This window comes from Ptychodera flava, chromosome 9 (genome assembly GCF_041260155.1).
Source record: "Ptychodera flava strain L36383 chromosome 9, AS_Pfla_20210202, whole genome shotgun sequence".
Taxonomy (NCBI): Eukaryota; Metazoa; Hemichordata; class Enteropneusta; family Ptychoderidae; genus Ptychodera; species Ptychodera flava.
Genome location: NC_091936.1, coordinates 12,088,802 through 12,206,854, shown reverse-complemented (window position 1 = coordinate 12,206,854; position 118,053 = coordinate 12,088,802). Strand labels below are relative to the sequence as shown.

The following is a 118,053-nucleotide window of genomic DNA, read 5'->3' as shown; positions in this document are numbered from 1 at the left end:
GCTTTTTCCTTCTTGTTTTCTTAAATATGTAAACGCATTTAGGGTGAACTATCAATTTACGTAATATGGAAAACAAGTAATTGCATTCTCTCTTCCATCATTCATCCAGTTTAAATATTTCCATGTTCAATCGGCATGCAAATATTATCCTGTATCATATGGTGTGCGCATTGGACGATTGGGAAAGGTTAGGTATTATGACGGTCACATCTGTGACACACAAATTGACCTGTGCAAACAATGACTCCAATTCGAAATTTCCAGTCGAGATTTAGCATCGACGTCGACGCAATATTTTCCTTCTTTTTTTGTCAATGTTCGAATTCATAATGTAAAAACAAGACGGCGGAAGTCCACACGTCACTACAGCCGTGGGTCTTGCAATTGATCAATTGGTTGGATATTACATTTATCTCGTAAGCTGTTCGATCGACAACCTTACTGGGATGATTCAATACCATACCGAATACAGAGTACTGTTGATATATACACATTTTCAAAGGTAGGGGATGTGATCAAATATCGTTAACTTTCTCGTCTTGGGTATGTAAGTATATATTGACGGTTAGAAGTGGATATTTTAATAGTACTTCTTTAATCGAGAGGGACGAATGTTGATTCAAAACTTGTAGTCCTTTTTTTGTCATTCACAATATATGGATAATTATCAACTGTTTTGTTACCAATATAGAATATTAGGTATGCATGCCCAGTCGAGCATCGTAGTATTGTAAAAATATTACAATTTGTTAAATGTCTGTTCGTCCGTTTCGAACTTCTCTTTTGAAGGCTTTATAATAAATAATAATGATAATAATAACTCAGAGTATTTGGTCAGCAAAGCCCCAAATAAATCGTAAATATCACCGTCCCTCCACCATTGGGAAGAAATGCCAGGCTACGTTACAGTGTAAAGGTGACATCTACATGATACTGACAAATCAATGGACTATTGACTTATCAAGTTTTTATCTGTAATCGTAATTGATTGTTTTATTTCGTCGTTGTCTTCTTTTTATCGATCTTCCAAAACAACATACAAAGAGAAATTACACTAAAATCGATCGCGATTGTGTGTAACCCCCTAACAGTCGCCAGACTAGGTCTTTATTTGTTTGCATTTATTACGTGTCCATAATCATTCATTAACTGATCGCATTCAATGCAGATAATTGATAGTTTAAGAATCACTACATCCCTGTAACAGTGCAATAGATGGTCTTTTACTGTGGCAGATGAGAGAATATTATATGGTAGTATCTTACTGTAGTAAATGACTGGATGGTTGTTTGTTTGAAAACAATAGATTGTCAAAAAAGAATCAAATTATTACTGCTGTTTTATTATCGATGCACCATTCATCGGTAAAGCATGTCGGTAATTTGTCAATTTTCTCATGAACGCCACAGAATTCATACAAACAGACATACAGGTCAGAAAATGTTTACCGAAACGATTTGATGTATAGTCTCCGTCTAATACTGTGATTCATGGTGTCGACTGTGTCTCTTCCACGTGTCGCAGACACACATGTTGTCATAGAGCTGTATGTATTTATTAAGGCTATGCCATTCGTGCACTATAGAACCAAAATTACCCCAGCATTAATAGAATAATAAAAAGCTAAATCTGTGCGCAACTGGTTAAAAAACAAATTAGTAAAAAGTGGCAATACTTTGTCGTACTATACCTAATGGTTTTGCACATTTCCATCCTGCTGCATCGTATGAACAGAAATATAGAATTCGTAATGAAAGAACACGATTGGAACTAATTTGGGATAATTGGATGGTGAAGTAATGTCGATGTAATCTACAAATGTTATCTCATCTGCTTTTCTTTTTATATTACACACTTGTGTTTATGAGTAATTTGCGATATTGCAACATTCAGCTATATGGCATCTAACTCTTTTGAAAAATTTGAAAAAGATGAAAATCCAATTATCCCAAATTAGTTTCAATCGCGTTAACGGTGAGTTGATGTTAGTCCACCATTTTTTTCCGATATAATGTTTGTTGATTCCAAAGCTTAGTGTCATAATTGAAACCATTCAGTATGAAATATCCTTTACATTCTGTTGAGAAATGTTCTATTCTATGCAGATATGCAGCGATGGGTGTATACAGATGAAGTCACCATTTTAGATAAGCGACCATCCTACATTGGTTTTAAGTACAATGTTCCGATGTCGTCGCTTCCACAGACCATTTATTCTACTGTCAATGGCCATGAGTTGTTTCATCTCAGGTTACCTTCTTGGATTTCAATATGAGCGTTCATATCTCAGGTGAGTGCACACGAAAAATTTTGCGCTAACGCTGGTGGTGATTGTTGGTTTGTTGTGAAGTCAGGGGGGGGGGGTACAGTGTCGCATTTGCGATATTGCCTGCTGCAGAAACAGATTCGAAACAATTTTGTCTGTTTTGCGCTTTTGTTTACCTACATCTTGTGGCCAGGTCCCCAAACATGCTTTCTTTTACGTTTGCGCATCACGATGTTGACAGATAAAGAACTATTTTCGTTAACCTTGTGTAGGCCTATGAACTATTCAAGTTGCCAAAATTTGGGGCAAATATCGATTTAAAAATCAATAACAGACCTGTGATGTCACTGGAATGGATGTGCAAAACTTCGAGATAGTTAAAGGCGTGTATTAATTTGTTATCTGCTTTTCAAGCTTCTTAAAATCGACTATGCGTTGTATAAACTAACTGTGCCATAATTAGGCTTGGTGTCATCTCACCATACTTTACGTCCAGGCACGCCGTCTTTTCCAGCAAATCTTATCTCTATATTTCTATCCGATACAAGAAACCCCGTTAATAGCTCCCCTGTCTGTAAATGAAGGTTGCAGATACTGAATCGACAGAATCAGTATTTCAAGACAATGCATCTGGCTTCCCAAAGAAATCTACGGTGAACAAAAACACTCTCCGTAGAAAGTGACTTTGTCAGACATTTTTATATAATGTTTTCCCCGTTTCTGAATAAGTCGGCACATCAAGTTAAATGTATCACACCATGAATCAACCAACAAATGCAGAAAAGTAACAAATGTATTTTAGCCGTAAACATCCATCTACTGTCGTTTTTATATCGGGTTGATAATACGATACTGTCTGCTGTTTGACAGGTCAATTAAAACATCTAGAGACGATGTTAAAAGCTTACGTGGTCGCCGGATCAGTCCCCACGTCGCAGCTCCCAATATGTTAGATTCTGATAAACTTGCAAAAATCGCTAGACTTCTGGGGGTCAAGGCAGAGCCAGGGGACGTTAATGGCGTAGGATACAGACAGATACAGAACCAAATTACAAAGATTGAAGAACTATTGCTGAAATTCAGAAGTCCTGGTCAGGAAAAAAGCGAAGTGACATTTTGATGGAACTCAGAGAGATTTTGAAGGAAGCGAACGAACAGACAATACTTGAACGAAGCCAGGAAGAAGACAGCCAAATTGCGAGAAATGTCGGGCAGAGCACTTCCACTGAGCTAAGACAACGAGAGCATAGTAAGAAAAGTGATGACGAATTTAGTGTATTGGAAAATATAGAAGATATACTGGAACAACCACCATTCCACCTCCTCCGATACAAAACGTGAAGCTAAATTCGATGCCTTACATGACAAATGTACACCACAAGCCCTCGGTGAGTTACTTTTACAGTAAAGTAGTAATTAAAACGACGAGAGAAACTTGCTTTAGAGCAAGTGCGCGCATGCGTTGTTCCCGCTCTGGCATCCCGATACCTCAGTTTTCAAGCACGTTTTCTTTGGTCTCCGAGAAACACGTTTGTTTTGCTAAACTTAACCCTTGTCGGCCGAGTTATGATTAATTTGCACTTGTGAAGCGACTGAGAAACAAGTGTTCATTTCCCACCTCCGATATGAAGGAGCGGTTACAAACTTAATTTCGACTTTGCTACTTTCTATACGTTGAACTCGTACAAGGCTTACCCTACTTCCTAGCATGCATTTAAGTTTATAGAAAGTTTGCAACTTTCGTTCGTTTTCCTGTTTTTGATAAAACATATCAAGTTACTGTCGAGTTAGAGCCCACTTTACAGGAAAAACATCTTTCCAGTTATCGACCCCATTCAAGCGGACAGTTTCACATAAAAATGAACGAGCACCATTAATAGCGAAAGATAAACATAAATGCCCCAATACGATGCTATAAATGACGTTATTGATGGCCTTGTTTCGAGTTATTCAAGAATTCAACATGTAAGTCCCAATAACTAATGTCTTGGTAACCGCTAAATAACGTGTGATATCAGCTCTTTTATATGTATTCCTTCTTTTAATTTTCAGACTTGCGTCCGATACCCAAGAAAATCGATATGGTTTATGACTCGATATATTCCAAACATTAAGGTTTTCATGGACAAAGAAGACATAAATAACTTCACTAACTATTACAAACTGTCACACTATAGACTGCCCTTCGGGGTGAAAGGTCAAGACCGGCGATGTAAGAAATTCGATATCCTCTGTCTGGGCTAGTCCCAGGTTTTCGACTTGTCTACAACTTGTCACTAAATTTACCAATAAATATAAAACTGCCAGGTTTATAAAAGCTTTGGTACCGAATAGTGGCGATTCTTGAGTAACAGTAACCATGGCGATTGATGTACTGAACACTACTTCACTGAAGACTTTATGGTCAGTTGGGGCGGTAGATTATTTTTGCAGACATCAAAAAGTGGCTGACCTTTCATCATGAAAAACAAAAATTTGGGAAAAAATGAAACAAAAACCGTTTGACCCCGCTTCCACATTTAAAAAACGGGGTATCCTACCAAAGATAACAAAAAGGTTATAAATTATACAATTAGCATATTGCATATTTAGAGATAATTGTGATATGTTGAACTTTAACAAAATTATGATCAAAACATGTAGTTATTTTCTCTTCATTAACATGATACTGTAACGTCTTATTGAACCACTCAGTGCTGGGAAGGTTACTGAATAATCCAAATTTGACAAATCCTGATGTCTTAATTGAAAATGAGAGTCGCAGGTGTGTACGCTGTGCCGTGGTTGGGCTTGGAGGCGTCCTCAATGGCTCCGACATGGGGAGAACAATTGATGGGCATGACTATGTCTTTAGGTAATAACTCCTCTCGCTTTAAACTTTCAGAATTGACTGTTTTACCGCCTCAAGACAGCAAAACATGTATCGTACAGTCAGCGTAACTTCGTGGGGGGGGGGGGGGGGGGGCTCACCCCGCATTTGGTACAGGTGTACCCTGGAGAGTCCAAACTACAAAGTACAAATTCTACGATTTGGGGGATCCAAAATCATCACTAGATTTTCGGTCAGAAGTACTCATTTTGAGCCAAAGATGTGACAGAGAAAAAGATCAGGGATCAAAGATGTACATTTTATCAATATTTCCCTGGTCAAAGTCTGCATTTGGCGGGGAGTGAGGAAGAGCGGCTCATATAGGTACATCTTTCTGAGGCAGGGCCACCCTCAGGACTACGGTCTGCTGTCGTCAGTGCGCATCACATTGCAGATCCATCTAAATCAATTTGATCAATATGACTGATGCAGGACTGAGTCGACTCAGTGCTCCCAGGTCACAGTAAACTGTTAATGGATGGATCGAATGTAGGTCTTAATGAATGACAGACACGAATTGCATGTCCTACGCGATGCTTGCACGTAAATTTCGTGCATTTCGTCAGTAAGTTGTGTCTTGATAAGAGGTGCCACGCCATTGCCCTACTCCATAGAACAATTCAGAATATTTCCTCGTGCAGTGACGTAACCTTTTCCCGCCTTTTTCCACTATTAACCTAAGCTGTGTACGTTCACACATAGGGTAAACAGGGCACTGACTAAAGACGGATTTGCCCAAGATGTCGGTACAAGAACTTCCTTCTACACTTTCTTCCCAGAGTCCCAGTATACAAAGGAGATTCAAGATCCTTCGGTATGTGGAACTATCTTTGAAATTCAACTTTCCACAGATAAAATTCTCTCTTTACATGAAAGAAAAATCGAAATGTTATGAAACTCATATAATTTGCCCGGGAAAAGGTGTTCGGAGTTGTCGTATAATATTTTTTTTTGTATATTCAAAAAGATTGACATTTTAAAGGGACGAGCAATATTTATATCGACATAGGGTCAAGGAGAACTGGAGGTGGTGCGAAATCTGTTTTATTGAAACAACCAGTCTTGGAGGACTCGAAATTAATATTGCCGTGACTTCAGGAAAATTTCACCAGCAGATAGGCAGCACGTGAATTTTTCATTGCATTCTGCCCTTATGTATGTTATTGGTGTTTAGCTACTGTACGGAATTCTGCAGCGTAATATTTCTACAACAAGAATTAAAATAGATGAAACTAATGTTGTATCTTGAGACATTTTGTCATAACTTGGTTTCGTGGCAGTGAAGAATCAAAACGTTGTTACACTTTCAGTAAAATTGATTTTGTTTGGACATGCAATTTTGTTCACTAGACGGATACTAACAGACTGTAACCGAGACATCGTACTTTTACTTTAATGAATTCAAAAAACTATTTGTATTGAAGATTTACACCACTGTCCATGCGTTAATGCTTGTACGACAGGAGCAATAAATTTATATAATGCAGAATGTCTAAAACACTTGTCGTTATGGCGATCGAAGATTTATGATGGTCACATGAGAAAAGCTTCAACACCGTCTCCTATTTCATGGGCGTTCATTTGTTATTCTATAGTCACTTCGTTCTCTCTTTTCTCATCTTCCAGGTCATGCTTTTTTACGTCATTTACAGACCCTATGACATCGCCTACGCTATGGCCATGCTAGGCAACGACACACCTCCATTTCACACCTATGACAATGGCCAGACATATCGGTCAGTAAACATTTTACGCGCACACGCGACGTTCTCTATGTGTAGTGTCGCTTGATGAATGTAGGGGGCGCTGTAGGGACCGAGGAGATGTACCTGCGTGATGAATAATTCTGCAACAAAGATGGTTAAATTGCGACATTGACAGATAATTATGTTAATATTCATGGATCCCGATGAAACATGGATATCGATCAAAAGCATTATTCTGCAAGTGCTTTAAGAATTGATGTATATTCAATAAATTATACTTTACGTAAAGTCAGTCGCAAGTATGTGCGTTTGGCCTGGGAGTTTCGAAGTCATAGAATACCATACGGACTGTGGAAAAAATGACAGTATGACCGGTAAAAAGATATTTGCGTATTGTATATGAGTTGACGCACATTTCTACAAATCTTCTGGCTTGCTTCGTATTATTCGTAGTAAAAGTAACTGCCATTTCATGTATTTTGATCTTGAATATTGCAGAGGACTCTCGGCTGATGACTGACGTTTTTAAAAAGGCTTTGTCCGGTTTTGATCGTATAATTTATTGCGACTATGTCGGTACCCTTCCAGTTTAATCCATTTTTATTGCAAAAAGTGTGCACACTGAACACTACAAACCTTCTACGTATTAAACCATCGAGTATGTTGACATACTCTATGATGTAATCATGTTCGATCATACTGTTTGCGTTCTTCTTCCACACGCTACAGGACTCCATCAAAACCTAAACTTGATGTGCGAAAGTTGAAAATAATACACCCAGACTTCATGAGATACGTCTTCACCAGGTTCTTAGATTCCAAGGCAAACTGGCCAACTACAGGTACCTAAGTTTTGGTCGATTTGTATCGACAAGCAGAATAATTTTTCTGTATTATTTTATACCGTGAGTCACTCCACACTCCGCAAAGCACTCTAACATTCTAAAAAAGCAAAATGGCTTTAGAAATGAAGCTCAAAAAATGAAAGGTGCTACAATCAATTTCACAAATAGCTTCAGATCATACCATCGTTTAACGTTGCTGCATATAACACGATTGGAACTAATTTGGGATAATTGGATCTTTTAATTGTTCACATTTATCAAAAGTGATAGCTGAAAGTAGAGATATTACAAATTTCTCATTAATATAAGTGAATTGCCAAAAAAAAAGAAAGAAAAGTAGATGAGCTTATTTGCTTATTAAACCAACATTAATAAGATATCCAATTATCCCAAATTAGTTCAAATCGTGCTATATATAGTCATGCCCTAGTTTTAAACCTACACAAACAACAGCAAGTTTTACGCACTGCCATTTTACATGTATGTACCACAGGCGCTCTTTAGCTGGGTAGTCTGCTAAGTAGATCGACTTTCGGATCGATCTATTGATCCCGTAGTCGATATGCCGGCCACTGCAACAATTAGGTTGCAGTGGCGGGCATATCGACTACGGGATCAATAGATCGATCCGAAAATCAATCTACTTAGCAGACTACCCAGCTAAGGAGCGCCTGTGGTATGTACGCTAAAAAAAACAACAACAACAAAAAACAAACAGAAACGATTCAATCAAAAATCGAACTACTGTTCATTCATTGAATTGCTCCTTGAAGGCATAATTATTTTCTTTCAGGGGCCTGGTTGCATTTCTGGCGCTGCATATGTGTGATGAGGTCAACATGTATGGTTTTGGATACGACTCTCGTTTTCCCTTGCATTACTATGATGACGAACCCGTGAAGCTAACCAGGGCTGCCGTGGGATCTCATGATGTGGCCAATGAGAGACGGCTTTGGCAAAATTAATGAATGAGAATATTCTGTACGTTTACAACAGGACACATGCGTGACGATCAAGTTTATGGTAATTTTCGAGTCACCTCTGACATTCTGACGTCCTGGCTCATGGATAAGTTTGTCCATCGAACCTCGTTGTACTTCAACGACATTTGTTTCTCCGCAGAAAAATCTACCGGTTCTGTACACGAGGATTAAAGACAAATAAGTCTCATCAGAATGACCGAATAAAATGCTGCAATAAAATTGATGTAGTTCAAGACACGGGCATTCGACTCAGTGCAAGCAAACCGTCACCGATGCAACCAGTAATTATTACTGGTTGCATCAGTGACGGTTGCTTGCATGAGTCGAATGCCTGTGCTTCAAGAGATTTGATCGAATATAAACTTTTAGACTATTTTATACATTTAAATGCTGGAGACCCTTTCCAAAACTTTGTAACTCTTTTCATACATGTTTTGATTTAAGCGGTTCCATTTTTGATGCATGACAGTAATCAAAGTGACTGCATGTAAGATTTTTATTTTGTATTTTGTATAAGAGATCTATTGTGAGTATGGTACATGTATACAGAGATATAAGCCTTCCCATTGCTTTGATTGCTTCTGGAGTCGAAGGTAAAAGTGGGTCAGGTTATATCAAATGACGTCACGTGACTGGCTGTGGTTTCATAGCTGTGAAACCCCAAAGACAGTAAATGACGGACTGCATGTGGACCTGGGTAGCAAATGCACATGTGGGTAGCATTGCTTAGGGCTCCAATCTAAGTAGAATGTCCCTTGAGCACAGATATTCAGACTTCAAATTTTCTACACCTGCCTTCTGGTCTATGGCTTAGGGGAGCTAATTTCGAAGCTCTTAGATTACTGTTTCCATCATTTTTGTTCGGTGAAAGTTAAACACGTAGCGTTTACCCATAGATTAATACAGGGATGACAACTATTTTGAATTTCACATATCAGTATCTCAGTAAATTAAAGGTAATGTGTTTCTCTTGTACCAAACTTAGCACGGGGACACCTGACTTTTCATTCTTGATTTTGAAAGAGAATGCTTGAAGTTTCCTTGTGGAAAGTTTGAGCAAAGTTAAAGTCTTTCATTTTCCAGGCACATGTCTCATTTACCCAACAAAAAAAACCTTTCAAATATGGTATCCAAATGCAATTGAGTATATAGAGTCAGAATTGCTGTAACTTGTTCCTTGACTCAACCAAACTCAACCTTCATGCATGGAAGTTTGCAGCAGCAACTAGAGTCTCTGTGTATAGGTAGGTGAGTGTATGTTTTGATGAGCGAAAATGAACAAATTCAAAACAAAACAGCATTAATTTCATACCTTTCATCAATGTTTTGTTTATTTTTTAAGACAAAGATGTTAAACATTACAAATAAATAAATGTTTTCAAATGAATATGGCAAAAGCTACAAAAAAAATGGACTTTTGTATTTATTTTTTTCTCTTGAAAGATATAAGTATTGCACATGATACCAAAAATACACGTGTGGCCAAATGTACTGGTAAAATTGATGAGTTACAACATAAATAGTCTCGCAGTTAGGCTTGGCTCTCTACAAAAACTCCCCATGGCCTACAAGTTTGTATTTCAATGCTTGAATTGAGCTATGCTGACTGACAGTTATGAACACAAAATATACATGAATATTTATTATCATTTCTGTAACAAAAATTGCTGTTGATGGTTCATTACTCTGTCTTAGCTTGTAGTGGATCACCCTCCACAGTAATTGAACTCAAATCTCAAGCACCATTTTAAAATACATTGCAAGCAAGAAACTAGTCTATTTTCCATACGTCTTTTCCTCATTTGATGATTCCATGTAAGTGTTCTGGTAAAATCACTGTGTGTTATTTCTGACATACAAGCCTGCCTAAGGCTTTAACAGACAGATTAGGAGTTAAACATATTTAAAACAAAGGATCATTTGAATTCCAAGCATCAGCCCTTAGCTTAACCAAAGACCATTGAGTTTTCTACAGGGTCTATGGCTTAGCACATAAAATTTACAATGAAAATATTGGTCATATTCTGGAGATCATTTCAAATCCCTAGCAGCGAACTGACCATAGAGGGCGCATGTATTCTTCTCCAATGACATTTTGAGAGTATTTGATAAACTAGCAAGTAAGACTTTGACAAAATATTTTGATGTTTTCTAGAAATATGTGATGTTAAGAATCCTGATTCTGTCCTTTTAAGAGGACATATTCAAATGAAAATAAACTGTACATTCTTCTTACATTGCAAATATGTTAGTGTTTTTGAAAATATTTCAGTCTAACGGGCCTTCAAATTGAAATAAAAAACATGGATTATCAATGCAGAAAAAACTATGCATGTATCAATATATCTCTAACTATCATGAATGTAAACCTGGTTGTTGCCTATGCATACAATACAATTATTTGAAGTATAATGGCACATGAAATTATCAACAGACAATGTAGTCACCTTTCTATTGGACAACATTCATTTTCATGACATTAGAAGCCACTCAAGTAACACCACGATCTACTTGACGACAAAAATGCCATTTCATTTTTAATGAAAAACTCTCCCATCTGCAGTATAAAGTTTACAAGGCATCAGTCAGGTCAACTAACGTACATAGTTTATGAGTTTCTCCAGCTGTCTTTCTAGAAAACCAACACTGGTCATTTTGTGGCTCTGCCAACTTTGAAAATCACTGTTCAGGCCCATGCCATTCAACTTTGAAATGTAAGCGGTAACCGTGTATTTGTGTGTGGTGGCATTCAGAATGTGATGCAATGGCAATGATTGCTTGTGAACTGAACCTTCCTGTTATTTTATGAAATGATAGTTAATCCTTTCACAACCATGGTTTCACCCAACCAAAGCCATTGTTATCAGTGGTGATTGTGGACCTGTCTACAAGGCATGGGAATGAACAGGTTCACAAAGTACTACAGAAAATCTGTGAACAAATCACAATGTGTTGACAATTTATCATGGCTTTCTTGTTGAGTTCACAGCATTCCTCGCGAATACTGTACACACAATAATCCTTTCATTCCGATTGAGTCTCTTCTCCAGAGCACAAGACTAGTCGCAGTTCTGGGATTTGTAGAACCAAGGTGTCCAGCTACAATCCAGGCTATCTTCCACGTCTACTTGTCAGTGAGTCCAGTTTCCTTCAGTTTGTTGAAGAAGAACCTCTCTAAGGTGTTAGCACACTTACAGTACTCTGTGTCAGGATCATTGTATGCTCTGCAGTTACTGAAGATTCTCTGCATGTCAGCGATAAACAGCTTCTTGGAGACGTAGTATCTACTCTTCATTCTTTCTGCCATGGTCTTCAGATCTGCGGATGAAAAATTCAAGTTCTTTAGCACACTTAACTAATGATTGTAACTCTTTTGTCCTTAAACTGCCATATTCAACCAATGTGAGGAACTTTGTTTCATAGGACCTCTTGTAACTTGTGTCACGTAAATGGAAACAAGCTATGTTCACATATCGGTAATTAGCTTTAAGGTAGAACGCACCTCGGGGACAGACATTCAGACTCTCAAACTTTTACAATTCTCTTCTGATATACCACATGTGGGGGTTCATTTTAAAGCTCTTGGTGAAAGAAAACTTTTCACCGGCTTAGTTTTTCGAAATTCGAAAATTTCTATTTTTCTTCATAGAGTTAACACAGGGATGGCGGCCATTTTGAATTTCTAATATGGGTAAATCTTGGGTATTTGTTTCTCTAGTACCAAAATTTGCACGGTGACCCCCTATTTTTATTCTTGATTTTGAAAGAGAATGATTGAAAGATTCCTTGAGGAAAGTTAGAGCAAAAGTTGAAGTCTTTCACTTTCGAGGTGCATACTACCTTAAGGATATTTATTTTGTTTAGCTGTCACAAAATTTCCCACTATAACCAGACAGTTGTACAACATATAGATAGATAATGTAGTGTTTGTACGATGCTACTCACCCATAGGATACTTGATATGATCATAGTAATCTGGTGCTCAGACTTCTCTACTGGTCGCAGGAAGGGCCAAGCACTGGCATGGCTCTGAAAAATCAAGATTTCGGTGTCAGATATTGGACAAAATAACAGCAAACAGTATTTGACACATTATTCTGTTCAGTTGTTGTGTGTTTGCAGACATGAGAGAAATTATTACACGACAGTGAGCAGATTTGAATTCTGAAGACTGGCAATTTGCTGTCCTCACTAATGGTTTATCTTCAGAACTGTTATACTAACACTGTTACTAATACACCCTCTCTGTATAGAGTTCAAACACAGACAATTAACAGAACGTGCCCATTCAACTGTGGTATACATTGGCTCAAACTTGTAGCTTTAAAATGCTTTTAAAAATGAACTTCCCGACATACATTCAGTTTACATGGTTGGGTTTATCATACCTGTAGACAAATTTTTCATGTAGGTGTTTCGTTTCTCTTGATGTCAAGATATCTAGATACACATGATGTCCATCAAATGCCTGTTCATACTTCTACATGCAATATGTTGTTGCATTGAAATTTCTTTACGTCGTGCAAATGTTTTGAATGTGACTTAGCTGTACTATGAAAATGCCATGGGCTCAGATTGGGGTAGAATGGCAGTAAGTCTGAAAATACAAGAATTATTCTCACCCTGACTTGTGTCAGTATGGTTTTGAAAGCACTGTAAAGTTGATCTTCAGTCAGGTTTGCACCTTTGCCTCTCTCTTTGCTTGGTCTCCATCCAGATCCCCTGTGTAGCAAATAAAGAAGACCATCAGTGGCTTATTCCCAGTACTCCTGTATCTCACAACAAGGACAGTTGTATGTCAATATGTAATTGAAAACCAGGGGTGTTCTCAAAGGTTTACCTGTGCCATTTGAAATATGGGGTTTCATTAGGTAAGGGCCAACATAAACATACTGCACTATGAAAAGGAATGTCTTCTACTGTTTACTGATGATGTTCTTTCACAACTTCCTGCTGAATTGCTTTTAAAGATGGGAAACTGATGTAGGTCTAAAACAATCACAGAGTGTGATCTGTTTTGGTTGGAAACGATCTGCTGCAATCATGGTGTAACAGATTTTCTACTGAAAATGAAGAGTTAATGAAAATCAGATTTTCAATTTGAACTATGAGGCACTCTTCTTGACATGATTCACTGATTACTGATTGACTAACATTACAAATACATACCATTTGTCAGTTTGGGCTGATGAAATTAGTTATTCAGACATTTGTCCAAGAGACACAAACAGTGAGTATTTCTTTAATTGACCCTAACAAACTATAAAAGTTTTGGATCAACTATTTTGCAAATTCATCCTGGATCACAAGGAAAGATTTCATTTCGAACATTTTTTTAATATGTTAACAAGTGCTGAATTTAGCTGGTTATCTGATATCACTTGTTCATACTCACTTATGCCAGGTATGTTTTCAATGGGGATACATCGGAGTCCTTCCTTGAAACATGTCAGTCCTGCATGTACTTTACGGATCTGTTCCTGTTTCCTATCCGTCAATTTCTTCACAATCTACACAACATCAAAAATGGAAAAAATAAACCTCCTGATTAAACAGATGGCTTGACCATAGAACAGATCAAATTCCATATTGCTGACATATTTGTCGACTGAATACAGAGTTGTGAGAGCAAAGATGCCTCTGTCTTTTTCCTGCAAAGCTGGTAGTAATGATTTGAATCTGCAGTTTACTCTTCTCAGTGGCATCATCTGACATCTGTGGAGGAACCAACCTGGTTTGCAAATATTACAACACCCCACAAAATGTTGATAAGATTGCTGTCAACATGCTTGGTTTTCTAATACACTTAATGGGCTCTTTTTTATCCATTTGAAAATATGAAAACTTTTAATTCAACAAAGTTTACAACCATCTATTAATTAACAATTAGAATTAATCTAGATGTATATGGATATCAAAGAGATTGAATGTGATAAGCAGTCATATCAATCAAATGAAAGTGGTAAAGTTTTAATTTCTACACTCTTTACCAACTACAAATTTCCGAAAAAGGAACTAACTCTCCTACTGAAGTCATAACATATCATCCTAACCTCTTTCTGTTTTCTGATGATGTGAGAGAATTCTGTGTATGGAATTCTGGGATTGATCTGACATCCCATCAGGGTGGCGCCTTCATAGTCTTTGATGTATCCCATGTATGTTGACTTGGGCAACTTGATGTCTTTGGAAAACCCCTGCAACAAAATGCACACATATATTATACAAATTAAATGCAAAGCACAAGCTTGGAAAGCATCTGTCTTTTTGGGAGGAGTTAGATGCAAAGATTTGTCACTTGAGGGCGCTCTCCATGATCTGCTGCTCTGAGAAGGGGGGTGGGGGTGGGTGTGCATAGTAATGCGAGAGACATCTTTCATTTTTTGCTGGAGGAATTGATGCAATCATAGATCATCGACATGATGTCGATCATCAACGGCCGGAACGACGAAGCACGGTCCGGACCATGGACGAAGACATGAAATGACTGGCTATCCGATGGTTACATCAATTGTGAGTCCTCAGCTAAAAACGTCTGGAAGACCATGTGAAAGTGTCTTCGGCCCGTCAATGGCAAGAACTTTGTTTTCCTCGATAGGCAGAGTTGAGCAGTCGCGATATGCGCATGTGTCAGACCAAAGACGTACGTCTAAACGTTGGCAGCGGTGTTCCGCATGACATTATCGACACGGCGATTGGTTTATTTTAGTCACATGGGGGTTTATGGGATATATTTTAAATGTCTTCTAATTTAGAGTGTACACGAACTGTTCACACAGGAAGTGTGTGGCGTTTTGCAATTATAACAGCAATCTTTCTTTACTTCACCACATGGTTTGTTTCATTGCCTGCTTGCTGTTTTCACAACTTGAACATACAAAGAAAAGAGTTAAGTTTGGTTTTTGCAGGTTAAAGAAGAGCTTGAGCAATGTGATAATGTCTGTATAAAGCTCAGGGAGAGAATACCTTTTGGCAGACAGTAAAAATTTTATATGATAGCTGATGACATGCCTAGTGCAGAATGTGTTTTGGAATAGTTCACACAAGATATGATAACTGGCTGGGTGCTGAGGCTTGTAATGTAAACCATTTCTCTCTGAACAGTGATATTACTGAAATCAAAGGGATTACATTGTAGGACAGTATTCTCAATGGTTTACAATGCAAAACTTTCTTTCCTCATGCAAGGCACTCTGTATTCAACACTGAAAACTTTACAAAGGGAAAAACATCTCAGAGTCCAAAGTAAAATGAATACCTGTTTCTTGAAGTAGCCAATGGCGTACTCATCTGCAAAAGTCAGCAAGTGGTAGACACCGTGTTTGATATGGTAATCTTTGAGATGGTTCATCAAGTGTGTGCCATAACCCTGTGCAAAATAATAATCAAATCTTGAATTGAAACAGAGTGAGATCATTGGTCAAGGGATTAGAAATGAACACCCACTTGAACAAAAGAGGTAGTTCTTTTTTTCAAAAGTTGGGCCGCAATTTTTGAGACAAGCAGTGTTGTTTCACTAGCTTGGAATTGATGGGAATGTTTTTGAAAGATAAGTTGTTTGCTGGAATCAAAATGCATATTGACAGATAGATCTCTGTGACATTTTGTGGTAGCTGGGCAGGGTACAAACATCACCAAATCATACAAACAGGCATAGCTGTCTGTAGAAGCCACCAATGAGGGCAGTATTTTCCTCAATGGCACAAAATTCAGAGTGACTTCCATGACGATGCATTAATCAGTTCAAAAGCTGGCAGTGATCAAAATTAGCCAGTCAATGGAGTTTGTGTTGCAGAAAGTTCTGTTGCACAAAGATACTAGCAGCAGCTACAGGAATTCAATTATAGGTCTGCAAGCACCTTTAACAAACTACTATCGATAAAAAAATACTTCAACCAAAGGAAAATACAAATACCTGCCATAACAGCTGTTTTGCAGCAATATCCCTCATGAATGTGATCAGTATGGTAAAAGTCAGGTACAAGAAAGGCATGCTCACACATGGCTGTTCCTTACCTTGACCTGTTCATTTGATGTGACAGCACAGAAGACAATTTCAGTGAATCCTTGTGTTGGAAACATACGGAAGCAAACACCGCCAATCACCCTGTTGTCCTTCACCAATGCCAGTGTCTTATGTTTTCTGTCAATCAAACATTTCAAAAACTGCTATTGTGTTGCTTGCAGTGCAAGTAGAATCAGAAGTACACAATCGAAATGTGAATGTAAGAGATCTGTAAGTACTGTTGTTGACTAAGAAAGTTGGATTTCTAGATGTACACAGTAATTAAAATATATACAGCATTCATTATTAGCCACCAATAATTCACAAGGAAACATGAATAAAGATCCATAACAACATGAAACAATGGTGGAATTGGAAGATCAATGCTGGTGCTAGACGGATGCACAAAGTCACAACCACTTGTGTTTGAAAAAACAAAAGAGTCACTGAAGAGCTGCCCGGATTCAGTGGAAATATGAGTAGCCTATGGTTCAGCTTTCAAGTATGAAGAATATACAATTGTTTATACTCACGGGTCAAAAACAAGTCTTGTGATGTACTCCTTTGGCATCCTGGGCAGCTGATGAGAGAACACATTCTGCAGTCCAACTAACCACACCAAGGTCTCCTTTGATGGTTTACGAGTTAATGAGTTGCCGATGACATGAAATTCAATAACGCCCCTCTTTTCCTCCATCCTTGCTGTCTCGTCACGCGCTGCATTAGCTGTGAAAAGGTTACTCTGCAACAAGTAAAAATATTTCTGGTAAATTCCACAATCTCTCAATTTTTGCAATATGTGTCGGAGATTTAAAATCCTCAACATATCTCAAACCTAGAATCATTGAAAATTGAGTTACTCTAACTCGAGAATGGAACAGAAGACTGTGGACTGAGGAAATGGTACGAGTTCAATAATCTTATCTGAATTGACAAAACATTAGGGTCCATAAAAATTCCTGGTATCAATTATTTGAAAGTTGAAGACTAATGTGTCCTTTCCAGATTTCTTACACTGAAGTAACTGGTAACAATAGTTTCTTATAGATCATACAATTTATTCATCATCTGGTGCTACATTCTTGTAAGTATGCAAAAGTGTTCTCAGGTGGTTTATGAATAAACTGCAAATATTTTGATGGAAGACAAAAATTTCAATTACACAGAGATAAGTATGGTGACACATACCTCTGGTCCAAGCATGGCTGATGGGTCGGTGATTGTTGATAGGACTTCACTGACAGTCTCCAGTGGTATGTCGCCCTCTATCTTCTGTCTCTTAGCATCTTCAATACTTTGTGGACCCTCAAGTTTTCTCTTCTCCCCTGCACAGGCATAGAATAGCAACAAGGTCCACAAGGTGAAAGTGGTTGATTCTGCTTGCATCTACAGCTGTTCACATACCATTATAGGTGGGTGCTTTTCTTTGCACAAACCTGATTCACTTATACTGATATCATGCTCTAGACACAGTAATTGGAAGATTGTGTGATGCATGTATTACAAACAACATTTGTACACAAAGGTTGGTATGTTCGCTCAAAAGTAGAACCCATGAGAAATGCAAAACTCAGAGTTGGATCATGAGTTGAGAGATTTACTATTGCATACGTAAGTAACCATGTATTCTATTATACAGAGATACTGGTGTTGCAGTATGCACTATCACATTAAGGATGCCTCGAAAGTGACAGACCTGAACTTTTCTTCAAACTTTCCTCATGGAAACTTTCAACCATCTCTTTCAAATCAAGAATGAAAATCAGGGTCACTGTGCAAATTTTGGTACCAGAGAAACAAATTACTTTATGTTAATACCAATATTTGAAATTCAAAAATGGCCACCATCCTGTGTTAACTCTTAGGGAAAATGACATTTTTCACAAAAATATGACAGTGAAATTTTATTTAATCCTAAAGCTTAAAGGGATAGATCAGAAAAGTATTGTAAAGAACTGAGAGTCTGAATATCTGTCCCCGGGTGAATTCTACCTTTATAAGGAAAACTATTGCTGTAGAAAATCTGGTTTACCCCTTTCCAACACTAACAGCAGGGTTACACCAAAGGGTATCACTTGATCTGACACAGGATTTGAGCACACTTAGACCTGTAAAGAGGTTCATGACGGTGAACAGTGACCTAACACATCCAGTTCCACCCCAATCCCCTTCACACGCCCAAGGTCTTGTACTACACTTACCTGGTTCCGCTTGCAGTGGAGAGAGGGGTCCAAGCTTGCCACCTCTCTTAGAATTGATGAGACTTGGACTCAGATTGAAAGATGTGAGGTTATCTCCACTTGCTGAAGACGTAGACGTGGCAGTGGTGATGTTTATACGACCTAGTGACGGTGTACTGTTTGCAGTTGTTGGAGTACTTGCTGCAATGTCCAAGATTGGAATTTCAACTCTAGTTGGTCAAAGCTTAAGCAGTACTTTGCCAATTTTTTATAGTGATATCATACATCAAATACAGTTTCCTCATATACTCATCTCCATATACTCTCTGATACATCAGTGGTTGTATTTTTCTTGTTGACAAAAGAAGTTAGAATGTCTTTTTTCCCCCACTGATTTACATGATAGGTTAAAACTATGCAGTCTCTGTACACTCAGTGCTATCAGTAATGTATAAGACACCACGCCAAGTCATATCTGTAAATCTCAGTGTCCATACATTAAGTAGACTCTGACATCTACATGTTCATCTTTACAGTGTGACAGCATGTAAAATGTTGTTACGTCTTCATGCTTCAAAAACCGTTTCCATTCCCTAAAAATTTTGAAATGATATAACTGACCGATGCCTAACTGTCAAAAAAAGCAATGATATATGTTTTTTATAGCTTTATATGACCACTTAGAAACTTACGAGCTTCTGGAGTTGGTGAAGATAATGGCATATTGGCTGGAATGTGAGAAAATTCAGGATCCCATATTGGAGATGACGAACCGTACACACCTCTTCTTCTAACATGGACAGGAATCTGGAAAGAATTTGAAATTCAGCATCAGCTAAAACTATTTCAAGTCTTGGATATGGCAAAAGAACTACAATTTTAACAATGTTCCACAACAGAGAAAATACAAGATTCAGTGAATATACTGAAAAAAATAAATTTTTGAGACATCAGATTGTTTTTCAAGAATTCACACAAACAATACGCGATAAAAAGAGGCAATGAGCATGATCAGTTTACAAGTACCTTAGACAAATGACATATTTGAATCAAAGGTTTGCATACAGTGAATAAAAGACAGAGGAAATTTGTGGACATGTATGATGGGGCAGTGATAATTTCAGGTATGCACAGATTTTTAATTAACATTAGTTGAAGAACTGAATTTTGCACAAAGCATGCACAGCAATAATAGTATGCACTGAGTGATGGCCGTCATTCCTGTTGTTCAGTGTATTCATACTAGGAAATTAAACATGCCACACAAAGGCTCATGCATTTTAGAATTCAGGATAATGACATGACTCCTCAGTTAATGACTTCCTGAAGACATTTATCTCTGACTCTCACCGTGGGAAATGAGTGAGGACTAATGTTCTCTTTTCCGGAGGCATCTTGTCTTTCTCTGACCGGAACTTGTCAAGTAGTTGCCTTCTCATCACTGTGAATACTGATCGTAGGAGGGTTCTGCCAAATATCATGGTGGTGTCGTACCTCTGCAGGCTGTCACAGAATGCTGGCACGTGGCAGTAACACAACCATCTACAGGGAGTAAAGAATAAAGATGCAGAATTTACATTCTCTTTCTCTAAAGGAATGACACTTCACCATGGGCTAAACCCAAAATTTGTAGGAAAGAGACGGTACAAACAAAACCATGCCAGCAAACGCTTATACAAATAAACGTATTTGTATTCCCAAATGTGTTTGTACACATGAGTTTTTTCATACTGCCACCATGTGACTTGAGATTCAAAAGGAATCAAAAAATGTGTACTATTTATTCAAGAGTAGAAGCCAGGTTTTATTGAGTTGAAAGTATGCTCATCTTTTGACAAACCTACAGGCTGAACAATGCCCATCAATAGTCTGAATATGGATGAATGTTAATTATGAAACATTAAGAATTGCATTTTCGAGTTTTAAGAGTTTTGAGCCTGATTTGTATGTACATGTATTTTGGGAGATGCCATGGGCGGTAAAACCCATGGCAAACAGCAGCTCTAATAAATACAGCTGAAAAGAACATTCCCAGGCATAAGTACATGCAGGTGAACATTCTGGTTTGGACTAGCAGATGTCATGCTATCCTCTCTGTTCTATATAAGTATAGTATGTTCATACAAAACACATCAAGAACTGATATTTTTTGAAGTATACTCAATGAGCTCAACAGATTGTGAGCATAGATAGGTTTTGTTTTTGAAGTACACTCAAAGCACTCAACAGATTGAGAACACAGATGTTTTTGAAGTATACTCAATGCAATCTAATATTGTGAGCACGGATATTTTTTGAAGTATATTCGATGAACTCTACAGATTGTCCTCCCAAAAGTAGAACCCATGAGAAATGCAAAACTCAGAGTTGGATCATGAGTTGAGAGATTTACTATTGCATACGTAAGTAACCATGTATTCTATGATACAGAGATACTGGTGTTGCAGTATGCACGCACAGATGACATTTTCTCTTCAGAACAATAGGTGAATTTACTGGCATTGTAAAATACTGGCAAAGCAAAATGACACTTACTCATTCAAAACTTGTGAATGAATTCCTGAACACTTTAGCCTTGAATACGATATAATCATACTATGTGCCTTTAGGGTCAGTTATGGGAACTGTTTATCTACAGCCATTGGAAATGAATGCTATGATAAAAGATTGTCTGAAATTAAACAAACTACTTTTGATGGGAAAGCCTACATGTCTTCACGTTACTTTCACGACAGCAATCTATCACGACAAAGTCCAAATGATGTTAGTAAACACCTATCAGGATATTTGTCATCAGACGCAATAAATACAGTGGTTTTTCACACTACCTTGTGTAGTTGACTTTGTACTGTGACACATCATCGGACTGGGACCTCTGTTTTCTCACTGTTGGTGTTTCTAATTTCCAGTGATTCAAGCAATGCAGAAACATCTTGGCTAGGTCGTACATGGTCTGCCATTCCTTCTGTGGCAAGTGTCCAAATTTGTACAGCACAAAATTTGTCACTCCCTAGTGTTAAATGACAATGTTGAGAGTTTATGACATGGGTTTTAGAGTGTAACTATTGACCACAATACAGACTGCTTTTGTCATTGTGCTTGAATTTTTCACTACTGATAATATTCTCTGTATAGTTTTCCTATCCTCCCTGTTCCATTATTAGAATGTTTGAAGAAATACACTGATCAAGGATATTTTTTGAAGTATACTACAGATTATCCTCCCAAAAGTAGAACCCATGAGAAATGCAAAACTCAGAGTTGGATCATGAGTTGAGAGATTTACTATTGCATACGTAAGTAACCATGTATTCTATGATACAGAGATACTGGTGTTGCAGTATGCATGTGGATGACATTTTCTCTCTTCAGAAGAGTGCATGAATTTACTTGTATTTGAAAAAGTGGCAAAGAAAAATGATATTTACTCATTCAAAACTTGTGAATTAAGTCCTTTATACTCAAGCTTTAAACATGACATTGTTGTGTTAAGGTCACTCTGAGGAAAATTTTATCTACCGGTATACTATTAAGCATTACCAATTATTCACGCTTTCATATAATATGAGTTGGTGGTAATTTAATTTTGCCCCAGGAAAATAGAATAATATTTGTATGAAAATTAGTTAATTTCTTATGTGTATTTGGAGAAACACACTGAACACATGTATTTTTGAAATATACTCAATGCACTCTACCTCAGGTAAACATCTCTCTTATCATCAAAAATTAATGAAATGAAAAAGGCAGATATTTCACAAATGACTGCTGAGGAGATGACCCTGGGTTCTACTTGTACCCTTCCTACTTTAAGAACTATAAAGATGTTCAAACAGCAACATTCTGACAAGGCAACTCAAAAGGGTTCAACAATGAGAGAGACTCTTACCTTGGCAATACTGGGCTTTTCAAATGGAGGACTTCCTAGGGGTCCCTCAACTGAAGGTTTACTCTGTTGTAATATGCATTTTCTGAGTAACTGGAAGACACAGCAAAAGAGAGCAAATAAGATACTGCATGCATCTATCAAACATCAGATATACACATGTGATTTTCACATAGAGTCTCAATACAGAAAAATCATAATAAACATACTTGGAGAAAATACTTTATCTTAATGAAAAGAGAATAATGGTATAGGTATACATTTTTAACTTTATTGCAAAGCACAGATTCATAACTGTATAAATAAACCCTGGCTCAAAATGAATTGTATTAATTAAAGTTTCCAGTTTTTTTCCATAATTTTTTTGTTTCTTCTTTCCAGGGTACAATCTAATCAATACCATGGTGTATCATCCATTGCAGGATTCCTTTCACTAATTGAGAGAAACTGTTGGGTAGAGTGATTACATGAACAAAAGTGACCTTAAAATCAGAGAAAAAATATAGTGGTAAATAACTGATAGAAAAGAATTATCAAAACACAGAACATACCTTGAACAAATAAAAATACACCTGCTTTGTATCAGCGTCTTCTTCTTTGTGTACACACAAGAATAAATTCTCCACATCAACAACAATTCCTAGCAGCCTATTTATCTCCTCTTCTGGTGTGTTTTCCAGGTGAGAGACATGGGCAGCTGTGAAAGAAAGTAATGGTTTCCATGAGATACCTGATAAATGTTGTGACAACCATGTCAAAGTTGCAGGTAACTCCTTGGCAGTGTGTCCCCAAACAAACATTATTTCTGAGATGTTGTGGTTGAAGAAATTTCTGCTCCTGTGCCCTACACAACCTTTTGCAGATCATGGGGCAACGTGACCTTACCATTACAAGCCAAACGTCTCTGAACACCAGTTATCAAAATAAACAAGAAAGATATTAATTGGTACAATAATATGTTGCAACACCATTGTGTATGTCATTTGGCTGTTTGATTGCCTGTCTAACAATATTTCACCGAATGAAAGAGGTATTCAGTTAAGACAGGTATAACTTTCTCTGCATTATAATCTCTGATGACCTTACCCAGTTGATGATTACAGCTTCTACATGGGTCAGTTAGACTGGCTAATGGTGTGGCAATGTCAAGTCTGGCTGGTTGCGTGTTAGGCGGAGGGTTTGGATTCTTCCATCCATTGCATTTGCATGATTCCTCAGCCTGTGAAACATTTCAAGAATACCAGTACATCTTTAATATTCATGTCAGTATAATATGTGATGGACTGCTATGAAAAGCTCTCTTAAAAATTGAATGATTCAAATTATTTACAAATGAAACCTCATCTGATTTACTTGAATACATATTATCATGAAACAGGTACCAACACTGCTACCTGAGTGAGGGCAAGTCAACAGATATAGTGGTGTGTGCACTATTTCTAGTTTACCTTATAGAGTTTTATTATCATGAGCATCATATCACCTGCAATACATGTACAAGGTACCCTTCCTCTTCATTTCAATTTTGAAATAATGGCAGCAATGGTGATCATCATGAGTGATGTGAAGCAGGAGTTCAGGTATCGTTGCTATATGATATTTAATCAATTTGATAATACTGTTATTGTCAAATAATAGTGCCGTTACTCTGTACCATATGGATTGTCACTCAAAAATGACAGTGGCTATTTCACAACACTAATGAACATTATCTCCCAGCTGTTGTTACTCCACCAAATTTTGTACAGGCTACCTGATTTAATTGTATAACAATATCTCTACAATGAAGTAATTAATTTTTGTCTAATATTAGCGGATTTACCATTAACATGAGCTATTTCTGATGAAATTTAGCGGCTTATAAATAGGTTAGTTGGAGTAATTGCAGAGAGGCCGGTTTCAGAATGGCAGGACTGAAAATCTTTGTAAAATATTTTGTTTTCTCTCAATTTTTTGTTCTTGTGACAATAAAATTCTTCAAACATACTTGCTGCACAAATGTTATTGAATGAGCTTCCTCATGAATGAATAAAAATGTATGGATCTGACAAATCTTCATACAAATTAGAACTCTAACAGGCATCATTTTACAAGTGATATAGCCACAACGTGAAGACGTCAAATCACCGTACACAATACACAGTGCCATAATTACAGGACGTCTGTGTTTTGTGTTTGGCGATTTGACATCATCAGTTTGTGGCTGTACCACTTGTAAAATGATGCCTATAAATGTGTGGAGTGTATACTATACTGGACATCCTGGAGGGCATTATTTACCTAAACAAGTCATCGTTGATGACACAGTCCCCACTTGTTAAGGGTATTTTGATTACAGGTCCTCAGAGAGGATAGAGTCCTCTTCATTAGGTCTGTGATAAAAAATACTTTTGAATGAATTCGCTTGATACATGTCTGAGTTATGGTTCAGGACATGAAAAAAATCGTAACAAAATGGTCGCACAGTGGCCATATTGGATCGCATCACAAAACAAACATTGGTTGATGTCCTTGTACCAACTTTGAATAAAATTGGTCGAAACATGCGGATATGCCTGAGAAATGGCTCTGTACATGAAAAAATCGTAATAAAATGGCCGCCTGGCGGCCATATTGGATCGTATCACAAAACAGATTAACGTGCATATGTATGACATAGGTCAATGTCCTTGTACCAACTTTAAATAAAATCAGTTGAGATATGCCTGAGTTATGGCTCTGTACATGAAAAAATCGTAATAAAATGGCCGCACAACGGCCATTTTGGATCGTATCACAAAACAAATTGCCGTGCACAGCTATGACATTTGTCAATAAGCTTGTACCAACTTTGAATAAAATCGGTTGAAACGTGCCTGAGTAATGGCTCTGTACATGAAAAAATCGTAATAAAATGGCCGCCCGGCGGCCATATTGGATCGTATCACAAAACAAATTGACGTGCATATCTATGACATTGGTCAATGTCCTTGTACCAACTCTGAATAAAATCGGTCAAAACATGCCTGAGTTATGGCTCTGTACATGAAAAAATCGTAATAAAATGGCCGCCTGGCGGCCATATTGGATCGTATCACAAAACAAATTGACGTGCATATCTATGACATATGAAGTAATCCTTGTACCAAGTTTGAATGAAATCGCTCCAGGCATCTCAGAGATATCTGCGTGAACGGACGGACGCACGCACGCACGCACGCACGCACGCACGCACGGACGCACGCACGGACATGACCAAACCTATAAGTCCCCCCGGACGGTGTCCGTGGGGACTAATAAAATATGGCAGAAAGTTTCGTTTAGCAATCAAGTGATTCGTATGGTTTATGGTAAAAGTTAATAAAACAATTTTTAATAATTAATTAAATTAATATAAATAATAAATTTGGATCGTTTCCGTTGGCACCAATATGCTCTTTTGGTAGCTCCGTGATTCTACAAAGGTCCCTTGCCTCCACTCCGACCGTTTAATTCTTGCCACAAAAAACGACAAAGAAAGTAGTCACTCCCAACTGCTCAGTTTTATTTTGCATATATGAACTGGTCTGCATGCACTTCTCACCGAGTGTCCAGGTGGGTGTTTCTATGCTAACGAAATGTTTGTGACGGATGAAGTGAATGCCAAATTTTGTGTTTCATAAATTGAAAACTATGACAATAACACTGTTTACGAGAAAATTGAAATATTGACGATCTTGTGAACCGCAAGTGCCCACTTTACAACCAAGCCAAGCTAATTATTCAAGGACAAAGAAAATGGCCGACCTTGCAGGACGAGTACACTCCTAGCTTTTCTAATTTCTTCGTCCTTGGATAACTTTTCACTTGTGCTTTCCTCTGGCCTATTCTCTGAAGGTTCATTGGTCTTCCAATTTCGCCGGGACTGATCTGAACGGCATGCACACGGTGTGGGTTACTGTCTGCAACGACCGAATTTGCCGCAGCCGACCGAGTTGTCGCCATTTGGAAAACAAGTCTGACGGTACGCTCTTATTTGAAGTACATATTTTCGACAAATATTGTTTACCTCTCTGTCTATTTCTAGTAGAATGAATTTCATAATAAGATGTCTATTATTTCCTTTTTCATAATTTGCTTTCAGAAAGAAAATTTTAGGTGATATTAATCAATTATAAGATGTGTAAATCACTTGACGAACTCGAAGACTGGAAATATTTTCGTGGGCAAAGGCAAATGAATTTGTATGGCTTCATTTATTCATTCATCAAAAGTGTGCTTTTGTAGGAGAGTTCCGCTTTCGATTGCAAAGCAGGGAAAGCGTGCTCTTGCATTGTATTTAGGTCCTCGACTGTATTACACGGCAATGAAATTGAAAGAACTAGAAAGTTGTCTGCAGCAAGTTGATACTTTTGACAACCAAAATACTTTGGGAACAGTATGCAACCAGGCCACACATCGCAGGTAGGATATAAACAATCTTTTGGATGCACTGGATGGTTTGTTATGATTTCAACTGTAATGTGTGGCAGGGAGAGAGGATGAGGGGCAGTTGTTTATTATTGTTTTTGTATTTTCTATAAAGATGAATAAGATGTGACAAGGGTCATCTTTAATTAAATTTCAGTGCCACGATTAAAGTAAAAGTGATAGTGTGATCCTTTTACAAAACTTTACAATAAACATTTAAAGATTGCTATCATAGATGTCAATGAGAGTATAACATAGCATTTTTAGTAACACACACACGCGCACACACACACACACACACGCACACACACACACACACATATAATATATATATATATATATATATATATATATATATATATATATATATATATACATACACACAAATATATAAATCAGAATAAGGAGCAATAATAAATATATAATATATATAATATATATATATATATATATATATATATTATATATATATATATATATAATATAATATATATATCCTTTTTTGTAAATATGAGTGTCATATGTGTCTTTCAGTATTATGTTTATTACAATGTAGTTTCTCACATTTCTTTGTGAAATTTTCCTCAGCCTGTATGCTACCACAATAGACACAAGTATAATGACATCGAAGGAAAACTTGTAGGTGATTTGGGGTGTGGCTGTGGTGTTCTGAGCATAGGGAGTCTCATGCTAGAAGCAAGGTATTTATCGCATCCATCATATTTGCCTTGTATAATCATATTCCATCAAGACAGAATTGAGTTCAGTGATATATTTTCAGATTCACAATCTAACAATCCTTGCATGTCTGCGAATGTTGTGGATTTGATTTGAAAGTAGTAGTCAAAAATACATTTTTGATGTCTCACTTTTGTTTAAATCCGCAATTTAGAGACTAGAGGCCATTCGAATGTCAAATGTGTTTAATATTTAGGCTCATTTCTTCCATGAGAATCAAAACTTATACAATGATCAGCTTGGCAATTCATAAGGAAAATTCTTCCCATCAAATGATCAACAACATACTGAAGCTGTGTGTCCTCTACTACCAGCCAAAATGAATGCTCAAAGTATTCACGAATAACTTGAGGTGTATAAAATATACTTCCTGGCATTGTCTTTTATAAATAAAAGGTATAAATTGTATTGCAGTCTGTTTCTATACCATACTTTACAAACAGCCTCAAATGTTGTCAGACTCATATCATCTTATTGATCAGTTATTTGTCAACGCAAGAAAAATATTTTGTTGAATTTATTGATTCAAATTTATATACCATCATATGAGATCCTGACTGAACTCTGTATACTGTATGATGATACCATGGACATCTCAATGTCAAACTGACAGGCAGTACATTTTCTGTTTGTCACACGGAATACTTAGATTGCTTCCTCTTGTTCATAATTGACAGAGGAGTTCAGATTTGATTATTAATTCAGTATCATAAAATGATCTGATCATAAAAATTGTAACATATTCAATACAATTAGTTGCTCCGGATTCAAACTTTCTACACATTCATTGCAGCTTACACATCAAATCTTTATTGCATAAAATGACCTCTATTGATCTATATTGTCGTCAATAGCCTGTGTGTTGGTTTTGATATCGACGAAGATGCCCTGGAGATCTGCCAACAAAACAGGGAAGAATTTGAACTCTCCAACCTAGACCTCATACAGTGTGACTTGTGCAATATGGAAATGGGCAGGTGGAACAAATCCTTTGACACGGTCATTATGAATCCTCCATTTGGAACAAAGCATAATGAAGGTTAGTGTAGCCATACTCTGAACAAGTTTACTCCCATTCCTCCTTTCTGATAACATGGCAGTCTTTCACAGAGTGCCTCATCTTCTGACAGTTTGAAGTTCAGTCAATGTCATTTTATAAATTTTCACACATAATGTAGCTCACTGTGTTCTTTTACTCATTCAAAAAAAATTCCTCATTATTTTGAAAAGCTAAGTTATAGATTTCTTCTAGAGGCTATACATTATTTAGCAAGCATGTTATGTTCATACATTCTGTTCTGTTTCGTTTGCTGCTAAGAATATTACCATATTACCAGTATCCATAAACTCAAATTCCCGTCATATCAATGACATGTCTTTGGCATTCTGATAAAGTCATAGACAATCTGGTTAAAATCAGATACGGTGAGACCATTAGCAAAGAACAAGGAAAATTTTGAATGTTTCCATCTCTACTGCTGATTTTAATCAGATGGAATATCACAGACATCTGGCCCTTTGATCAATGGGAAATTGATATAAGGGAGACAATCCATGCAGGCTTCTATTTTTTTTTTAATTAATTTTTTTTAATTTCTTATGCAAAGAAAGGAAACAAAGCAGACGAAAGACAGGAAAAAGGAACAAAAATGGCAAGGCTAGAGGAGGCAACAACAAACCTCTTGAAATCAAATACTTTGAAAAAAACCCAAAAAAAACAAAGGCTGACTAGCTAAAACCTAGTCTTGTAAAGTATGTGTTCTTTGAGAGAGCTGACTCTGGAAAACTAAAGGGTTACAGTAAATCACTCTGTGATAATAATGATATAACAGCTTTCCATTTATGATTGAAATATTCTATGTTTCCGATTTTTTGAGCATTGATCGCTCAGTAAGTAACACTCTTTTAACATTTTCAAGGAAAAAATGAAAGGATGGTTTCTTATCAAGAAAGCGAATTGAATACCATGCAGGCTTCTATATAGTTACATTAATAAATTGTGCACTTTCTATTGGTTGCCCACTGAGTTGTAGATGACCATTGATTTTACATGTACTGCAGTAACCCTCAGACTATTTGATTACTGAATATGTAATAAGTTTATAACTATGTTCCTTTACAGGTATAGATATGCAGTTTCTAAGGACAGCTTTGGACATGGCAACCACAGCAGTATACTCATTACATAAAACATCAACAAGACAGGTAATTGCATATGTGCAATAATATTACATCTTTTTGTATTGTAAGGTGTATAATATGTACGGTATACATGGATTTTTAGTCCCCGCGGACGAAGTCCGGCGGGGACTTACAGATTGGGTCCCGTCCGTCCGTGCGTCCGTCCGTCCGGAGCCGTTTCTCAGACACTGCTGAACCAATTTTGTTCAAACTTGGCACAAAGGCATAGCACTATGACCTACAGATGCACATCGATTTATTTTGCGATACGATTCAATATGGCCGCAAGGTGGCCATATTTTTGCGATTTTTCATGTCTTTGAACCATAACTCAAACATCCTTGAACCGATTCTGTTCAAACTTGGCACAAAGGCATAACACTATGGCCTACATATGCATGTAGAATTATATTGCGATACAATCCAATATGGGCGTGAGGCGGCCATTTTGTTTGCGATTTTTCGTGTCTTTGAACCATAACTCAAACATCCTTGAACCGATTCTGTTCAAACTTGGCACAAAGGCATAGCACTATGACCTACAGATGCACATCGATTTATTTTGCGATACGATCCAATATGGCCACAAGGTGGCCATATTTTTGCGATTTCTCATGTCTTTGAACCATAACTCAAACATCCTTGAACCGATTCTGTTCAAACTTGGCACAAAGGCATAACACTATGGCCTACATATGCATGTCGAATTATATTGCGATACGATCCAATATGGGCGTGAGGCGGCCATTTTGTTTGCAATTTTTCATGTCTTTGAACCATAACTCAGACATCCTTGAACAGATTCTGTTCAAACTTGGCACAAAGGCATAACACTATGGCCTACATATGCATGTTGAATTATATTGCGATATGATCCAATATGGGCGTGAGGCGGCCATTTTGTTTGCAATTTTTCATGTCTTTGAACCATAACTCAGACATCCTTGAACAGATTCTGTTCAAACTTGGCACAAAGGCATAACACTATGGCCTACATATGCATGTCGAATTATATTGCGATAATTGATCCAATATGGGCGTGAGGCGGCCATTTTGTTTGCAATTTTTCATGTCTTTGAACCATAACTCAGACATCCTTGAACAGATTCTGTTCAAACTTGGCACAAAGGCATAACACTATGGCCTACATATGCATGTCGCATTATATTGCGATACGATCCAATATGGGCGTGAGGCGGCCATTTTGTTTGCAATTTTTTCATGTCTTTGAACCATAACTCAAACATCCTTGAACCGATTTTGTTCAAACATGGCACAAAGGCAAAGCACTATGGCATACATATGCATGTATCAATTAACCTTGCGATAGGAGCCAATATGGCTGCAGAACTGCCATTTTGTTGGAATTTTGCATGTCTTTGAAGCTTAATTCAAAGGTCATTACACTGTTACACTGATTTGTCCAAACTTGGCACAAAGATCATGCTCTATGGCATATATATGCATGTCAATGTACTTCGTGACATGTTCCAATATGGTTGCCAGATTGTCATTTTTCCCCAATTTCGCTGCCAGATGGTCATTTTGGATTTCTTCATGTCTTTGAGGCTTAATCATATGCAAATATTCCTTATCCAATGTTGTTGAGACTTGGTACAAAGATAAAGTACTATGGCATACATATGCATGTCTACTAATTTTGTTCTATGATCCATATGGTCAATAGACAGCCATTTGATTTCAATTTTGGTGTGATTTTTTTATGTCTTTGAAACATAAACATAGGTCACTGTCCTTCGATGGACTGATTTTGTTTAAACGTGATATGGCTGCATTCTTGTGCACATTAATTTGTTTCATTATATGATCCGAAATGGCTGATTACAACAACATACCCGATCCCATACATTTCTAAAATTCCACCAAACCATGTGTATAGTATGTGCCATCATGACACTAGAGGCAGTGAGGGCATCGTTATGTGTGATGTAATCAAAAGTTCCTTCAATGGTCATTACCGGCAGAGATGGGTCAATTTTATTGAACGTTCCTCAGATTACTTTATTATGCAAGTCACAGGCCTGATGCACCCGTTGCATCAATGTCATTCCACAGCTACCTAGACCACAGCTACCTAGACACCAAAGATTATAACAAAATGGACAAGCGGGGACTGTGTCATCAACGATGACTTGTTCTATGTGTTTAACCACTGTAAGCAGGGTCACCCCAATACCCTTGGCAGAGTAATATATAACATCTTCATTGCAGTGTGAGTATTTCAAAATTATTCAATCAGTGTCATTTTTTTTTGTCATTGCAGCACATTTTCAAGAAAGCCAAGGAGTGGGGAGTTGATATGGAGGTTGTTGCAGAGCTGAGATTTGATTTACCATCGACATACAAATTCCATAAGAAAAAATCTGTTGACATCGAAGTGGACTTTATACGGTTCTCATTTCCATCAAATTATCAGACAAAATAAATAAGTCATGAGAACAGGTGTATAAAATTGCCTTGATATTTTACATGCGTTCCAGCCAATCTTGTGAAACATACCTAACACTGTAATCATTACTATTACTGTCAATGCTCAGGATTGCCAGAGTATGGTAGGAGTTGAAATCATTGAGAATAGATCATTTACCAACACTGACACTCCCTAAAACCATGACACGTACAAAAGGTTTCATGCTGAAAATTTTCAAGCTCTTCATTCTGATGAGGAGCAGAGCAAATGAATAATGGATCAATCAAGAATGATGCAATGAGATTGTCTGATATTTTTTCACAGATTTTAAGAACTTTTAGAAATTTTATTTCCTTTATGTAAACTTTATAAATTTATATTTTCAAACTAACACAGGAGCGTTTGAAAATAAAGCCTTTTTGGTTCAAAACCTCTTTTTTCATTAAAAAAATGCATGCTGGCATTTCATCTTGAATGTAATATTTTTTCATCCATCTCACAGCTTCACATGATGTGATGTAGCCTTTACAGAAATAGTTGCAATGTTCTCATATCAGTTTTGCAATTTCACTCCTTGGTCTCTGGTTTTGTACATTTGAACATCAATTACCCTCTACAGCACACACGTATTACATGGATGGTTCACATGGGCACACACTCTAGTTGAAATACCTGTAGCAGCATTGTTTTACATGGGATGCAGAATGTGACAAAATGTTGCACATTAAAATATTTTTACAGAAAAGACTTCTAGTATGGTTATAGTGTGGAGGGACTGTGATCGTACGCAGGGCTATCGTTTCGCCGAAATAAAATAGCTCTTCTCAAGGAGCCATCGAAAATTAAATTTATAGACACAATTATTATTGAAATATAAACATTTGAATAACAATGTTAAACTCTGTTGATATCGTTTGCAATGAATGCTGTACTACTAGCGACATAATAATGATCGTATTGATCAGCTGATACCATGGCATGCAGCTCGCTGATCATACTGATGTCGATGCATGAACATTCCGTTTTCTTCATCTCTGGCATTTCACCGTGTCGATTTTTTGAATGGCATGATATTTAAAGGTGATGTTTCAAGTTTGATATAGACGGTAGGGATGCAGTTACCTTTCATTTCCTTCGAAAATACATCGTTTTTCAATTCAAAATGAACCGTGAAAGTGCTGGTCATTTTTTGTGCTGAACTTGCGTGTTCAGTGCAGTGCACAGTGTGGAGTGCATGTAGGCCTAATATGTACAGAGTCAGGGCCGATCATGTTGGACGACGCCCACTGGCTTCAAACTCAGTTAAAATTTCCTTTTATTCGTTTTCTACAACTACAAATTCACTGGCATTGCAAAACTATAAAATAATAGCAATAATGCACCCCCTCCCGGCCCATAATGGACTCAAGCAAACTTTGCACTTCATAATGTACTCAGCTTCGCCTCGTACATTATGTCGTGCAAAGTTTGCTTTCGTCCATTATGAGCCTGGAGGGGGTGCATTATTGCTTAATTATACTGACAGAATGTGCTACAGAAGGTGCCCACCTTTGGAACACAAAATCCTGTTTGTTTTAGCATTGTATTATGCTACAATGCAACTACTTGAGCACAGTGAGACGGTGACAAAACTTCTAAGCCAAAAGGAAAGAAATTGAAGTGTGACACTCAAGAGGGCGCAGTTCTACTCAACATATCGTGTCTAGTTTGGAGAATTCTGAAACTTTCACTAATTGCATAATGTTAATGGCAATTTATGGAGAACATAGAACAGAAAATATCAAAATAATAAGGGTAACTCTTTCATTTATGTATTCATTTAATTAAATAAATAAACGAAGTCATGCTTTCATTTAGAACAGCCTTTACTAACTACTATAAGAATGCTCAACATTTTCAGGAAAAAGTACATTTCAGTAGCTCTTTCTATATCAAGGACGGACAAATTCACTCTGTATTTCATGATCAAAAGGACAGTGTCAAGTTCAACTAAGTGGTCACCCAGCCAGGAGTAGCTTTGTATTCCTCCATGCAAGTCCATCAGCTTAAACTGGACTACCAGACCAGTACAATGCTAAAGTCACTTACTTTGACAAAAAATATTGGTCTGCGACCCGAGACCACGGCTTTACCAATTCCCAATTTCTTCAATATTTGTGAAATGTACTGAAGGTAGTGCAATCAGTTGCTGTCACACACTAAAATGAAATATTCACAACTATCATAGCCAGTACAAAACTATCCTTACAATCTGCCGTGATGTATGAAATTTGATGCAAAGAACTGGAAATTTTTCCTGCAAATGAAAAAGTACTTCTGGTCGCATTCTAGGAAATTATATACATCTTTTTCTTTACCATCTCTACACACTCACATCTAATGACTTGTCAATGGTTATGGAAGATCTTGCAATCAGCTCTTGTATTGGAAGTAGTTCTGTGCTCTGTATGATAACTCTATGGGCAATAGTCAGTCCTGTGCTCTGTATGATAACTCTATGGGCAATAGTCAGTCATGTGCTCTGTATTATAACTCTATGGGCAATATAGCCACTTCAGAATCATTGTAACTTGATGATTTTTCCAAGTATACAATATGGCATCAATGGTGATTGTTACACCAGTTTGGGGTTTCTTTACACTTTCTCACATTCCTGTCACTGCCAGTATCAACCATGCTTCAGGCAAAGTATAATATTTTTTTCTGTTGATCACCATTTCCATGAACACAATCCTCTTTCATCGAAATAACATCCACCAGAGAGTGATAAAGAAGGTAGCAATTCCATTTGCAATGGCCATGATATAATTCAGGTGGAAGGTGTGTCCAGATTGTATCCTACGGAAACAAAAACAAGATTGCATAAACTTATAAGTTAATCCACAGATTAGTGTAAGATAATCTGCCAGACAACCAGCAGAGATTGTTGTACTTCCAATAGTGAGTCCCATTTCTGCTCCAAAATTTGGAATCCTAATTTGTTCCTCTGATTCATAGAATGATATGACCTACAGTCTGGAATTGTTGGATCTGGAGCTTGGATAAAAGCATAGCTTGTTCTGATCTAGACTTAAGTTTTGGTCATATATCTGTCAGTACTGCTTTTACCAATTAGACTAAATATGATACTCAATTTTACCATAATTGTAGCCTTTTGCTAGCAACAGTTTGCTACTTCTGTTGGTTATAATCAGCAATAAAAAGATATTTTTATCACTGGATGAGGTTGCCATATGAGAAGTGTTATTTAAACATTATTCTCTCACTTGACCCCTTGTGACCCTATCACTGGGCATGTGCCATAGAAACCTGCTGGGGTACCATCTAGCTTCTGAATCATGCTATATTAAGAACACTACCAGTTAGGGCAAACTTCCAGGGTCGTCATCTCCTTTTAGTCAGTACAGAGTAGAATACTGTCTTGCAATGAAATTTTTATTCTCTTGTTTTCTTTTAGATATCACTCAGAAAATTACAACTTTAGGTCAAAATACGTTCTATTGATGTCTTGGTGTAATTCATAATGAAAATGAAGCCTGCTGTCATCATAAAAGTAGTTACATATGGGACTACAAATGTTGAAAATGTCTATTGTAATATGTGTGGGCTGGACAGTAAGCCTCTATTTGCACAAACTCCAAATTTCAAGTAGGTCAGTAAACAAAAGCACAAATCCATAATATTTCACTTTGCAAATGTCAAATATGTCACTCCTATTCAGGGCCCAAAGTGAAACTCATTATAACTGGATATTCACACCTGTTGTCAGTATTTTAATGACATGCCATGGTACACAAGCAAACAGTGGTGTTTTTCAAATTCAAATTAATGTGTTAACACCTGTGTCTTCATGCCAAAGTCCATTTTGTATCAGTCCGGGTTGATAACCAGCTACATGTTCCCCACTCATCACCTGGCGCCATGGCTTAGTTGGTTAAAGCGCCTGTCTAGTAAACAGGAGATCCTGGGTTCGAATCCCAGTGGTGCCTACTTTTTACAAACAGACTACAGATTATGAGATTTTCTCAAGGACTCTTGCTCCAAAGTCCCTACTCTACACTGCTGTACCTGTCCAAGCAATTCTGTAGAGTAATATAGGACCTGTTTGCTCAGTTACCCAATAGCCAAGGTATATTGTCATTTGTAAACAAAAACCTCTATAAATCATGTGTTAAAGACTTCAGGTGTCAGTCAAGAGAACCCTGCCATGCAAAATACCATAACTAATATTTTTTTTTAACATTTATCAATTTTATTTCAAGAACATTATAACCAAGACATTTTCCCTGTACTCATTAGCTCAGGAAAGGAACCTTAATTTTTCACTTTTCCTTGTTCAAGAAAAGTTGCAGAGTTTATAAATCACTAAGAGAATTAATTTATTATTTCATATCACTTGTAAACAGAAATAATGCGTTATTTTATTAGGGTCAAAATTATAGACACTAAGTTGTTAGTTTGTTCATATTTTATGGTTATTGTTATTGTTTTATATTAACAATGTTTCATTTGATGTAATATTCTGAAGATGACCTTACTCAAGATTACTTTATTTTTTGTTGAAAACTAACTTTCAGACAATGAAGTTGAATCCTATCACCAGGTGTTCACCCTGAAAGTCAATTATTGATAGTAGTACAAAGTATGTGCTGAAAGCCACATTATCCAGTCTTGGGCATACCATGCACAGGAGTCAACTAATACTAACCCCATGACAAAGTGACAACATTTTCTTTGAGAATGGGCATAACACTGACCACTGTTAGACATGTGATAAAATTGCAAAAAAATTCAAAAGGGTAAAGATTACATCTTAGACTGCATTCGGGACTAGGTATAAACATTGAAATATGACAGGTAAAGCAACTGAAACGTTGCACACGTTTGTCTAAAACTACATTTAAAATCTAAAACTTTTGTACCTGTATTTCCTTGGTGACACTGGGGTCGGAGGTTGAACTCCCGGCTGCAAGGAATCACAGTATACAACTCTGCAGGAGAAACCACCACAGACTAAGCCAGCCAGTAATGCAACCAGGCATGATGAAAACACACCTGGAACCAATCATAACACAGTGTATCCATTGAAGTTATCACATCTGTTACACTAACTAAGCACACTTGTGACACTGTAGTTTTGTATTTTCCATACTACAGAATTAATTTTCTGAACAGACCAATCAACTGGTGTCTGGCTATCCATCACTTTAGTTGAAGACAAGAGCACTGTATTTTTGATAATTTTACACATGTAGACATGTAGGACTAGCAAACTAGACTGTAGAACTGCTAAACTATACTGCAAGACTTGCAAACTAGACTACAGGACTGGTAAACTCGACTGCAAGATTAGCAAACTAGTAGGACTGGTAAACTATACCAGGGGACTCATAAACTAGACTACTGGGGTTAGTTAAGTAGACTACAGGACTAGCAAACTAGACTTCAAGACTTGGTAAACTTGACTACAGGACTGGTAAACTATAGACTACAGGACTAGCAAACTAGACTACAGGACAAGCAAGCTAGACTACAGGACTGGGTAAACTAGATTACAGGACTTGTAAACTAGACTACAGGACTAGCAAACTGGACTACAGGACTAGCAAACTAGACTACAGGACTGGGTAAACTAGACTACAGGATTGGGAAACAAGATGATAGCCTAGAACTGGTAACCAGACTGCAAGACTAGCAAACTAGCCAGGAGAACTAGCAAACTGGACTGCAGGACTAGCAAACTAGTAGGACTGGTAAACTAGACCACAGGACTCATAAACTAGACTACTGGGGCTAGTTAAGTAGACTACAGGACTAGCAAACTAGACTTCAAGACTTGGTAAACTTGACTAGCAGACTAGACTGTAAAACTAGCAGACTAGACTGCAGAACCACAATGGTCTTATGTTGATACTGGTCTGGGGATTGCCAAACTCTGTGTGATTCAGCTCACTACTGTAAATCCTTGTAGAGTCACCCATATTGTGCATCAGTATTGAACAAAATCATGTTATTCCTATCATAATAGTCAGTTATGAATGTAGTATATACATGTACATACCTAAAAAGTAATAAAGATATGATGCTACATAGTTTTCTTCACTATACATCTGTGAAAATTCTTTTGACAGAAAAAATACTGAATTAAAGAACAGTACATAAAAGGGGAATGTTTTCTGGAACATAAATAGATATTTGAATATTTTTCATCAAATATCTATTCATGTTCCAGAAAACATGCCCCTTTCATATACTGTATGATATATAATCTGTGAATCGGGTAAGATAGATGTTATTGTCTGAGAGGGCTGCAGATGCATCTAAATGTGGGTGACTGAAAACAATGGAAATATGAGCAATTTAACTGCACAGTTGCCAATATTCCATGTCTATGACAAAGCCTCTGCAAGTTTGATAATCATGTGCTTTAAAATCAGGAATCATCAAGTTTTCCTGAATGGATGGCTTACTCTTCACTCTGTGCTCTCTCCATTTCAAAATTTTCAGCCTGATAATACATGGTTAGCTACAATAACTCCTATTCCTAAAACTTCGTAAAATATTCTGATGCACAGTAGTTGCAGTGAAAGTGCCCAGCTGTGTGATCAGTTCATCGACAACAATGACAAAGACTAGTGTATATGTTGGAGAGCAAGGTATCACCTAAAATTTCTTTTTCCATCAGTTAAATTATCTCATAGAAAATTTGCATACAATTTTCAGACAGAAAGTGAAATATTACTAAAAATTACGGTAAAATCAATGTTCCTAGAACACCACTGATCCAATTACATTCGAATTTCTGAAGTAACATAAAATTGTTTCAAGCCTGAATCACAGTCGCATGTGAACTGATACACGACGGCCGCTGTGCTGTATGTACTTTTCTAATGTATACGGTAACGGCCGTCGTGCATCGATTCACAAGCTACTGTGGCCTGAATCGGAAAGCCAAAGTAAATACCAATTTTATCAATCGATGAAATTTGGAAAACAAAATGTCCACACAAACCTTGCATTACTGTTGGATGGCTTAGCACATATAAAACTGAGGAAATGCCACATAAATACAGCAGAAGGACAGTCATAACGTAATCATCGCCACAATAACAGTACTGGTATAGAGTGTGCGACAAAACATTGCTTTGTTGCCAATGTTGGTAATCGCCCAGGTGGATATCGTGATCATGAGGCACATTGTTCGATTGAGAAATCCCTGGTAAACTTTGCGTTCCAGTTTTGATCTCAACACTCTCACTTGTACTCTTTTCACTGAATGTCAATCGTTTTACAGCTCTTGCCCTCCCAAATTTCCCATTCTCGCTTCTCCCGACCTCTACTCTAGGCAGCCTATCTCACGTATCTGGCACACACAAAGACAGATTCAGCTTGAGTTGTACCTGGGACCCTCGACCAGCTCTCGACCAGGAGGACACACACGCTTATTACGACCTCTGACACCATGTAAAAAACATAGACTGAAATTCGGCAAACAGTTTGCAGTAATGTTGTTGAGTTTTATGGTCCAATAAAAATTATTATAATATCACAAGAAAACGAAATATTTTCTCGACTGTGTACATCATATCAATTAGTCTGGAACTGCGTTTCCTTAGTTCCGAAACGACGGACTAGAAATAAATGAATGTACTCGATCTCGTTCCCATAAGTCCGTGCTGTTCAAAATGGTGAGTATTCGAGTTCGTCTTCCCTTCATTCTCGCACTTTTAGGACATTATTACAATGTAAATTCAGTGAGGAAGCCAATGAGAGTTCCTTCTAGAACGATATCCTCCGTTCAATTTATAAGGCGTTTTAGCTCGTACACCGCAAAATATTAGGCTTGTCCGGTCGGTACTCGACAGTCAGACCGCCGCAGCATGCTACCGACCGTGTTGTGCTGTTGACAATGCATGCGTTCTTGAAACGTCTGGTGTTGAGGCTCTGTGAATCAAGTTGAAATTCTAGTAAGATGTTATTAACTTGATTGGCGGAAAGGAATCCCCAAGGCTTTAACGTGTACAGCATATAATTGAGAAATTATTCGAGCACCAACGTCATCTCCCATACTCCACTTCACATAATATTGTTTGCGAGGCCTTGTTGCGACCTGTATCCCTATACCACTTCCTTGGTTGTATTGCGTTTTAGACCCAATTCTGCAGCTCATCACAACCATAGGCGCCTGGGGGCACAATCAAGGGAGGGCGAGGGATGGCTGCAAATACTAGCCAGTTTAGCTGTGCGTGGCAGGGCTGTGTTGACAGTTGTTACCGGTTGCACCTCCCACCATGTACCACAGGCTTGCTGATTCCCGTAGGCTAAAGTGCTGACTCCGCATCAGTATCTTGGAGGAAGGTTTTCCTGCTGAAAACAGCCAGTATCGAATCCAAACTTTCATTGATCTGTGTTTTCGAGCACACCTACCTTGTCTAGGCACACAATGTGCTAAGATGAGCTTGCAAACTTACGCAAAGCCCAGTTGCAAACTTACCCAAAACTGTCAACCATCCGTATCTGCTTCCATTGTAATGTGGGCTCATTCTTCAAAATGGCTGCAGATAAAGACAGTTACAACTTATGGTTTCCTCGCATGAAACATAAAAGTGGGCTTTGCATAAGCACACTGTGTACCTAGACAAGGTAGGTGTGCTTGGAAATGAGATCAACACAAGTATTGGTTTCAAAATTGACTGTTTTCAGCAGGAAAACCCTTCCTCCACCAGTTTAGCCAAATGGCAGTCAGCATGGCTGTGATTGGAGATGCAGAAAGTAGAAACACACAGCCCTGCCACGCAAAGCTATAGCCAACTATGCTCCTCAACGTAGCCATGCCTTGTTCTATGCTATATGCATGTCAGGTCTGTTTTGAATGTAAATACAATTTCCCCAGTGTACAGGCCCAACTTAATCTTTGAAAATAACACTCTCAGGCCAAAACATGGTGGTAAAAGGATTATAGTTGTTCAGCCCTACTGCACTGTGGCACTGAAGTAAAGTAACTTTTTTCTCAGACTCCTGCCTTTCAACAGTGTTGAAGAGCAATTTTAGAACTGGATACTGTAGCGACTGACATGACTCAGGCTGCTTTTTACCACTACTGACAGTCTTGTTTATCATTGTAATTGCAGGCATCCAATACGGGCAGTGGTTCTGACTCCAACACAAACCAGACAGGTGGAGGTGCATTCACAGGGCCTCCACCTATGATGATTCCACCTCCATTTCCTGGAGTAAGTCTATTACATTTTAAACTTTTATAGAATTTATTTTGTAGATCTGTCTACAGTCATGTAGATAATAGCTGGTAGCAAGCTGAACTCAACATGTTACAATATAACCACACTAACTCATCTCTTGAGACCATATAAGTGGTACTGAGCCAAAACGTACATGTTTCCTCCCTTTAGCATGTGTATCATAGAAGTTGGCAGGAGAATAGGTTATTAGTAATGTGGTCACATTGTATGTGTTACCACCTTTTTATTTTTGTTGTTTGTCTATTACAAAAGTTACTTTATTCCAAACATTACTGTTAGACATTGTCTACAAATTTGGAAGAGTAGGCTGAAGCCAAACAGTTGGTGGTAAAAGTTACAAATATATCATTCACTGTAGCTATGTTATTGTTCAGAAGTGAAGAGAAAAGAGATTTGAATAAATTTTAGCTCACATTTGGTACACCAATGTGAGGTTATCTTATAAGCTGAAGTCTGTGGCGCCTGTATGTATGTATGTGTGTATGTATATATGTATGTACGTACATACAGTATGTCCGTCAACATCAAAAACAAGCGAACGGTTGTACGTTTCAGCTTTGTATTTGGTGTGTGGATGTATCCTGGGCTATAGATGGGATTTTGTTCAAATGAAGTCTGCATCTTATGCAAATGGGCTTGGTCAAGAATTAATAACTCAAGAACCGCTGTTTTGATTGCTTTGAAAATTTGTGTGCAAGTACCTCAGGTGAACCTTATAAAGTTTTATGAATATTGTGAAGATATCTTGAATTTTGTATTTTTGCTGCATTTTTTGGTTATTTTTTCATTTTAAGTAAAAATTATTCTTCTCTATAACTGCCAGCCCGATTGCTTTCAAATTTAGGTGGGATGTTTGGAAGGGTTTTACCCTTCTAATTTGTTGACAGAATTGGAAAAATTACTGTTTTGGGGCAATATTTGTCATTTTTGGTCAAAAAATCTTAAAGAATATTTTCTTTTTAAAGTTGTTGGACAGACAGCTTTTATATTTGGTATACAGATGTGGAAGTTGTCCTGAAATATACAAATTTGTATTTTAAAGGCAATTTTGTCATCTTTGGTCAAGAAAACTTGTTCTCAAAATAACTTGTCTGATAGCTTTGTATTTGGTTTAAAAGTCCCAAGGGATGTTATTAGGTAAATTTTCTGCTCAAACAGTTGGGAAACCCCCAAATTTGTATAGTTTAGGTAATTTTCTCAGTTTGCCACCTTAAATGACCTACACCAACCCAGGATATGTTGTGATACAGTTGCGAAGGCTATGAACATAATTTTGTCATATTTGGTATCAGTTTGTCATAAAATTTGATCCAGAAAACAAAGCTGAGGTTAATTTTTACAGTGCGGACCAATTTTTGCAACTTTTCCATGTAAGGCACACAAGAACTGATGAGAAATTTGGATCCTGGATAATTCCAGTTGTCATAATCACCCCCTCAGCGGAAGGCATTTCACTATCTGTAACTAACTTAAGTACTGTTTACATTCAAATGATAGCACTCATAGCACTAATTAAAAAATCCCCAAGATTGTAAATACATTTCCTGTTGCAGACCTTATTTGCTTTTGTCATTCTTGTTTTTCTGGTTTAAATATTTCTTGGATGGACCAATTCAAACCGAATGTGAGCACATAGTGTCCTTGACGGTATTTTTAAATTGTATTTGTAGTTGCAGCCACCACCAGGACTACCACCACCTGGGTTCATGCCAATGCCAGGACAACCACCACCAATGGGACAAGGACCACCAACCCTACCACCCCCTAATTTGAGTCAACCACCACCTGGCATGCCTCTTCCGCCACCTGGCATGCCATTGCCACCACCTAACTTTACCCAGCCACCACCTGGAATAGGATTGCCAAGAGGAATGCCCCCAATGGGCCATGCAATGGGTGCTGGTACTCTGTCATCAGCCCAGGCCCCACCCCCACCCCGGCCTTCTACAGCCCAAAATTCTGCCCAGGGTAGTTCAAATTCAAGTTCAACATCCCAGCCTGGTTTGGTTGCTGCAGCCCAGCCACAGATACAAACATCAGGTAAAATATGGTAGTATATTTCGTACAAACATTTCTTCCAATAAATTTGCATTCTAATTAGAACCCATATTGTCAGTATTTTGTTTTATTCCAGAATTTGTGCGTATCTTCTCTTCTTTTTGTGTTGTAAATTATTAGAATGCCATATCTTTCAAAGCAAGTGATCAATAGTTGGCTGCAGTCAGACACAAACGCCAGTATGAAAATGTCCATGATTTAACTTAACCCTTTTCCTGCCAGACAGTATCACTTCCCCATCTGCCAAGTCAGTAAAAAGTGGTATTGAGCAAAAAACCATATGTATTCACCCACTTGACTTGGTATGTTATAGCAGCTTTAGTCTGTAAAAGTCATGTTTACAGTATCTCTGTCCTCAGAGACCTTCAAATCTTCAAGTCTTTGTTACAATGCATCATATGAGACATGTTTTGCTTCACTACTTTTAAGGTGGCCAGAGAGCCTAGGGGGTCAGTTAAAATCTTTAAAAAACATTTTTCGCATGATAGTTATATAAAAAGATGATTTATAAAAAAAATCTGAAGGCAATACATGGCAAAGTATTAAAAATTGAGCAACAATATTTATGAAAGTTACGGTTGTCTTTATTGCTAGGAGTTTTTATGCGCCCTCCAGCAGAACAGATTAGACAATGACTGGTTTTTTCAGTGAGGAGCATGTAACTTATATAGACGTTCTCTTCCGAACCCGCGCCAAACTTTCATAGCACGGCCACGACTGCGAGTCACTATGTCTTTCTGCGAAGATGTATGTGCAGTGAGACGGCTTCCCTGAGCACATGCTCTTGTTTCTGACTTTTCAAAACAATACCAGTTAAATTGTGAAGCAAGCTGAACCAGGGAAGAATGTTTTGAGCTGCCATATTAAGCACGGGAATCGTATCCTAGGGTGTTCTAGAGAATCAGGAAAGACCCAGTTGATCGGAATGCGGAAGATTTCAACGGTGCCGAAAACACCGTAAACAGCGATTTTCAACTCGTTTAGTGCATTTTTCATGTTCTTTAGAATTCAGTTTTCTGGCTAACCAAACAACATACGCAATTGATATTTTTCCCACGCATTTCAGAGGTTATTTCCGACAATTGCACGGCAGGATTTTTTCGTATTCGGGGCGGTTGGCATGCAACACGTCTTCAAAGTTTGATGTTTTTGATAAAAATCATTTTTCATATGGATATTATCATTTCTGGAGTATCGACACAGAAATTGTGCCGTACACAGTCTTGATGGCATGCATACTATGGTAATTTCATTGAAAAGCCAGAAAAAATGCGAAAAAAAATTTAAATTCGAAAAATATGAAAAAACATAAGTATTTTTCATACGTCTCAAATTTCATAATTATACGGTTATAAAACTTTTATGCATTTTTTAATGATACTTAATATATAACAAAGCTACACTGAAAGTTTGAAGTTTGTATCTTTATTTTAACTTGCTCAAATAATATTTTTAGCTACATGTCATTTGGGATCAAAATTAGGCTTTCCCGCCACCTTAACCAAGTAAACCTGATGGTGAAATATGAACTTGGCTGGAAAAGAGATATACACCGGTAGCTGTTGCAAATGTTACCATGGGTGTACAAAAAATCATATTATTATTACCAGAGTTTAATAACTTGTGGTTGTACAGGTTTATTGTATCACTATTGTAACATTTTTGCAATTTTTTTTCTTGTAGCACCTCCGACAACGAAACCAGTATCTAAAGTACCAGGATTTGTACCAGCAACAGATACAGCACAGGTGAAGTTGTAGAATAGAGCTGATCACAATTTTAGTGAAGTCACTTGAATACAACTTCACATATTTGACACTGGCAGTTGTTAATTCAGACAAAGTTTGTCTGCTTTATGGATGTGTCTATTTCTGATACATTTTGATGGAGTTTTTCACATGTAATCATTTCTATGGTTCCTGCTATAGAATTTATGGTGACAAAGTGGCGATTCTATCATTCTTGTATGCGTTATGTCTGAAAGTTTTGCGAAAGATACATAGCTAATATTATATTTGTAGCAATTGAATTATAAAACAAAAGATGTTATTATCATCACCATCAGCCAGCGCAAGTTGCATCACTGAAACAGTCATCAGGCTCTGGATCACCCAGCAACTCCCCATCCAGAACACCCACATCATCTCAACCTGGCAAACCAGCAGAGAAAAAGGTAAGCCAGTCGTTACTTCTAGAATTTACTGCAGCTGATGCAAATATATATGGTTTATCATCATTACAGGGTGTACCAAAAAAATGAAAAAAAAACAAAATGTTGTCTTTTTAGTATGTTTCATATATTTGTAAATATTGCCAAAACATTGGCTGTTCATTATACCTTATGTCATAAACATATGTAGTTTTCTTTTCTGTACGTGTTTTCACCAGCATTTCCAGTGTTTCCGGAATGTTCAACATCCCAATCAAAGTTTTAGATTTGGAATAGAATATTGCATAGAGTTTTCAAATTTATAATATTTATAATTCATTTATTAATTCATTCATCATTCATTCATTTATTTCCACTGATAAGTTCAGAACGTCAATTTACAAATTATAATAGCAAGAGAACTGACAATTTTTGTGCCAGAAAAATAGCATGTATAAGCAAACCAGTCTAGACTGGTATCAATGCTACATTTCATATTTAAGTATTATAATTATAGCACACTGACCAACAATTCAGGCCAAGAAGCTATTAAAAAAGACTATTCATATTATCATAGAAATATTGCAAAATACATAAGTAAGTTCATATAATTTGTCATACAAACTTCCACAAAACTTCAGAAGGCAACTGTACATTGACTGATATGACTATCAATTGTCTCACCTTTAGAAAAGTCTGTGGACAGAACACAAGGCTCCTGATGGCAGGACCTACTTCTATAACAACACTACAAAGCAGTCAACATGGGAAAAACCTGATGAATTGAAAACACATGCAGAGGTAAGCTTGTAATGTCTGATGTGTACCATCAGTATGATTCATTCACTCAACTTCCTAGAATTGTCCTTGTAATGTCAGACCCAAAAATGGTTTTTAAGTGATCCCTTGATTCACTCATAGCTCCAAATACCACCTCCTCTTGCAAGTAATATCCCACACCCCATTCTCTTCCGTGGTAGTCCAGGCTAACTATATGACAGAAAACGCCTGTACTATATATTCCAATGTTTGTTTGGCAATAATGTGTAAATGAAATCTCTCCTCTTTTATTTTGTCCTTGTCAACAGCGCCTAAAAGCAGCCATTTATAGACAAGCTGAAAATTTTGAAGACCTCACTAAAACAATAAGTTATAAAAGGGAAATAAAAAATAAAAAATGATATACACAAAGGAAAGCAAGAAAAATTCTACAGTTGTGTCTCTAAAGAAAAAATGGAGTGATTGTCCAGAAGTGCATGTTAGTGTTAATCATATGCTAACCAAAACTACACTAAATGCATGTGTTTGTTGTACATGCATTGAATTTCAGCTGTTGCTGTCCCAGTGTCCATGGAAGGAATACAAATCGGACGCTGGAAAAATCTACTTCCACAATGTACAGACAAAAGAATCCAAATGGACCATTCCAAAGGAGCTGGAAGAACTCCGAGGTACTGTGAAGTAATGAAACCTCTACCAGGATAGATTTAACCCTCTCACTGTCATTTCAGTGTTTGGAGGTTCAATTTTACTGTGACTATAATAGGGTTGTTCCAGACTAGTTATTAGGAAAGGGTTGACGTAGTTGATGTTGCCAACTTCGATCAATGCTAATGTTTGCAATAAGTTCACCCTTAGATAGCGTAATATGCTTAACCGTGTTGTCATCACATGTGAAGGATAGGATGAAAAGTTGAATGTATAACACTATCAAGATTATGTAATTCAGTCATAATACATCTTTACTTTTCATAGGAAAACAAGGCGCATGAAGTGTAATGTTATGGTCTGCAAAAAGGTGATTTCATTGTAATTTTTGCTTATCATGAAATGTTACAGAAATGTGTACGTTTCCATCAGTACAAGATATATTAATATTGTACATGTAATGTTGTCTATTTCAGCAAAAATTGAAGCTGAGGGCTTGGATAAGTAAGTTGTACTCTTACTTTTACATTCTTGTAAACCTATTGGGCTAGAAGATAGGCCAACCTAGACTAAAAGAATATCTGAATAGTCAGCGTGTGCAAGTGGATCAGAAGATTTTCAGTAATCTTGACGATGAAAAGCATTGACTTCTACTGTGTATTCCACATGATTCGCTGGCAACAAGAATTTTACAATACATATGGCTACATGTGACACTCATCTTTTAATCTCATCGAGAGACTTGTGAAAAATATATATATAACAACTTGTGCCTATAAGTGCTCATAATTGTGAAGTCCTGTTTGTATTCTCTTTTAGTCATGTAAGTGTGTCTAACTTCATTTGATTGTAGAAAACCAGCCCCCGAAAACGAGGAAAAGGATAAAACAGAGGAAGTTGTTGAAGCTGAAGAAGAGACAGAGGAGCCAGCTACAGAAGCTCCTACTCCCACCACCACTTCAACTCCTACTGCTACCACCACTGCCCAACCCACGGCTGCTGCAGTGCCTGAGAAGGAAGTTGAAGCCCAGGGTACACCCATCACAACGCCCTCTCTGGCGGAAAGTGAGGCCGCTGATAGTACTGGCACGCGTACACCGAATGTGGACCAGGAAGAGAGGTTAGTGGTACAGAGGATTGCATTTCTTGAGATTCTGGAAGTGAAGTCTCTGTTAGTCAGGTGGAGTGGTTTTGTATCATGTCTGTGAAATACAGCTGTGTCTTCTGATGGGAGTATAAACCTCGGAATCATCTGTATTGACAAAATAGCATGATTGATACTCATACAATAGGTACATGTATGCACAAGGCTGTTTGTCAATATCAAAATTTGTGAATTTGGACACTTTCTCAGTAGTGAAGTTGCTATTGAAGCATTGAAGTACCCAGTAACCTTGACTGAAAAAACCCTTGTAGTGTGATAGAAGTGAAAAGGTTGTCATTTGAAGGTAGTACGCGCCTCAAAAGTGAAAGACTTAAAATTTGCTCAAATTTTTCCTAAATTAAACTTTCTACCATTCTCTTACCAAATGAAGAGTAAAAATCAGGGGCAAAATTTTGGTACTAGAGGAACAAATTATCTAATAGTTACCAATATTTCCAATTCAAAATGGCCGGCATTCCTGTGTTGACTGTATGGAGATATTAAAATTTTCAATTTTTAAAAAAAATAAAAAATTGAGTGTATTCACATATGTTCCCGAGACGCTTTCTAGCTTAATGAGAGGGCAGTTGCTGTTCCTGATTCTCAAATGACATTGACATTGACATACAAATTACCTTTTGCATTGCAGTGGAGGTGAAGAGCCCGTCCCTGAGAAGAAGGAATACGTCTTCAAGACAAAGGAAGAAGCAAAGAAAGCCTTCAAGCAACTGCTGCAAGACAAGGTATGAGCTGAAGTTGCGATAAGGCTACTGCAAAGTTTTGCGTTTTTGGTGAATTTAACATTGTACACTTTAGTGTAATAGAAGAGGGATGTCATTGTGTGTTGTTTTATGGTTAAGACTAAGAGTTTTCAAATTGATGTGTTTTCATATGTTCTATTCTAAACCACCATTAGTTAACTATATTATCATAGTGGGCAAATCACATGTATGTAATTGTGTTTTAGAAGGTAATGTGACAGGTCAAGATGCCTCATTCGGGGCATTTGGTATTGTACAATTTCCTACAAACACTGATGACGTTTCATACTGTCTGCCTATCCAGGATGTTCCATCAACTGCTTCATGGGAACAAGCCATGAAAATGATTGTCAGTGACCCAAGATACAGGTAAGCAATGTGTCATTTGTCACTCCTCTATAGCTCTTTAAAACTTCAAATTCTGAACAAACATTGCACCTTCTGTTCATACTGAATATGCCTCCCTGAATTTTGAATACAATTCAAGTACCATTGGGTCCTCACAAAATAACTAAAAAGACTCTCTTTCATCATCACAGTGAAACAATCATCAAATCACCTTGCATTCATCATGTTCACACTTTTTTTCCAAGCTGAATTTCTCATTCGATCCCATGACATCGTAAATAATATGAGAATTTAAGTTCAAAATAGCTACCACTAACTTATGCAATTTGATTCTTCAAAAATATAAATGATAGCATGTTATGCAAGTCCATCTGAAATTGAGCTCTTAGTAATTGTGAACTGTTGCCCTTTGGGAGAGAAAGGCTAAAGTTTGATTGCTTTGAAATAAGTTTGCAATATTTGCATTGATGTGCAACAAAAAATACTTGTTGATCACATCTGCTATGAATTCATGATCAATTATAAATCTTCAGTGAAGGGTCATTTGATGTAGCCAAAAGCAAAGTAATATTAAGATGAATCCCCACCCAGAAATGTGGTCTTGATTTGAAAAATAAGATTATGTACTCCCCTAGAATGTAGACCAACACACAATGTACATGTTTTCATTTTGTAATAAACAGAGTCACACTAAGTCATAAACACTAAAACCATCCTTTATCAGCCATTGAAATAAATCTGATCAAATACAAACTTTTTCAACTTTGTTGTATTTTGTCTACTTGATTTCAGAGCTCTTAGCAAACTAAATGAGAAGAAACTATTATTCAACAATTACAAGACACAGAGAGCCAAGGAAGAGAAGGTAAATTATGTCTTTTTAGCCATTGATATTCTTTCATGGGTGTTTTTCCTTTCAAATAGCAAAGCAATTCATCACAAAAGTGGAATAGATTGAAAATGTTGTACAGTATTACTTTATTTATTTAACACTTGTCGGCTAGTTTCAATTTACTCAAACACAAGAGATATACACAACAGATTTCAGTGAGCTTTTTCCTACTTTATCAATGTTAACACACATATTTATGAACAGGACAATTTAGAAAATTATTGTGCTAAGAAAAAAGTGCTTTGAAGACTGGTCGTGTGACCACATAGCATTATTCACTCTTTTCCTTGGATATTCTACTCCCTTACAGGAAGAGGAGAGAAGAAAAGCGAAAAAAGCTAAGGAAAAGCTACAGTCATTCCTAGAGTCCCATCCCAAGATGAGTTCAATGACAAGATACAGGTAATTTTAAACTTTTACCTGCTGTCACCAGCTCAGATGAAAATCTCTGTATGATGTCGTAGGTTGCCATGGGTTCAGAGGTCAGAAATTGGTTAATCAGAGTAGTCAAGGCAACAATTGTGCTTCAATTCTGAACTCTGGTAACACGCTGTGATTTCATATGAAATATGATCAAAAGTGTTGACAGTTTGATCATCAACAACGTAACCTGTTTTCAGAGTATGGGCTGACAGTGTGGATGGATTTTGTAGCTATCAAAATGTATGGGTGACCTCGGCGGAGAGATATAGAAATTGTTGAAATTTGAAATGAATAGTTATATGAGATAAGAAATCAAAGAATGTAAAAATCGCACACAATGCGGGTAAATATATCACATATTAGACTAATATTTTGTTTGATTTTGCATGGCTACTTATTTCCCTCTATGGTTAATATCTTCAGGAAAGCAAGTATCATGTTTGAAAACGAAGAGGTATGGAATGTTGTGCCAGACAGGGAAAGGAAAGACCTTTATGAGGACGTCGTCTTCTACCTCTCCAAGAAAGAGAAAGAAGAAGCCAGGAAATTCCGGAAGAGGAACACGGAAGTGCTGACCAATATCTTGAATAACTTACCCAATGTGACGTACAGAACCACTTGGTCAGAGTGCCAGCATTTCCTGATGGACAATCCAGCTTTCACTGAAGATGAAGATTTGCAAAGTAAGTAGACTTTTGACCCCTATCATCACAATGGTTTGGTGTAAATTCTATTGTTTTGAATTAGGAGGTTCACCCAGATGTATGTAGATGGGGATGAAAGGGAAGGGACCGTGTGTGTACCTCTGCTACTAGCAATGTCTCATTTCACACCGTATTTTAGAAAATTAGCCTTTTCTTTTACTGTTCTTGAACGCTTGTCTATATCCAAGATATCATAAAAGTATTAAAATTTAAAATGATATGAGGAGAATGTTCAAGTTGATATTTATATTTCATAATATGATTCGCATGATTCAAGGAACAAGCCACAAGCCATCACCCTCCTTTCAGCTCAATTTCATCCTGTCTCACCATAAAGTGCAAATTATGAAAGAGAAAATCCATAGACAAATTATGATTTTTCCAAAAACACATTCACATTCCAAGTGTATCAAGCTGTCAAATTGCCACAGAGTGACACATACCAGAGAAAAGCAGTAAAAGACCATGTTTTTTTGTGTTCTTTCCAGATATGGACAAAGAAGACGCCTTAGTGTGTTTTGAAGAGCACATCAGGTCGCTGGAAAGAGTTGAAGAAGAAGAAAAAGAAAGGGAGAGAAACAGAATAAAGAGACTTCAAAGGAAAAACAGAGAAGCATTTTGTGTACGTAGGAATTCTACTATGGTAGATTTTGTATGAGGAAGTAGATAAGTTCACACTTTGCTCAAAGAACCTTAGATTTCAATCTGTGTTCAAAAATAACTGAATAACAAAAAAAGAGTTCTTAAAAAGTCTGATCATATATACCTATCTTTTCTTGTCATGAAAATCCAAACTGAAGGGATATGAACATTAACAAACGAAAGTTTAATGTGTGTCATCTTGTCGAATGAAGCTTTTTCTTGTTGCAGCTTAACTTTATCCTTTCTAAAAATGTGCTGTGCCCGTTATTTTCCTTCAGGCATTTTTAGATGAAATGCATGAAAACGGAAAACTACATTCCATGTCCCTGTGGATGGATCTGTACCCAGCAATAAGTTCTGACCAAAGATTTCACAGGATGTTGGGACAAGCAGGTGAGACTGAATAATACACTCTGTAATTTTGCAGCAACACAACACTAAAATCTTTATTGATATCAGTAAGGCTCGATAAGTATCACATTGATATGGGGCTAAGTTATCTCAAACCTGCAAGGGAGATATGCGGTGCGAAGTGAATAAGCACATCACATGCTAGATGTTTGATTTACAGGAGTATCGTAGATCCATGGTAGGTGTGAAATTGTCATTTCAAGTGAGGGTTCCAAGTATACCTATTTCATGGTGAGAGTTCTGAGAATGTTACATACATTATTATCAGCCTAGCTACTCCCAACTAATCTTCAATTACGTTTTACTATCTCTTCAATCAGGGTCTACACCTTTAGATCTATTCAAGTTCTATGTGGAAGAGCTGAAAGCCAGGTTTCATGATGAAAAGAAGATCATAAAGGATATTCTCAGAGTAAGTCTAAACTTAATCAGCTAGTATTGTCATTATGGAAACAAACCAAGCAAACCTTAATTCATAGCCAAACCTTAAATGTTAGACAGCATATCAAGTAAAGTTGTGTAAATGGGCTGCAAAATCCTTCACATATATTTTGTAGTCCTACTATGAAACTCACACATACTAGGTTTTAGGTACTGGAAAGATTGTGTGTGCAATTTTTTCAAATCAAGCCTGAGTTCCTTACGGAATTTTGCAATAATACTAATCTCTACAAAATGGACCTGAAATATTGGATATTCTATTCAAATATTAGATCTGTTTCATTTCATATACAATATTATTTAATCCCTAACTTGAGTTGCCTCTATAGAGATCCATAAGTCAATTATCTGGAATGCATTGTGTGACAGAGAAAAAGTTGTTTCTTAATTTGGCTGCAGTCAGTAGGTTTCAGTGATAATAAACATATTGGAGAGATCTAATGTCATTCAACACAACACATCAAAATTCAAAACATTTGAAGAACCTACATTGGTTCAGAGGTAGGATAGTTATCATAATTTATTATATTTTGAACAAGCAACTCCACAATTCCATACACTAGTTCACTCAGCCCCATTGAGAAGCTTGGTTTTTTGTCATCATGTGACACACAGTACAATGTACACTTTCAGGACAAGAATTTCAATGTGGAGTCAGCACCACATTTGAGGAGTTTGCCACTGTCATAAGTACAGACAAGAGAGCTGCCACACTGGATGCGGTAACATCAAATTAACATTCAACAGTGTAAGTGTACACATTACATTGTCAACATAGCAGCATGTTTTCCATTGCTGAGACACAACTGCACTGGTTTTGTCAGTTATACAGTGTACAGCCAAGGGCTTAGCTCAGCCAATCAACGTAGTTGTAAGATGTCATGACTAAGTCTGTATTGCAGTTAGTGTGTGCTGTGTGGTATGGCAATATTAAAGGCTTCTTGATGCTGTAAACTTTGCCTTGTTTATGAGTATTGATGCAGAGCCAAATCTGAGAACTTGCCAGATATTTCAAATTTAAAGCCTGAAAATCTATTTTGTTAAGTGATCACACTGAAACTGATATTGCAGTAAAGTTTACAAATCGCCAGCATTGCACGCAACATCATACAACAACTCATACTTCTCTTTCTACAATACAAATTACCATCCATTGCACTCGCTTTCATCATTAGTCGAGAATTGGTGCAGTTTTCTGAACACAAAGTCTTGACAAAACACAGAAAAAGTCTGACAGAAAGGTAACAGGTATGAAGTTAACTCATAGCACTGGGACATGAGATGTCAGGTATTAATTTTACAATGTTACACTTTACACTGATGGCATCAAAGCATGGTATAAATAGTAACATCTGTCTATGGCTTTAGCATGAACCATTCATTCTGATAGATTTTATGTGATTAACTGTACATTTATCATGTCTCTCATAGCTGATTGAAAAAGCTGAAGCAAGGGACAGAGAGAGACAAAAAGAAGAACTTCGAAAGCAGAGACGGAAAGAGAGTGCATTCAAGTCCATGTTAAACAAGCAGCGCCCCCACTCGATGTCCATTCACACTGGGATGATGTAAGTCTGTTTTCATTGACTGTATTTCTTGTAACAGTTGAAATCTTCTGCTATTCACCCGAAGTTGAAAAAAGAGCGAAATGAGTACACTGAACAAAAATTCTGATATTTTCAAGAAATTTTCAGGTAGAATTCCTCAGTATGGCAAGGTGTGCTTTTCAAAATCAATGTTTGATTGTGTTTGTCACTTTTGAATGCTATTTTAGTCTATATGTACATTGTACATACTGAGCAATTCAAGTGTACTCAGCTTTGTCCCAAGAGTGATGCACTATGTTCTTTGTTGTTTGTTTTAGTGTGCGCAGTCTCATGTCTTCTCGGATGAGTTCTCAGATATCTTAAAACACTGTAACATTTGCATAATATTGGAACAGTATAAAGATAAACATTTGCATATGTAATTTCAGAGACAGAAAGGAGACAAAGCTAAGCAAATATGCGCATTTATCTTTAGACCAATAACTACCCTTGTAACATATAGGACCACTGTGCTCGTAAGTCAGTGACCTAGGACCAGAGCTGTAAACTCAACTACAGTATAACTTGTAAGACTTCATCATTTTGACTATGCCACGTGTTGTTTCTTTATCAGGTGAGAGATAGATTTGTGAATGATCCATCCTTTGATGCCATCACTGTGGAGTCAGAGAGAATACGGCTTTTCAAGGAATACATATCAGCATTGGAGGTAGGTGATCACACTTTTGTGCATTGTATATTCCAATCTAGGCCAGGCTCACCCGTAAAACAACTGTGTGTCCAGCCTATATCCTGACCCTGACAAGTTGTCAACATGGATTTCTAAACGGCAAATATGCGCTAATAGTTTGTTTTTAGTTGGTTGGGAATTATTAGTGAACCAGATCCCCCTCCTGTGTGTCACAACAGCTGAATTCACTCCCAACTGAAGAGAGGTACACAACAGTCTACAACAGTACAAATTTCTGAAATGAATCTGGCAGTTTGCACAGACAATGGTAGATGTATTGAAATGAAGGGATGCATGTCATCTCCATTCTCAGTTATGAAGTTTGAGGTGTGTTGCTGTTATGAAAGGATTTGATGTTATGAAAGGAACATTTAGGCATTTTACATACAATGTCGTTCATTGCAGGAAACCTGTGCTCACCATCATTCAAAACAAACCTCCAAGAAGAAGAAATCGAAGAAGCACAGAAGTAAAAGATCAAGATCCAGAACGGTAAAGTCACACCTTTTGATAGACATTGGCATCAGTGATGTGCAAATCAGTGTAGTCCTGCGATTTAGTTGCCCAGTCCTGGATACACTCACTGTCATACCAGTGCATTTATGTACACTCCTCTGTTGAAATGGCACATTTTCCTAGCTCCAAGACAGACATCCCACGCACCAACTTTACCCAAATCCTGTCTCTAACCCTATCTCTGACTACTGTGTGGGATATGTCTGTATGGTCAATATCCTTGGGTGACTGTCCTGCAACCTAGTCACTGGTTTTAGCCTAGTATTGAATGGTCTTGAAATTCAGACCATTGGATTGTCTCAACCCCTCCCTCCCCACATGTACATGTACAGATCCCAACATTCAAAGTACGTTACTAGGTGTGTTGAACAGCATATCTCACATAACTTTTGGAAAACTGGGTAAGCGTAGCCAATGCTGAATAAATACACACTATTTTTTCCTGCATTAGTGCAGTGCTGTAACCAATATTTTGTGAGTTTTCGCCATCTTTTATTTCACAAGACCATAATACCTCAGTAAAAATCTTCACTTGTATAGCCGTATCAAGTATAATTTATAAGGCCAATCCTTCAAGTCGTCTCATTGATTTGCAGAGCCTGTCCTACACTCAAGGAGTTCATCAAATCACTTTTGTTGCTTACTTTGTTTCTACAGCCATCAGAGTCTGAAGAGGAAAGAATTCACAAAAAATCAAAGAAAAAGAAACGTTCTCGTTCACGAACCCCATCAGATGTTGGCTCATTCTCTGAGACGAATCAGGTATACTATATTACATTACTTTCTAAATTTTGTTTAAATTTACTCAGCTTGATTATAGTACATTTTGATTGTACATGTGCGATATGTGCAGAATTGACCGTTGTTTTAGCTCTGCCATGAAAACTGTTGTATTCATCAGTTCAGCGTTTAAGATTCATGATACAGTCTTTGTCCACATTTTACTGGGTAAGTATGTGCTCAGGGACGTAGCATCAAAACAAGCACCTGCCCATAGGCATACTTCAAGCAGTGGTTGCCACTTTGAGAAACATGCGCACCAATACAACTTGTCTATCATTTTATATCATGGTAGGGTGCTTTCACGGTAGAAAAACTTAGGACAGTAATTTTGTTTAAACATAGAATCCACCAAGCTAAAAAATATATATTGCATCATTCCGTGACTTTTGATACATGCACAGTTTCTGTATCTTGTACATGGAATTATGGTCTAACTTTGTTTGCAAAAAAATTGTGGTAAATCACCATGTTTGGCAAGTTGGTGCAGCGGTGATTGCCCTCATAGAGGGCCACCACTGGTTGGAGTGTGGTCCATAGGCTGTGTCATCAGTTTGTGTCAGTCATGTGACTGTCATGTGATTCCTTGTATCAGTCACTGTGCTCGATGTCTGTACACTGTTCAAATTAATCACAGACGGATAGATAATGTTGCTGTTTAGAAGGAAATCCATCAAAGAAATAACCATCACCATGTTTTCAGGAGATGAAAAATGAAAACTTAGCAAAATTGTTAACATGAAAAACATTCTGCTGTTATTCAAAAATTCAGAAATTGCTTCTCAATTTAATCTTAATAAGGAACCACATGGATTTACAATATCATCTATGTTACATGTAATAGAAATTGTAATTATATTTGACTCTATTAGATTATAAAAAATCAAAGAAACACAAGAAGAAGTCTAAAAAGAAAAGACACAAAACAGTAAGTGATTTCATGTAGATTGAAAGGTTCTGGAATTGCCTTTCACTGTTGCAACGTTGTTACAACGATTGCAAAGTGACTACTCTGCTGAACATTGTACAACTATTGTAAAAGTGACAGGTCTTGTATGTATGCATGAAATGTTGTTTTGTCATCAGAAACAGTGTTTCTAGCACACAAATATTCCTTTATTCTATATATCAAGTTAGGATACTGGGGAAATTAACTCAGGACGGCATGATATCTGTTTGTGTTGCTTATTCAATTTTCATAAGTTGAAGCGAATATGTGTGTTGTATTGACCAAATAGAAAGCTCACCAATCAGAAACTTTTACACATTTAATGTGTCTCTCATATTCTGAAAGGATTACATGGTACACCCTATTCCCTATACTATTACTAAATGAGATCATTTGTATTTCCATGTAGCCGTCAAGTGGATCAGAATCAGATCGCCGAGACGAACCCCCGAAAAGGAGAAGTTATACTGAAGTACATAGGAGAGAGAAGGTAAGATATTTTAAAAGATGTGGAATTTGAAAACATTAAAGGGCCTGGCTGTAACTTTTTTATTTTGTATTTTGAATGTCAATTTGAAGTTCTTTCCCACTCCCAAAAGCATAGTAATACACCTACTATTCAGCTTGCCATCACAACGTTTACAGGTATAGAATGCACTGTTATTGTTTACATTTGAATTCTAGTCAGGACCAGAACTCACTTATCAACAGTAACAGTGTGGTTTACCCATGGACAGGCTGAATACTGTATATCTCAACATGCTTTGGGGTGAAGAACAAAGTTTGATTGACATGAACAAGAAAAATAGTGAAAAGTTACCAAAAGTTACGGGTCATGGCCCTTTACGCATACAATGTACAAATCTCGTTGGTTGTCACAAACACACACACATATCCATTCTTTCCATTCATTCTTTAGTGCCTTTTATTCTCATATCATCTCTTATACATACAAACCTTCATGTGTTTATTTATTTATTTATTCATCCGTGTGTTTATGTTTTGTTCACATGTATTATTAATCTATTTACTTAGACTGGCTGGGACACATCTGAAAGTGACCTGAGTGAGAGTGAACTGGAGAAAAGAAGACGTCAATTGCTCAAACAACTAGCTGATGACCAGTAAATATATGCAGTGAACTTTCACATTCAAGGTTTTTTTTTGCGAGAGATTACATTCTAAGAATGGAAGGCAAATGAAAGAGTAACTATTTTAGATGTTTGAAATGAGACAGATACCTGTTTTTACCCCAAGGACTTGACACAGAACTCTATAATTTGGCAATCATGGCACTTTTATCACGACAATGTATCGTTCGTTTTGTAGTCTTGCATTTCTTTGTCGTCCTGATAGCTGTGAAAGAAGTCACTTGTTTGTAACAAACAGTTGTTGCTGATGTTTCTTTAGGGTATTGTACATAATATTACTTCTTCCCAAATACCTGTCCTAGGCTTAAGTATTGTAGATGAAACATTGTGTTTTGCTGAGGAAGAAAAGACTGACATAGTAAGAGAAGATACTGCTGTAGAATTCTACTAAGAAATAATGTTCTGTTGCTTTAGAAACAGATGTACAAGTTGAATCTTCAGTGGTTTGATTTAGTAAATGTATTTTTTGGTTCACTCAACAACTTTTAATAAATTTTTAAAAAAGAAAGTATTTTAATGGTCTGTGTGAGAAAGAAATGTGTTATGTATACTGTGTACAGACGGGATTAACATAGCCTGAACTATGATATTATGTGCCACTGTAATGCTTATTAGCATGAGAACATCTCACTGTGTGTGTGGTATCACGGAGTGAAGTACATGTCAGTGCCACATCGCCTGAAGGTGAGACTCGGAAAGCAGAATGACTTACCACTGTCAGTTCTTGTGTAGCCATTAACTGATACCACTACCATCATGTGTTATGAAAAAAATGACTTTCCTCAAAGTGTGAAGTGTGGTCAAGTTTGTGTCTTTACCTCCACAGATTTGCTATGAAGAGTGTCTTTGGCAAAGCTAGGGAGTCCTGAGAGTGTTCAGAGAATGGTAGAACCGTGGATGAGTGAATTTCGCAAAGTTTTGTCAATTTCATTTTATGACCATCAGCCTGTACCAAGACGATTGGCTCTAGAGTGTGTCTTGGAGACCATTTTTCAGATACTCAAATATCTACAACACTTTTCTTGTCTGCCGCTCGTGTGGCCACATTTTTAAGCATGTGGAGTATAACAAAGTTGTCTATAAATGGAAATGTTAACATTAGGGGCGTAGTGGCTATCTTACATCGTAATTTTCAAATATTAATACATTTTATGTATCAGTAATGTGGTTCTCAACTTGGTGAGGTGAGAAAAAAGTTTCCTATAGAAAAGTTAACGCAAAACTAAAAGTTTTTTGCGTATGGTGCATATAACAGATGTCCAGTTTGAACACTTATCCTACCAAGTTCCTAAGTCACAATCAAGTCAAGCTAGTTGAATCCAGTGAGGCATGACATGTCCCATATTTTGCATTAAAGGCTCCTGAAAACATTGATGCATTGAACATTTTTATACTGACCAAACCCGCTATAAAACACAATGCCAAGTATGTGAAAATGCAGATGGTTTTGCCTCCAGCTAGCGCTTTACTGACTTTGCAGATGGGGAAGTGATACTGCCTTGGCAGGATAAGGGTTGTTAATTGTGAACATAGTAACACAGCTTGGGTATCAACATCAAAAATTATTCCTTCATTGTTGCACAATATGAGACTCTGGTGTAAGTTTCACCATGAGTGCTCACAATCAACATGGGGGAGGGGGGGGGGGAGGGGGTGTACCATGCAAAAGAAATAACCCGCTCTTTCCCGACACTTGAAATTCAAAATATCCGCATGCCTGGGTTAACTCTCTGGGGACAAGTAAATTATTGATTTTCTCAACAAATATGCCAGCGAAAAGTTTATTGACTCCATCAGCTTCAAAATGAGTCCCGAGGCAAGTGATTGACCAATAATTTATTTTAAAAGTTTGAGAGTTGGAATACCTGTCCCCGAGTTACATACCTGAAGTTATAGGTCACCCATCAAAGGGAAGGAAATTTCCCACCTGATGGATTAAACATGTAAAATCATAAACAGCATTTTTAGAACTTGATATTTATTCAGTCTGCAGCGAAAAGAGAGGTACACACAGTAATTTGTTATAATATAAAGAGCAAAGCTGGCAAAATACAAGCCATAGGATTATTTGTCCCCCATGATTCAAAGTATATACATCAAGTGCGGAGTAATTACTGTGTACTTGGAACAAGGTGAGCTAAAGTAGCAATATAAAACATAATCACACGGTTTTCCACAAATATAGATTACTTTGATAATCAACGCCTTCTCTGTAATTGTCAAATCTCTGTTTTTTTGCTAAAGAAGTAAAATTATCAGACTGTGGACAGAGGCTTTCAGGAACGTCAGTCACAGGGTAGAGCAAACGATTGCAAAAAAAATTGATTTTACTTTGAATGCTATCGAATGATTTAAAAGTTCAGTCCACACACGAAGGAACCAGACATTGTAAAACAGTTTTGCCCTGTGGCTAAAAGTTGACGGCAACTAATGGTAATATCAGGAAAAAGGATAGGAAATGAATTAAACAGTTCATCCCACGAAGTCTTGACCAAAGAACCGTCTTCCTACACTCTGTACTGTAAAGAGAACGAAAAGAATGTTTAGTTAAACTATGATCATTTAACGCGATTGAAACTAATTTGGGATAATTGGATAGTGAACTAATGTCGGTTTAATCTGTCAGAGTAAGCTCTTCTGATTTGCTCTTTAAGCAATGCACTTGTTTTATGAGTAATTTGTAATATTGCAACATTCAGCTATTGGTTACCCGCCACGTTTGAGAAACTTTAATATAAAAGATCCAATTCTCCCAAATTAGTTCCAATCGGGTTTTTGTTGTTGTTTGTTTTGTTTTTGTTTTATGTTGTTTTGTTTGTTTGTTTGTTTTTGTTTTTTTTTTGTTTGTTTTTTTTTTGGGGGGGGGGTTGTTAAACTCCCGAACGCATCTTCAATGATACTCGTACAATCAATGGAGAGCATTGAAAGCAGAATAATCCCTAACCCGTTGTGCCAACGATTACATTACCAAATTGTTGAAGTTCAACATTGCGTGAATCTCACAGCAACAAATGTGCAAAGCCTTAAATTTGAAATGACCGCAAATATTGGACATCATTACTGGGAAATATGCCATGAAGGGGAACGAATCAGTCAATTTTGAGAAATTGTATCCTGTTCACATTCTGTTATTTCATCGTATTTTGAACAAACAAACAACAAAACCCATCGGAGATTGAGTTTTCTATGGTTTATAATATCGAAAAACTGCCCACCCATCCGTCCCCCCCCCCAAAAAAAATAATTGCCTGCTCGCCCTTCAAGAATCTCTTTCGAATGGCTTTCTATGTAGCTTCCCCTGGCAAAAGTTTGATCATGTGGTGCGTGGGGAATATTGATATATTCATCAGATTGTCATCACTGAACGTGCACAAGATGCAACTTCGTGTGTGTGCCAGGGTACACTTTATAATAAGTGTGTTCACATGACCAAACAGTGAAAGTCAAGAAAATACCAGTGCATATCAAATGTTGTAGGTGTTTCCTCGGGCAAAAAGATGCCAAGGTGCAGACTAGTGTGTAATTAATACACATAAATAGTTATGTGTGTTCGTATAAGTGCGCATGTGCGGGGTGCGAGTCAGAGAGTATTACTGCTTTCTATTTCCCCCTTCGAGCTCTTTGCCCTCTTCAATTTTTTTTCACTTTCATTATTTTAATATTTCACCAGAAGTACAAATGATGCAAAGATACAAATACAATTAACATGAGAAGATTTCTCATAACTATCTCCTTGTCTTCTTTTCTTTGGAAAAAAAGAACGTGAGCCCCTCGTACCACAATTGATTGGTAGACCTTTTAACATCTGTCAGTTTGCACCTTGTATTACTTCAACTGTATAGCTTGCATCCTTGCATCGCAGGCAATGTCCCATTCTGACGAAATACAGAACATTGATCGTCTGCGCGCTAATTCACGTTGCCATCACGATGTACATTCCCTTGGTTTTGAATACTTATGATAGCTTTTCGTAATTTGGACTAAAACAAGCACGAAATAAACACCTTCGGGACCTACAAGGAAGGCTGAGTCTTGAATCATATTGCTGACGCAAGCGTAAACCAGATCATTGAAATGGTCAACCATACTTGCCAACAAACCGTCGACAGTTTATCCTGTCCGTACAATAATTACATGTAGTTTTAAAAAGTTGAAGTCCACAGATAGACGTGCGTTACAAGCATACATATCGATAGCTGTGGGCCCACAGCTGTGGTGGTTACAGACGGGATTCCTGCCTTTTACGGGCTGGTTTTGACTTTTACGACTTTTAACCCTGTGGTGGCGGGGTTGAAAGTCGTAAAAGTCAAAACCAGCCCGTAAAAGGCGGAAATCCCGTCTGTAACCATCACAGCTATGGATCCACAGCTAGCAAATCGATTGATGAGTCAGTCCGTATAATTTTGCGATCGCCCTGACTAAACAGTTTATCTCAAATGAATACCAATTGACATTATTGCCGTGAAAGTAACACATCAAGTTGGTGTGATAAGCCAAGTTCAATATGTACCCCTGATGGCTAGGATTAATAATATAATAATAATATTTTTATTGCTTGCTTGTAAATATAGGATTTACATCACATTTGTGGCATAAAAGTGTGATACAAAAATAAGTTCAAATTTTCTTCAATAAAGATAAAGTATTACAGTATAATAATAGTAGCTAATAATAAATATAACTAGGTATTTCTTTGTTTATATAAAGTAAAAATATAATCTGCAAGTTGTTTATTAAAATGTTTAAGATAACTCTTGTTTTGTTAGTAGAGAAATAAGCTGATTTTCAGTATTGTCGTTTGGGAAATTGATTTTACTGAAAAAGTTCTTTCTTTGGACTTTGTATTTCTGACAGACTAATAAAAAGTGTGTTTCATCTTCAATACTGTCGGCGTACACTGATTGCAGTATCTTTCAGTAATTGGGGTTTTTGGAACAGTGTGTCTCCCTTTTTCAATTGCTAGATCATGATTGCTAATGCGAAGTTTGGTGAGTAATTTTCTTTTCTCACCTTGTAACTGTGTTAAGTAGGGTTCTAATCTAAAATTACGTTTTATTTTGGCATACATTCTTATTTTCATCAATGATCAAATTTTTCCAAAAGACTTCATAATTGTTTGTTAAATTTGTTTTCATTAATCCAGTTATAACTTTGTGGTGTTTAAGTGATGGAGCTTTATCAAGGAGAAAGTCCATTCCATTGTCTTTAATTAAAGCACTTAAACAGTTAAACCAGGATCTATTGTTAGTGTTGTTTACCATTTGCTCCAGAAAAGCTTCTTTAGCAAGATTACAATGTGGCAGTTGTACGATATGAAGCCAGTATTTAACAATATTAAGTTTGATCTCCAGTAGAAGTGGGAATTGTCCTAGTTCACCCCTCACAGCGGCATTACAAGCTTGTCTATTACACTGTAAAATGTTCTTACAAAATTTGAGGTGATTTTTTTCAATTGCTGATTTATCCCACTTCTTGTAATCCATGAAATCTTGTCCCCAAATCTCTGAGCCATACAGTAAAACAGGTTTAATGAAAACATTGAATAGATGTAGGGAAAATTTTATCTTTTTGTTGCACAATAAAACCCTTTTTAAACTATACAAAGATTTTGCTGCTTTATCAGCCAAATTTGTGTCACTAAAACTACCATTTGATTTAATTGTCAGTCCTAAGTATGTATAGCCCTTAACAGATTTGATGCATGTACTACCATAGTTAAATAAGTGTTTATCTATCAAAGGAGATTTACTAAAATTAATTGCTTGGGTTTTCTGTAAATTAACATCAAGTTTCCAATTGGAGCAAAATGTGTGTAGTGTATTTAACTCCCTCTGGAGACCTTCTTTTGAAGTAGAGATTAAGACTAGGTCGTCAGCGTAAAATAATGAGTGAACTGGGGTATTATTCAACACTGGTGGTTGAGTATTTACTTTGTCTAGATTTGTTTTCAAGTCATTGACATATAAATTGAACAGACTAGGACTTAGAACACACGCCCTGTTTTACTCCTTTTTCAACTTTCAGGCTGGGCGAGATAAAATTATTTGTTTTGATGTGTATTTTTGTGTTGGTGTACATGTGTTTTATAAGTCTGTATAATTTGCCATTAATGTTATTTTTGAGAAGTTTATATAGGAAAAGAGAGCAACTTTACACATCGTTTTCTACCTTTGATATTGATGCGGTATATTGCATCGATCAATGTGGTTTAATGATATGGAAAAACATGGCGAGACACCGGTGAATCGATAGTGCTTTGACCCTGGTCATGTGATCTGGGTCCCCGGGAGAGAACCGGTTATGTGTTCGGAACCAGAGTGCGGTCCTTCATCCGTTTAGCTATGCATTCCTATGGTTAGGTAAAACCTCTACCGTCTATAGTAAAACATTCACGGTCGGCTCCGACTGTGTAGCGGAGGAATATGAATTAAAATCAGACGAAGAAATATGCTCCGTCTTCCAGTATTTATTGCCTTTCCTGTTTGATGTCCTCGACTCTCTGGACGGCGAGATGAGGACAAACCTAAAACGAATACCACGGACGCAAAAAGGGAAAGATACGCTATATATACGCTGGTTTTATGAGTACGCTCTCGAATTAAAGAATAAATAAAATAAAAAAATAATATAAATTGTTATTTTGCAAAGGGGTGTCAGACCAATCAAACTGGGCCAAATTCTGATGCATACATGTGTAAATATCGTACTGGAAGAAATCTAAAAGAATTCTATATTTGAACATTTACATTAATACGATTATATTAGTGCAATTCATAATGTCCTTTCAAATCAATCGCTAAGAATGCTGGGATTTAATATGAGTAACGTCTTTTTATACCACAGGGTCCGGCGAGCAATATTCGTCTAGAAATTATGAATATGATCAATAAATGTCTTGTATTAAACTTTTTTTTCATTATACAAGCCGTACCTGTGTCTAGTGTGTGCCTATTACTTTACCCTAGCTATCTGTGGATAGTATTTCAAAGAAAACAGTCTATATCTGTTAATTGCCCTCCCTAATCCCCTTCATTAATTTGTTCTGCCGATCGCCAACGCGGGGGCTTATCGCCCTGACCAAATACCTCGTTAGCAGCTCATAAGGTAGTAGACGGCTACCTTATGAGCTGCTAACGAGGTATTTGGTCAGGGCGATAAGCCCCCGCGTTGGCGATCGGCAGAACAAATTAATGAAGGGGATTAGGGAGGGCAATTAACAGATATAGACTGTTTTCTTTGAAATACTATCCACAGATAGCTAGGGTAAAGTAATAGGCACACACTAGACACAGGTACGGCTTGTGTAATGAAAAAAAAGTTTAATACAAGACATTTATTGATCATATTCATAATTTCTAGACGAATATTGCTCGCCGGACCCTGTGATTTAACGTGAACATGTGCGTGTGAAAAACATGAAACAAGCCCACTTACGTGTGCGCATGCGTCAGCCAGACATGCAGTTTCCCCAGCTTTCAAATACTCACGTAACACCACTTCCAGGACTTGGTTCTCCAATCAATACACACCTGTAGCACTCTCCGGTTCCTCTTTTCGTTCACAATATCTGGCTCTGCTTTCAACTCATCCTCCTGGAAGGCAAATTGCATACAATAAAAATACCACAGTTTTTGTTTTGTTCTAGCTTTTGTGGTGTATCACTTCCGAACAAATTATGAATAAGCTAATAGTGTTATATACTTGTATAGATAGTTCGGTTAATGTGGTTTCTGTTGAAGGTCTCTTATGCGGTCTAGAGGCTTTCGACTCGGAGATGACTATTCACACCATCGGTTGTCTGACGGAACAAACGATGACAGTGGATCTTCAGGAGGAGTATTATTAATTTCTCTATGTTATGATAACCTTACAATAGAAAGCATATGTGTTTGAAAACTTGCCTTTAAAACCAAAAAAACGTTACCTACTGATTGTTGACTCCAAAATCCAAAAAGATCAATTCTTACACTGACTAAATACCCTCCTCTCAAACCAGTTAGCAGGCAGTATGAGAATATAACGTCATGAAAAAGCCGTTGTACGCAAAAGTGTACATTTTGTTTTCAAGATAGAGATATACAAAATTAATCGTGCCGATCTGTGCCTGAACTATTACTTTAAAATAATTAGATTTCAGTCTCATTTTTATTTTATCAACAGGGAAAATATTAGCGAGAGGATGTAAAACGGGATACCTGTTTAAAGCCAGAGTTAATTAATGCTTGCAGCAGTCGACTTTGAGATGGGTCGATCACTGTCTGTTCGTCATTCTCCTCCAGATCATCCAGATCGCCGCTCGGCAGAACAGATAAGGATGTCACGGAGTGAACATTGAAAAGCATCAAAAGTGTAGTCACGGTAATCATTAGCAATACCAGTTTTTCCATGGTCCTGCATGGAAAAGTTTCATAGAAAAAAAGATAATGAATTTAAATTTTTTGAATAAATTACTGCTGTTTGTCAAGATGGGATACTGGCTCACAGCATGTTTCAACAATGTATTACAGTAACGCACAGGTACGGTGTCGGGCAGACACCCGACACCGCTTTCATTTTTATATGCAGGCATGTCTTCAGTGTCTTCGCGTGCGGTTGTGATAAATGACAAATGGAAATGCGCTGTTAAGTCCGTAAAGATACGCGCGGCATACATGTTAAGCTTTTAAGATCGACCGACCATCAACAGGTATTGCTGGAGGGATTGTTTCAAGGTTGAGGGGCCGAACGTTGTAATAAACAATAACTGCTGGTCGAAACTAGCAAACTCAGGCTCCGTGTCTGCATGCTGGGATTGCATAGTGTGGGCTATTCGCTAAAGGTTCGTCCATACGCCAGGCGCGGATCCTTCATACATGACTGTAATTCTTGAAAGAGTTACATTCTTGAACTCATACCGACAATGGTTTTGCTAAATTATCAGCAACCGTCAATAACTCCATAATCAATTGATAGTACATGGAATTTAAAATCATGATTTGTGAGAGACCTGTGGCAATTCCTGTCTGAAACTTGTTACTTGTGATGAGCAGCGCGACGCAAAGTTTCCGCCTGTACATATGCTTCATACAGAGTGCACACTCACAGAAAAATACAAGTGGTCAGAACAAAGTTCATCTTCCGACGTCAGGGTTCATATTTTCAAAGAACATACCACGGATGTATCTAACACCATATTAATCCAACATCCAGGCGTTGATTTTATGCGCAAGCTGTTTACTAACTTAAAGATCATTTACATTCATCTAGTCATCCAATTACGGAAATATTCATACTCTCTTAGGGGTCGTAAATGAGTAAACGTTGACCAATAGGGACCGGTTATGTAAATCAGGGATGTATCCATACGCGAATAAGTTGAATAAGAAAGACATCGACTTCGTTGAAATTATAATTTATATGTCCCCCGTAGTTGGCTATAGGTTGTTCTGCACTGTAATACATAACAACGCTCAGGGTTCACTGCAAACCTAAACAGACAGGTTTCCCATTGTTTTGTCTGATTGTTCAGTTTTAATAGTAAGTTTGACGTGTTTCCTTTTTTAAGACAAAAGAGTACTATGAGTTTAGAGTATTATGTTAAGATTTATGTTAAGTCTCCTGTTAAGAGTATTATTTTAACTGTTATGGACTTCTATGTAAGACATTCGATCCAATGAATTTCAAAAGAAGGCACGCTTTTGTATGAAATTTTCAATGTAACAAATTACTTGTAATATCCTAATAGCATTCTTCATCGATGTTCAATCACAAATTCTCTACTCGATTTCCTTTTCTCGTTGCTATCGCTTTCTTTATCGAATTCAAAGAAAGAGAAACATCGCTTTGCCCTCACAGGCGGTCGTATACTGCACATGTCAACGCAGATATATGTGTTAACGAGTGCCTATGCGCGGTTCACCTGCATAGGGCACTCAGATATTCAAACTTTCTTCTATAGTCACTTTATCAAACATATTTAACCTGAAAGTGATATCGGAAGTTAGCTTCCGACATTGTAGAGTATTAAAACGCATTATTGATGGAAAACATCGCCGGTTGTCTCAGAAAATGCGAAAAACAAAGTCAATTTTTAATTTGGTTATTCAAATGAAAATCATCGCGAAACCCAGAGGTCTGCCTCTTGATTCTCACCGTTAAAGAACCTATTAATATTTCTGAACATAAATATGCGAACGTACCGTTACATTTTCACTACAGTACGTTACTATAATATAACCTGTCAACATGTTTAGCTTGAGGGCGTAATAGAGCTCAATATAATGCAAGAATTAGACCGGATGCTGCGTATTCCGCACGAATTGTATACAGCATTGCCTCGGTGACGCCAGTGTATGCTGCCCCATTGTATTGAGCAATACAAAAAGCCTTGCTATATATTATCCATGCTGTTGTCCTTAATTAAAGGAAGCTGTCCTTATAGACACGTACGGATGACCGGGCAGTCTGTCTTGCACAGGCATTGTTCAGAAAGTTCATGGGATGTGCATCGCTGAAGTTTGCTATTAATTTTTTACAGCTGTAATTCAAGTTCTATTCTTATCGGAAGTGTACGGCAGAGTCTTTCTGGCCATAAATTAACTTGGCGATCTTGTCAGAGGCGGATCATGGGAGAGTAACATGATCTGAGTACACCACTTTTACGCGGTTGTCTTGTTTTACTTGATACGATCCATGCATTACAGAATATTATTTCATCGTGACCGCCGTTTTCTATTTTCTTTTATGCAAAATAGGCAAGTTCCTAAATTTGCTGTCGGGTGTTATATAATTTATGGATTCATTTTGAAGTTTTTAAGTGTTTATTTCTAATCCAAATCATCAGATTAAACACGTGTTGGGACATATATAATGACACACGTTGTATCAGTCGACAGTATTACGACCACTTGTCATAGTTCTGCGCATGCATGAGCGGCCATGGAAGTAAAAAGAGAATATGTGCGCGACTATAACACGGCTCCAAGTCGGAAAGATGAAACGGGAATTGAGGATAATTATGCCCGTAAAAATTAACACAAAACTAAACTGAGTAAATTTACGATGTTCATGGAGTAAACGTCACGTGAATGGCAAAACATCTTAATTCCCACGAAGAGACGGGGTGCGTAATCTCAATACTTCATGAATTTCAATGTATACCTGATGTAGAAATAGAACCAAAACAGTCATCGTCTGTCAATTAACAGCACTATGTCTTCCAAACAGACTTATTCCTATGAACATTTAGCACAACTGCTACACAATATCGCATTCAAACATCACCTTCAACAGAAAAATCCTCATGAGCAAACACTGTATTGTCCGCCCATGGATTAAGCACCTTGGGCGTGAAATGCGAGCATTGAAGACAAAAAAATTGCTATCTCTGAACGGGCGACATTTTCCTTTCAACACTGATGATGATGTCCCGTCTTTCGATCCCATGGTATCTATACATCACTTTATCGAGTGTAAAGATAGAGTTGACTGCGTCTCTAACACCTATACTATAATCAACATTTCGACAGTCAATCGATTCATTTAATATATTAATATCCGTGCAATGATCAAATGTGTCAACGTATCAAGTTTAATGCCATGTTTTTTTGCCACCTAGTTATTTCAGAAGATGAAAACTTCGCACCACTTGCTGGCTGACCATTTCTTTCGTGGCGTGCGCGGTAACAAACCCATCAACGGTGTCACTTTCGATCAACTAGTTTTCCTTGTCGAAGTGTTTCTGTGAAATTCCCAACACTGATGCAAAATAACGTTATGTCATAGTTCATTAAACGTGGATTCTCGTCGCAAGCACATCAAAATTAATAAAAATCCTAATTTTCAAAACAAGCCGTTGGAAACGTTTTTCCTCCATAAACTTCAAAACGAGCCTCCGTGAGAGGTAGGATAAAATAATATTATAAAGTTTGATAGTCCGAATATCTGTCCCGAGGTCCATTCTACACCTTAACCTTCAATTCCGTTCTGATGCGCTGGTCACCTTACCATGCATTTCCCACTTCGACTCCTTTAGTTTTGAGAGAAATGGAGATTTTCCAGAATAAGCTATGGTCGTTACGGACGATTATAGTCGTCATCTTTATAGCAAACATACAACTTGATTCAGATTCTGCCAACCAGATGATGAAAGAAGTCGATCTCAGGCCTTTGTATTATAGAGACAACGGTTTGTATTCTCCGACATACACTTATACAAGTACTCTATTAGCATGCATGCGGTACATGGGAATTCGATGTCGCAGCAAAGACTATACAAGCTATCTGAGTAGAAAATCGTTACATCAGACATTCACTCCCGAGAGCTGAAAGTCACTTTGTCAAGGCAAGAGTCACCCTTCGATTACACTGTATGTCATGCTGTCACGTCAAGCTATAAGCGCACCTATCTGTATTCGACACAAATACTCGGCCAGATAAAATACTTATGACACGTCTTATGAATAAATGTAAGAGTCCCTTGTGGTTCTTCCAAGTACTGCTAATGAAGCGCCGAGTACATCTAAACTGATGCTCCCTTATTAGGACGATTCACTCCTGTTAGCAAAGAATCTCATCGTAATTCATCTCATTCTTGCATCACGACACTTTTAGCAAAGCTTGCATGACTAATCATAGCCTGTAATAAGAACATATCGCCTCTTATCGCCTATCCGATCTTATAATACAGCTATCAGGTATGATCGAATTTCCAGCCGCAATGTGGGTATCAAAGGTCGAGTCGATATAGATAGGGTCTTGGAATAGTTTCATCCCCTCTAAAATATGAAGATTGTGATTATTTCTGTTCAACAGAGAAGAGGACCCTAAAACGCTACATAAATATCTCGTCGAAAAGTTTCTCATTGACGAGAGAATATTTCAAATGTTGAAGATTACTTAACTTTGAAGGGACACTTCAATACTATGTTGAATCAATGGGGCTATTAACTTGTAATATCTACTGCATCTAAATTTATAGAGAAATTAGGGCCTGGCGGCTAGGCAGAGAGTAAAGTTTACGAAATGTGTCAGTGGTCCGTTGCTAAATTATTGTCGATTGAAATCAGGCGGTCAAGGATTCCTGCTGTGGAAACTCGAAAACAATCGACGAGTTTTGAATTGGCCTTTCTGTTTTGAACTAATAAAGGAACTGGCTCATACTTATAATTTTGTCTTATCTACCTATTGAAAGTTTAAACGTCCCTGCATTTAGTCCGTCTCTTTCAATGGCTGAATGACCTATTAAATAAAATGGTTGGAAACTTAGTAAGATACTGATATCTTGATTTCTTCATAGCTTTTGTAACACTGCAGGCTTGTGTTGAAAAGTCACCTGACTCGACTAGGTGAATCGTAGACAATCGAGAAAACTCGAGGGTATGGCTCAACGAATATACTAGTTTGGAATAAACAGTTCGACGTCAGTTCTAATATCTGTATTATCATTCATATAATCTGAGAAATCCTTACAGGTAAGTGAAGGTAACACGCGCCTCGCAACTGACAGTTCTAAAGCTAAAAGTGTGCTCCGAAGCTTTACACCAGTCCATTTCATTATCAAGAATGACAATCATGAGCCATCGCAAAAGTTTGAAATAAGAGAAAAAATTAAATTTTCTAAAAGTTGCCGATGGTTGAAATTCAAACATGACAGCTCTATATCCTCTGTTAACTCGATTTTGAAACTTCATAACTCCAAAGTCTTCAAATGAATCGATTCGACGGCGCAAACAAACAATTATTGTAAATAAAAGTGGCCGAAAATATCCCGTAGGCGCCGCGCACAACAATAGTCGTAAATTTTGATAACATTTCATCAAATATGTTTTTAAGAAAACATGTACATCTACTTCTTCTCCCTAAAGTAGATCGAAACACAAAGTGTTCGTTTGCAAAATGTAACGCGTTGAGTAAAGAATGACATGTTATTGTTGATGAATTCTGATCAAGTCTCAAATTCAGTCGTCAACGATAACACTGGAAATTACATGAACATAATAAGCTTACAAGGTTGAAAACCATTTATTTCGACATTATTTTCGGACAAAATCGGCAACTAAATTTTACGAACGGGACAAAACTGATGGAAAACACGCCAAACATACAAACTGGCAATGGAACTACAGAGGACGGCAGACGCCGTGCCCACGGAAAGGGCATCTGAGAAAACCAAAACGGATCATAATGAAAGCTGTATATACGAGAAGTCATTCTAGTTCGATATCCACGACTTACTCCATATTAACAAGTTTGGCAGAAGGCCTACTGCAACACGCCGAATCTGCATGCATATCAAAATAACTTGAAAAACACGAATATACCTTAATAACATTTTGAAAGGTTTCGAGCTATGAGTCCAGACAAAGTGTAACACATCCACATAGCACATTCACTTACTCTGTGAAAGTAAATACCTACCAAGATCCGGTTTGGGGAACAGATGACCTTTCTTGCTGTAATTCCACGGACGTACTCCTACTCTCCTGCAGAGTGCGCGGTGCGAAAGACACGAAACGCGGCAATATACGCAACTTCTTCCGACCACCGAGACTTTATCGACCAATAGTTCAAAGCGTTGCTAAGAATCACTTACGTCATGAGAGTACCGACCAATAAGATGATCAGACCCATAAATAACGCCCAAAGGAAGATCAGCAAACCCTGTCATCGCCCACAAAAGGATGAGTAATGGTACCGTGTAAGTTGAACTGTCAGAATACTATACTTTAAACTGAAGATGAATTGATGCAACGGCAATCAATATTTCCTACGGGAGCGAATCAAATTAGGATTTCTACTTTGTATTTCAGTACACTGCGCAGAGAGCATAATCAAACGCAACAGTCATTTACCCTAAACATTGATGGCGGGAAGCAGAAATATCGTTACACCTGCGTTTCACTTCCTGGATAACCAACCCTCATAATATCGCAGCCTGTACTGAAAAGACCGTTCAGCATGAATAACCCTCGCGTAATTTAGGACACAAATGAGGTGAAGTTTTTTTCTTTGCCATTGCTACCGAAAGGAAACTGGCAACATAAACGAGCAAAAGGTAATCTGTGGGTCCATTAAAGTCACATGACTAATGTCTTAAGTTTTCCTTCTATTGAGATTGTGAACGCTTTCATATTAAACAAAAATGTTTTGACCAATCACGTGCACACAGCATGGAGACACCAGTATGCAGAACGACATTAGGGATGGACCATAAGGTCGTATAGGAGGGAGTGGACAGTACGTTAACATACACTTTGTTTTTGCGTTCCAAAATTTCGCAAAGTGTTTTTATATTTTGCTCAGTATACTCACTATTTCATTAGGAACACGATTGGAACTAATTTGGGATAATTGGATGGTGAAGTAATGTCGATTCAGGCTGCAAATATAACCTCATCTGCTTTTTTTCAAGTTACAGACTTGTTTTTATGAGTTATTTGTAATATCGCAACATTCAGCAATACGGCACCTAAAACTTTTTTAGAAATTTGAAAAATATAAAGATCCAATTATCCCAAATTAGTTCAAATCGTGTTTAAAGGCCCCACTCAATTATCAGATTTATCTAATATAAATATTAGTTACTTGATAAAATATTCAATGGAAAACAAAAGAATGACAAACTGTTTATGGCTATTGACACATTCGCTAATGCAAGAACCTGGGATTGAGAAGGGCGCCTTTAAGTATTTACACTATTTATCGACCAATCTTCATGCTGATAATTATTTTGATAAACAAGGCCCGGGCCGCAAAAATACTTTAGCAATGTTGCTAAGCAGATCTTTTTCCTTTTTCACCACCCCTTCCAAGATCTAGTGGCCATTACTTTCTCAGAACTGGGCAATCGCAAGACAACGCTACTCAGTGCATAGGGAACCCAGAAATCTGGTTGTTGTTGTTGTTGTTGTTGTTGTTGTTGTTGTTGTTTGTGTTGTTATTTATGTTTATTAGTCGTGTTGTTGTTTGCCAATAAAATTCAACGAACATAACTGTTGTTTTTGTTGTTTCAGACGTAATGTAGATGTCATAAGAAATGCTACAAGGACACTATCATTACTCGGCCGATTCCAACTCTCTGCTAAGGGACGGACCATTAGATCTTGGGAGGGGGGTGGTCAAAAACAGAAAAAAAAAATTTTCAGAGCAGAAAGTTAGGAAAAAAAAATCTTCAAACTAGTTTGCAAAATAAAAAAAAAATAAATAAGAAGACAAAGGCGTAAAAAAAATCTGCAAAAGTCTTTAAAATTTTGAATTTTTTTTAGATTTTACCGACAGAAAGCAACTTTCTGTATTTTTTAGTACATCCTCCCGAACATTTTTAATTTTAATTTATACATTTAGAGTGACTGTATCCCTTATACTGGAAGTTGTGATTATCTTATCTTTTCAGGACTTTTGTATTCTGATCACTTGAAAATTATGAAATTATAGAGCCTGTTTTCTACTTGTTTCCTGCGTACAAACCAAGCAGGTACACTAGGTAAAACATTGAAACTATGGTATGGTTGTCAAGACAGAAAGTTGTATTTGCCTTTTAAGATCAAGGTAAACAGATGCAGGCCACATCAGTTTCATTTTTTTCACAGCATTTTATTGCAATGATGAATGCAAGAATGGGTGAACAAGTAGAAACACGTCAATAATGATAAAACAACATATCAAGTCATTATGTATTATTTTGCTTTTAAAAAGGCATTTTCAATTCTTTTTTCTCAAAAAACAGCCTCAAAAACAACAGCAACACATGTTTTAACATTCAACAATACACTACGTAGAATGCCATCTATCCAACAAATCCCAACACAAAAACACACAAAAGGGTTGAACTTTGAAAGTTTCTCGATAGCAAATACTGAATAAATCTGCATGAATAATCGTTTTTGTGTAGCAAATTTCAAAGAAATTGGACAAGCCCTTTCAGAGAATACAGATTTTTTGACCATGAATGCATAAATTGCCCAAAAAGACAAATATTGAAATTCAACACATCTATACACATCCAATCAATTTGGACATGCTGCTACAGAGAAATAGATGTTTTGATCAAAAAAGGGCAACAATTGCTCTAAAAAACAAATATGCAAATTTCACTATATTATTTAGCTTATTTTAGCTTCTCAGCTTGTCAAAATCAATTGTAAATCAGGACGAGAGGTGTCCCAAAGTGCCACCAAATAACACCATTTTATCTCTATTTTTCAAAAGCTCCAACGGCAGGAGGGGGACACCCCCTCCTGACCTCCCCCGCAAAAATACTCCCAAGTGCCACCAAATAACACCATTGTAATCTCTATTTTTCAAAAGCTCCAACAGCAGCAGGGGGACACCCCTCTCCTGACCTCCCCCCCGTGACCACTTGCGTGGCCGCTTGTGGTGCTTGGCACCACATCTTTGCCCCTTTATCTTCAGACAGCGACGAACTAAAAAAAAATTATAATTCTGAAAATTTACTCTGAAAAAAAAATTGCACAGCTAATCTCAATGGAAAAAAAAATTCAGAAATTTACAATTGTAAAAAATTTCACAATTCATTGTGACCACCCCCTCCCAAGGTCTAATGGTCCATCCCTAACGTACACTCTCTTCATACGCTAATTGTAATTTATACACGAATTAGTTTCCTGTGACTAGCGGCAAAGTTCACCGTGCATGAAACACCATTGAAGACGTTAGAGCGGACTGGGTCCTATTGGACAGCGATTTTCATTTATTTACGTTGGAGAATGCCATAGGTCACTTGAAATCAGAGATTTGCTGTAGTACAGAGAATGAAGTAGGAATGTATACAGAGGAACATTTACGTAGAATGTATACAGTTACCTTGCCACTGCATACCCTCCCCCGTCTTCCACCCCTTCCCCCGGTCTAATGACCTCGTTTTCAAATTCATTTTACAAAAATCTAACAGACGTTATCATTTGTTGCTTGTCCTCCTAGGTTGTTGAAAATACCATTATAAAAAATTGTAAAATAACGGTTATTGCACTGACACAGAACAAGAATCAAAATACAAACAAAGGAATAAACTAAGCTATAGTAGAAGCAGTCCCTGGAATAGCTATGGAAAGCTGGAATCTGTGATATACGGATGTTGGAAAGCATCACAACTGCCTGTGCCACTGATTCTGAAGAGTAGGTTTTGAAGACTTCAACATGTATTAATATGGCCGCCAGTCATTGATAATTATATCAGTCATGCAAAGTTTGTTAATACGTATTGCTTGTGTATGCAATCAGCCGACAATGAGTCATTTTACAAGCAGAATATTCATCGTCCTGATAATCGTAAGTTATCTACCAACAGCATGACGTGGGTTTGGTCTCTCTCCTATTAATTACTACAATTTAAAGAAAAATCTTTATAGATTCAAGTTCACCGTAGTAAACAATTTCATTTTCAAACAGGAATATGTGAATCTCACATTAAGAACTCAGCACCTTTCTTAGTTACCTGACAGTTAACCTTTTTGATGCAAAGAAAGAAGAAATCTTGAAAGTACACAACCTTTAAGGCATTACAGCAAATAGAGACACGGGCCAGGGAGTATAACCGGATGGATAGAAGATAAGGAGACTGACAAGCTCAAGGACGAGAGGAGGGGTGGGAGTAGCTGGGGAACAGGTGTTGGATCGCAGGCACCATAGGATGGTATACGGGACTTTTGTGAAGAAGTTGGGGAAAGTAATCTGTGGTGACATCTTTTACGTTTTATCGCTTTTTGGATATTTATATGAGAAGAGTATCAAAATATCTTGATAGACAGCTGAAATCAATTCTGAAATCATTTATCTTCCAAATATAGATAGAAAAATAGGTAGGTAGATAGATAGATAGATAGATAGAGAGATAGATAGATAGATAGATAGATAGATAGATAGATAGATAGATAGATAGATAGATAGATAGATAGATAGATAGATAGAGAGATAGATAGATAGATAGATAGATAGATAGATAGATAGATAGATAGATAGATTGATTGATTGATTGATTGATTGATTGATTGATTGATAAGGAACTGAATTTAGCATCATTAACGTGTTTGACAGTTAGAATAAAACATTGAGTGTTTATTTTTATATCATAATTTATGGAAAAAGATCTTTACAACAAAACTGGTGAGCGTGAGATCATGATTAGATCCCCTTGTGAATATATATGATATTGAGAGATGAATATTCACAACACGTATGGTGCAAATAGCTTCGAAGAAATGATTCTAGAATCTGGTTTGTAGTAGCTAAACTAAAGTCTTCTGAAAACGAACATGAGTCATGCTCTGAGGGCGCTCACACAATCCCTGAAATGCAAACGGTATACTAGTATTCCGATACGTTCATCGCTAGCCTAGTCCCTATAGCATGTATAGACGAAGTGTTTTGCTTTCGGAGATTGAGATTTTGGCGAAGGCCAAAATCTCCGAAGGCAAAAATACTTCGCCTAAGGACTACGCCAGTTCATCGCGTATAAAACCTTACAAACTGTAGACAACCTACAGATATCCATGTCTCTCTGAAATAATGACCTCAACAAGAAGGAAGAAAAAGAAACAAAATCGACCGTTCGTCTTTCTTTCTGCGCTTGTCAAGTTTTTAGGAAGTTTGCCTATATTTTTCCAATACTTAGGCTCGGTCTAGTTTAAGAAAAAATATATTTTCTCTGACCAGGTCAAATTGATTTGTTATCATTCTGATTTATCATCATAATGTTTCCGCAAACCGGAAACCACGAGATATTTCCGGTTCTGACTTGCGATTTCTTTGAAGACACTTTTGAACAAACGTAAAGTGATGTCTGTCTGTCGCTAGCGCTCCGCAGTCTGTCTTTCTTTCCGTCTTCCCGTCTGCCAGTTTGTATCAGCGCCTTTCCCTCTCTGTCAGTTTCTGTATCTGTCCTCCCATTACGTTTATTTATGCCATGTACTGAAAAGTGTGATGAATTATTCATAGGGCTTCGTTACGGTGAACTTTTGAACTATTTGTGGCCAGCGCTGCATTGCACCAGTACAAAACATGTACACTTCATTTTCATTCTGTAGGCGTTTTACCACGTAATACCACCTTATGTCCACGGTATCCTATTGTACATATGTTTTCGGGGCTCAAGATTTTTCAGACGAAAACATCCCACGCAGCTTCGGATTTTGGATCACGGAAAGTACCTTGTGATTAATTTTTAAAAGAAAGGTGGTAAAATCTGGCATGGTGTTATTTGATTCTCGTGTCGTAACAAATGGAAAAAACTATGAAAACTTCTGGTTTATTTGTAACAATTAAAATAAGTTTTGGGCACACAGTCCATGTAGCCGACAATGAGATGCAAATGATATGCGGTCAAGGTCTCCTCAACTAACTTTCAGCTGGTTCTTCACTTTCTACTATTTTTTTAGTATTTTTTACAAAGGCACAGACTTATTCTACCTGCAACTTAAAACTGATAGTGATTTTGTAGCTCATTCTTTACTATTTTTCATAGTTTTTGATAGCCGGTAACACACACTTCGTGTTCGTGTCGGCTACATGGACGATCTGCCCAGGTTTGGCAGGTCGTACGGTGTGATGAAGAAACTGTTTACGAATCGACTGGCCAAAATGCACTACTGTGTAAATGCTGACACAGCTCTATCAACTCAGGGGATTTCCGGAAGCTGTCGACGTGACGTCATCATTAAGAGACATTTAAGCTGTCTCGTGTATGAATGGTTACCACGTGACCAGAACTGCTTTGCAAATACTTTGATAATACTTGTATCTACGACAGCGTGTTGACCTGTGATATGCGACACCTCATGTTTCGCACCAACCACAAAGACGTGACTCCGCGTATGGTCCAAAAGATCGTATCAACGTGAACCAAAAGTCCCGAGTACTGAACACCTTAAAACACAAGATGGCCTACTGTGTGGCTGTGTAAGTACACCTTCTTCGCTTGATTCACGCTTACATGTAACTTGGAAGTGACAACGCCCACGCTGTATTTGTCCGGAAGTTTATCTCGGAGAATAAGAAGTTAGTTAGTTACTATGTTGTTGTTACTATAAGGATATTAATCTGTTGAACCAGCTATCTGTCAACTTCGGTTGACCCTATACTCTTGCCCAAATTTCCAAACTCTGTGAGTTTTACAATACCTTATTAGATACGATGAACATAAGAAATTAAATTTGAACAAACTCCCGTTGCGTGTGTAAAATGTGATTGCAAAGTGATGTCGAAACCCACTTGGCGATCCCGCAACTCCCATAGGCCCCTACCCGAGGAAGACAGATCCTGGGAGACCGATAAAAATGACAGAGTACGAAAGAAATAAAACGATCCATACAACATACTCGGATCCCGATCTTTATCGACACGCAGACGAGAGACTTGATGGGCTCTCTATGGTGACCCATTTACCGACATTTAAAGCAAGGATTTTATGTCTGTTTGATTTTTGGTGATTTCAGATACCAGGCACGGAAAATGGGAGTATATTTTGCTTGCTAAATTGTAAACTCAATGTATTTCATATTTCGACGCATGTCTGAAATCGATATTTTCAAAAGAAAAGTGCTTCATGCACCATTTCATCAGATCATGCAGATAACACACGCCTGTTCAAGGCCACGCCGCTGCCGGTAAGAGAAATACGTAATGGATTAACGGGGATTCCCCTCGGCGTTTCCCGCCAAAATTTTTAGCGCGTCCCTGAATGATGCTGTGCTGCGCGAGGTGCACGCACACTGTGCTGTGCACCTCGAAAGTCATGAAAGTGGAAGACTTAAACTTTTGCTCAAACTTTCCCTAATGAAACTTTCAGGCATTCTCTTACCAAATCAAGAATAAACATCGGGGGTCACCGTGAAAATTTTGGTTCCAGAGAAAAAAATAACCCAAGATTACCGACAGTTGAAATTCAACATGGCTGCCATCCCTGTGTTAACTCTATGGAGAAAAAATAAATTTTCGATTTTCAAAAATCTAAGCCGGAAAAAAATTTTCCTACACCAAGAGCTTTAAAACTAACCCCCACAAGCGGTAGATCAGAAAAGAATTGAAAAAGTTTGAGAGTCCGAATATCTGTCCCCGAGGCGCGTTCTACCTTAAAGAGAACAGCAAAGAATGAGCAAAGGGCTGGAAACGTCACCAACGTCACCATTTCTACATCTGATTTTCATCACATTGACACGCACTGTAACCCTTGACCTAGACTTGGTTCAAGTCTGTGATTTGTTAATGTTTGAGTGGAGTGAACGCAATGATTTGTATTCTGCCTTCATGTGAAACGCGCGCGCCCGTGAGTGGACGCGATGAGTGGGGTGAACGCGATGAGTGGAGTGACCGCTATACAGCGGAGTTTCACCCAGAACACCAGTTCGCGAGATAAGGAGACAGGGCGTTTTCATCGCTGTAACGATGTCGGCCCGGCCGACATCGTTGCCATGCCACACTTCAAACAGTGGCGGCGCTCTCACTTCCGTTTCACTTCTGCTCTTGTCAGTCTCTTCTACATAAGCCTGAATATGAACGTATCCATATAATGTTAAAGGGACAAAGTCGGCCATTTCTCCATGAAGTTTGTTTAATGCAACATACTACTTATATTGTTTGACATGTTGAAAGATAATGAATGGGTGACCATGCATATATTTGACCCCGGTTTTAGACACGATACATGAAACCATGATGACAATGAATTAATGGTCGTGACCATTAAATTATTTTTGCCATGGCTTCATTACAAATTAGTAAAATCACTGGTAAAATGTAAAATGAAGGCCATATACTCAACGTTTTATATCACTTCGAATGTTAATCAAACGTTGTAGTTTATCTTTTAGGTAAAATTCGTATTGAAATTACTGGACAAGCCCACTACTGAAAAACTCATCCATGCATTCGTTACCTCCAGACTCGACTATTGTAACAGTTTGTTCTATGGTATTTCAAATGACCAACTAAATCGTCTGCAGTCTGTTCATAATGCAGCAGCCCGTCTAGTCACAGATACACATAAATATGACCACATCACTCCTGTTGATTTTCACTGGTTACCTGTGAAAGCGCGTATTAGTTAATATCTACTTTTAAGATTGTTAGTGGCGATGCACCGCTTTATTTGACCTGTATGTAACGACAAGAGATCTACGATTTTCTAAGAAATTGCGTGTAACTCCTCCTCACGGCTATTTTAATAAGTCTTATGGTCACAGAGCTTTTTCGGTACGTACTCCTTTTCTGTGGAATGCACTGCCTTCAGAAATTCGTTGCACCAGAAATGTTATATCTTTAACAACAACAACTTTATTGTCTTCAGGCCTTCAGCCCATAACATCAATACAGATAAAAGAATTACATAAACATAAACAGATTACACCACTACGTAAATAATACCAAGGCTTCTTTCCCTAATTCAAAAGCTTGATAGGAAAACTTTGCTAAATTACGTATAATTTACTCATGAAGAGTTTCGTTACATTTCGTAGACCAGGGTTTCTAATTGCCCAATTCGGTAGAAACTGAATCCGTAGATTGTCAGTGGTAAAGATTACATTCGAACAGAAAGTGAAATTCACCATCAATAGAAAGAGTAGGCCTATCACAGATTTCACACGAACGTTCTGATCGCGCTAAGTATTTACTACAACTTGAACAAATTTCAATCAATAGTTTGTGACTGGAACAACGTAACTGGGACTGTGACAGTGCCTTTCGATATCTATTGATTTTAAATATAAAGAAAATAATTCTTAAAAGATGGCTTGTGTTTGATTTGACGAAATAAGTGTAAACGACGTATTCGAGACATCCTCCCACCATTCATGTTGCCAGTTGTTTTTGACTCTGTTCATAAAGGTGATAAAATTTTTTTGTTTATTACCAACACCTTGGCTGACCCACGCATGACCGAAGCCATACCTTAAGAGTATATTTCGTAAATATGTCACCAAGTTAGTTTTCCCTTTTTGATCTCCAACGACTAAAAGCGAGTAAGAATGCTTAGCAATTCTACTATTCGGCATAGACAGAAGTTTCACCCTCCATTCGATGCATCTAACATATGTAAAAATAAATAGAGGGGTTCCTAATTCTCCAAGTACGGCAACAGTGGGAATGTTACGTTTTACACCAAGGAAACGTTTACAACAATTAGTGTACGGTCTCAATACATGTATACATTTGATATCCCCATAACTCAGCATCATACAGCAAAATCGGAAGTATCATTATGTCAAATTATGTCCCATTTCTCTCCGAACTTTTTGGTAAAGCGATTATGAATACGGATTTCTTTTGTTTGGTCTGCTAGAGTTTTGGTGGCTTTAAACGAATCATTACGTCCAGAAAATACAATGCCAAGATATTTATAATACGATACAACATCAACCTTTTCCCCTTTATAAAACCATTGTTCTGTCTTTTTCAATATCCCACCATTTCTGAAGATTTTTGTTTGTGCAAGATTTACTTTGATTTTCCATTTATCAGCAAACAAATTGGGTAAAATTAGAAGTCTTTGTAGGCCTACTACTGTATCAGCAAACAGAGTTATATCATCAGCATATCCATATAGCAGAAGAAAAATATCTTACAATTCTTGTGTTATCTGAACGTCCATGTGACCCGCGTTTTCAACAACACTTTGTAGTTCATTTATGAAAGCAGCGAACAAAAAAGGGGCTAAGGATACATCTCTGTCTTACTCCCATTAGACAATCAAAGTTTTCTGTGATATGCTGACCTGTTCTACTAACATCATTATATATGATATTAAAAGCATTTTACCTTGTACATCATTTGTAGGAGTAACGTAAATAACAGCGTATTGTTTACGGTATCAAATGCTTTAACAAAGTCAACAAAAACACAAGAAAATCTTCCTCCGTTCCTACAAAGATATTTTTTGACTATGGAATATAAAGTAAAAATATTATATAAGGTTGAATATCCTTTTTTGAAACCTTTGAAAAATTCAGCCGGCATTCCATCAAAACCAGGTGTTTTCCTGGCTTTAAGTTACTGAATAGCTTTGTGAATTTTGTCTGCTGTAATAACACTATCTAATATTGAGTTATATTCACTATAGGTGTCGTCCATAGATAAATCAGGAGCTATAGTGTCATCCGACAAAGATTGAAATACTTTTTTAAATACTCAAACCACTGATTTACCGAGATTTCAGAGCTTAAACACTTTGTACTCAATGATTTAAACTTATCACTATAGGAAAAAACTGCGAGAAAGTGACGCTTGACCGATGAGCTGCGAGGATGCACTCTTTGGTGAGAATAAAGTATGACAACAGATTCTCACCAGTGAAACTGTAAATTCTCACCAAGTACGGTGAGAATGGTAATTTTCACGATGTGAATGTATAATAACTCATCATTTACTGGTGAGAATCAAGCAGACTCGCTGTTCACCGGTGAGAATTAACCAGACTCGCCGTTCATCGGTGAGAATCAACCAGACTCGCTGTTAACTGGTAAAGTGAACAGCGAGTCTGGCTGATTCTCACCAGTGAACAGCGAGACTCAGTCTACTTGATTCTCACCAGTGAATGGTGAGTCTGGTTGATTCTCACCGAGGGATGGTGAGTCTGGTTGATTCTCACTGGTGAATGATAAGTATGATGGGAATTTCCAGTCTCACCGGTGAGAATCTGTTATCATACTTTATTCTCACTAAGGAGTGTATTTCTCGCAGCTCAAGTTCTCACTGACTGCGGTGAGAATAACAAGAGACTCTCACCAATTGCGAGAAAGCGTCATTTTCTCGCTCCAGTCTCGCAATGTTTTCCTATAGTGTATCCTACAATGTTTTGCTATATCTACCTTACTTCAGTAATGACAAGTTAATGTTATCGTGATACTCTTGTTTCTTTTGCATTCAGAAAGCTTTGAATTTACGTTTACTTTCTATGTAATTAGAAAGATCAGACTCTGTATTTCGTAAACGAAAGTTACGAAGATTTTTGTTTTTCACAGACTTAAGCTGTTGACACCACAGGTCAAACCAGCCATGGGGCATGTGTACTGATGAATATTGATGACGTTGTTCGTATTTCATTTCTTCAGCAGCAGATTCAAAAATATCACACATATACTTATACGGCTAGAAATATCAGAAATATCAAACGCAAAACGTACATTATCCCACATTTCTGAGGCACTCATGCGCTCAATAAAAATATCTTTCAGATAATTTTCATTTAGATTTGACAGCCTTTCGTGTACCCTCATATTCATTTACAGAGGGCTTTTGAAGACTCTATGGAATACACATATTCACTTCAATGTTTGATACAATAGGTAAAATGATCAGACAGATCAATATCAATAACTGAAAAATATGTTACAGCTCTAAATAATACAGTAGAGATGATTAAATAATCAACAGCGCTTCACCCATTATTTGAGATACATGTATACTCTCCAGGAATGTCTGGTTCGAAACTTCCATTTACGATATGAATATCAAATATTTTACAAAGTGATAAAAACGACTTACCAAAGTTATTGATGACTTAATTTGTCTTTTGATTTGCGTGGAAAGGTAAATGTATCACAGGAATATGATTCCAATGGTAAATAATCAATAGAATCATCTAAAATATTGCAATCCTCTTGCATTAAATCTCCTGTTAAAATTTCATTTACATCAGAATAATCAGACAATATATCTGACATTCACTCTTCGAGGAGCACTATTCCGTTTACGTCAAGTAAACTATGGTATATAGTCGAGTATTCTAGTGCAGTGTAAACACAAAGTAAACAATATCTGTAGATGATTTAGAATGAAAGAAATCATTGTGAAACAGTAGTACAATTACATCTTGCAAATTGCATTTCAATTGAGTGACACCGTCTACAATATTATTACTAACATAGACAGCAACTCCCCTGCCCTGCGCCCTCGTTTACATCGTTTTACCTTTGGCATATTAAAACCAACGTAACCAGGAATACATAGCATTTCATCAGATCCACTAAGCCAGGTCTCTACAAATCCAAGGATATTGTGATTTGCAATTGTTGATTGAAACTCATCTGCGAAAACCTTAGCCCTCGTATTTTAAGTGTCAGTGTCTTCAAAACATTAGTCGAAATATCAACAGCAGTATTAGAATGGTTTTCACAGATACAAGTTTTAGAGAAGACATCCTTATCATTTTTAGCTCACATTTGGTATACCAATGTGAGGTTATCGTATAAGCTGAATCAGTTCATTTGCATCTGATTGGCATGTCTGTAGATTTGTGGTATGTGCGGATGTATGTCCGTCACACACAAAGGCTCCCATACCGCCAAATCTACCGTCTCAGTATTTGGTGTACAGGTAGATGTAGGGGTTGAGATGTGAATTTGTTCAAATGAACACATCAGTGTCAAAAATGTGCAAATGAGATAAGAAAAAGTGAAATCTTGCAAATGTGCAGGCCAGTAAGAAACAGGCCAACTCCACTGATCTTGAATCATTTCCTGTCATTGTTTATGAACTGTTACATATTAACAGACCTGATGAAACCATAGACAGTAGAGGGGCGAAGACCGTCTATACTCAAACTAAGAGGGGCTTGTTTCTGCTATGCATGTTGCTAAAGTTGACCTCCAGTACCTAAAGTTTCAGACCTTAATTACTTTTGTCATTCTTGTTTTTCTGGTTTAAATATTTCTTGTTGTTTTTCTGGTTGTACTGTGCAGAAATCATTGTCATACATCAACATAGAATTTTCCTCCACTGAACAGATAGAAACAACATTTATTGTTGATCATTGGTAACCCATACTGGTATATACCAATTCTGATCAAATTTGAGCGACACCGTATAATTGCGGTATTTTTTATTTTATTACACTTTAGACCTTGGCCTAGACCCTATTTTGATCTACCTTTTGGTTTGATATCATCGTTACATTGTATCATACACAAACACTTTACCTTCGATAATAATTCTGTCATATAAAGAAAGCCTACATCGTTGGTTGTTTTGCCGGGCTTGTCTAACAAATTTCGATAAGTTCTTTCTAATGTTACGAACACGGATATAGAAATCTTCAGCAACAGGGTATTGTGTTTAGAGTATTCGCATTTCCGTGCAGCTGTTAACACCTGTTCCTTCTATTTAAAACTTGTACACTTGGCAATGATTGGTCGCGGAAGGGAAGGGGTATTAAGCCGATGAGGACGTTCAAAGTCCACACCGTCAATGTTATATTCGTCTTTCAGTAGGGCTTCCACTTTCTCCTCACTATCATCCCAGCTTTCTTACCGTTTGCAGGCTCAGGAACTCCATAAACAATGAAATCATTGCGTTTTGATTGCGATGTAGTACAGTCGGCTTCAGATTCGAGTTTAAACATCGTGTTCGTAGTTGTTCAGTTTCATACCTGAGTAATTTAACATGTTCACATTTCCGCTGTAGCTCTGACCTGACCTCTCTCATTTCAGCTTCAATTTGTCCTATTTTGTTATTTATTTCATCAGAAAGGGATTCTATTTGACCGGAGATAGACAATTTCATAGTACCAAGTTCATCCATTATATCTTTTATCGTATCATCATTTTCTCCGGTTTTGCCGCTGTCAGTGTTCAATTCTTCAAGTGATATCGAGCGACTGCACAGTTCTTGCACCCTGGTAGACATTGTCTCTGTAATGCTTAGTTGACTATGGCCCGGGATTAGATTCTATATCGCCACTTAGAATGAGTAATTATCGGAGACAACACATATAAGGCACACGTGAGGGCGTCAGGTAGTTCAATAGAGTGTTTGAAGTATGAATATATTGAAGAAACTCCAAAAACAACACTTAAATTTGAAAAGATACAGGGGCATGACTTTTGCAACTATAATGCCCCATTCTCTCAAAAACAATAAAATCTGCCTCCGAAGCCAACCTTTGTCAACATTCCTGTCATATATATTCTAGATAAGTTCAATAGAGCGTTTGAAGTATGAATTTATTGAAGAAACTCCAAAAACAGCACTCTAATTTAAAATGAGACAAGGGCATGGCTTTTGCAACTATAATGCCCCATTCTCTCAAAAACAATAAAATCTGCCTCCGAAGCCAACCTTTGTCAACATCCCTGTCATATATATTCTAGATAAGTTCAATAGAGTGTTTGAAGTATGAATATATTGAAGAAACTCCAAAAACAACACTTAAATTTGAAAAGATACAGGGGCATGACTTTTGCAACTATAATAGCCCATTCTCTCAAAAACAATAAAATCTGTCTATGAAGCCAACCTTTGTCGACATCCCTGTCATATATATTCTAGATAAGTTCAATAGAGTGTTTGAAGTATTAATATATTGAAGAAACTCCAAAAACAACACTCTAATTTGAAAAGAGACTGGGGCATGGCTTTTGCAACTATAATGGCCCATTCTCTCAAAAACAATAAAATCTGTCTCCGAAGCCAACCTTTGTCAACACTCCTGTCATTTGTTACCAACGTAAGTTCATTAGAGTGTTTGAAGTATGAATATATTGAAGAAATTCCAAAAACAACACTTTAATTTGAAAAGAGACAAGGGTATGGCTCTTGCAACTGTAGTGGCCCAGTCTCTCAAAAACAATAAAATCTGTCTCCAAGCCCACTTTTGTCAACATTCATTTGTATCGTATAGACAAGTTCAATAGAGTGTTCGAAGTAAGAATATATTGAAGAAAATCCAAACAGAATCGCCCATTCTCTCAAAAACAATAAAATCAGTCTCCGAAGTTAACCTTTGTCAACATTCCTCTAATTTTTATCAGAATGGTGATCTTGGACCTGTTTCCAGGGAACTGTGGGTGAACAGGCTAATCTCTAGAATGTGAATGTCAAAGTCTGATATTGACTCAAGGATGTTTACTGAAGATTGAAGTGAGCAGATATGAGATAATATGACAAATGCCTAGGGTCGTCTCAAATGTGAGAATCTAAAATATGAAATATGTTATTTTTATCGCTTTTGATGCCTAAAAGAGTATGGAAATCTCTGATACTTCCATTCAGTGCATCCTGCATGTTTCTAGCATTCATCTAACACTCATTTCTATTCCATAATTCATAAAACAGTCCAAAGTGCAGTATTGGTGTACTTCCAAAAATACACATATGGAAGGCCCCTAAAATAAATTAGTAGAAAAAGAGGGTCAACAATTTCCCATATCTATCTAACCGCTGATTCGTTTGGCACCATTTTGAGGAATCGGAACCTTGAACATGGTCCTAACATCTGTACCAAATATCAACACAGTCTGTTCAGCAGTGTTTGACTTCTTGTCGTTTACGGACAATTTTCACTCTCCGACATCCACTCAACCTCATCACAATAACTTGATGACCTACGGTCATTATGTTAAAAATTATCAAATGTTACCGCTTCTCTCCCCCTACCGCGCAGAACAGCACTCTGAGAATCGATGTAGCACAACGTATAGCAAGGTCTCATGCCATTTGAGGAGGGACCCTGGTTATACCTCAGGTACGTGGAGTTGCCGTGTAGTAGTTTCTCTATCACGGTCCCTCCACAAATGTGGGGACCGTAAGCGTGTCTCTAAGCGTACACGGCAACTCCACTTACCTGTGAAGCTAGCAAAACCCACGTGGGTTTTGCTAGCTTACATTACACTTGCGGTCCAGTGTTAAAGATCGTATACAGTTTTTCGATTTCATGACGTGCAGCTGCTTGGGTAACATTTCGTACACTGAAAAATTGTAACATAACGTGATTCGACAGGATTCCTGAAGAATCAATCAAACGCAGGGAGCGTGGGCCTACATGTACGTCCTCTCAAAACGCAAGGCAGCATGGCGATAATCTGCGCATGCGCTCTGCAACGCTTTCGACCTGGGCGTTATCATTGCGACCAATGAAAACGCCCTGTCTCCTTATCTCGGGAACTGCCTCTATCGTTTCACCCGGAATACGGCAGAAACTAACTCACTACTGCGCAGACTCAAACGCGACGCACTCAACCCGCTGGGAAAACCTGGCGTGAGCTGCCAAATTCCGGATAGGTTTGTACAAAATAGGAGAGACACAAGAGAACTATTATAAATTATTTTATTTTTTTTAAATTCACCGACTTGAACCAAGTCTACCCTTGACCTATTTACGCTCATTTGTCCGACTGTCCATGTACAGATGTGTAGCAGACAGAAATTGATTCATATCAGAAAATATGACAAAATTTTGAAACATCAAAACACACTGCATTTCTTCATTCTGACCACACCCTTCAAAGATTTCATGGTCCATTACTTTACTAGTCAAGCAGAATACGCCTCTTGGACAGAGTATTCGAACGTTCAAAATTTTACAAATACAACTTACAAATTTCACGTGTCTTCAACTCGGTTGATAAATTTAAAACTTAGAGATAAAAACTTCGTAATTCCAAACTTTCGTTAAAGGGAGGGATCGTCGTAGACTTGGTTCAAGTCTGTGATTTGTGAATGTTTTAGTTGAGTGAACGCGATGATTTGTGTTCTGCGTTCATGTGAAACGCGTGAGTAGGGTGTACGCGATGAGTGGGATGCACGCTACAGGGGAGTTTCTCCCGGAATCCGACAGAAACTAACTCACTACTGCACAGACTCAAAGGTAACGCGTTCAATCACTAGGAAAACCTGGCCTGCCAAAATCCAAATAGGTTTATATAAAATAGGAGAGACACACGAGAAACTATTACATTTTTCTTCACCGACTTGAACCAAGTCTAGGGTCGTCGTCATTCAAAATGACTGCCATCTATTATCTCTATGGGGAAAAATAAAATTTTGGATTTTCGAAAAACTAAGACCGTGAAAAGCCCTAAGTATATCAGTAATCGAGGGAAAAATGTAATATGCAATACCGTTGATGGGTGTATAATATACTGCCTAACGGTGTTGGCAGATTCATGTGCTAGGCTAGCTCTATCTGCTAGGGCGAAGAGCGCCCTCGTTCGACGATCGTAAAGTGTGATAGGTGTGACTGTCATGTTGAACGATGTACGTCATCTCAAATTAGCGCGTAGTACTCATCGGATATCTAACACCAATTAAAAATGTTGACCAGAGCCAAGATCAAATCTTTGCATTTATAGTTTCAAAAGAAATTAACTATGTTTTTTCCCTTGATTTTAGTTTCGAGCTCAGAAAAACTGCCAGGCAGACAAAACAGCGGCCAAGTTTCATCGGATTCAGGCGGTTGATAGCACTTATATGTCTATAGATGAATTAACGGTCATGAAAGAGAAAAGTTTGAACATTGGGGTTTATCATCGAGATACAAGTAAAAGTCTGTATAGCATCCATACTGATTCGCATTCACACTTGAAAGATGAGCTTCGAAAGGACAGTATACCGTACGCTGATGATGTTCCAAGCCTGCCGGCGTCGCCTTCGGAAAATCAAGATTGGGGTGGATTGCTTGATGAAGAAAAACTACAGCTGTCTTGCAGTCAGAGCAACTCTGAGTACTTCACTCCGATACCGACAGTTGACGGGCAAGTATGGTCACAAGATGTCTCGTCTGAGTATTATTTCTCTAGTTGCGCACCTGATGGAAAATCCACCACGTCTCTTAACCGCATTATCGAAGATTCCCCGACGTCTGAACAGTGTGGAAACGAAGGCACGCATGCTCCATTGTATTTCCAACCGGAAGATGTCAGGTGTATGAAGGCCATGATGCGACGGAGGTGTGACCGTGACCTTGGGGAAGAAGACAGGTTTCCATTGAGGGTAGAAAGTCGCACCAAGCTCGAAGATGAAGGCCTCAACGACTCATCAGTCCGCCAATTTTACAATTATATGCCGCCAATTTATAAAGTGTGGGGTGAATTTGATAAAAGGGGAGGGGAGCTCTTCTTGCCACCGACAGGCTTAATGCTTTCCGTTCCTGAATACGCTCTTAAACCTGAGAAATCACAGGAGATATTTTTGGCGGTAAGTGGTGAAAAGGACGATGTACCACTTCTCGCGCCAACGGAGCGGTTAGCAACGTGGATAGTTTGTGTAGGTCCTCACGGTCTACAATTCCAGCAACCTGTCATGTTACGTTTACCACACTGTCATACCGGTCGCCATGGTGTTACCAAGGTTACCGTGTACTGCAGCCAAACTGGACTGGGTAAGATTGGACAAACTAAATGAAGGGGGGCTGATTCCTAATGACGTCACAATTCTGTACATGCCAAAAGATACATTTTCCGAATTTTTGACATGACGTCACGAATTACGTTGCTCCGGTAAAGGTGGTGTTGATACACTAGTATAGAAACAAACAAACAAAAGACTCGTATCAAGAGATCAGACAACACGCTACAGAAAAAAATGACAAAATTCGTCAGTTTTCTGTCTGCAGCAAGCAACCATGTCATGAGCAGCACTGTATCGTCTTTACATCAACACGGCGATGACTTCAAGCTCTAAATGTCGATAACTCTTCAGTTTTGGTTTCTGTAGTAGTGCACAGAGCCCTGCATCCTTTCTTATCATTGAGAAAAGCATAGATAGATGACGTTGAATACATCGTACGAATAATACATACATGCATACCTACGTACGTACGTACATATATATATATATATATATATATATATATATATATATATATATATATATATATATATATATATATTAATAACGTAAATGCCATAGATTGATCAATCAACCAATCATTGTTCTACTGTTTCATTCTCGCTAACACAAAATAAACTCTACAGTTTTAATATATCTCTTTCGACTCTCCATCACGTCAAGGCGGGCGTAAGTTTTGGAAGAAGATGCCATTGGTGTCGGAACACTTACTGTGCATCGTAAGACCAGAGTGGACTTTGCTGCTAATGCAGCATTTCACGTGGTACACTATCACTATGGAATCGACCGATGATCCTGAAAACCCCGGTGAGCCTGGACAAGAACGCGCTGATGCTGGCGACGGCGGCAACGACGTGGGCGGTGACGAAGACAGTGGCCAGGCCGAAGGTTACTCATCTCATGACAATAGTGGCTATGAAAACAACGTTGATAATGGCTGCAAGCGAGATTACTCAAACGATGATACGGATGGGAATACCGGATTTACAGGTGGGGTCACAAAGAATATCATTTGCTATGGGTGTTAGGAATGGTCGTTTAGCTCACCAAAGGTACATACATGTATGATGAAATTTAAAAAAGGGACTCATTGTTGTACGCCCCTCGAAACGGAAATGGAAAGTTTGAACTTTGACTCAAATTTTCCTGAAAGAGACTTTCATAATCAAGAATAAAATCATGGACCACGGTATAAATTTTAGTTTACTAAACGAAACTACTTAATCGTTACCAATATTAGACATACATGACGCTTTACTCTGTTTTTACTCTTTTAAGAAATACATTTTCGACCTTCAACAGAGTGAAAACTGTATGTACTCCCAAGGCTTCACCAGATATGAACCGAAAATGCTCACGTGTTCCATTATATATTGCATTTATGTGCAAGTTTGAACCTTTGCTACATGCTTTGCTACATTTAAAGTGTTATGATCAACACAATGAATTTCACCACAGATCAATTCTAAAGGTCATTAAGTATTCAAATATGTAATTAGCTGAAATAAAAATAATTAATTTCTTTGAGTACTGTCATTGTATCACAATATAGCATGTGTAATTACCTTTGGTCAAGTCCTTCAAGCTCTATATGCCAAACCGTGAAAGCTTGTTAGCTATTTATGCAAATTATGAATTAGCTGACATGAAAATGCAAATGACTTTCAATACTGTTATAACCTGGTATAATGATCAATGTACACAGCATGTTTCGCCAAATTTTATCAAGTAAATGCCAGTATATATCCCTAATTTGGAAGGTTCATTAAATATGCATATTGGGAATTGGCTGAAAAAAATGTCAAATGACTTTCAATAATCTTGTATCATAGTATCTTTAATGTACATAGCAAGTTTTGCCAACTTTGGTCAAGTCAAAACAGATAAATATCGCTAATAAATGCGGGATATCGGACCGCAGGCAGGCGGGCGAAGATTGCATTATAAGCGCGCCAACCCAAACTCACTGCATGGACATCACATTTACGAAATCGAAGTCCAAAGTCAACTACGTCATTGTTAGAATAAGAGAGGTTTTCCATCACACGGGAGCATACCACCACAAATTTTGCACAGATGGCGTTGCACTGGCATTGAAAAAGGGTGCATGGGAGCATGGGAACGCGGGCAGTTTCCCTCGCTATGGGTAGGAAATGCATTGAGCAAGACACACTTCCGGGTTCGCAAAAAAACGAGGATCCCATTTACGGGGCGCTCAAATATAACTATTTGCTGTGATACATAGCAGAGGCGTATATGTTTGTGATGCTGAGAATAACATCAGTAAATAAATGACGGGTTTTAAAAGTTGACGTTTTTTGCGATGAAACAGACTTCTGAAGGTAGCTCGCTTGGGGAACACGTCATCCCGGCCGCTGTCCGCTTTGACCCCAGTAATTCACACTGGTTTTGGTCGGCCCCAGGTACCCAAGTCACTTCGACCCCGTCACACTTTTGCCTACATGTCCACGGAGACGATTCAACATGTTCCACAACAAAGCCAAGACAAAAATTGAAAATATCAATAAAATGGCTTCACAAAGGCTGAAATACACGATACTCGATGAAGTATGAAGTTTATGAAATGAAATCAAAATTGACAACACAAGTGTTTGTCTCGGGTAATACCACTCGAAATTGAACTATTCTACAGACTGTTTTTTCCATACAGTGCAGTATTTGTCAGTGACAAATTAATCTTTGCAATACATTTTTTTGCGATGAGCTGGAAATTTGATTAATATCGAGTTAATGTACATAAATATTCCGTTATTTACTGGGACACGTTTATTTTCTCGATCCGCTATCTGCGGACTACGTGCTGAAGTACATTGACTGTTCATGTCAACGATCGCTCCCTCTGCAGAGTTTCTGTATCCCGTTCAACAACGCTGTACCTCGATCATAAGTGACGCTATGTAGCTGTGCAGTATTGAAACTTATCATAAAATGGCCACCTCGTCTAACAGTAACACGTATTGTCGGGATTATCGTACGGAAAAAAGACTGCAAAAGTAAGACTTATGAATCTTCATCAGAATTGAACACATCATGATTGTACACGAGTATCAACCGTGAATGCATGTTGAGCTCGGCAGTTACACAAGCATGGTACGCTACATGCATAGCCCTACGAGTATGGCGACAGTGTCCGGCTTTGGCTACGCCGGGGGCTACGCCGCCTACCGAGGGGGGAGGCGGCGTAGCCAAAGCCGGACACTCTCGCCATACTCGTAGGGCTAGCTACATGCACTGCCGCGATGCCGATCGTATGCATTCCAAGGCCTATCCCGAATTTGTTTCACAAACAACCTCAAAGGAGAGCAAACATACTTCTATGGACAATGACGAATACGTTTCTTGGCGAAGCAAAATCAAAACAGTGCAGAAGTACATGAAGTAGGTCATGGCCTTGGACTCTGTGCACGAACCTGATTGGACACTTCAATACCTTTGACCCAAAGTTATTATTCATCAGCACTTCCATGCCATGAGGCTAGGTAGAGAACGTATTAGCCCTGCGTACCAGTCTGAAAGGAGGGTACTTCATTTGCATGCATAATTAGGGGTTTAGTTCAAATTCGAACAGCGCCCTCTAGCCAGTGAGTGACGGTTATGGCATTTTTCGCCAGAATTTTATCCGCAGATATCTCAGCCTTCGTTTAGCATCCGTCCTGTTTCCAGTTAGCGGCTGAATTGTACTCTTAGTTAGTGTTCGCCGATGATTTTTTATGGGGTTTTATCGATTCGTTTTTGCGTTAGCCTTATTTTCATGGTTTTCGAGCGACCGAAAATGCCGTTCACTAAACACTGCCGCAAAAGCATATCCAAAGTCAAATTTCCATAAGAAGTAGGGAGGGGACGTATCTTGAGTAGGTCCATACGATCTGAAAAAATCTCAGTGGCTTAAGCCTCCGTTTTGAAATAAGTCTCGTTGAAGTTGACTATGCAGCGACGTTCATGTGTTATATCTAACATGGCGACCAGCGTACAGCGCAGCGTGAGGTGTACACGTAGACTCTTTCAGCTCTTTCTCGGTCCTCACCGGCTAACTTGGCAGATTTTTTCTGTTCTGTTTATGTTTTCAATGATTGTGACGAGGAAGCAAGACTGCAAGCTTGTGTTACCTCACTGGCCAACACAATCTGCCTGGCTGGCTTCTCGGTAAAGTCGTGGACAGTGCAAATGGAAAAAAAACACTACGGTGACAGAAGGGCTACGTTTATCACTGTCTGCGGCCGTACACGTAGTATAGTGGTAGACACCCGTCGTACTGACTAGATGTGCGGTTTCGTTTATGAGTGATTTTTTCCGTTTTCGCATTCTAGTAGCTAGCAAGCATACAAAAACTGTAGGAAATAACATCGACTGCAAAAAATCTCCGTGGATAAATACGGCTACTCTGTATCCCGCACACGAGTACGTGAATATAGATGCGGCTAAAATGATAGCCGGTAAACAGCTGCGCGTTGCGGCCATCCCTGCTAGCATTACCGTGCGTGCTCGAACTAGACTGGCACATTTTATAACTCATGTAACTAGCAAAAAATTTTTTTAAGTATTGATGGTCATAATGTAACATTAATTAAATACTTTATTTATATATAACATCAGTGACCTGAGATTATAGGAGTAAACTTTGAAAAAAATGAAAGATTAATCGTGTAACACCCGCGCCGTGTGAACTACAAGTGGTTTGGTCGCGGTAAACAGCGTGGAGTGTACGTAGCGTAACGGGTGTTCGTATACTCATAGACCCTCGAGATCTACGTATACAGCGATATGGTAACTGCATGCCAACATTCAACACTGCCGCAAATACATGTCCATGGTCGCACGGTCATGAAAATTTCACCAAATGTTGATAATAGTTAAATGAATATTTTCTGAAATTTTCGGCTTGGCTTAAGACCTCTAAGGTCATTATCGAGCTGTTTTACGAAAAAGGTGAAGTTTACTTCCGCATTTGGCGGGTCGACCTCGCCACCCACTTTGTAGCGATTTAAATAAATCTTCTCAACTTTTGTGAGTTTACCCAAGGAAAACAGATCATTAGTATGTATGCTACAACTGAAAGCAAAAATTATAGTTCTAGCTATTGTACGTTTTGCTGCACGTCGATATTTAAAGACCACCCTTTCGCCGTATTTTATCCCTCACTGCAGTGGCGGTCAGCGTAACGAAAACGAGGCTCTCTAACACGAACTTTTATGCAAATTTCATAGGCTCCTTTCAGACTGTACGATGCTGTGTGTTCCGTACAGCTAATAGCCCCGCTCACCACAGCCCTGCAAAGACCCGTACGTAGAGTTGGTGACTTCAAATCCATTTTTGGACTTGACGTAAAAAGCCAAATTACTGCCGAAATTCAGCGTTCTTGGGCCAAGTCGTATCCCTGCCTACCTCAGCTACTCGATCGCTTCCAAAAATGCCAGTCTTTTATTCTTTTTCGTAAATAACCGTCGATGTCGGCAACTCTCTCGCTAGCCCTGCGTACGTACGCAGTGTACGCTGTGTGTTAGGAACGCACACAGGGAATGCACAGCGTACACTGCGTACGTATGCAGGGCTAGCGAGAGAGTTGCCGACATCGACGGTTATTTACGAAAAAAGAATAAAAGACTGGCATTTTTGGAAGCGATCGAGTAGCTGAGGTAGGCAGGGATACGACTTGGGCCCAAGCACGCTGAATTTCGGCAGTAATTTGGCTTTTTACGTCAAGTCCAAAAATGGATTTGAAGTCACCAACTCTACGTACGGGTCTTTGCAGGGCTGTGGTGAGCGGGGCTATTAGCTGTAGCGGAACACACAGCATCGTACGCAGGGCTAAGAACGTATGTACTCATTTCTGGCGATCGAGCAGCGAGGGAAACAATCAATTACCAAGGATAAAGCTAATTTGCTAAACGATATTTTATCTTGAATAGTGAGTTGAATGAGTAATAAAATATCATATTTTAATGTTCAATACGAGGTTGAAACACGGAGGGACCGTGGTTGAAACCAGAGCTATCCAGCTGTAGCCAACCTGGACAAGCACATTTCACAGCGCCCTCAAACAGTCGATTGTTTTCACTTGTCATACGCGGCGTAACAGAAAAATTAAAACTTTCATAACTTCATTAATATCCAAGCCACGCCCACCAAAACCTTTTCAGTTCTAGCCATTTGAATTCTGAAGATGTCTACCAAATTTGACTGAAATACGTTCAGCCGTTTTTGAGAAAATGGACCAACAGACAGACAGACAGACACACAGACAGACAGACAGACAGACAGACAGACAGACAGACAGACAGACATCGCTACGACATATGCTCACGTGTGTGAACACGTGAGCAAAAAATGAATTCACCCAAGTAGCTGACCAGAAAAATCTTTTTAACATCTCGGAGTTCGAAAAACTATTCCGTGGGCGCATTGTACCTTTAGTACGACTCACGAGAATCGCCCACGGCTAGACATCAATTTTGCCCCAACCAACTTGAAACATACTAGTAATATTTGCTTATCTATAGATTTAGCAAACTGATAAACCTCGTATAAGATCTCTTTTATCCGCTTTGACTGTGTGCCCAGTAGTATTGGTACGGTTGACGAGTGTGTTGTAGCAGTTGTAGTGCTCATGTTAAATATCAGCCTACATAAATCCAGAATGAATACATGTATATCACAGGCTACAAAGACATTTTCGGAAAGCGTACAACGCGCAGGATAGTGAGGTTGAGGTAGATATTTGGCAGTTTGTTTGAATGGAAGGCGAGGGCACTAAACAAGAACGCGTTGAGAAATTTCGAACGGACCTGGTGTAAATGTCTTTACAAATGTAGGATACATGTGTGCTGCAAACCTTTTTACGGTAGATAACTACAAATATGTAGTGTTTTTAATGACACATCGCTTTGCAATTCGCCTATTTTTTTTTCACATCTTCTTTGCATACTTTCCAATGGCTGAATGTTTCTTTCATCGCCAAACAGAGCCAACAGACTGGCACAGCGACGTCGGATATCCTGACCCGGCGAATGAGTTCGAAGACGTGACATCGAATTCTTGTGATGCGTCTCAGGATTACACTTCAAGTGGTATCAGTACATCGAGTTATCTGCAACATCGAGGTCATGAGGGCCAAGCTGCCGGACATGCAAGAAGCGATCGAAAGCATCTCGAGAGGCGCAACAATCTCGAGCGTGCTCGAGGCTCGAGATTACGATCGGACCTCGAGCAAAAAGCTGCACACGCTTGCTGCGACGCGTTTGCATACTGTACACCTCTGACGTCACAAAGTGACGTCACTGTCAGACTTTACCTTCTTCCAAGCAATACCCAAGACAATGATAAGGTGGGTGAAATATTTTACACGTCATTCGAAACTATCCTCACGCATCCTATGTAAATACATCACTGAAAGATTGATAGCAAGCCTTTTTCCATGTAAATATGGCAAATCAGCGGTTTACTATACATTGTCAATTAACACTCTCGTCGATGTTGAATCTTTAGTCTTGTCATCACTAATGAAAAGGAAATTTGACATCAGGAAATATAATTATGCTACGGAATGTCCAATTTGATGAAATTCAGATGCAGAGAGATGTACTCAAAGTCGTAACGTTATCTTCCGGTCATTGCTTTTAGGCTATTTGCTTTTCACATTCGCTGCCCTAACCTGTAGGAAAGTTAAAAAACAACGACAGTCCAGAAAGACTGTGAATCAACCAAAGACAAGTACGATGCGCAAAACAAAGAGGAAAATAACGAGCCAATACTCACATTTGATTTCATCAAATTGCGACAGATCTTGGTTATCAGACAGATAAAACCGCAGGCAGGTCTCTGTGAGATGGTGTGGAATGCTGTAATCAGCATCAAAAGGTGTACGAGGTTCGTGCTGAAAACAAATGTCGGGTGCTGTGTTTAAAATAATGAAGAAAATAATAGATGGATAGATGAACCGAGTAGTTAAAGTAATATAGTTGTTGACTACTTCAACTATCTGTAATGATAGATTATATTTGCGTCGAAAACACAGGAGTAATAGATCATTCTTGACACATCTTCAGATTTGGAAGAATTGGAAGACAGGTTAGAACGGCCTGGAATCAGATGCGATGGCCCTCGACAGATTATAATAAATAGGAGCAGCGATCCCATCGGGGTAAAAATCGATGACCTTGAACCTGAAGGGACTTGGAGAGTTAGAGGACAAACTGACAAGGTGACAACCATATATTTTGACAATACAAGCATGGATGTACCAGCTAAAGACAGATGCACATGCTATTGTACAGATTGGTGTACAGAGAGACACAAGTGTACGTGGAGCAACAGAGAAAGAGACAACGAGCATATTCATAATATTATCGAATAAATAACATAATATTGATATACAGTATGTCATATACATATATACCGTCACTGGCCTGACTGTTTAATATTTATCAAGGGTATGTTACAATAAAAATTTTACTGCACCATCCAGATAAAGTTCTCGCTGTCTTGATGCTAATACTTTGATTTTTGTTTTCGCTTGTCTATTTTTTGATGTTCCAGGTTCTAGATCCCGAGATTTTGTGGGCAGATGGGCATTCCAATGCCTTGACGTGCTGTTTTGCCTTGCTGAAAAGGGACAAAGGGGTGGACGAATTCTTGGCCACGATAGAAGTACGACAGGGAACTGGTACTCCAATTGAATTGTACATTACGAGGGTATGTATGTATGTATGTATGTATGTATGTATGTATGTATGTATGTATGTATGGTACTTATATACGTAATCAGAGAGAGAGAGAGAGAGAGAGAGAGAGAGAGAGAGGGAGAGGGAGGGAGAGAGAGGGGGAGGGAAGGAGGGAGGGAGACAGACAAACATGGGAAACTACATGTCGATGAGTTTACCTTTGGAAACCCAAGAAACCATTACATAACCTATAGTATGATGAAGAATGATAGAAACAACAAATTTTGTTATTATTCGGAAAATATACGATTGGTTTTTTGTATCTCCAAGCATTTACAGGAGACCAGCGGTAAAGGACAGTCACAAACATTGGTACCTGTGTCAGACTTCTATCCGTACAGTAGTAAGCAAATGCAAGGACAGCCTATGTTAAGCCAACCACTTACCTTTTGGAACCAAACATTACAGAAAGAACGCACAAGTTTGGCTTTGAGGGGTTGCACTGCAGTCTTGCCGAGTCCGACAGAATTTGAAACGCTAGCAAGTTACTGCGATGACGAACTGACGCACGGTGCTCTAACCGCTGTTCAAATGCTACTGGATGTACCGCATGCGATGTCAAATGACTGGCAGCAAGTTGCAGCGGAACTGGACTTGAAACCTAGTCATATGGACTGGATTCGACATCAAGCGCAACAGAACAGCGGCAGTCCGACGAAAACTGTGATACGGCTTTGGAAAGGTGATGGTAGACCCCTTCAAGATCTTGTCACGTTTCTAAGAAAGATGGGTAGAGATGATGCTGCCACAATTATTGAAGATGATCTAAAGAAACGGGCTGCTGTTCCAAAGAGACGAGAGAGGAAACCCCACGAATTAATAGCAGCATCTGGAGACCCAAGGCTTCAAGATTTGAAATCGCAATTCTGTCTTCGAGAAAGTGGGGCTTTCGGTGATACAGCGGAGGGTACATACCAGTTACCATGGCATCCGCCGATGAATTCCCAGCTCTCCCTGGAGTACGTTCAGGAAAACCAGGGCTTGTTTTCCGATAATGTTTACAGATGGTTGAATATTCAGCAAGGAGTCAACGTCTCGAGAACTTGGAAAGAACCAGTGGACTGTGCACCTGATGCATCTGGAGATTTTCTGCAAAGAGGCTATGGTACTTGGAGAGATTCTCATGGAGCAGAACATAACAAACGGTTGACTCAGCAACTGAAAATAGACACTGCAAGTTCTACAGGAGTGTTTCTGTCCAACAGAAGCACCTCTCTGAAAGTACCACGACAGAAAAGCATCAGTGCTACGAACCGGTATGAACAGGCCCGAAGCAGTTATCGGAATAGCAACTCACAAAACGTTGACGCTGAGCCTGTTGCTGTCCCATCAGAGTTCTCACCACGTATGCCTTTGCAGGCACCGAAGGAGCATAAGTACACACCGCGCCGGGGTGTTTTACGACCAACAGGAAGACAGGCATCGAGCTTGCGCAATGAGAAAAATTGGCAGGTACAGATGACGGGAAGTCAGCATCAGTTACACAGCCTTCAATTGGCATTGAGTAAGACAAATGATGAAGATTGCGAGTAGTGATGGATTCAATCACAAAACAGTTATTACAATAGGCTGACAACTTCGGACTATGGCTAAGGTGTTTGTCAAAGAAAGAAGTCAGGAATCCAGTAATTGGACTGTATTCAGCATAGCTGATTGAGAGAAGGCTGGAAACACTGGAGGAATTTAGCAAAAGATAGTCAGATTGTCTTCACTGAATATAATAGAAGAAACACAATTGATAATTTGACGAGGAAGAAATTGCGGAAGTCACGTTTGATATCATGAAAGAGATGAATGAATTCGTCAAGTTTTTGTCACGTATTGATATCTGTTGACACGATAGAAAGTAGTTTTTTATAAACGCGGAATGGAAGAAAGTTTCACGTAAAGACGGGCACATTACTTGTATACTCGATGCAACTGCAGAACAAAAAATGAAAATTCATAAAAATTAATGTGATTTGTCTTTCGACACGTAATAACTTGAAAGATAAAGACTGCTTTATGAAAATGCGATTTCCTGTATCTCCAACTTGCAATATCATTAGCGACCCTTGAAAAATTTGAACAGAATAAATAGTACGCAATGAAGACGGTTATCTGTCAGATAGGCTTACTGGTCTGTCGGTGCATCAAAATGCTGAAACGACCAGTGTATAAGAAATGTTATTCTTAAAGGGACAGTCATGGACAATCTGTGTACCTTTGGAAAAGAACGAAGATTTTTTATTCCATGCGCAAATTGTAATGATGCTCTCAAAGTGTCGTTGTTCGGTATTTACTGTACTAATATGCATTGTTGCCAACTCTGGTGGCGGTACAGTCTCAGAATATGAATATCCCTAGATTTGTCTATAATTGAGTGCTTTCCGTATTTTAATGAATTTGCCTCGGGATTGCAGTATCTTCATTTGCAATAATGTTACTAGTACATCATTCAAAGTTCTTCAACGACACTTGTGCATATTTACTGTCAGATTACAAAATAGTAACTACAGTCTGTCAGTCAGATCATAAACGCTGATGTGGTTCTCCATTCAAAGTTTCAAGCAACTTATAAAAAGTCGACATATTTTTCAAATGCTATTGTACTGTATGCTTGATTTTTCCCTTTCCGTCTCAGTCTGTGTTCTTGTCTGTTGTACTGATACTGTTATCTTGCTCGTCTGTCTTTTTTACCAAATCTGTCATTTGTTACATGGAATTTTATGATGTATATTTCTCTTACACTGGTGGATTTTCCAGAAATAAAGATGATGATGATGATGATGATGATGATGATGATGATGATGATGATGATTATTGTACTTGGGCCTCAGCCCAAGTACATTTGTTTTCATTCCGTGGGAAAAAACTCTGTAAGGTATAACCATTTCTGGCTGAGACCAGGGAGGGCAAAATGTCTTGGCTTCATCTTTCTTGGCATAATAAATGGCGTAATGATGTTAACTGAATGGAAGTGCTGCTCTCAGCCAGTCTTGAATAAGTGAGATGTGAATATTAATGCTTCTCTCTCTGAGTTTTTGCCACAAAATCTTCTGAATATAATCAAAATGTGCATCGAAATGCAACAATTAATGCACCCTCCGTTTCCTAGGCGATGGCACGACCCTTGCTACACCTGCTACACCCACTGGACGAGCCAAAGTGGGAGGGGTAATTTCAGTTTGGTCGAACAAGAGGGCTCGAGACCAGAATTTAACATTTAAACTTGTAACATGTTAATCGCTGACAAGATGTGGACTAGTGTTAATCAAAGTAAAATTGAGAAAAGGAAAGGTTTTATATCCCGGACACAATGAAAAACATTACGACTGGAAACTGTACCCTAGTTGAGAATAGTAATGCCCACAGCGATGGAGAACACTTATCCTTGAGCTGAGAAAACCACACCATCATTTCGAAATAGAGCTGCAGATTCGAGAAGCTCGTTCAAAATAGCTAGGTACACCCCATAAAGGGGTGGTTTCGAGTTTTGAGGGCAAATTTCGCCTCCTTCATATAGAAATTGTACGTTTGTTTTCCAGGAGAACACACCATTTGACACAAAATTTGCATGAAAAGGGGTCTCCAGTAAGCACGTGGTCAAATCTGGCATAAGAAACAATATGAAATGTTGGGTAAAGCTAGTCCAAAATAAACTGATTTGAACTTTTGTGTTTTGTAATTTATACCACTGCAGTAACATCACCTTTTTTTGACAACATCACACAATGTAATACGTTTTGAAACTGAATACTCCGACGTATTCTGTGTCTCCTTTGCTAAAAAATACGGTATGCCGATTACCATGTAAGGAGATGATGACGTCAAGACAGATTTGTAGTGCGTTTGGTCCTTGATGGTGCACGGAGTTTTGTCAAGGTAGCTTGTGTATTTATTTCCTAAATGGGAGAGATTAGGGTCGATCTAAGCGAAAGCCGAAGAATGTTATGATACTCTAAGCGAGCTGAACTCTAACGCGAATGGTTGGATAATTTGGAGGATGTCTAGAATGATCTCGTCTCATTAAGATTATTTAGCGGACAGTATTGAATTTCAACTGCGTCACAAGTTTGCGAAATGAGTATTCCGTCGAACGGTCAACGAACGATATTTTAGAAATCTGGAGACATGGCACATCGCATTTTTAACAAAAGATTTAAGAAGCAATGATTTTGTCGAAAATTCTGAAAAAAATATAGGAAGATTTGATCGCGGACACATTTTCACTTGGGGTCAACTAGCCCTGCGTACGATGCTGTGTGTTCCGCTACAGCTAATCGCCCCGCTCACCACAGCCCTGCAAAGACCCATACGTAGGGTCGGTGACTTCAAATCCATTTGGGACTTGACGTAAAAAGCCAAATTACTGCCGAAATTCAGCGTTCTTGGGCCCAAGTCGTATCCCAGCCTACCTCAGCTACTCGATCGCTTCCAAAAATGACAGTCTTTTATTCACTTCTCGTAAATAACCGTCGATGTCGGCAACTCTCTCGCTAGCCCTGCGTACGATGCTGTGTGTTAGCTGTAGCACATAGCATCGTACGCAGGGCTAGGGGTCAACATGGGGTCGCAGCCATGTATGTTGCCTCAAAACTTATTTCTGTCTGCACTCAAAACTCAAAAATGTCGGATATGAACCTGAAAAATCGATGCAATTTTGTCAAACTTCGGCGAAATTTCAGCCTATAGACAAAATTTCATCTAGGTAAGGTAAATTTACTGAAATAATCCTGAGCTTGAACGTGACAGCTCGCCTTCTCAGGGAAGTCAAGTATCCAGCTGCCCATACACAGTTGACCATATGGCCAGGTTTATGAGATTGTTTTCAAGCGACGGCGGCAGACCGTACGGGGCTCTGGATATGAACCTACCGCCGATGTAGCTGTAATAACTGTTGCGTTGTTTTTAGTGCCCACGGACGAAGTCCTGGGGGAGTTATAGGTTTGGTCATGTCAGTCCGTCCGTCCGTCCGTTCACGCAGATATCTCAGACATGCCCTGGTCAATTTCTTTCAAACTTTGCAGTACAAGAATAGTACCCAACCCCATACAGATGCACGTCGATTTGTTTCACAATGCGATCGGATTTGGCCGTGTTAGAGGACTTTTAGTTTACACCTCCTTAGACTCCCATGTATATATAAGGCAGTTCTCCATAGACTCCCATGTATAAGGCCAAGAAAATAAAAATTTAGCTTCTCATCGTATTCATATTGCCTAAAGGATGCAGTGACACAGTTTTTTGTCCCCACGGATAAAGTCCAGGGGGCTTATAGATTGGGTCATATCCGTCCGTGAGTCCATCAGTGAGTCCATCGGTTCACGCAGATATCTCAGACATTTTGACAAAATATCATGTGACCTTGGTGACCTTTGACCTCAAATATACATTATTGTCCATAACTCAGTAACCACAAGTGCTAAACCTTTCATATTTGGTATGATGGGACACCTTATGACGCCACATATTGTACTCCATTAATTATGCGCATATCTAATTTTGAGCGAGCCAATAGAGCTAGAGGTCTGATTTTTGGTATATACGGATAAGTTAACAATATAATTTGTTTGACAAAACGTCACGTGACCTGAATGACCTTTGACCTCAAATATATATATTTGTCCACAACTCAGTAACCACAAGTGCTACATCCTTCATATTTGGTATGATAAGACACCTTATGACACCACATATTGTACCTCATTAATTATGCGCATATCTAATTTTGAGCGAGCCAATAGAGCTAGAGGTCTGGTTTTTGGTATATAGGAATAACTTAGCAATACAATTTTTTTGACAAAATGTCACGTGACCTCAATGACCTTTGACCTCAAATATATATATTTGTCCACAACTCAGTAACCACAAGTGCTACACCCTTCATATTTGGTATGATGGGACACCTTATGACACCACATATTGTACCTCATTAATTATGCGCATATCTAATTCTGAGCAAGCCAATAGAGCTGGATGTCCGATTTTTGGTGTATAGGGATAACTATAGGGTAGAAACCTAAATATGCCCATCTAAATATTAGACATCTACCATCGAGAACAAAGAAATTTGCTGTAATTTGAATATTTAAGGAGAGTTTAAGCAATTTCCACTATAAATAAAGAACCCCTGTCTCAAACTCCACAAAAGTTGCTAGACATATTTTGCCGTTGTCATGCCATTGCTTCGTTTAATAACCAGTCAATCAAATGCCTAATTGACAGGAGGAAATTCAAGACCATATTTGAATAGTAGTATATATTGTCCTCAAAATTACTCTATCACGGGCCACGCCCAAGTACTCATTGCCTTCAGCAATACTGCCTTGTTATTATTATTATTATTATTATTATTATTATTATTATTATTATTATTATTATTATATTATTAATATGAATAGAGAGAGAGAGAGAGAGAGAAGAGAGAGAGAGAGAGAGAGAAGAGAGAGACGAGAGAGAGAGAGAGAGAGAGGTGAATGTATGTAGTACTCAGATACATGATGTACACACAAAGCGGAAGCTAATAAAGGCTATACACACATATGCAATATCCACCATGTATATCATATTTCAAACATAAATCTACTTGATTAGAGTACGGGTATTGAAAGTGAAAGCATCCAAAATTGTCATTTCACTATACATGCTTGCCTTTGGCGTCAACCGTTATCAATGTTTTCATACACAAATCAGTTATATCTGTGCTTTATATATGATGTAAGTTTGATGTAAGTTACTGATGTAAGTTTATTCAACTCGGAACTCAGTGATTAAAAGTGCTTAGGTGTACACGAAGTATGACTTTTTAAATTTTATGCAAAATATCGGTTTGTTATGCAATTAAGACCACGGAGCTAACAATGGAAAAAGTTTGAATAAAAAACTAGCTAAATGTGTTAGATTAATTAGTTTGCGTGATAGTCTTTTATCTAGCACATTGTCGGCATTTTAGAACCCCTATTATAGTCAACCGTTGCTGTAATTTTCTTGCCCGCACCCTAACAGTCAGCATTAGTCAAATAAACGAAGATCATTTTGGTTACCACGCGCGTCAGTTCAGAACGCCCGCGTTATGTCTTTTTTTTGTTACATACTCATCAGTACAGCTATCCTTGATATCCCTTTTTGCATGTCAAAAAATGCTAAAAAGAAAAGTATTATGAAGCCAGTGATAAAAGACAATAACTGTTGCATTAATAGTGCCAAACCAGCATTGTTAGGAATAAAACAAAAAACAAAAAGGCAAAAAAAAGAAAATCGTGTCGCCGCATCACTTTTGCTGAATGCCAAGGATCAGAAACATTTTTTGGCCTTATAGTCATTCCCAAGCAAAATATGATCGTTTAAGCTAAACTCAGAAAACAGGTTTACGCAAGTTTTGTTTTCTGTCCCATCATGAGAGGTTTATTTGTCTGCTTTTCACTGCGTTAAAAGTTCGAAGTACTCTGGAATTGTCAAGGCCGAACCCCTCCCCTTGAACACAGGGTTTTCCGTTGCCCCACCTATGTCGTTACATGTAATTGTGCTCGCTCCTCAGCGCGTTGACAGGACCAGGAAGTACGTATAGTAATTCTACGTAACAGACATTAGAACGTGCAAAACAGGAAGTCTATAGTACAGTAATATTCTAACGGCCACAGGTTAAGCCAGGAGAGAACCAGAAAGTATTGAAAATAATGCATAAAATAATAGTTATTGGGGTGTATTATAAAGTAGGCGATCATAAAACCCGTGGCTTGTAATTCCACTGTGGCATATGAAAACATGTGAATGTCATTGAAAAAAAATCCAGTCTTTCCTTGCTTATTTTATAGTGTTTGAAGCTTTGCATATGCAGTGGCAAGTTAGGAATTTGTCGACTTTTTATCCAATGTCGGCGTCATTAGAAGGCAGGTTTATGTACCTCGGGCAGTTCTGAAGTAAACATAAATCAAAACAGGGTACTAGCCAATTGTGTCTGTCACTGTGTTTTTTGTTTGGTGTGGTCAATGGTTCGGGTAACATCATAACCGTTGGACAGTTCGTAGGCAATATTTCTACATGTAAGGTACGAATTTCCCTCCATTGTTTTTGAATAACCTATACATGACGTAAAAAGAGAGTCGTGGACTTCGCAGAAATGATACAGAAAGGTTATTCCCTAGAAGCCCAGTTTCCATAATGTCTAAGTGTACTGTTCATGTACCAGTCAACAAATAGAAACCGTAGCAATAAAATGGAAATTTTCTCATAGTTTGGTCCCTGTCGGACTTGCACAAGTTCACTTTATTGAATTCTAGGTGACAATGAACGTGCATAATGTCCCATAGCAGTGTTTCTGGCATTATGTTCAGTCAGACACGAAGCTTTCCTGCTATACATAAGATACAATGTGGGCTACTCTGTTTGGGTACCAGTTAGGGAGCCTTCAGTAATTACAGGAGGTGGGCCGGGGGATTTGGGGGAGGTCACTTTTTAGAAAATTGTTCAAGGGGGAGGGTCACTTTTCTAAACCTATCTTGGGGGGAGGGAGGGCCACTTTCGACAGAAGCTGATTTTATGGCCAAACCTTTGATTATCTGTGTGATATTTCCTAAATAGAAAATCACCAACGAAATATGCCGATTCTTTTAAATACATACACATTATCCACAAGTTTCACAAGCAAAGAAGATACAGCGGTATATCCTACATTAAACACCTTGAACAGTTAAACGTATGAAAGACAAGAGACAGGTGGAAAAGTGTACATCAATTATCAAATGTCCATAAATGTAAAGATATTGTTAGTTTTATATTGGAAAAAAATTGTGCATAGTTCTCTCATAGACTGCCATGTAGGCCTACAGTGGAATTCCAAAATCACATTTCTTGCACAATCATGGACTTATAACCACTCTAGTCTAATCAAGAACATTATATCAATAATCAAGCATACATAAATGCACAGATTTACCTAATTTTGTATTGGGAAAAAATTGTTCATAATTTCATCATAGATTGCCATGTATAATGAATCAACACTTTTGATGACATCCCAAAATCAATTTCTTGTGCACAAATTAAGCATTAACCCCGCCGCAGGAGGGTAGGCCTGTACACGAGATTTTGGTACAATGCGCGACATATAGCACGAGCCGACAAGCGAGTGCTATATGGAGCGAATTGTACCAAAATCGAGTGTATACCCGACTGCGAAGGGGGTTATTGCTATCATATTATATCAACTTGTGTGTCTTGTTTGGGTATTTTCGTCACTTTAAGCCCCAAATGCAGAAAACGGACGTATGAGAGATCGAACGTCGGAAATTCAGCGCCCGAGACCGAGCATTTTTATAAGTTTGGATTACGTTGACAACAGACGCACACAGTATCCTACGATAACATACGCATTACGTTCAACCCGGACCGAGACGAGTCGAGACGAGACCATAATGACCCCTCAGGCCAGGCGTTGTAAATACATCATAATACGATACTACAGAAAGCTTGCAGTTTGTTGAGAGTGTCAAAGATCGATGCACAAAGCAAGAGATAGCACAATCAACGATTGGAACAACTGAAAAAAAGATTTGTTGAGGTTTTTCAACTTGAGTTCAAGGCGAGCTCGAAACATGCGAACTGCGACGCGACGTCGGCATTATGGCCTAAGCGATAAGCGCCAGATTCAGATTCTACTATGATATCTACTGTGAATTCAAAATAGGTAACCTTGTATTAGAAACATACATACAGGAGATTTAAGTAATCATTTTTTAGAAATTAGATTCACCATTTATAAACACATTATAGGAAAGTAAACTGAGAGCTCATATGTTTAATTTTATTACAGTGGCTCTGCACCATTTTTCTACATTACCGATACTACAGTACATGTATGTTATGTGTGTGGAATCTGAGGCAGCCTCAGATTAAGATTCAGATTCGGAGGGCTATGTAACCACTGACTAGAATGTACGAAAATTAACAAGCATAAGTCGATGGTAGGAGTGGGATATCACTTCTTTGACTAACTAAGACAGAAGTGGAACAACGTCCTTTTTTCCTGTGGCATTGATACAGATGCTGCCTATGTGCAAAAAAACCGTAACTTTTCTATCAGTAAGATAGGAGGTCTTTTGGTCTCGTCTCGACTCGTCTCGGTCCGGGTTTTGGGACTCGCCCATTGCATTTTATTCACATGCAACGCGACCTGCTAGCTGTAGACACAGAAAATGGGTCAAGAGTTCAAATCGCAAGAAAAAGTAACAATTTTTCGTAAATTTACATAAGAACAATAAATACCCTGGCTGTTTTGGCATACTAAAAATTACGGTGGCCCAAAACTACCTGTTCTCCGCATTCAAAGTCTGCGTCGCATTCAATTGTTTTTCTCTCACATATGTCTCCGCATTCAAAGTCTGCGTCGCATTCAATTGTTTTTCTCTCACATATGTCTCCGTCCAGCATTCAAAGTCTGCGTCGCAATCAAATGTTTTTCTCTCACATATGTCTCCGCATTCAAAGTCTGCGTCGCAATCAAATGTTTTTCTCTCACATATGTCTCCGCATTCAAAGTCTGCGTCGCAGTTAATTGTTCCTCTCCTAGATGGGCCACAGGCGGCCCAAACACTATTAATAAGCTTATTATTGAGTTTTTCTCAGTTTTCTCTATCAGTTCTTCTCCCTTTCTTCACGCTCTGACTGATCGTAGGAAATAAAAAGAAATTACTTAATAGCCTAACCTAGCCTCTTGACTCTTTATTTATTTTACACCCCATTACAAGGACGTTTATCTCTCATATACACACATCTTGTAATTAATTAGTCAACATGACTAATTATGCTAATCCGTGGACTTATCAGGGATTTTATAGGTTAGTAAACATCGCGAAAGATAGGAAAGGTTACTAAAACTCCTTTTTCATTTACATCTCTATCTTTCCAATGTTGACCAACCCTTGATAAGTCCACGGATTAGCATAATTAGTTGTGTTGACTAATTAATTACAAGATGTGTATATGAGAGATAAACATCCTTGTAATGGGGTGTAAAATAAATAAAGAGTCAAGAGGCTAGGTTAGGCTATATAGTCATTTATTTTATTTACTACGATCAGTCAGAGCATGAAGAAAAGGAGAGGGACTGATAGTGACAGAGAAAACTGGGAAAAACTCAATAATAAGCTTTATTAATAGTGATTGGGCCGCCTAAGGATGGTCGTCGCAGTCAATGATTTTGTCACCAACACATGAAGGCGTTGGCAAGTTTTGGTGAGCGTGACCCTCGCTCCATGACCCATGATTGCATCCGGAAAAAGTGTCACTCTTTTAGTGTTCGTGATCGCGAAAAGCTCATTTTTGAAGGTAAGTGACAAAGTAATTTACTGCATTGTAAGCTTATGGGGTTAATGATCTAGCCAAGGGGGTACGCTGCTCACCAGTATGGACACATCATAATGGGTCCCACATGAGCGTCCGAATGTAAAACGGCAGCCCGTCCCACAACTGCCAATACATCCAGGGCTAGACGGTGGCTAGATCATTAACCCCATAAGCTTACAATACAATGAATAACTTTGTCACTTACCTTCGAAATCAATGAGCTTTTCGCGATTACGAACACTGAAAGAGTGATACTTTTTCCGGATAATAATATAATAATTTTATTGAGCTCTACGACCCCTTTCGAGGTATGAGAGTACATTTACATCAAAATCTCTAAACAGGAAATAAATACATCGAAAAAAAAGTTCTGAAAAAAGACTTTTAAATGTATTTAAAAAATAGCACTAAAAGTAGAACAATTACATGCACATACGGAAAAATACATAAAGCAGAAAGAAAAACTACTTAAACTTGTTCATAATGAGGTTGGCGAATTTCGCTAATTTTGAGAGATCATGCAAATTCTTACTTTTGAAGAGATTCTCGAACATGACAGTGTTAGGACGTGTATAGTAATAACTTTTTACATAATTTTTTCTTTCATTATTTAAAGCAGGACATTCTAATATATAATGCATTTCATCACCAATTTTTCCTGAATCACACAAAGTACAAATATTACTAATATTATTTTGGTAACGGTTGGAAATAGGGAGTTTGTGGCTACCACAACGAAATTTAGTGAAATTAATTCTGTCCATTGCGTTGAGCTTAGATAGGTAGTATTCAGAGATACACTCATTCTTGAAGATACGATAGTTTGTACATAAAGTATTTTTTTGGACCTCGCTGTGCCAATTTTGAATGCTAATATCTTTCATTCGCAACTCCAAACTGTGTTTCAACCATTTCTTGTTTACATTTTTATAGTCATACCAGATATTAGAAAAACCACACTTGTCAAGAACACTTTTGATTTTTACAATCCAAGGCGACTTATAGCTGTTGTTATCATGCATGGACTTCAATAATCTAAACATGGAACAAGACAATTTACTCTCTTTGGAAGATATCAAGTGTATCCAAAAGTTAATCATACGTTTTTCAATAATAATATCCATACTGATTTTTCCCAACTCTCCGTAAACCATACAGTTCGCTGTTCTAGAATTTACCCTTAAAAGGTTTTTCAGGTACTTATTATAAAATGTGTTGATTTGTTTTGGATTTTGATATCCCCAAATTTCACACCCATACAAGAGTATAGGTGTGACAAAAACATCAAATAACTCGCACTGGATGTCAACAGGGAGATTAAGACGTTGGGCCTTGGCTTTTAGACTATACATGGCACGCCTGGCCTGATTGACCTGTTTATCAATTGCTTTTGTAAATTTACCATTGTAATTAAGGAGTGTACCTAGATATGTGTATTCATCACAGACTTCAATAGAGTCTTTGCCAAAAGTAAACTTGTGCTTTTTAACTTTACCCTTCGAAAAAATAACAACCTTAGTTTTACTTGTGTTAACCGTAAGGTGCCAGTTATTACAATAGGTATATACAGCATTGAGCGCATTTTGCAACTCCTCAGCAGATTCTGCAAGTACAATGGTGTCATCAGCATACAATAACACATAAAGACGCAGAAATACTTCAACATCATCGTCACTAAGTACAGAGCAAAAATCTTTTGAAAGCTGATCTAATCCCCTATAACTTCTGCTGACAGAATATTCAAAGTCATTGAGATAAATAGCAAATAACATGACCCACGGATGCAATCATGGGTCATGGAGCGAGGGTCACGCTCACAAAAAACTTGCCAGCGCCCTCATGTGTTGGTGACAAAATCACTGACTGCGACGCCCATCTAGGAGAGAAACAATTGAATGCGACGCAGACTTTGAATGCCGAGACATATGTGAGAGAAAAACAATTGATTGCGACGCAGACTTTGAATGCGGAGAACAGGTAGTTTTGGGCCACCGTAAGAAATAGATTTGTCTCATTTTGTACCGATGCCGTGACCATCGCAACATTCAGTCTGGTATACAGCGAGGTTTGGGACCGTTCAGTTTTTACGGCCTGGGGGGGGGGCCGGCAAATCTTGTCGCCGGTGTTCAAAAAAATATAGACCCCCCCCCTGAATTTTTCGCGAAAAAATGATGACCCCCCTTTGTCAGACAAAAAATTTGATGACCCCCCCCCCCCCCGCTGAAAAATAACCAAAACCCATATGTCAAATTTACCCGCACGGTTTGGATTTGAACTCAGGTACGCGGCGCACTTTATTCGTGTAGCAGAGATGAAAGTGCACAAACTTCTCAGCCACATCCATGCAAATGTCTGTTAATTAGGACGACTGTAAGGCAATTTGACTTCATTTCCATGGACAACTTATGTCCATGGACATTGTACAAAGTAAACTTTATTTGAGTGGTTCGCCAAAGGCAGCCTTCAGTTAAGAGGGTCATGGGCCATTACGTAAAGTCAACTTTATTCTAGTGGGCAACCAAGGTGGCCCGCTGGTAAAAAGAGGGTCGATCATGGCCACTGCACGAAGTAAACCTAATTGGAGTGGGCCGCCAAAGGCGTCTGCCCGTTAAGAGGGTCATGGGTAATACATGAAGTATATATTTATTGTAGTGGGCCGCCGAAGGCGGCCCGCCGATAAAGAGGGTCGATCATGGCCATGGCATAAAGTGAACTTTATTGTAGATATTATGTTTTTGAAAATGTGGTGACCCCCCCTTTCCTACCAGTGAAAAAGTGATGACCCCCCCTTCGTGGATTCCAAAATTATGATGACCCCCCCTGGATTTTGCCGGCCCCCCCAGCCGTAAAAACTGAACGGTCCCTTACTGGCGCTGTTTTGAATGATGGATAATTTTGACGTTATTGTACCAGTAAACAAGCAGTTTTGAAATAATCCAGACTTGGGATGACAGCAACTGTGATCAACTGTGCTGCCCGATTCAGCGAGAGCTGGACGCTGACACTGCTTGTTGCATTTGTAATACTGTATGTCAACTTTCGTCGCAGTCACCAGGAATAATCCCATTGTTATTTTGAACTTCTTGGTCTACATCGTCAGAACATCCTCGTCTGTTACAGCCCAAACTTTGGCAAAGAATGTCTGACATACCATTACGGTGAGGAAGTGTCAATTTATTTGTGTATGAACGAATACTAGCTTCATTTTAAAGAGCTGTGTGTCGCGTCTCGACTCCCGCTGAATCAAGCAAAAGTGCACGGTGCGCCGTTGCCCTAATATGCAATGATTTGTGTACATCAAACCCAAATGTGCTGCTTCAGAGGTGTCTTTCATCATTGACCCCAACTTATTTTCACCAAGAGGTGAGTTACAGACCCATACTTTTATCTGTGTCTCGAAATTCGGACTTCGGTCTTTGAAACAAAGCGGACTGTTTCGGATTAAGTTTAGATCGCGATCGGTACGTTCAAATGCACCGACTCAAAAATGCTGGGGACCCGTTTTACCACTGCTAAAACAGTATTTTAGCATCGGTGGAATGAGCTCCCGCCCAATCAGAATGGCGCATGGTAGCATGATATAATATAATTTTGGATGAAGCACTGTATCAGCCACATCTTGCCTTCTTATAGTTGCGCAAAATATGGTGACCCTCCCTTAAATGTATGAAATACCACATCTCTTCAAAAATTCTTGCGTTATAATTGCGACTATCCCTCCGAAAACACCAGCCCTAGCCCTCCACTCCGTACTTTGTCCCTAACTTACAGAACAATTGAACCAATTGCTATGTAAATTAGCTGATATTGTTTCAGTTATTCCTGGGGAGAATACTGCAGTGGTTGGGGGGGGGGGGAAGGGCAAGTTTTAGAATGTCGGACAAGGGGGCCAGGAGGGCCGCATTTTAGACAGGAGGATAGGGGAGTGTCACATTTTACAGTACAGCTGTTCGCGGAATTCCCCCTGCTCAACTCCTGTATTTAATGAAGGCTCCCTTAACTCGCAACGTGTTCCAACACGCCCGATACAACTCGCGGAAACCAATTTGTAATTTTGATGACTACCTCGTCCTAACTGATTATCGACTCCCAATAAAGTCCTACCAGTCTCCATGTTGTCTGTCAGACGCGATATTCAATACGCAAGATACTTTAAATAGAAAGCACAATCGGCCAAAATACACGTCACGTGCAGAACATTAGAAGGACGTGGCTAATGCAATGCTATTGCTCGGGTGATACCGTACCGCGCGATGACGGCTTTCGCTACTGCGTACAAAATGTTGAATTTGTGACGAATTGGAACTTATTTTGTGATTTTTACATACCACAATAGAACAATGTTTTCTTCATTTAAGTGGAAGAAGAGCAATTTAATTCGCTAAAATGCGGTGAATTTCGGCGAAAAACGTCCCGCCTTTTAATAGCCAATTTTCGAGCGAGTTGATTCTCGGCAGGTTGGAAAAAGACTTACTCATCCACTCAGTTTACATTGTTTATTTGGCCAAACGACATGCTTCAGTTGAATCTGGGGCTCAAATATTTAGAATCACGTGATCCACTACCCGACATTTCTGTTTACAGTCATATTGGGCGTAACCCAGTAAGCTCATACAACAATACACCGTTCCATTGTGAACCGTGAGTAATAGGGACTTTCTGCGATTTTACATCATTGCCTGGAGTGTACTCTATTACAAGAGTGCGACTTGGCTCTATTTTCACCTCTGATGTCACGGCTATAGGTAGTTTGAAGTTTCGAATGCAGCAGCAGCTGGTAAGATATAAGTTCATTCTGCGCGTTGTGCCAAGTTTGACAGAGTTTTCGTGACTGGATAGTTAAGTGCGAACCGGAAATATCGAAAAAGTATTATAAGGGAGAACCATTTGATTTCTGGGGGGGGGTATGGAGGAAGAGGGTATGGGAGCAAATTTTTTTTTCCTGTCAGATAGAGTGACAGCAATTTTTTTTTTCTACTGTCAGACCTGCATCAATTTTTTTTTTTCGAATGGAGTAGCAGTGCAATTTTTTTTTTCAAGTTTGTAATGCGTTGTATATAAGGGAGCCATATTGAGCATTATTTACAGCCTGAAACTCCGAAATTTCAATTGACCCCCCCCCTCGCCAACCATGATGAATTTGAGTAACCTCCATCTCTAACTCTGAAATTTTGACAGATCCTCCCACTTAGAAAAGTTAAATACCAATACATGTAATTGTAAAATTTACAAAATACAGCAACAGTAAAGACCTTTCAAATCCTGATGTACCCTGCTAGACTATCATCAGTTATCTCATGATGGTTAAAAAAAGGTGAACACATCAAAATGAAATTCAAAGTCACAATAAAATAAAGATATAAAAGATCACGCAGTATCTAACCATATAGTATATTGTTTAATTTGGATGGATATTATGACAGGGTTTTCACTAGGATATCTGACCAGGCAGAATTTGAAAGTACAGGTGGAGAACATGAGAGAGGCTTAGGGGGAAAGTGTCACAGGGGCTTTCCCCTATCTTGCATGGAAATTTTAAGATATCGATGTGTGCAATGGTGCAGTCTGAGAGGAGTTTTTAATTTTTTTACTAAGTGAAACTGTTAGAATACCCCAAGGGGGAGAGCACGAGAGGGGGATTCCCCCTCTCGTATTGGAAATTTTGAGAAATTGATGTGTTTAATGGTGCAATCTGAGAGGAGTTTCAGTTTATTTTGCACTCGGTAAAACTGTTTGAAAATGACATTGAACACTGATATTTTTTACATTTTTGCATGATCAGTTTTTGAGTCACAATATTCAACAACCAAACAATGACAATACAATTTGTGAAAAACAGTTCTGTTTGCCAGAGACTGAAGACAAATGAATATACAGGAACGGAAAATCTGTGACCTTCTTGTGTCATTTCTGCAGCTGCCAGCTTCTAATGAAAAGCCTGGATATGGTATGTTTGCGATCCAGTGTTTGTGGTCAGAAAAACAAGGCTCACACATTGTATTTCATTATATTTGTTGTTCCTCAATTTTTCATTGTCAAGGTACATCTTTCTAACAAATTTATATTGAGAAAATAATATTTGGAAAT

The 118,053-nt window shown here is 38.2% G+C and overlaps 6 protein-coding genes, 1 non-coding gene and 1 pseudogene across 7 annotated transcripts; 5 read left to right on the top strand and 3 right to left on the bottom strand.

Moving 5' to 3' along the window:
* The first annotated feature begins 224 nt into the window (after positions 1-224).
* LOC139140496 (alpha-N-acetylgalactosaminide alpha-2,6-sialyltransferase 1-like) lies at positions 225-7,691 on the top strand. The gene is made up of 8 exons (XM_070709800.1): positions 225-502; positions 2,106-2,290; positions 3,137-3,654; positions 4,319-4,478; positions 4,961-5,120; positions 5,838-5,949; positions 6,762-6,871; positions 7,571-7,691. Exons 3-8 carry the CDS (start codon positions 3,619-3,621, stop codon positions 7,689-7,691), a joined length of 699 nt encoding a protein of 232 aa, XP_070565901.1. The 5' UTR covers positions 225-502; positions 2,106-2,290; positions 3,137-3,618.
* Positions 7,692-9,969: 2,278 nt separating this feature from the next.
* LOC139140495 (histone acetyltransferase KAT2A-like) lies at positions 9,970-26,703 on the bottom strand. The gene is given in 19 exon segments (XM_070709799.1): positions 9,970-11,987; positions 12,615-12,650; positions 12,653-12,698; positions 13,292-13,391; positions 14,061-14,179; positions 14,723-14,866; positions 15,928-16,038; positions 16,686-16,812; positions 17,208-17,416; positions 17,863-17,999; positions 18,876-19,055; positions 19,547-19,634; positions 19,637-19,661; positions 20,205-20,396; positions 21,683-21,864; positions 22,744-22,833; positions 23,292-23,437; positions 23,827-23,959; positions 26,506-26,703. Coding segments are annotated over 19 exon segments (2,457 nt in total). The 3' UTR covers positions 9,970-11,793.
* Positions 26,704-26,921: 218 nt separating this feature from the next.
* On the top strand, positions 26,922-32,948 carry LOC139140013 (rRNA N(6)-adenosine-methyltransferase METTL5-like). Its single transcript, XM_070709001.1, is given in 7 exon segments — positions 26,922-27,117; positions 27,119-27,162; positions 27,757-27,763; positions 27,765-27,869; positions 28,761-28,945; positions 30,029-30,111; positions 32,372-32,948. Coding segments are annotated over 7 exon segments (759 nt in total). The 5' UTR covers positions 26,922-26,944; the 3' UTR covers positions 32,534-32,948.
* A 1,060-nt stretch (positions 32,949-34,008) lies between these two features.
* On the bottom strand, positions 34,009-39,960 carry LOC139140012 (ADP-ribosylation factor-like protein 6-interacting protein 6). The gene is made up of 4 exons (XM_070709000.1): positions 39,531-39,960; positions 38,580-38,639; positions 37,441-37,573; positions 34,009-35,356 (listed from the first exon to the last, which is right to left on the bottom strand). Exons 1-4 carry the CDS (start codon positions 39,604-39,606, stop codon positions 35,257-35,259), a joined length of 369 nt encoding a protein of 122 aa, XP_070565101.1. The 5' UTR covers positions 39,607-39,960; the 3' UTR covers positions 34,009-35,256.
* On the top strand, positions 36,434-36,507 carry Trnat-agu (transfer RNA threonine (anticodon AGU)). Its single transcript has one exon. It is a non-coding gene; the product is annotated as a tRNA-Thr (tRNA).
* A 222-nt stretch (positions 39,961-40,182) lies between the features above and the next one.
* LOC139140010 (pre-mRNA-processing factor 40 homolog B-like) lies at positions 40,183-56,869 on the top strand (annotated as a pseudogene).
* A 4,007-nt stretch (positions 56,870-60,876) lies between these two features.
* Positions 60,877-73,376, bottom strand: LOC139139589 (uncharacterized). The gene is made up of 4 exons (XM_070708477.1): positions 73,250-73,376; positions 67,048-67,243; positions 66,340-66,444; positions 60,877-61,371 (listed from the first exon to the last, which is right to left on the bottom strand). Exons 2-4 carry the CDS (start codon positions 67,237-67,239, stop codon positions 61,360-61,362), a joined length of 309 nt encoding a protein of 102 aa, XP_070564578.1. The 5' UTR covers positions 67,240-67,243; positions 73,250-73,376; the 3' UTR covers positions 60,877-61,359.
* A 6,191-nt stretch (positions 73,377-79,567) lies between these two features.
* Positions 79,568-103,420, top strand: LOC139140009 (uncharacterized). The gene is made up of 7 exons (XM_070708998.1): positions 79,568-79,744; positions 90,947-91,934; positions 92,567-92,893; positions 98,884-99,245; positions 99,967-100,121; positions 100,457-100,612; positions 100,912-103,420. Exons 2-5 carry the CDS (start codon positions 91,025-91,027, stop codon positions 99,991-99,993), a joined length of 1,626 nt encoding a protein of 541 aa, XP_070565099.1. The 5' UTR covers positions 79,568-79,744; positions 90,947-91,024; the 3' UTR covers positions 99,994-100,121; positions 100,457-100,612; positions 100,912-103,420.
* Positions 103,421-118,053: the final 14,633 nt, after the last annotated feature.

Coding starts and splice junctions, on each gene's coding strand:
- LOC139140012 (XM_070709000.1), bottom strand. CDS start 39,606: ATGACTGTCCTTCTGCTGTATTTATGTGGCATTTCCTCAGTTTTATAT. Junction 38,640..39,530: donor CCATCCAACAGTAATGCAAG/GTTTGTGTGGAC, acceptor TTCTGTCAAAAG/AATTTTCACAGATGTATAGT. Junction 35,357..37,440: donor GTGTCACCAAGGAAATACAG/GTACAAAAGTTT, acceptor TTGTTTCCGTAG/GATACAATCTGGACACACCT.
- LOC139140009 (XM_070708998.1), top strand. CDS start 91,025: ATGTCTATAGATGAATTAACGGTCATGAAAGAGAAAAGTTTGAACATT. Junction 91,935..92,566: donor CTGCAGCCAAACTGGACTGG/GTAAGATTGGAC, acceptor CATCACGTCAAG/GCGGGCGTAAGTTTTGGAAG. Junction 92,894..98,883: donor TGGGAATACCGGATTTACAG/GTGGGGTCACAA, acceptor ATCGCCAAACAG/AGCCAACAGACTGGCACAGC.
- LOC139140496 (XM_070709800.1), top strand. CDS start 3,619: ATGCCTTACATGACAAATGTACACCACAAGCCCTCG. Junction 3,655..4,318: donor ATGTACACCACAAGCCCTCG/GTGAGTTACTTT, acceptor TTTAATTTTCAG/ACTTGCGTCCGATACCCAAG. Junction 6,872..7,570: donor GACAATGGCCAGACATATCG/GTCAGTAAACAT, acceptor CACACGCTACAG/GACTCCATCAAAACCTAAAC.
- LOC139139589 (XM_070708477.1), bottom strand. CDS start 67,239: ATGGAAAAACTGGTATTGCTAATGATTACCGTGACTACACTTTTGATG. Junction 66,445..67,047: donor TTAACTCTGGCTTTAAACAG/GTATCCCGTTTT, acceptor TTTGCCTTCCAG/GAGGATGAGTTGAAAGCAGA.